The sequence below is a fragment of the Ictidomys tridecemlineatus genome, chromosome 11, assembly GCF_052094955.1.
Source record: "Ictidomys tridecemlineatus isolate mIctTri1 chromosome 11, mIctTri1.hap1, whole genome shotgun sequence".
NCBI lineage: Eukaryota > Metazoa > Chordata > Mammalia > Rodentia > Sciuridae > Ictidomys > Ictidomys tridecemlineatus.
In genome coordinates, this window is record NC_135487.1 from 103,315,980 (window position 1) to 103,457,740 (window position 141,761).

Below are 141,761 nucleotides of genomic sequence, written 5' to 3' on the forward strand. Positions count from 1 at the left end.
AACTTCCCAGAGCTTCTACCGGAGTAAGCAGGAGCCATGAGTGTAAATGTTTGTTGCTGTTAACTCAGGCCCACCCCCACGTGTCACGTCACTTAACAAACCCCTTCACCACTCTCAAGGAGGAAACGGATTGAGAGGGGGAAGGACACACACAAGGTCTCCAACCCAGCAGTGGCCAAGGCAAGCTTCAAACCCATTTCCAGCTGACTCCAGGGGCTGTGGTTTTCCTGTCACACTCAATGGGCTTACAGCAGAGTTGGAAGTGTCCCGATGGTGGAGTAAGGACCTAGGTACAGTGAGGAGATGTGCAGTGGGCTGCAAGCTGTGGAACGAGGCGGACTTGGGCTTAACTCTCCACTTCATAGCCCTTTAGCTGTGTGACCATGGACAAGTCACTTACCCCCTCAGATCTCACTTGAGTTAGGTGCTTAGTGCAGGAAATGGTGCCTGTGGGATAGTTCTTGTTGTTGACATTAAATGCAGGGTGTGTATGCGTTGAAGGGTGGTCCTATGGCCACTAACAAGTGCCAGCAGAGTTGGCCTGGAGAACATCATTGTAGGTCAGATGTCACTCTTCCAGATGAGGAGGAGTGACATTTCAGTGTGGCTTTGAAGATCAGAAAAGCTTTGGATGAGAAGGACCAAGTGGGAGGACCTTCTAGGGCGAGGGGCAAGCCATGGGAAGGTGCGGGGTGAGCGGATTCAGAGAGTTCTGGAGGGAACCGGGCAGCTGGAGTCCCAGGAAGTGTTTCCTTCCTCTGTGCCCCTGGCGTTTAAGTTCTGCCACGCGCCACTTTGTAACCACGATGTATCCACTTTGTAACCACATGTCACAGTGGCTCATCCCCTTTTCCAAGAGAAGCAAGAGTCTTAAAGAGACTAAATAAGCTCTGGGAGGCCACTGGTGTCAGTGACCCAGCCAGGACTCAGATGCAGCTGAGCTTCCCAAGCCACGCTCCAGCCATGCCACCAGGCAAAATACCCAAGCATCATGTCCCCAGACCATGTGGTGGCAGAGCCCACCATTCCTGTGGATGGTCTGCCAGTCCTAGGATGGTGTCTGCGTTTGTTCTCGGTTCCTTTTCAAGACCGTTTCTGTGTAAGCATTTCTTGGTTTTTTCCAGATCTATCTCCTCTGGAACCTTCTGCATGAGCCCACGTGATTGAGCCATGTGACTCAGTTGGATGACCAGCAGCTGTCCCAACCCAAGACTAGACCACCTCAGTCAGCCCCATTTCCTTACCCCAGCCAACCAGATCCTGCCCCACCACCCAGCACTCCAGAGAACGTTCCCTCCATCCTCCTTCAAGGCTACATCCTCCTCTCCACCTCCTCCCAGGAGCCTCCCCTGGCTTGTGGGGCCCACCCTGATTTCAGAGCATCGCCTGTGGGTCAATGAGCCACTTCGAATTACTGATCTACCAATGCTGGAGCAGGCGCCTCTGCCAGGGTGGGAAGCGCTCACCCCAGCCTCATCATCTCAACTCCAAGCAAGGAAGGAAGGGTGTAGGACTGGGTGGTACTTGGGGATTCAGCAGGATGGGGGAAGATCTGGAACATTCTAATAAAAAAAGAAATCTCCAGAGATGACGGAGGACCTATCTGGCTATGCTTACCAATGCAGGACCTCTCGTGATTTATTACCCATTTTCTCCCTCATTTATTAGCAAGGGGCCAGGGTGACCTTGGCACAGACTAAATGAGCTCTGTTCTCACCTCCCTTGGAAGACCTGTGGCTTGAGGAGGGTGCAACAACCTCAGGTGCCACCCATCAGATTCACACTTAGATCTCTGTGGCCCACTGTAGGCCCCAGCCCAGAGCTGACCCTACTTAGACGGAGAGGAATTGGCCAGCCACAGGCAGCCTGGTACTTGCCCTAGTTTTGCAACTGACTTGCTATGTGACCTTGAACTAGTCACTCCACCTTTCTGGGTGCTATTATTCCACCGCACCAACACGGGGAGTGGTCTAAAGGATCAGTGGGGTGTTTTCAGCTCTGAACCTTTGATTCTCAGAGGCTTAGGCAAGGATGTCTACTGCTTTTTGAATAAAACAGTTCCTCCCCCCACCCCCATGGAGGCAGAGGGAGATCAATAATTCTGTCAAAGCATCCTTGCAGTGAAGCTCAAGCTCTGCAGTCTCCCCCCCAGGCCTGGAAACTTTATCCTTATTTATTGTTCATTCCCATTCTTCCTCTCCTTGGCCCTCCCACTTACCCCCCTTACCCACCCCACCCTCAATCTAGGACGCTGCAACCTGCCATGAATGAAGAGTGGCCGGTCACGGGGCCCTGTCACCATGGCAACAGATCCCCGCAGACGAGGTAGGCATCAAAGTCACATGAGAACCCCGGAAAACTGGCTGAGGTATTTATAGAAGCAGCGGCTGGTGCTTTTATGGAAATGGGTCTATATTTGACTCTGGGACTAAAACCTCCATGCTGTCCCTGAGGCCAGGCAGGTCTTACGTCTGATTCTCCCTCCCTGTGTCTGGTGGCACAAACAGTCCCCTCCCCTTCTTATTGGCACATTCCGCCCCCCCCCCCAACTCCCTCCGATGGCCTATTATGGTCCTACTGGAGCAGCCACCCCCATTCTGTTTACATTGAATGACACTTCCTCCCAGGCTGGAGTTTGGGACCACAGGGTGCTGGGCACGTGGGTATTTGGGACACCTGCCTTCATCCTCCCTCCTCCCTGGGTACCATCCGGAGCTGCTTACTGTAAATATTAGAAGGTACCAATTTGCTGCTTCTCTCTTTCTTGAAAGTTTGGAGGTAGCTGCTGAAGGGAGTGCATATCTGAGCTCAAGTGTTGGAAGGGTTCCCTCCCCTCTGAACCTCATGGATGTTATAACCAGGTTCCAGAACGTACGTTAAACGTAACTGTTGTTTACCAAACACCCCACTTTATGTCTAACCTGGTTTAATTCTCATGACACCCTGTGACATAGACACCACCATTATCCCCGTTGTACGGATAAGGACCAGGAAGCTCATAATCAGACCAGGAAATCACGGAGTCTGATGCCCAGGTCCCTGTTCTTCTCACTGTGCCCAGCCTGGGAGAGTGGCAGAGAAGAGTGTGCCCCGATCAGGGGGAGAAGGGGCTGACGAGAGAGTTCAGAGGAGCAAGAGGAGATGCATTCTATGATTTTAATGAACAGGTCACATACACAAAGAAAAATTCAAACAAGATAGAAGTCCATTCAGAACCAAGTTTCCCTGCTCTGGGTCCTCCGGACGCTAGCCTCTGTCTGCAGAGGAAGTTATCATGGCCAGTTTTAGGGATTCGCTTTCTAGAGATCTCATGTGCCTACAGAAGCAGATGTAGATGTATGGAATGTGTATATGGTTCAGAAGTACAGCATGCAACTCAAAAGGTAGATGAAAAGTAGATCCTTCTCTTATGCCTGTGTTTAGCCATGTAGTTTCTCGCCCTGGAAGCAGGCACTATTATCAATTTCTTATGTATCATTCCAGAAATATCTGTGCCTCTTCAAGCATACACAAATGGTCATACCCTATGCACATGATTCTGCATCTTTTTTTCATTTAACAGCACATCTTGGAGGCATTTCCAGATCAGAACATATAGAACAGCCTTGTTCATTTTAATGGCTGCAAAGAATTTCATTGCATGGAGGTGCTATAAATTATTCAAACAGTTTCTTGTTGATAGGTATCTAAATTGCTTCCATTTTTTTTCTGTTACAAACCTTGCTCAAGGAGTATCTTTAAATGAATGCCTTTAAACAAACACATGCACAATGAGTACATGGTTTCATAATTTTGATAGATATGGCTTAATGGTCACTGGGCTTTGTAATTTTGATAAATATGGCTTCATCAAGTTATATAACGATTGCACAATTAACTCTTCTCCAGTTTGCAAAATGTGTGATCCCAATCTTTTTATTATTATTATTATTATTTGCTTTACTTACTGGCCAACATAAATGGTGAAAAAAATGGTATCTCATACCAGGCTTGATGGCACACACCTGTAATCCCAGACTTGGAGGCTGACTCAGGAGGATCACAAGATCAAGGCCAACCTCAGCAACTTGGCAAAACTTTAAGCAACTTAGCGAGACCCTGTCTCAAAATGAAATTTTAAAAAGGGCTGATGATGTAGCTTAGTGATAAAGTACCCTTAGGTTAAATCCCCAGTAAAACACACACACACACAAACACACACACACACACACAGATATATGTCATTATTTTTTAGTTGGCATTTCCCTTATTATAAATGGAATTCAACATTTTTACATATATAAGAGCTACTAATATTTGATTTTCAATAAGCTTTCTAATCACATTCTTTTTTATTTTCTAAAACTACTTGTTAGGGACTATTCATATGTTAAACACCCCCCCCCCCTTCTTAAACTATCACTCAGTGGGTATTTCTGAGCACCCAGTTTGTGTTGGGACTGCTCTGGTTCTGGGGATACAGTTTGCATCGAGTTTGTTTTTGTCTGGGAGGCAAGTGAGCTGAATGCCAGATGGTGATAAGTGATTTCCAGAACCATAAAGAAGGCGGAGGCAAAGGGATTGCTAGTGATCACACTGGCTGGGGGAGGCTTTCCTACCCAATGCCCCAGCGTCAGGACAACTTCCCCACGTTTTCCTTTGCAGGTCTATGGTTTTGTTAAAAAGAATCAGACATTTCAAAGGACAGACTTCCAACTTTGATAGCCTCCTCTGCCCTGTGTTTGCTTTTTTATGTTTTTAATGTTTATCACCTCCTGCCTTCTGTTTAGTCTGGGTCCATTTTGTAGTTCTTTCCCTAAGATTTGAAGTGGTTGTTTGGGTCATTGATTTTGAACCTTCCTTCTTTTCCAATAGATCTATTTAAGGCTATAAATATCTCTCTGAGTTCTGCTTTTGCTGTGCTCCCGTGGCTTAAATTTTTACATTTATCAATCTTGATATATCTAACAATTCAAATTGATATAAGGAGTAAGATAAGAATTCAAGTCTACTCTTGTCTTTCAGATGACCAAACCAAAATTATTTACTGAAGATTCATCTTTACTCATTTTAAATAACTTTTAACATATTTTAAATGCCTGGGGTTTTTTTTTTTTGTTGTTGTTGTTTTTTTATTTTTTTTTCTTGTTTCAGGGGATTGAACCCAGGTTGCTTAACCACTGAGCCACATCTGCAGCCCTTTTTTATATTTTATTTTGAGACAGGATCTTGCTAAAGGGCTGAGGCTGTCTTTGAACTTGTGATCCTCCTGCTTCAGACTCCATAGCTGCTGGGATTACAGGTGCGATTACTGCACCTGGCTCAATGACTGCTTTTTTTAATATGAGTTTATTTCTTTCTGATTGATTGATTGATTGTGGTGCAGGATATGAGTTTATTTCTGAACTTGGTGCTCAAGTCTGATGGATTCCTCATGACCAAGCCCACACTCACTTTCAACTTGTTTTAGAACATGCTTTTCCACCTGGAGGGCTAATTCCTCACATTACACCCATTATTCTCCCCTTTTATAATGTCCTTGGATAATTTTTGCTGGTTTCTTTTTTCCATAAGAACCGCAGCTGTGAAATATTTTTTCAAGTGGATCTTTTAGCCTTTACGGAGAGTGAATGCATTATATTTTAAAACTCCCAGGATAATAACTATTTAATTATTCAATGAGTTAAGGAACATAAATCATGTGGATGAGAGCCTGGCACTTTCCATGAGTTGCCACTAATAGCAACTCTAGCCTTGAGTTTATACAATTTATCTCACATAATCCTTACAACAACTCGATGAAGCTAGAGAGCAGATGTTTTTTTTTTTTTTTTTTTTTTTTTTTTTCTGTTTTCCAGATGAAGAGTCTGAAGGTCAGGCATACTAAGCAGTTTGTCAGAGGCAGCCCTGTCAAGGTTGTGCTCGGCTGGGAACCCGCACTCTCCTGACTATGTATGTGGTGGCGTGATCTAGGGAAGGGAATGCAGGAGAATGCTTCACACAGTGAAGGGTCCTGGGCATCACTGTTCCAAAGGTTGGCTCTGATTTTGATTCTGGGTGTTCACACAGGCTGTGTTTAATTGGGGGCCCTCCTGCCTGGCTCCAGGAATCAGCTTCTCAGGAGCAACATTCTCAGCCACTAAGTCCCAACAGGCAAAGGAATTGGGGCTACCTTTCAAGTTGGGGCAACGGGGCCTGACCTGCCTTTGTGCGGTACCTCTTGGTCCTGTGAAGAGCCATCTATTCATCTCCTTCATCCCTGGGCACAATGGTCTCTTGTTGCCAGGGGAGACGAGGAACAAAGCCATTCAGAGGCTCCTGTGAGTCACGATGGGGTAGAGGGAGGTGAGAGGGTGGGGGCCGGAAATCATTGAGAGGCCCCCCTCTGGTCCTACAGGGCCTTTCATCCCTGGTGCTGTCCTCCCCCCTCCCCTTCCTCAATTCTTCCCCATTTCTATCTCCTACTTTACCTACATGCTCACCACTGGGGTTCAGGAATTTTCTCAGACTCTGAAATGAAACTTCCCCTTTATGCTCTGAAGAGTCAAGGTCAGGGATGAAGGACTTTCTAGAACTTGCTATGAGGTGGAACCTAGGAATAGAAATTCATGTCAGAAACCTCCAAAATTGGCTGGGTGCTGTGGCGCATGCTTGTAATCCCAACGGCTTGGGAGGCTAAGGCGGGAGGATCAAGAATTCAAAGCCAGCCTCAGCAATGACGAGGTGCTAAGCAACCTCAGTGAGACCCTATCTAAAATTGTGAGCCAAAAAAAAAATTGTCTTTCTTTTTTTCCTTTCTTTCTTTCTTTCTTTTTTTTTGGGGGGTGGTGGGGGGTGGGGGGTACTGGGAATTGTACTAGGAGCACTTGATCACTGAACCACATCCCCAGCCCTATTTTGTATTTTATTTTGAGACAGGGTCTCACTGAGTTGCTTAGTGCCTCGCCATTGCTGAGCCTGGCTTTGAACTCGAGATGCTCCTGCCTCAGTCTCCTGAGCTGCTGGGATTACAGGCATGCGCCACTGTGCCTGGTGAAATTTTGCCTCTTTAAATCGATCATCTCAGGTATTTGTTATAATGATGGAAAGTGGACTAACACAATTTTAATAGCCATTTCACATCATTGCTTCATTATTAGCTTGAAATAAATAAAAAACTCTAGGTATTTATTTCTCATGTCAACAGTAATGGAACTGAGAAATACACATGGAGAGTGAGAGAGAAAGAATACCAATTCTATATCTCTCTCCTCCTCCTCCTTCTTCTTTGTACTGGGGATTGAATCCAAGGGCACTTAACCTCTGAGCCACATCCCCAGCCCTCTTTTTATTTTTTATTTTAAGACAGAGTCTCACTATCTTGTTGAGTCAGGCCTCAAAGTTGCAATCCTCCTGCCTCAGCCTCCTGAGTTGCTGGGATAAGAGGCATGTACCACCACACCTGGCTGTATGTCCTTCTTCTAAGCAAGGCAGTAATAGAGCAAAAATTGTACTGAGCACAAACTCCCGGGTGCTCCCAAAGTCCCCTTTTCATGTCTGAGGAAGCGTTTGCCTTCTCTTCTCTCTGGAAGAAGTTCAGATTGTCTTCTCATCTCGAGGGCTGCTTTTGAGCTGAACAGCTGTCTAGCTCCTTAACAGCTTCCAATTTGTCTTTGACTGTTCCTACAAACCCCTCCTCTGAAGGCTTCACACAGTATCTGTCAGAGAGTAGATTTCCCCAAACATGACTTTTAGTTAAAACCCAGACAACAGTGTGCCAACATGAGCAGATGATCTGGGCAAGGAGGGGCAGCTGCCACTCTGTTCTACTTCTGCTGAGGGAAGTCCCCTTCCCCTCTCAGGTTTGGACAGGTGACCTTCTGGACAGCCTGGGTTTGTGACACAGTGCTTCTTTCCTACTCCATATTCTGTTCCATCTACACAGGACCCCAGGACCTCTTTAGCCCCTGCCTGAAATATCCTCCTTCCAAGCTTCTAGGCGAGTTCTTTCCTAGCTCATCTGCTGCCTTATCACAGCAGCAGAGTTGACGTGCATTGAGGACCCTGTGTGCTGGCTGCTGCTATATGTGTGCTGCATAGGAGTATCTCATTGATTGCTCAACACCCCATGAGGGGACACTGTTATCATTTCCATTTCACAAACAAAGGCATTTGGAAATAATGTCCTTAGAATAATGGGGTAAGACTACGATCCCTGGCACCTTGACTCCAGGGGCCAAGATTGTATTTATTTATTTGGGGAGAGTTTCCCTCTATGTTCAAGGCTGGCCTTGAACTCCTGGGCTCAAGGGATCCTCCCACCTCTGCTTCCCGAGTAGCTAGGACTACAGGCACATGTGTGCTACCATGCCCAGCTCAGGGATCAAGCTCTTAAGCATACACTGGCTCCCAATGCTGCTCCCCACACCTGCGCCTCTGGGAGCTGAGAGCTCATGGCGGCTTGTTCTCCATCCCAGGATGGCAAACACTTTTCATGTCTTTTGCTGACTCTAAATGACTGGGTGAGAGGAGGGACTCAAGGCAAAAGCACACCTCAGGTTATTAGGAAGAGTGGCTATCAGCCAGGACAGGGAATTAAGGAAACAGAGGTGCTGGATGTGGGCTAGTCCCAGGGAACACGGAGCTCATGCCCCGGTTTCCATTGTCCAATTACGTTGGCATTTGCTTCTTCCTTCAGCTAACATGACACATGCCCACAGGGACACTGGCTTTATCTTCCAAGGCCACAATAGGATGACCATCTCTCAAGACACCACCGAAGCCTGGCATTCATTCTACAGGCACATTTATTACATAGTCACAGTGGTGGATGGGGACTTTATTATCTGCCATGTCAGAGACCATGAACACTAATTGGGAAAGGTTTGCTCATCTTCTTTGTTGATCACACACCATTAATCTAGGAGGGTGGGGGTCCCTATAATGGCTGTGGGAAGAGGCCCAATTTTCTGTCTCTAAGTCAGAAGTGAAGGAATTTTTAAAGGTGTGAGAGGGATGGTGAGCAATCTCTGGCCATCTAGCTACTTCCGTACTTAAAAAATTGCGTGGATCTTCTGGTTATTTATTGCTGCAGAGAAAATCACCCTCAAATTAAATGGCTTAAAACAACCATCATTTCTCTCTCTCTCATGGTTTCAACAAGTCAGGCATTTGGGGATGGCTCTGCTGGACAGTGTCCCTGCCTTATGCAGTGCTTGCTGACTGCAGGCTTGGCTGGAGCCGGGAGGCTCTGTTTCCAGGGTGACTCTCACATGGCTGGCAGGTTGGGGCTGGTTGGAGGTCAGAGGCTCAGTGAGGGCTATGAACTGGGCACTGGGGGCCTCAGTTTTTCTCTACAAAAGTCTCTCCATGGGTTGCATGGGCTTCCTCGCAGAATGGTAGTTAGGAGTCTTAGAACAAGATCCTGGGGACAGAGATAATGAAATCTGCCATATGGCCTGTGTCCAGAAACAGGCATGATATTGTTTTTCTTTGATTCTTCAGATTCAAAAGGAGGGATCTAGACTTGACTTCTTGAAAAAAAGAAAACATTTGGGAATATCTCCACTGGGTAAACTAATAATCGTGCCACTAAGGACAAAGGAGAGGTTGTTTCTTAGTATCAGTATGTTTAAGATACTCAGAAACACAAACACAGCTTAGGCAAATTGAAGATGGTTTGTTTCCCTTTGTTCTGAGGAAAAGTCATGGCTAACACTTCCTTCTAGATTTTATTCCTTATGTGTTAGTGGGTTCTATTATGTAGAGAGACAAATACATTAGAAGCATCACTTCAGGGTATTTCTTCTCAGGAAGGCAGGCTCGGGTGAAAGGGGAGAGCTTCAGAGGAGAAGAGAATGATCATGTCTTTCCTTTCAAGCAGGACCAGTATAGAGAAGACTGGATCCGGTCATTGTGTTGGGCCTGCCATCATTGACACGGCTTCCCAATACACAAGCTTCAACTGGGCACCTCATAAACTCAAGTCACTGTGCTGGGAGTGTAAGACACACAGATATAAATCAGAAAATGTCCCTGCACTATAATCAGTCAAACTCGAGAGACAAACTAGACTTATGAGGGGGGCCCTACCTTATAAGGCCCTAAATGTCAAGACTGAGAGCAAAGACTTTCAATCCAGGATGGAGCCCGCTGCATGACTTGGACAGATTAGTTAACCACCCTAAGCCTTAGTTTCCTTATGGGTACTATGGGGATGCTGATAAGTACAAGCCTCGTATAATATTGTATACTTTAATCTACTTCTATATGCCCCATAAAAGGGAGAATCAGGTTTCTAGATGCTCAGGGGAGAGATGGTCATCAAGAGCTGGTGTGCAGAAGGACGTTGTGGAGGAAGCCTCATTTCCTGTTTCCATGTTATCTCAGGGCCTTGAGTACAGCTTCATGCCCACTGCCTCGTGAATGCCACCTTCAGGGTCACCTTCCAGGACTCATCCTCTTGGATATCACTGTGGATTTTGACACCACAGACTGGCTTTTCCTCCTTGAATCTCTCCCTTTCTTCTGTGATGCGCACTGTCCTCTCCCCCTCTTGACTCCTCTCTGTCTTCTTTCCCGACCCTTCTCACTCCTCCTGCCACTTAGAAGTAAACACTTCCCATCTGTGTCCCCCTGACTGCTCTCTGCACACGCTCTCTGGATGGTCTCACCTTTCCCTCCTCTCTTTATGGTTATGACTTCCAAGCGTGCGTCTCCAACCCTCTTTCCTGGGCTTCATATCTATATTTCTAACCAAATTTTACCTCTTCTTTCAGTAAGTGTAATGGTTCGGATGTGAGGTGTCCCCCAAAAGCTCACACGTGAGACAATGCAAGAAGGTTCAGAGGAGAAATGACTGGGTGGTGAGAGTCTTTACCCAATCAGCTAATTAATCACCTGGTGGGGACTAACTGAGTGGTAACTGAAGTGACAGGGTGTGATGACTGAAGGAGGTGGAAATTGGGGTGTGGCTTTGGGATATATATTTGTGTCTGTGTTTCCTGATCACTGGGAGGTAAGCTGCTTTCCTCCACCACCCTCTCCCACCATGATGTTCAGCCTCACCTCAAGCCCTGAGGAATGGAGGTGGCCTTCTATGGACTAAGACCTCTAAAATGGTGAGCCCTCAAATGAGTTTTTAAAGTTGTTCTGGTCAGATCCTTTAGTCACAGCGGTGAAAAAGCTGACTAAACCGTCAGTATTTATGAGGGTCCACGATGTGTTTAAGAAAGACATGGTCTCTGCCCTTGTGGGTCTTCCATTTCAACCAAAGGAACCATCGTTAAGCAGCCAGTCACACTATTAAGTATGTAATTATACTGTGACAAGGGATACAAAGGGGAATACACGTCCACCTGCCCTACTCCTCCTCCACAGTCAGGAGAAGCCCAGAGGATTAGGGTTCCTGGCAAACCCTGTGAGGTGAGTGGACATGAAGAGAGGGAAGAGGAGGGGACTTAACAGATTCCTGGCAGGGAGGACATATGGGCTGAAGCCTGAGCCAGGAAGGCGTGGGAGAGTGGGAAAAACTGAGAGAAGGTTGATGGAGTCAGTGGGCTGCAGGAAAGTCATGGGGGAAAAGAGTGACAAATGTGGCTGAAGACAAGCAAGGGCCATGAGGCACTCTGCAAGCTTGAGCAAGGTGCAATGACCACCTTTCTTCTGAGAGGGCAGTCCTGCTGCTGTGTGGAGAAAAGGGAGTTGAGACTGGAACTGGAGTTAGAAGGTGATGGAGACCCTAGAGTGAAGATTAAGAGTTTGCACTAGGGTTGTGGCAGCAGAATTAACCAGAAGTAGCTGGGATCTTGAGGTGAGTAGGTCAAACCTGCATGATTTGGTACTAGATTTCAGGAAGGGGTGAGGAAGAAGGAGGGGGGTCTCCAGACAATGGTTTTGAAGTTTCTGGCTGGTTCACTGATTCACAGAGCAAGGGAGCACTGGAAGGCGAATAAGAAGCAAAATGTTGACCATCTTGCGGGACAGATCTCTGAATGTGGAGCTGATTTTTCAAATGCGTGTTGGAGGTAATCCTGAGAGCCAAGTGGAAAGGTGGAGCAGGAGGTTGAGTATGTGGAGCTCAGAAGACGGGAAGTAGAGATACAAATGTGGGAGTCACCCCTACAGGAGTTGGCTTAGAAGAATACAGCATGAGAAAGGGACAGGGCTGGGAGAAGTCCAGTCTGTAAGGATCATCAAGAGGACTGTGAGGAGTAGCTGAAAGGCAGGAGGAAAACTGGAAGGCAAAGAGGCTGCTAGAAAGGGGCCAGGAGAGTGTTGGAAGGAGAGGATGCCTGAGACAAATATCATGAACCGTCAGGAAGATGAGGACTGGAAAATGCCTGATGGATTTAGTGACACAGAGGTCATCAGTGACCTTAATGAGTGCCATCCTGGCAGAAGAGTGGGGTAAGGAATGAGGGGAGGGTGTAGAGATGGAGGAGAGGATGTAGAAAAAAAATGAGAAGGTGGGGGATGAGAGCCTAGTAATATTTCAAGGAAGATAGTTGAACATGCTGAAAATCTCCCGAGAAGGATCCAGTGGAAAGGAATCTTCCTTTATCAGGAGGAAGGAGGAGAGAGCAGGTGTTAGCACTGAATGCGGGTAGGGGAAGGCTTCATTGTCTAACAAACTCAGGGAGCTCTGATGGAGGTGAGGCAGTTCCTGACAGAGTAGGGGCTGGAGGAAGAGCAAGGGAGGAAGTCGAGGAGGTTGGAGTGGGGAAGTAAGTTGACCAGAGGTTCACAGGGGGGAGGTCATTGGGAAGTGTGAGAAGCCCACTCGAGTTTGTGACCACAGGACAGAAGGAGACAGATCCAGTGTGTTTTTCTCCAAAGAACTTTGCATAGAGAAACCAAGTTCAAGAGAAATTGAGTTCAAGGGCAGATGAGATCACAAGGGCAGAGATGCAAAGGCATCTTCTGCTTATCACCTTGGTATCCCACAGACATGTTGTCTCAGTGTATCCCAGATCCATGGTCTTCTACTTCCTTTTTCCAACCTGCTACCCTTTCTAGATTCCCTGTCTTGGTAAATGGCAATACAATTATCTAATAATATTACCAATAATAGTCATTTATTAAGCATTTTTATAGCAGATGTGATACCAGATATTTTAAAATAATCATCTTTATGATCATCATAACAACCTTCTGGAGTATGTATTATTCAGATACAGATGTGGATGCTGAGCCTTAGAGAACTTGCTCCAGATCTCTAGGGAATGGCAGTCAGGATGAAAACTCAGGTCTTTCACACTCCAAAGTCCTGCCCCTTTCCCAATGCCAAACCACCTTCAAATTCCCTTGCCTGGAAGGAACTGATCTCTGATGCTTTCTTCCCTCTTGCCTCCCACACCACCAGAGCTGTCACACTGTATTTGTTCACCTCTGTCATATCTCCTGCATCATTTGTTACTTCCTGCCATGTGTCTCCACCCTGCTCTGCTTCCCTGGCTGGGTTCACCAGAATGTAAATTTCATAAGGGAAGGGATCATGATCTGTCTCTTTTCTGCTGTATCTTCTGGCCCTAGAACAGTTAAGTAAAACACTCAGTGAAACTCTGTTGAATGAAAGAATAACTGTCTATTGGGAAATAATTCACAACAGGAATCCTACACTTCCACAAGTCTGTGGGCAGAGGCACTGACAGTTTTTTGTCCCAGATTATGATTTGGAGATTGTTTTCATAGCAAACTACTTTGGAAGATAGATATAGTGTCTCCCTCTAGTGGAGGGCAATTGTTTGCTCTTTAATATAATAAAGATACTGTCTGGGGCAAATGATGGATGGGTTTGCTTGCAACCCATTACAAAAGATTGGAATTTCCTAAGTTCTAGGTTCTTCAGTGTGTTTAGTATTACCCAACTCTAGCCCCATATCTCTTCTATAGGACTTGGAGATTAAGGGAAACTGATTTGAATGTGAGCCTCATGCTGACCGCTGTGCTATGAGTAATAAAAAGTCCTTTGTCTCTGGTCTTGGAGTCTCAAGTCTTTTCCTGGCATCCATGAAATCTGTGGCAGGCTAACTTGTTAGATTGCAAGAGTAGAATTTCAGACCCTTCCAAGTTTGGACAATGGCCCTCATTGCCTTTCACTACAACAATTGAGACTTCATCTCTCAACCTGCCCAAACACTTGCCTCTGATGTCACCGTTCCTCTTAGTGTCCCTTAGAGCAGAGATAATTCATTCCATGCTTTAGTGCTGGTAGGATGTCTCCTGTCTCCCTAACTTCACCTCTAATCACCCCAGTCCTGCTCCAGCTCGGGCAACCCCACCCCCGCACACCCTCTCTGCTTTTGCATTTATACCCTTGGAGTGCTGTTCCCTCCGCAAGAGCTGACCTTTCTCTATTCTGTCTATACATCATTTGAAGGTAGCATCTTCCAATGCGTGCTCAGAGCCCAGACAGAATGTGCTTCTCCTGCCCTGTCTCCCTCCCCACTCGCCACATTTACTCATCTTGTAGGGCCCTTCAACCCTTCTGGTTTGTGTGGTTACTACCTGGGTAAACATTCCTCTAGAGCTTCCTTTCCCTCTATTTAGATCCTCAGTTTTTGTAGTCCCTGCTATACAGTAGGAGCTCAACAGATGAGCGTTGTGCTGAAAGAGTGCAAGGAACAGCCTTGCACGGTGGTTTCACGGAAGGTCATTGGAGGGGAAAAGGCATTCTAAGCGAAGGCGACACGTACCATCTAAGAAGCAAGAACCACTTTGGGTGGGATTGAGTTTATGAAGGAAGATCCAAAAAGGTGAGTCTTTTCTGGAGGACTTGGATCATTTTGAAGCCCCGGTGAGAGCACCAGGGGCTGGGTCCCCCAACCAGGGGCTTCACGAGGCTGCGGCCCTGCAACCCCCTTTCCCGCTCTCCGCCTACCCGCTCCGCCTGCGTCGGCCATCAGAGCCTCGCTCGCGGCCCGAGAGCCTCGCATTGACGCGGGCCCGCGCGTGAGTCAAGCCTGCGTCACGGCGCCCCGCCGCCAGGGTGGCCTTTCGGAAAGCGAGGGAACAGTGCACGCTGCGCTCCGCCCAGCTCCGTTCCGCTCCGCAGAGCCGGCGCGGCCAGGGCGCGGGGAGGGCGGCACTCAATCCCGGCCTTCGCAGCCCCTCGCGCCCCCTTCTCCCGGGGGACCCGGGTCCCCAGGCCGCTCCTCACATCCCTGAGCGCGCGGAGGGCGGGAGAGGGATCGGGACTGGCTGCGAAGGAGGGAGCGAGGAGCTAGCGGAGTCGCGTGCGCCGGCGCGCCGCCCTGGGGCCCCTCCAGCCCCGGACCCGGCCTGTCGCCATCAGACTTGGGCGGCCCGTAGGAGAGACTTTGCACCCTTGATCGGTCAGGGACCGCAGCTACTCGGCCGGCGTGCAGGGCCGAGTCAGTGCGACGGCCCACGCGGGACAGGTGAGTCGCCGGCCGCGCCCCGCCTGGCTTCATCCGACCAGGCGCCGCAACTTTGCCTATTCTGGCCCCGCCCCGGGCAGGAAGGCCTGTGGACCGAGGTGCGAGGCGGCTGTACCCCGGTGTCCGCCGGACCCAGTGCTAGCGCCGGGCTCCTCCCGCTGCTCCAGCCGTGGTTGCCTGGCGACGGAGCCCCCGGTCCCCGATAGTCCGGCGCATCAAGGGTGTCCAGCAGCGCACGTAGGGGTTGGACATTGGGCTTCAGCTTCTGGGGCTCAGAAGGCCCCCAGAACTCCGGAGGTAATTTGGCAGAGCTGCAGGGGCAAGCGCCCGCTGAGGACCAGGGAGGAGGCCAGCCTGGCGGGTCCCGCCGCCTAGAGCTGCGCGCCCAGGGCGCAATTCCGCCGGAAGGCTCCTGCACTCCTGGGGACCCCGGCCCCAGCCACTGGGCCTCGGGCCCGTGACCTTGACAGTAACATTGGCAAGAGGAGCAGAGCGCTCACGCCCGATGTGAATATTTAATTCCCAGTCCTCGGGCCGGTCCTCGCCGTTCCGAACTAGAGGGGAGCCCTTCCTCCCTCTAGCAAAGCGCATCTTGGAGCAGAAAGGCAGAAATAGGGGACATACACCGGGTGCCGGCCGGATCTGGAGGGGGCGCCTTACTCGGAGAATGGCTTCTGTCATATTTATACCTGTGCGCGGTGCTCCGAAAGGATGTTTGCGGTAGTCCGGGGAGGGCCGCTCCCCCAGGGGCGAGGCCGCCTTGGAAGGAAGCCGGATGTTTCCTTTTAAAGCCCAAACAACCTTGTGAGGGCTCCAAGTTCAGAAGTCCTGAAGCCAGTCACCCTGTCGCTGTCAAGTGTGTACTTCTTTTTTGAATTTGCTCCTATTCATCTTTCTTATTTTTGAGAAATATATTAATAGGCCTTTTGTTTTAGGAAATTTCTAATCAAAGCTACATTTGGGGCAGTTTAGCTGTGATCAGGAGGCAGGTGGGGTTGGGTTGGGGAGATGCAGGAGTGGGGTAGAGTTGGAAGATTCTTTTGAAGGCACTGCCCTTGTTAACAGGAAACTTCCAGGAACTGAGAAAATCTTGTAGTGGCTCAAAAAAAAAAAAATTCAATCAAGACTTTAGTGTCTGTTAGGCTTTGCTGGGTGTGCCGATCACTGTCTGGAGAAAAAGGAGGTGAACAGTGGGGCCTCTTATGCCTCACACTGAGCTTACATTATCTCATGGCAGCGAATGGTGGGTCTATCTCCTGGGCTGGAAGGGCTTTGCGGTCACACCTGGTTGTCCTTGGCCATGGCCCATCCATGGGGCGATCAGAGGCTCTATCTCTTCTGCCGGGCTTTTTCTCTAATGGAACAGCTGTGGCTAAGTAGGTGGTTGAGTTTCAGCAAATCCCTGCAGCTCAGCCTGGTGGGTGACTCAATGCAGGAGGCAAATCGTGCCCACCAGCTCTGATTGGAGGGAGTTTGTTTGGTCTGAGTCATACAGAGTCGTGTGTCAGCTGCTGTGAGTTCAATGAAGTTCTTTAACAGGACTCGTGAGCAGGAATGGCCTGAGCCCCAAGTGTTTTGGAGCCACTGGCTAAAGATGGGCAAGTCCTCAACTGAGTAGAGCTCAGGCTGCCTGGCTGCTAGGCAAGAACCCCGGAACTCCCGCCCATGGGAGAGGGTGAACAGGACCAGGTTGGGAAGTGATTTTGAGGGGAAATCTAGGGGGAGGCCTTGTTGTGGTGGTCACAGCTGGGCCCAGTGCTCTGCCATGTGCTAGCAGAGTGACCTTGGGCAAGTCACTTTACTTCTGAAGCCTCTATTTCCTCACTTGTAAAGCGGGGTGCCTTTGGTAGCTTTTCTTTTCCTTTGGTGATGCTGGGAATTGAACCCAGGGCTTTGTGCATGCAAGGAAGGCACTCTACCAATGGAGCTATATTCCCAGCCCACTATGATACCTTTTCTGCAGGCTTATTTTGAGCCCAGTGCTGGACAGATAGTGGATGCTCGATAGATGTTAGTTCTCTTCTCCTTACCTTATGGATCTTAATCATAGGAGACTATTTCTTTCTACCTCTGCCCTTGAGTGCAAAATAGGGGTATATGGAAGGCGGAGTAAGTGTTGGAGTGTGGAAGTACAGCTGTACTGAATCTTCTGGGTGCCTATGACCACTTGCAATCGCTCCAAGGTGAGACTCCAGGACACACTTTGCCTCTTTGGGATTGCTCATGACTGTGGCCTGGTCCCAAGCTGTGGCACTTGCTGGGTGGACTTCAGGGGCCCCACCTTCTTGAGCCAGTTTTGCCATCCCTCTTCCCACTTGTCCTATCCATAAAAGAGTTGGCAGGTGCAAGGGAAGTGTTAGGGAGAGGCGAGGCTGGCCTTTCCTGGACAGCAAAGGGAAGACTGGGTCTCCTACTTTCCTGAAGGACCCTGGGCCCCCTGCTTCTTCCCTCTGTAGTGCATGTAGACTTGCGGCTGAGCTAAAGTGTGTGCACCTCAAAACTGAAGGTTGCTAGAGGACCCTTACTCAGTACAGCAAGAATGAGGCCATGCCGACCCAGGGGACTCCAGTCTGAGACTGGAAGAGTGTGTGTGTGTGTGTGTGTGTGTGTGTGTGTGTGTGTATGTGTGTGTGTGTGTGTGTGTGTGTTGCATTCACCATTCACCCTGGAGCCAATGCCCTCCTCATTGAACCTGGGAGCATATTCCAAGGCTGATGAAGACAGAGATGAGAAGATTCTGGAGCTGCAGCTTCTTTCTGCCTGGGCATCCTCTCTCTCCTTATATTCTTCCTGTCCAGCTTTGCTGCAGCAGGACAATTCATCATTAATCCCTTTAAAACTGCTAAGATAAGCAGCAGAAGAGTTTAAAGGGAAGGTGGATTAGAGCTTTTTTTTTTTTTTTTTTTCCCTAGACAAAGTATGAGTTATCACTTGCTCCCAGGCTGGCCTGCAGGAAATATTCACAGACAAACATCTGGAGCATCAGGGTAGGAAAAATCCCTGACATCTTAGACCCTAGGCCAGCTTCCTTCAAATGATGTCTCAGGCTACCAGAGTTCCAGTCCCAGATTGCTAGAGTGCTGCTGCCCAGGACGGTGTTCTGTGGCAAAATGCCCCCTTTGTGTACTTTAATAGGGGCTAGTGCAGCTCTGGATTCTCACAGCTCGTGCAGCGATAATATCCCGTTTTTTTTATTGAGGCTTCTGTGCTGTGCTAAGTGCTTTATTCACAGACTATCTTGTTTCTTGTTTAATCTTCACTACAATCCCAGGAGACCGATATTGCTATCTGCAGTTTATAGATGTGGAATGTGAGGTTCAGAGAAGTTAAGTAATTTGCTCAAGGTTGCACAGGTAGTGAGCAGCAACCTGAAACTGGTATTCAGGTCTGTTAGATTTTTAAACTTAATGCTCTTAACGACTGTGTGATGTTTTCTCAATAAGCGCTTTATAAGTGTTTGCTGACAGTCGAAGCATTTACCCAACCAAATGAGGCTGTCTGAACCTGTGGGTTCGGTTCTTCATCCTAGTGTCCTGAAAAGAGGCAAACGGGCCTCTACAGTGGGAAACTGGTAAAAGAAAAAAAAAAAAAGAACAAATCCAAATTTCCAAGGTTTGGGGAATATGATGTTTGGTTCCAGGTGGTCTGGAATACACAAAGAAATCCCCAGCTCCATCTTGGCACTTTCTGTCCTGTCTCTGTCTTTCTCTTTCTGACTTCATTCCTTGGACTTTGTGTCCGAGTCAGGGGTTGGTTCCTGGAGCAGGGGGAGAAGAGTCAGAGCTGGTTGAATGCTGCCCTGAGAATTTCCTGCATCTGCAGAATCAAGGACGCCAGTGGCTGGCGGGAGCTCTGTGGGTCAGGTTTCTGTGCCAGACAGTGTGCCAGGGAGTCTCAGCAGTGTCGGATGAGGCCCCAGACCCACAGCAAAACTGCTAGGACTCAGGGTGATTGACAGCAGCTGCTGGCAAGGGCTGCTGAGAGGGATGCTCCTTGCTTCCTGGCCTTGTCCCATGGAGAGCCCCTCTCTTTACCCCTAGGCCTCTGCCACTTGTGTTCTTGGCTGTTCTGGGAAACCTGGAATCTGATTCTTCCTGCCTGTCTGTCTCTTCTCTCTCTGAGAAATCGCCATCTCTGGAGGCGCAGCCCGTCTGCCATCTCCAAGCCACTGGAGATCTCTGTGGAGAAGTTCCTGTAAGGGAGGGTGGATAACTGGATTGTAAGCATTAGTGCTCCCCCACCCCCCAGTGGACAAAGAGGACTTCCCAGAAGCCCTTGCTTCAGAGGCAGCCATTTTGTGGAGGTGTGATCCTTTCATAATTCTTTTTTTTTCTTCTTTTCCTCCCATGAGCAACTTTTTAAAAATTAAAATGTTCATCTGTGGGTAAATCTAGCTACTTCAAAATATATAATTAGATATTCACTCTGTACAGAAAACTCATTTGTGAAATCATAAGCTCAGCCAGGCATGATGGCACATGCCTGTAATCCCAGCGGCTCAGGAAGCTGAGGCAGGAGGATCGTGAGTTTAAGGCCAGCTTCAGCAATTTAGCAAGGCCCTAAGCAACTTAGCGAGACCCTGTCTCAAAATGGAAAATAAAGAGCTGGGAATGTGGCTCAGTAGTTGAACCCCCACTGATTTAAAAAAAAAAGAAACAACATAAACAAAGAAAACACACTTAGATGCAATGTGAATTATTGTACTAAATTATTCTCACGTTCAGAGCCAGGAATGTTTTGTTAGAAAATAATTCTGGATTAGGTGAGTCTTAGGTCACCAGAGTCCCCAACTAGTTTTTTGTCCTATGGCTTTTGTGGAGTGGAAGAAAGGCCCACCTTAGGGCCAGAGGAGCAAATGTTCATCTCTCAGGCCCTGGGGTTACCTCCTCATCTGTACTTGTCCCACAGAGCCACCATGCTGCCATCTAGAGCCCACCCAGCAGTTCATCTAAAGGTAATGAATCACCTCTTACTCTACTCCATCATTTCTCATTACTGATTTAATTAGAATTTCTCCTGGGTTCTGTGCACCATGAATTTACCACTTATTATTTTGTTTGCAAATAGAATTCATTGATCCACACCCCCCAAATCCTACCAGTTACATTTTCTCTTTATTTTTAAGACTCCTGAACCCTTATGGTTTTAAGGGTTTGAGCTATGCACAGAGCAGGAGCACTGTTTACCAAAGCTACCTTGTAAGAAGGATGTGAACATCACCTGGTGGGGTAGTTCCAGCAGGTGCCACCAGGTGAGTATTCAATGAGAACATAGACCTTCTCTTCCCAAGATCTAAGGGAAAGAGAGCAAATGTTCCTGTCTTGAGCAACCTGGACTGGATCCCAGAGTGTCCAGCAGGCGCTGTCCACGGTCCTGCCACACCACTGGCAGTAATTTAGGGTCCATTAGCTAGTAATTTAGGGACTCTATTTGACTAATTCAGAAAGAATTATTTTCTTAGTTTTGGAAAAGGGCCTCACCAAGTGAGGAAACTTCTGACCTCAGGAATAAATGGTGGTAGATGGGCTTGTTCTACTGTTGACTTTTTGAGAGAGATTTGGGTATATCATTCTGCAAGGTAGCAAGGTACATCACAGTCATTCTCAACCAGTTCCACAAAGGGGAATCATGTAGCTCAGAAATCACAATGCATGCATCCCTTGGGGTAGCCTGGATTGGCCTAGGGTGGTAGAGCCTCCTAAGTATGGCACATTGACCCCTGTATGCCATATTATTATTTTCTTTTTTTAAAAAAATATTTATATATTTTTTAGTTGTAGCTGGATACATCTCTCTATTTCGTTTATTTATTTTTATGTGGTGCTGAGGATCGAACCCAGGGCTCCTGCCTGCTGAGCCACAGTCCCAGCCCCTATTATTTTCTTTGTGTATCATGACATGCAAAAGATTGGAAAGCACTCGTATATCAGAAAGAATACGGGCTACAGGGTGGTAGGTCACAGTTTGAAACCTCACTTTTCCATTCATGGCTGGGTCATCCTGTGCATTAATAGTTTCTATTAGCCTAAACTTTTTCATTTCTAATACAAGAATTCCGTATTGTCTCCAGTTGTTGAGAGGCTAAATAAGGTCTGTAGGCATAGTAGTTCTTCACTGTGATTGTTCCCAACAGGGCTGCTTTCCTGCCCAGCATTCCACAAAGCTGCACTGAAGGCTGGTGAGGAAAGAGACACAAACCCTCTCATTCTCAGGAAGGAGACATCATGTGGGGACTGTAATTAAGGGTTTCTGATCACTATTCCTTCAAGGGCTCTTACTTGGCTGTTGGGTATCTCTGGTAATTGGACACCCTTGTTCCTTCTGTCTCTCTCTCTTGGACAAAAGCAAGAAGAGACTTTAAGAAAATGCAGATCAGAGGACTGGGCAGATGCTAGGAGGACCCATTTGGTACCCCCTTGAGCCCCCCACGTGGCCTATAATGGTGGACTCCATGGATCAGGAAAGAAGGGAGTGAGGCCCACACTCATTGCTCCTGAACTTCATTTTTCACATCTAATTTTACATTTTTTCTTTTTTTTTTTTTCAAATCAGTATACTCTCATGGGTCTCCCTCCCTGCCAGGGACTGGATATGCCCTTTGACCCCTAGGGTTGGGTTTTCCTTTCTCTTTAAAACCTAAACCTCACCCAGCAGCCTGACCCAGGCGACCACTGTCTCTGACCTGTCTTCAGTTTCCTCACTTTTGTCCTACACGCAGCCAGCAATCCCTTTTAAAAGAGTTGGGCCTTAAACACTAAAAAATACAATATGTTATTTGGAACACGTCACATGTCTGCTGAAAATCTCCATGAGCTTCCCTTTAGTCCCCAAAGGAAACCCGAACTGCTTTCCACGGCCTGAGTCCTGCCTGCTGGGGACACTTGCTGTCTTCCTGTCTCAGTGCCTCCTGTCTTCCCTGGCTCAGGGTGCTGTAGGCATGTGGCCCTTCTTTCTAGGCCTTGCACTCACCAAGCATGCGCAGGCCTCTGCACTGTTTGTTGCCTCCACCCTGATGGCTGTCCTGGGTTGTCCACGTGGCTCATTCTCTTACTCTCTTCCATCATGTCACCTGATCAAAGTGTGCTTCCTTACCCCCCCCCACCATGTCTCATAGCACCCCTGCCCTACTCCATCCCATCATCCTGTTATATATTCGATGCATTTGTATGCGCTACAGACAGATGTCTATAAACACATTATAAATTATGTATTTGATTTTTATTTGTCCCTCTGCACTAGAATATAAATCCCACAGGGCAGAAACATAGTTCACTCTGTTCTCTGCTGCACTAGAACAGGTCCTGGCACATAATATGCAGTAAATATTTGTTGAAGTAAAAGAAAAGAAGGGGGAGAGAGAAGAATGTGTAAAAATCCATATTTCAGCAGTGCCTGTCATTGATAGGAGTCTGGGCTTCTTTCTGCTTCCGGTCCAAGAAGTGGGACGTTACTTGGAGTACTGAGCACCTGTGTTCCCACCAGCCCACCAGCTCCTGGGAGTGTGCTCCATGTGGGTTCCAGGGCATTGTGGGACAAGGTGAGGGGGCAATGTGCCTTTATTCCTTCCTAGTTTGCTCTCATTTTCAGGGGGCAGCTGGTGCTGGTCTCAGGAGTGTCTGGCCTTGGTTGAGCACAACCTTTATGTTTGTCTCATTTTATATTCATGAGATAGCAGCCTTTATCCCCCATCTTTTCAGGTCCAGAAGCTGAAAGCAAGAGAAGTTGTATACCTTCCCAAAGACTCCCAGCTGGGAAATGGCAGAGCAGGACTCAAATTTAGGTTTTCCTGGCCCTAAACCCTGTGATCTTCCTAGGACAGCTGTGAGATTGGAAGTCACGTTCTAGAGTCAGACTGTGTCAGTGGCAAACCAGACGCTTCTAGTTTTGATCTTGTGCCTATGGACAAGTTGTCTAAGTGGAGATTCCAAGATACATATTTTTGCACATTACCATGTCTTAGAATCAGGATATGGGAGTCTGGTACAGGCTTGTAATTCCAGCTACGCAGAAGATTGAGGCATGAGTATTGGAAGTTCAAGGCCAGACTGGGCAACTTTGTGAGACCTTGTCTCAAAATCAAAAATAAAAAGGGCTGGGGGTGGAATTCAGAGGCAGTAACCCAGGGAAAATCTCCAGTACTGCAAAGAAAGAAAACAACAAGACAAAACAGGACATGATTGTAATTGATCGCCGTTTCAAAATGGCAGTTGGTCTGTGACAGGGGTGACCTACTTGAGTGAAAAACCTTCCATTAGTTCTGGTAAGCTCAAGCAAGTGCCGCAATCAAGGATCTTGAGTTCAATGAAATAGAGGCAGATTAATCCCTCGGAGCCTCCACTTTTTTATGTGCAAATTGGGAGTGTCAGTGGTCCTCACCTGTGGCCATTACTGGCCAGATTAAAGGAGATCCTAGAAGTAAGGCTCTCCGCCCAGGGGCTGCCCCAGAGGTGGCATTCCAGCAGTGTGGCCTGTATGCTGCTGTTGTCACCCTTTTTCTTGCTACATCCCACTCTGCCTTCAGTAGATTGCTCAGCACCTGAATTCTAGTAGAAGAACAGCCCGTGGGGGCGGGGTGTGCCGGGCTGCCCTTGCTTACCTACTGAGCACGCTTTCCCCCGTGGCACAAAACGGTAAAAAGGAACCAAAAGATCTTGTTTGCACTGGCCACGCCCACGCTTTCCAGTGCCAGTTCTTCCCCCTCTGGACCATCTGCCCCTCTTCCTGCTTCTTTTTTTTCTCTTAGCTAAGAAAACAAAATACCCAGGGCAAAGAGCATATTCCACAAATGCAACCTGGAGGTGAGAAGGGGGCTTTGGAAGGTCCCCTCAGCTCCTTGACCTGATTGGTTGTTGGAAACGGTCCCACCAGTCCCGTGCTCCGTGCTAGACTGTCTTATCCAAAACTGATTTTTTTTTTTTTTTTTTTTTTTGCGATGAGAATGGTTCCTGTCTACAGAGGGGGAAAGTTGAAGTATAAATACTGCCTCCTTTTAAAAAGAAGAAAAAAAAAATCATTGAATGATGGCCAGGCTTTGTGGAGTACCTTAGCTTTTAAACTGTCACTTGGGTCATGCTCTTGGGATCAGACTGTTACATTAGAATATGGGAAAGATCAGAAGCTGGAAAAATACCTCAGACGGTAGAAAATTGGGGGCATTCAAAATGTGTCCATGTATTCATGCACTCATTTAATTCACTCTTATCCTATTTATTGAACACCTATAACAGAAAGACACCAGAATCTGGCCTTGTCAATTGTGATATGAAACGGGAGACCCAAACACAAACCGGACAAATCGGTGAAATGGAGTCAGAAAATTGCCAGCCTGTTTATTTGATTTTCCCCCAAAGCTTTTCTTTCCTCCTCCTTCCATCCATGTGGTAACCAGATGCAGTTGGTAAATAAATGATGTTCCTTATTTCACAATGGAATAAGGAACAGAAAGCTGGCTTCCAAGTCCTGGGGTCCTCCCCACATGGGTTGAGAGCTGCACTTGATTAGAGTCCCCCTGACTGGGTCAAAATGCAGACTTCTAGTCAGTCTAAATGTCTCTCTGGTCAGCTCTGTTTACTTTGTACCCATGCCTCTTGGTTTCAAAGGTGAAGGCTGCTCTTAGGATGTCAACACGCGAAGCAGGTTGTTCTCAGGATGGGGAGTCAGGGATCCAGAACATCTGTTAAGTACCCTATTCTGCCCCCAGAAATTGGTAGGATAACCTGCGCATGCCAGGCGCTGGCTGGGCAGGGAGTAGTGAAGAGCAGACATGAAGTTGGCACACCTGGGTTCCTGCCTTCATGGAACTTCCTGTTTGGAAAAAAAGAATCAGGCACATTAACAACTGGTTATTTCAGAAAGCCAGATGGTGAAAGCATAAAACGGTCTCACGAGGAGTGTACTGAGAAGGGCAGCAAAAAAAGACGTCAGTGCTTACTCAGAGAATTGCAAAAGGTGTTGAGGCCTTGGACCCAGAAGACTTCGGGAGGCAGAGGGGGGGAGGGCTTATGCAGATGGAGTAGAATGAGCTGGTAGGAAGTGGAAGCCAGGGAAGTCCTGCAGGGGGGCAAATGTCTGGGAGAGAGGCCTGGGCTCTCTTCAGTAGGCAGTGGGAGTGGGGCGACATGGTATTTCCAGGAGATGTCTCTGAAGGCGACATGTGGGAGGGAGAAGTGAGTTGGGAGCCCGCAATGAGTGTCTAGCAGAAGAGAAGTTCTGAAGCAGAGCAGGAGAGGTGGGAACAGGGCAGAGCTGAACACCTGGCAGGACATTACGACACTCGGATGGGGGTGAAGGTGGGGGAGACTGAGAATGGTGGGGTCTCTGCCTGTGTGCCCTGGGAGAGAAAGAAGGGAGAGCAGTTGCCAAGCCGTGGCCAGGTCTTATCAGGAGTTGTTTGCCCAGGTGACCGTCAGAGGTTTCCATAAAACAATTAAAATAATTTGGAGGACAATTTGTGTCTCTGATAACAGTTTAACCTCAGTGGAAGCCCAGAGGCTCGGAGGTAATTAGAAAAGCTGTTGGGGCTACAACTGCTTGACACATGGAAATCAGGAAGCTGCCAGGCACTCCGACGGAAGGCAACCTGGCCAGGGTCGCCTCTCACCGCCAGATAATCTTGAACAGGACCTTGAGGCCTGGGAGCTGGGCCTTCTCCCATTGCTTCCAGTTTGTCTCACCTATTTGAGGCTGTGCTGGGTCACAACACTCTTTCTAGTGCCACAGAGCTGAAGGTGACAGAGCTGGGTACACTGTGGGGCTGAGTGAAGTGGGTGCCATGGGGTCTGGGGTCAAATTGACTGCTTGCTTCCCCAAAGATGGCAGTTTCCCCACTGAGTTCCCTTGGGGAGTTTGTCCCTTAGGTGACCCGATACAGCCTTCCCGAGCAAGAGACACTCCAGAACTAGAAGCGGGTGCTCAGAGTGGCTGACTTTAGCCTCCTGGAAGGACACCCGTTCCCCCTTCTCCAGGTGCTGCAGGGTAGGGAGGGGGTGTAGGTGTGGCCCCGGATGAGCTCATGGCCAGATGCCCTGTTTGAAAAATTGTGGTGAAGCCGTCAGTGCTCTGGCAGGAGATATTTTTACCTGTCTGCCTCCTAGTCGCGCTATTTTTTTCTCTTTGAAGAAGACTCACAGTTCACTGCTCAGTCCTGCTTCTCTCACATGAGCTATTCTGAGCTGGAAGCCGCATGGTTGCTAAGTGACAAGCTGGCACTGAGGACCTGCTCAGCACTCAAGCCCCTCTGCATCGTGCTTTAGATAATGGAGGCGTTCCTTTCAGAGAGTACCATGCACCTCCATCATCTGACGTGTGGCTCGTGAGCGCAACTTTACAACCCACCTCAGCTACTACAGGGGGATAATGAGAATACGGTTGGGCTGATTGTCAGCACATCTTCACGATGCTCCAGCCTGCTCTCAGCTGACAGAGGGGGCAGGACAGACGTACTGTGAGTCTGCGTCACCTGGTGCCAGAGGCAGGAGATGCCTTGCTCATGCCCACATGCAGGAGGGGCACTTGCTGGATATATACTGGAGCTGAAAGGGGCCTTAGATGTCATCCAGACTGACCCATTTTACACACAGGGAAATGGAGGTCCAGGGAGGTCAGGGCAGTGGTACCAGTCTGCAGAGCTGGTTGATGCCTGAATTGTGGCTGGCTCTATGGGATGCAAAGGCAAGGCTTGTGCTTGTCCCAGGCTATACTTTGGGGTTATTGGTTGGATGCTCTTTCCAAAAGATCTGGAAGCTGTTCTTTCACTAGCACGTGGATTCCAGGCTTCAGAGGACCAGGAGTGAGGTTTGGGGAGAGGGAGTGTTATTCCAAGTCTCTGCTGCCTCCACTTCCCCTTTAAAGAAGCCTTTCAGCTTGGGGCATGGAGAGAGTCCAGAAGCAGGGAAACCTGGGTGCTGAGCACCACAGTCTGCACTGTCCTGGTCTTGGCACCCCCATCTGTCACCTGGAGTGAAGGCAGCTGCCAGCTTAATTCCCTGGGAGCAGTGGCAGTGTGAATCCAGCGACAGCCCAGGAAGAGGCAGCATTTGTGAGAGACCCCTGGGGGTCCCTAGGACCTGCACAATTTACCCTCCTCTCAGCCCTAGGGGGCACTTGGAGCTCCTGGGACAGGTGAGGAAACTGAAACTAAGCACTTGATATGGAGTGAAGCTGGGATTTAAACCCAGATTGAACAATTGATGAGCGGGATCACTGCTCTACACTGTACCAGTAGAACATGTAAAAATGTTAAGTGGACCAGGCATGAGGGCACACACCTGTAATCTGAGGGGCTTGGGAGGCTGAGGTAGGAGGATTAAAAATTCAAGACCAGCCTCAGCAATTTAGTGAGGCCCTGTCTCAAAGTAAAAAAAAAATAAAATAAAAAGAGCTGGAGTGGTGACTTAGTGGTTAAGTACCCCTGGTTTCCATCACTGGTACCTTGAGAAAGAAAGAAAATGTTATGTGGTTTCAAGTGATTACAGATATCATGTCTGAACTGTATTTTTATTATTAATAGTAATGCCCAACTTATCACTTGAGGCCTTATTTTTATTTACATTTTATTGCCAGTCTTTTCCATGTGCCCTGTACCTCGATCCTCCGTCCACTGGGGTATGGTGAGTGGCAGGGCTTTGTAAGGTGCTGGCCAGCAGCCCCAGGAGGAAGCCAGTTCTTGCTAACCCAAGTAGACGTTTCTGAGGTTGAGGAAAAATGCTTCTGTATACCTCCTGTCTTCACTCCCACGTCACCTTGGCCCTTCCTTAAGAGGGATCGGGGATTTCTGTGACCAGATGTAAATATGGGCACTTACATATTTTAAATGGATAAAGGTAAATAATGCCAGGCCTCCAGGCAGCAGCCTCTACCCTTTGGATCCTCCCCCGTGTGCCAAGCTGTATGCCAGGCGCTCAGTTGTGGTAACTCACTGGCTCCTCTCAGCAGCCTTCCCTGAGAGAGAGCAGGGAACTGTCATTAGATGTAATTGTTTTCCTCACAAGGAGACTGATGCTCCCATGATTTGTGCCTTGTCCAAAGAGCACACAGCTAGTGTGTGGCCAAGGTCTCCAGGGGCCAGCCCTCCCTGCCGCTCCCTTCTGGTGACTCCGGCCACCTTGCTGTTCCTGGAATTCCTTATACTGCTTCCTTCCAGTAGGCTCTTTTCTCAGCCAATGCGCTTTCCTGTCATTAAGGCCTCTGCTCCAATGTCACCAGAGGCCTTTCCAGGCCTCCCCACTCCCAGCCTAAAGGAACAGCCTGCCAGTTCCCCCACTCCTCCTTGCTATTTCTCTGTGGAGCACACATCACCCCTGGCCGTTATGTTTGACATTTATTTCTTAGTTTCTGGCTCTCTTGTGAACTCCACAAGAGGGACACATGGCCTTTTTTGTTCACTGCTGTATCCCTTGCCCCTAGAAAGATCATGGTATATGGGAGTCACTTGGGTGAGCAAGTGAGTGAGTGAATGAATGAATGGGAACTCTCAAAACCTAGCCTGTCTGACTTCAAAGTCCTTGCCCTAAACCCTCACACCCATCTGCCCTCTCTCTGTTTCCGTCTTTACTGAGCCCAACTCAGTAGGTGAAACTCCCCGGATGAGACTCTGATCAGGGTGTCAGGAGGACCTGAGTAGTTCTGAGCCATTATTCTCCTTTTCTCTCTGGGCCATATATATAAAGTGGGGGAATTGCTAGGATTCCTCAAGCTTTTATTTCTCAGAATCTGGCTCTGCTGCTGCTTGGGCATAGTCACAGTCACCAGGCACTTCCCAACTGTGATTAAAACCCAGAACCTCAGCTTGCAGGTTCACATCAGCACTTTGCATCTTGCAAATCTGATGACACAGGGATTCCCTAGGCCCCCATCCGGCAGTGCAGGATGCTCAGACACCTCCGTGACATCGTGGGGAAAAGGAGGAAGCTTAGACAGCATGAAGTGTGGACCTGTGGTTGCCCGGATGCTGCTTTCAGTGTCCTTCTCTGACTTTCCCAGAATGTGCTAACTTTGTCCTTGAGTCCTCTTAGCTTAAAAGGATGCTTTTTTCCCATCCAACCCTTGCTCATGTTGGTGACCGAACTGCCACTCACCAGGCTATTTATGGGGAAATGTGTGTTTCAATTGGCCAGCATCAGGATGAATTCTGCAGACTGGGGGGACTCTCCCTTGCTTTTTTTTCCAGCTGCGGCTTGATGATCATTAAATCAGACCTAATGCATTGCAGATTGTTCTGATCAAATCCTGTTGTAGGCAGAATAGCGAGAGAGAGGCTCGGAGCCAAGGCACCCCCACCCACGCCTGCAGTCTCCAGAGGGACCCTCACCCTGTGCCTCAGCTCCAGTCTTTAATAAAAGCTCTCCATGTGAGCTCAGGAGGAGGATGCAGTGCCCAGAGAAGCAGCCATTGCATATGGTTTCTATTTGAGCACCCTGGGGACAGGGACCTCCTGGGTGGGGTCAGGGTGGGGTTCAAACTGACATCCTAGGCCAGAACACAGGCCTCCTATTGCATAAAATCCCTTTATAACTCTTTATTTGTCTAGCATGAGGAACACAGCAGCCCTGGAGGGAGGCTTCGGGCCACAGGGTTCACAGACACCTAAGTGCCACTTTGGGGCACCCTCTAGGATACAATGGGATGTTCAGATGACCCACAATGGAGTCCCAGTAGAGAGCTTTTTAAAGGGGATCCTGAGGTCTTTCAGGCAGGCTGGCTGTGTCTCCGTTCCTCCAAAGCCCAAGACCCTGACTGTTCCCGGGGTGGAAGGGCATATTGCTGACGATTCACTCTTGCCCTTGGGTGAGGAAGGCAGGGAAGTGTCACCTGCTAATATGATCCATGCCTCTGGGGAGGGCTAGTCCATCCCAAGGACCAGCATAGACATTTATCCCCACCTGCTGGGCCTCACAGCTTCGCCACATGTGTAGCAGGACCTGGCTGGCTGGATTCCCTCAAAGGTCAGGTTTTGATTAGAGTCAGCCAGGAATTCTGGGTCTAGCCCAGCAGGAAGGGTACCTCTGTGCCCTTCTGCTGCCCAGCAACCTTGCCTGTGCCATTCAGGTGGCACAGATGTAGAAGGAGGAGAATAAGCAGCCAGCCCGGCTTCCAGGGACAGCTCGTTCTCTTAATAAAGTAATTACAGAGCTGGATAATTTACATCCCTAGAAAGATGCAGGGCAACTACCGACCGGGGTGTGTGTGTGTGTGTGTGTGTGTGTGTGTGTGTGTGTGTGTGTGTGTTTAATTTTAAATCCTCCAACCTCCCCTTAATGAGGAGGTGCCTTGAAATATAACGGGTGTTAGAATTCTTCAAGGATTCATTTTCTTGGTGCTCTATTTCTTTAAGGGAAGGCATGAATGACAAATGAGGACCTGCTGGAGCCGGGGAGGGTTTTGCCTCCCCACCCATGTTGTGCAGACATTATCTGCCCGTAAAACTGTCTCTGAAGGATGGAGAACCGGCTCCTGGCTGCAGTGGCCCTCAGATAATGTCAGCGTTGAGCAATGACCCAGGATTTGTTGGCACCAAGCAAATACTTCTAGGTCTCTGGTGCCAGAATCCTTAGCCGAGCCTGGTCAGCTGTTTCTGCCAAGGAAATGAAGGTGCCTTGGTAGCACCCAGGGGCCCCACTGTGAGGGCACTACATTTTTTTTTTTTTTGGTGGGGGTGAGGTGCGAATGTTAATGTTTCTCTGAATCACCTGGGAATCCTGTAAAAATGCAGAGAGTGATTCAGTAGGTCTGGGGTGGGGTTGAGATTGTGCATTTCTATCAAGCGCTGGGTCATGCTACTGGTCCATGGACTTTATTTTGAATAGAAAGACCCTAGAAAAGGAAGACACTGGTTTTCCTGGGTCCTACCAAGTGGTTTTAGCTCAATAGAATACCAGACAGGTAGGTCAGCCTGGAAGGGGGAAAGCTGTAGGGGTCTCCCAAGGATCTGGAATACTCTCAACTCTTCAGTATGAAGAGGGCAGTGGCATGATGGGTGGCCCCTTACTCCAGCTCAGTGGATGGGTTTGCCCACTTTGCCCCATTAAGTTTACCTTTCTCTTATGCAGACCTTGAACTCTGCAATGGGGGCATGATGGGAAGGGGAGCCAAGCTCAACCTTTGAGGCCCTCGACCAGCCTCAGAGTGTGCTCCAGGGAGTTGATCAGGTTGAATCTGCTTTGGGCCCCCTACCTCCCAGGTGTGCTCAGTTAATCCTCTCCTGCTCTCCTGTTTTCATAGGTCCCTGGATGAGAAAGAGCTGACAGCAGCTGAGTCCCACCTTCTCTGTGTGCTGGGGAGCAGGGCTGCACGGCCCCGGTGGCACCCATGCCGAAGAACAGTAAGGTGACCCAACGTGAGCACAGCAATGAACATGTCACCGAGTCAGTGGCTGACCTGCTGGCCCTTGAGGAGCCTGTGGACTATAAGCAGAGTGTACTGAATGTGTCCGGTGAGGCAGGTGGCAAGCAGAAGGCAGCGGAGGAGGAGCTGGACGCAGAGGACCGACCAGCCTGGAATAGCAAGCTGCAGTACATCCTGGCCCAGATCGGCTTCTCCGTGGGCCTCGGCAACATCTGGAGATTCCCCTACCTGTGCCAGAAAAATGGAGGAGGTAAGAGGCTGCCCTGCTTGCACCAAGGTGCCCTGCGAATGGGCTGGGCTGAGGGGTGAAAAGGAGGCAGAACTGGAGTCCATGTAAGGTGGCAACTCAGGATTCCAGAGTGACTCCCAGGAATAGCCATAACGGTGGCTAATAGCTATCCAGAGGCTGTAGGCCATGATGATAAATAAGAATGCGTACTCTGACTGCAGACTGCCTGGGTTCAGATCCCAGTCCGGGACCTAGTACAAGTTGCTTAAGTTCTTTGTGCCTCATCTGTAAAATGGGGGTAATAATGAAGAGTGGCTCCTGCCTCACAGGGGAGTGGAAGGATTAAATGAGCTTTATACACTACACGACCCATAATAAAGAGCACCTGTTGGCCACTATTTTCAAATGCCTACTAGGTGCTAAGAATTTTCTAAACACTGGCTATTAGGCCTGAAACTGCTGATATTTGAGCATCTTGAAACAACCACATTACCGTTTTCACAAGTCCGACCATGGAATCCTCCCAACCATCTTATGTGAGGAAGGAGTTGTATCATCATCCTTGCTTTAGAGACTGCAAAACTGAGACACAGCTTGTTTAGGTGGTTTGTTCAGGGTCTTGTGACATAGTTAGGACTCAACCTGAAAAACCTAGCCCCAGCCTATGTACTGCTTATGGCACCTGCTGCCACCTGCCCCACTCCTGTAGGGGACCTCATGCTGTACCTGTGTGAATTTCTCTTGAGGATCTTGCTGGGGTCAGACCACCATCACCACTTCCAGATGCCAGGGTGGGCAGAAGCCCCCAGGCATTGCTTCTCCAGCACTGAAATGCAGCCCCATCCAGCGGCTTCCCCTCCTCTCCACAAGGACATGAGGACACATTCTCTGCCTGGTTCAAAAGGCAAAGTCTGCCTGGGGTCTTCTCTTCCTTCCCAGTTTCTATTGAAGGAGAGGGAGTGAGACTGCCCGTCTGAGCTCATGTGACTGAGTCAGGCCAGAGGCTTCCACTGTAGAGTATATTCACCACACGGTTCCCTTCCTTGAAAGACATTTTTGATTTTTTTTTCTATAAGTAACTGCCAATCAGAGCTTTTGATGTGGTCACCATGTTGACATAAGACCAGCTCAAAGCAAGATATAAACAAAAGTATTGACTTCCTTATGCTTTTCCTCCGAGAAGAGCTTGGGAGCACCAAACATTTTTGGATCACAGCTGGCATTTGGGGACTTACTCAGAACCTCTAATCTTGTCCTTGCTGGCTTAGATGATCAACCCTGCCTGGATACCTGGTGCTGAATCCCAGAGTCCCCCTGACTACTGCATGTGTGCACGTGCACACACTCAGGACAGTGCACTCTCTCAGGACAGTGTTCTTACCTAGATCGCCTGTTCATAGTGTCAGCAATCAACACCCCCAGAAGAAAAGTGTGGTCAACTCTTAGGATTCTGAGCTCCCATTCTATGTTCTATGTTCCTGCCCTTATTTGTCCTTCCTATCTAGCTCCGGCAATCCCTTCTCACCTTTAACTGTCCTGCCTCTCACAGGTTTTACAAGTCACCTTAAATGTCGAGCAGGAAGCACATGGTCCTAGGGAGGAGACAGGTGTTTGGTCTTGGACTTGGCACTCGGTGGTTTTGAAACATGGGTGATTCAATCAAACCTTGCTTAATTCTGGATGGAAACTCTGGGACTCTGCTTAGCTCCACCAGATGCCAGCAATTTCTTTATTTTGCATCCTCTTAATTTGCCTCTTTTCTGTTTATTTTTATGAGAAAGAGGCAAATGTTTATTAAGTGCTTAATGTGGATAAGTAACTCATTTTCTCTTTACAATACAGCCCTGTGATAGATAGAGCATCAAAGTGTATGAAATGGCATTTATATAAGTAAAAAATGGTCCAATATCAGCCATTTTTCATGTTTCTATTTAATATTTCCATCCTTTTTACACGGATGACAAGATATCAAGTAATTTGTCCCAAATTACAAGCTAGTAAGTAGCAAAGCCAGGATTCAAGCCTGGGAGGTCTGCCTCCAGGATCTGAACTTGGCTCCTGCTTAATCCAGAGCTCAATGGGTTAGGGCCAATGTAGTCTTTAAAGCTCTGGAAAGAAACCTGGGGTTTGCCAGAACCAAGGAGCTGGGTGTAGACTGAGACATAGATTGCTAGCGATCCAGGGAGCCTCAGAGAGCCTGGAGTCCGTCCACATTTTGCTCAATTTCCTAATGCTCCCAGCTGTCCCGACTGGAGGCTCCTGAAAGCTGCTGAAACATGGAAGCAAACCCACTGTGTCCCCAGGTTGTGTTTTCTGAGATGGAAGAGGGTGCTACTGTCTTCTCCAATGATTTCAACAAAAGCTGATACACTACAAATTGAGCTCCCCTAGACTTCACACAGCCCCTCGAGCACTCTGGTCAGCAGGGCCTCAGCCTGGTGGAGAACCCTGCAGCTAGGTCAGCCCCCTGTGTCCTGCCTGACTGAGGTGGATGGGGCCTGAGCAGCAGGAGGCCAGTACCTGGTTTAGGCAGGTTCACTGTTGAGGAGAGGAAAGAAACATCTGTAGAAGATGCCAATACTCTGAAACCCATCTCCCTGCATGTCTAGTCCCTCTCAAGGATATTGCGGCATATAAATAAAAAACCAGGAAGGCTATCTTCCTTTGCCTTCCTATAGCAGATTGCTTCTTTCTACTTCCATTTCCTTCCACCCAAGGCCAAGAAGTTGAGTTAGACAGACCCAGGGGTCTATACCTGTATTCCTTCAGACCCTTCCTCCTTTGAGCACCATGACGGGGCTGCTTTTGACGTGTTGAATTTATGTGCACTACGGTGATGAATTCAGTGCTATTGTATATGACTCGGTGGGTTGCCTCCCCAGAACCCGGCCCCTTCCTTCATATCTACATACATACTGCTCAGTTGGTTTCATGTGACCAGTGCTGACATTGCCCGTGTGCAGCTGAGAGCCCAACCTCCCTCACAGATTGTGAGCTCCCCCAAGGATGGCGTCTGTGCCTTCTGTTACTCCACTGTCCCCCTACTTTCCTGCTTGGCACTGGGTAGACCCGCAGTACACAGCTGACTGTTGCCAAGTGCCAGGTTTGGTGCCCAGTCCCCAGTGTTTCTTGGCAAATCTGGCACATATAGGAGAGAATGTGAGATATTATGTGATAGGGGCAGAGCAGTGAGGCTGGGGGACATCTGGAGACTGCTCACAGGCACTGGGTGACCATCAGGGCCTTGGTGACTAGGGCGGGCCTGAGACTGTTTGATAGACAGGCAGGGCCTGGATGACAGTTTGCTAATAGGACTGTGTTGTTGGCACAGCTCTCTGTGGCGTGCATTCGTCCATGTCCAGGCGTGGCTTTAATTCTCCTGCTAAATGCCCTGTCACTTGGAATTGAGATTGTGTCTGCAGTGAGGTTTAGGACAGCAAGATTCATTTATCATCTGGAATCTTTAGCAAGATTCATTCTATCCTTTATGATCCTCGTGACTACGCTTTCCTGAACAGCCAATTTCTCTTCTGTTCCTCCCAATTAGCTGTGGATTAATGAGGATGCTGGTTAGACCCCCCCCCTCCCTGGAGAGCTTCCAATTTCTGCTTCCCTGGAGCTGCCCAGTCTGCTGCATCAGCATCTGGCTCAGATATGGGCAGGCAGGGCCACTGGGGGCAAGTGATCAGGGCCCATGCCATCTGGGGTTCCTTACCTGTGGGCAGGAGGGGTGTGAACAGATGTCCACAGAGTATTTTCTAAGGTGAATGTGTCTGCATATGACTTGACGCATGCGTTCCCGAGACGCAGTGAGATGTCCTTCCCTCTGTCTGTTTCTGAGTTAGTGAGCAGGAGTATTGATATACGTATGTTCCTCCCTTAGCATTTTAGGCTGGGGGAGTCAAGGAGAAGCAGGGTATGAATGAGCCAGTGTAAGGTAGGTCACAGGCATGAAAGGGCCCTGGGACTGGGGACAGTGTGTGGATGATCTGAGATGTGATTACTGGGTGACCCTGCCGCTACACCTTCTCTCATTCTGACCTTGTACTCTAGACAGCCTCTGACACCCCTCCTCTCTCTCCACAGGTGCCTACCTGGTGCCCTACCTGGTGCTGCTGATCATTATTGGCATCCCCCTCTTCTTCCTGGAGCTGGCTGTGGGCCAAAGGATCCGTCGCGGCAGCATTGGTGTGTGGCACTACGTGTGTCCCCGCCTGGGGGGCATTGGCTTTTCCAGCTGCATTGTGAGTCCAGGGCTGGGGAAGGCACTAAGCCAGAGACAGAAGGGACACTCTTGGGTAGAGGTTGACAGGCCACAGTCCTGGGCCAAGACAAAGGCAGCAAGGGGTCACCCAACAGGAGAATTGCTTCCAGCTGGTGTCTGGGGCTACAGTTACCATATTTCCTACACTGAAAGTCGACAGCCCTGCCCGAAGTAGAACGTGATATTTGCAGCTGAGGCAAAGGAGGCAATGCTGGGACATGTTCACAAGGGAGGCCCTGGGACATCTCAGCCAGGGTCTCTGGGGGACATATAGACCATCTAAAATACCTATCTCTGCTTCTCAGCCATCAGTTCCCTGTAACAGGGCCCTACCCCTTTCCCTGGGCAGGCAGTGTTTCCACTGGGAATGTCGGTGACTCCGAAAAGGCTCAGGGCCCTGTTGCCTTGGTGCTACACAAATGAGCCCCCTTGGAGGACTCAGGAACCTTATGGTCTACCCAGGAGAGGTGAGGCTTTGCAACAGTGGAGAGAGGGAGACCCCCAGAATCCTGGGAGGGGAAGTCCATGAGGCCTCCAGCTCAGCCACCAGGTGGCAGATGAGGCCCCGTGTAGAGCTCTAGGTGAAGAACTGAGTGTCCCTTAAGGACAAAGCCGACAGTTGCCTATGCTCATACCTGGAATAGAAACTGGAATCTGCTCTGGAAGGGACTAAGGATTCCATCAAGCAGAATGGCAGGGCCAGTCCAAACCTGCTCCAGGGAGAGCCTAGGAGAGGGGCTGTCTGGCCTCTACTCACCCACAGGGCACTGCCTTTGCACAAGTTGATCTGGCCAGCTACAGTGCACTCTGCTGGGCTGGCCGCGGTCACACACAGGAGTGTGTGCCGGGTCTCCCCTTGCACTGAAAGCACCTAAGTAAAGGAAACGGGCATCTCTCTCCATTTCTGTCCCCACACAGCCTGCTGGGCAAGCGTCTGCTCTGCGCACAGGTACTCAGGTGAACGGAACCAAGCAAGGGGCCCTGGGCTCTTACTCTGAACAGCAGTCTTCCCACTGCCAGGCCCCTGGAAGGGACCCCTCAGCATGTAGATCAGATGCTGCAAATCTCTGTCCATAAAACATTACTTTCAAAGAAATCCTTTGGACCCTCCATCAGATTCCATGTACTCTTATTTTAAATAAAACTCTACCAAGCTTAGTTATTGTTTCCAAGAAATAAAAAGTGGTGTTTTTCTGGAGGCCGGCTGCTATAACAGAACCAAAGAGAGAGTAATATCCTGAGAGAAGGGAAGACATAGGAAACCAGCAATCCATAAAATCTCATAAAGCACAACCGCCTGGGGCCATTTCCTATAAGGGCAAAAGCTGCGCAGCCTCTCTGGTCCTGGAGGACATCTCTAATCAGAATCCTAGGTCCTCAGGAAATGGCAGGGAAGGGCTTCAAGCATCTTAGAGGAATTTCAAAACTGGAAAGGATTAACATTTTAAGAGTCTATTTAAGACAACTTTAATATCCAAAGAATTCTTTTGTGGTTGCCTGAGTGCCAGATGAATGGGGGATGGGGAGCAGGTCCTTGCTGCTCCTGCTGTTCCGTCTCATCCCTGGTCGTCCCCCTTCGTGGCTGTGCTGCTGTGTCCTATGTCGTTGGCCTGTGCTGCTGGCCCTGGGATGGAGCGTTGGGTGGGATGGCGTTGCCATTAACCCCCAGTCTCTGTGATCCCACCCTGGGTCCCCATCCTCAGGTGTGCCTCTTTGTTGGGCTGTATTATAACGTGATCATCGGATGGAGCATCTTCTACTTCTTCAAGTCCTTCCAGTACCCACTGCCCTGGAGCGAATGTCCTGTCATCAGGAATGGGACCGTGGCAGGCAAGTATGGGACTCCTGAGCCACAGCTGGGGACTCAGCCAGCTCTCTCCCTAGCAGGAGTCTAACAGACTTACTGCACAGATTGGGAATTTCATTGAGGTGTCACCTTGGACAAGTCCCTTAACCCCCTTGATCCTTATTTCCATTTCTACAGTACAAGTGATCCCTTTCTGGCTTCTCCCACGGGGGTACTTAGAGGACTGAATTAAATGAGGGTAGTTAGAACACTATAATTCTTATTTTTCTTTGGTTAGTATGGATTACTCTGTGTTATTCTAACTCCAGGCTGTGTGGGAATAATCTTGATTTGCATGCCAGTCCTACAAAGGGCTGGATGATTACCCCACTTTGCAGATGGGAAAACTGAGGCCCTTGAAGCTACTTTCCCATGTCCCCAGTATCCATTTAACCAATGATCTGGGGTGAGAATCTAGGACCTTTCCCAAGGACCTTCAGGCCAATTCAACCTCCACCCTTACTACCTTCTATGGATGGATGTGGGCAGCAGGGGAATAGAATGCAGCCAATTAGCCTCAAAGCTGGAACCCGAGCCTGTTCTGTCCGAGGAATTCACCCAGCTCAGCATGACCTGTGGCCTCCCGGCCTCCATCAGGAGCTGGGATTCCCCGGGACCTGCCAGATCATGGCTAACCCAAAACGAGCACAGCCCCTTCCAGCTGCCCACCATCAGCCACGCCTTCACCCTGAGCAGAGGTCCAGTAGGAGAGGTGGCCCCAGGGGCCTCGCCACTGAGCTCTGTGGCCTCTGCTGCTGTTTCAGTGGTGGAGGCAGAATGTGAGAAGAGCTCGGCCACCACCTACTTCTGGTACCGAGAGGCCTTGGATATCTCCAACTCCATCTCTGAGAGCGGGGGCCTCAACTGGAAGATGACGCTGTGCCTTCTCGTGGCCTGGAGCATTGTGGGCATGGCTGTGGTCAAGGGGATCCAGTCCTCAGGGAAGGTGAGTTGGAGGAGGACAGCAGAAAGACAGAGGTCAGGGGACTGAGAACTCCACGTCACCAGTGCAGGGCCCTTCGGTTGGCTTATGTTCCGGATGGCTCAGGGTGATGGCACTGACCCCCAGGGACCCGGTGGGAGTAACCCCTGCGTTGTTGTCCACTGTGAACAGCAGGCCAGGGCTGGACTTGCTGGAAGATCGTTGTCCTGACCCCTGACTGCCTTCATGCTCAGAGAATTCAGTCCAGCCCTGCGACATTAAAGAGAAGGAAGATAGAAGCATTGACTCAGGAATATCTGTTTAGATTCTGTCCCTTCAGGTTCCCAAGCAAAGCCCTAGAGTCACTTGCTCTGAGTGATTTTGGGGTGAAAACCAGCATTTTCCATGTCAACAACTATAGGGTTGTTTGAGCAAGTGAATGCTGTGAGTGAAGGGGGCCTTGGGGGCCTCTGAAGGCAGCTCTATTGTCATTCCATCTTGGGGTGCACACTGGCCAGGCCCATACACCTTTCCCCAGCAGATCAGATCCCTTCTGAAGAGGGCCCTTTCTTACTTGTCCCCTATCAGTACTCACGCCCTGCCAGGGATGAAAAGGATGTTAGAAATCCTGTAGCTCCATGCACTCATTTTACAGATGAGGAAACTGAGGCCCAGAGAGGGGCAAGTGTGTCGTCTAACCTCATGCAGCCAATTAGCCTCAAAGCTGGAACCCGAGCCTGTTCTGTCTGAGGTTTTGGGTTCTTGGCCAGACTTGATGAGCAAGGAAGCTAAGTTCCTGAAGGTAGCATCATCCTGGCTCCTGATCTCTCCCCTCTTTGGAGGCCAAAATCGTAGCTGATGCTTTGTGGAACTTACCAGTACAGCCACATATGTGAACACATGTCATCCTCAACAACCTTATGTGGAAATTTTAGAGCCTTAGAAATTTTCACACCCCTCTTAGAGACAGGGAAACAAAGACACATCAAGGTTAAGTCCATAGGCTGGAGGCCATGGCAACTGGTAGAGGCAGGCCCAGAACTTGGGCACATGGCTCTGGACATGCACCTTCTTAACCTTTGCACCATCCTGCCCACATCAACCCCTGGGATTTGCTTCAGAACAGGATGTTTTGTGAGCATAGCCTTTGCATGTGGCTCTGTACCAGGCCTACGGAGCAATAAAAATATGCAAGACATGCACAGGCCAGCAAATAGCGTGGGCTCGGGCTCACAGGACTAGGCTTCCTGATGGTCTCTGATTGGGAACCTTGTCTGTGGCCTCCTGCATGCCTCTGTCAAAGGAACTCTAAGGACAGGGGCATGAGACTTGAGTAAATGAGAAGGAGAGCTAGGATTCCCTCACCCTTGGCAGCCTTGAGGATGGGGGCCTAAACCTCAATCCTTGGGAGGCAAGCAAGCCCTGGGCCAGCCACGTGAACTCCAGCCTTTCCTGCTCCTGCCTGGGCTTGGGCCAGATGGGTGATGGGTTGGCCTGGTGCCCAGAGACTCCGAGGCTCTGCTGACTGCTGTCTGGTATCCCAGGAGTCTCGTGTGCCCCACCTGTGAGCAGGGAGGGCTATGCAAGCTGCAGGAGCAGGGGGGGTTCTGCCTGATGGTGGGTCTCCGTCCTCCCTGCAGGTGATGTATTTCAGCTCCCTCTTCCCCTACGTGGTGCTGGCCTGCTTTCTGGTCCGAGGGCTGCTGCTGCGAGGAGCAGTCGATGGCATCCTACACATGTTCACTCCCAAGGTAAGAGCTGGGGTTCCCAGGTGCAGGGAAACACTGACAGGCCCATGGGGCCTGGCGCGCTTCATACAGTGGAAGGCACGCTGAGCACCTACTTCCTGTGGGAATGGCGCCAGGTGCTGGCGGGGTGCACAGGGACCAAGGAGAGGAACATCTCATCCATTCAGGAAGGAGGTCCTGAAATGAGCCCGAGGGAGCAGGTAGGATTTCAGTGAGCGCCAAGAGGAGATTATTGTAATCAGAGGGAGCTACGTGAGCAAGGGTGTGCGACAGCAGTGGGCATGTTTGAGGCGATAGTGGGGAGTAGGTTTGGCTGGGATCTGGGGTGGGGGCAGGGAGCCTCGCTCCTTTATTCATTTGGGAAGGTTCATTTCGTGGACCTGTGACATCAGGAATCTAGAAGGTGCCTGAGAGTTCAGAGCACCCCTGGAATCCCAGTTTGTACCCAGATCAGGAGATCAAGGTTGCTTTTTTATTATAGATAAGCCAGTACGAGTGATTTTACCTTATGGACCCTTGCTTGCCTCCTCTCCGTCCTCTCAGTAGCCCCCCCCCCCTGGAGACCAGCAGGAGCTCTGCTCGCCTTACATAGAGGGCGTGGACAAGGCTCAGGTGTCCTCAAGGCATACACCCAGCTTCCCTGAAGATGGTCTGTCCCCACCTGTGGTCTCACCCCTCTGTGACCCTTCATAACACTTGGCATTGCTGGCATGAGTCAGTCCCCTGGAGAATAAGAGCATTTTGGGTGCAGATTGACATGCCGTCAAGTTGCCCCAGGCAATGTACATTAGAAACCTCAGCTGGCTAGGATGAGAAGTCCATCTCCAAATGCCAGCTGGCCACTAGCAGCCATCAGGGCCCTGCTGAGACTCCAGCCCATGGGCTCAGGGTCAAAACTCAGCCAGGCCAGCTTGAGGCCTCCCTAGGAGCTCAACAGTGCCCCCCTACACTAGCCCTTGCATAGACCGTGCACATAGGGGGACGTGAGGAAGAGAACCCAGATCCAACAAGGTTTGAAGTCCCCAGTCCCTCCTGCCTCCCTGCTCTGCTGCTGTGTGTAGGCTGCTAATGTTTGGTAAACAGCCATGACCAGGGCACATGCCACCCCACTGTCACCACAGTGCTCAAAGTGGCCCTAGGCCTCCTTGGACTGAACATTTGAGGTTTCTGCATGAGCGCCTACAAAGGGCCACTTTATGAGGCACTTAATGAATCTCCTGAGGCATGAATGTGAATCCTGAGCCATGTGGCAGGCCGTAGGGTTATTGTGAAAATGTGATATCTGACGAAGAAGAAAAACATGCAGATCTGTTTCTATGGGGTAAGTGGCCATGAGCGGGAAGCCAACTGTTTTTATGAATTACTTCGGCTAGAGCTCTAGAACCGTGGTCAGTGTGGAGAGTTCACTTGAGTCTTTGAGTTACACTTAACTGAGCTTTATGAGGAAATTATATGCTCTGGTGATGGTCATGAATGTGGAGATTCACAAAGATCTCCAGATGGGCTTCTTTTTTTTTATTATTTATTTATTTTTTAGTTTTCGGTGGACACAACATCTTTGTTTTTGTATGTGGTGCTGAGGATTGAACCCAGGCCGTACGCATGCCAGGCGAGCGCGCTACCGCTTGAGCCACATCCCCAGCCCTAGATGGGCTTCTTGATGGTGTTAATTGTCCCCGCTATGTGACTCTAGGAGCAGGCAGAACAGACTCACTGGGATGAGCCACGGTCCCAGCATATACAACGCTGCTCCCTATGGATTCAAACACTTTAAAAAATGTCTCTTTAATTGTGAAATAGATCAGGCATATAAAAACATATCTAATAATATGATTCACATCCTTAAGAAATAAAATATTACAGAGGCCATTAATGGTGCCTACATAACCCCACATCCCTTTTCTTCCCCTTGCCAAAGATAACCACTGTCTTCGTCCATCCCTGCTGCTGCAACAAGATATCGTAAACTAGGTAATTTATGAGCAATAGAAATTTATTGCCTCACAGTTATGGAGGCTGACGAAGTTCAAGGTCAAGGCTGGTAAGGGCTCGTTCTCAGCTTCTATTTTCTCACTGCTCCTCAAGTGGTGGCAGGGTGAGGGAATGGCCCTTGAGCCTCTAACATAAAGGCACTAATCCTTTTCTTGGGGGTGGAGCCCTCACAACTTAATCACTTCCCAGAGGTTCCTCTTCACACTACTACTTTGGGTATTAGATTCTAGCATAGGAATTTGGCGGGGGTACCAATATTCAGACCATAGGGACCACTACCCTGAATTTTTGGATTTATCCTGCTAATACATTCTTTGAGATTTGTTATATGTATATGTATAAACAGTGTATAGTATTTGGGGATACTCTTAAGCTTTATATCAATGGCATTGCATTATGTATATATCCTTCTGTGACTTGCTTCAATTTTTGCTTAATACTGCTTTCTTAAGATTTACCTAGGTTGATTTATAGAGCTCTAGTACATGCATTTTCACTGCTGGAAAGATTCCCCTAGGGCTGGGGATCTAGTTCAGTTGGTAGAGCGCTTGCCTCACATGCATAAAGCCCTGGGTTCAATCCCCAGCACCACCAAAAAAAAAAAAAAGATTCCCCTATTGGTCTAAACTAAAATGTATTTATTCACTCTCTGTGGTTGATGAGCATTTCAGTGGTTTCTAGTTTTCACCATTGCTAATAAGGCTACGGTAAACATTATTACACAGGTCTTCCTGTGCACGGGTTTCTCCGGGGTGTATATGTTTAAAGTGGAATTGCTGTCCCAAAGGTAGGTGTCTCTTCAGTCAAAATGCACTCCACAGTGGCCGTGTCTGTTAACTCCCAGTAGATGTATGGGAGACTGAGTCACACCACACTTATCAGACTTCGATACTTGCCACTTGGATGTGAAATGGATGCTGTGCACTCTGAACAACTAGGGTGCTTCTTTCTCAAACCTTTTTCTGGATCTTCAGGAAACCACGTGAACACACTTTAGCATTTGCAGAGGACAGAATCGTTATGAACTGAGACTAAAAAAAAAAAAAATCAAATCCAAAAGATTCTAGAGGGGCCAAGTTTCCAAGAAATAGCACAATGCAGCCCTTTAACTTCCAGGTCCAACAGAGCCTGAAGGGCCTATCTAACACTTGACTGGTCAGTTCCATGGTGTAGCTCCAGCTCCTTCCTTTGACCCTGGAGTGGGTATTGGGAGGGAGGGGGCTAAAGGGCGTCAGGAACTAAACTCTTTCATCAAAAGCCCCCAAACAGCCTGTGCCACTGTTAGCTTGAGCCAAGTAAGTCCAGCTAGGGTGAGATTTCTGTTTATAAATCTCTCAGGGTCATATGCAAAAAAGGACCCACTCTCCAAAACAACCCTGTTATATACGCAAGCAAAGGACCACTGCAGAGCTGTGACTGTGTCTGCCCAGGACTGGGGAGATTCTTGGCCTAGAATGGTGCTGTAGAGTGCCAGGTCACTGACCACAGCTTCCCTGGGTGGGCTCTGCTCTATGCATATAGACCACAATGGGAATGAAGGGGTCATGCCATTTGACAGCCCAGGCAGAGTCCAAGGAAATTTTTGACCAGGGCATCTCCGAACCCATGTGGGAGAAATGTAGCCTCTCTGCAGATTATGTTCAATGGCCTGAAGGTCCTCCCTCCTATAAAGTTTTGTAATGTCAGAAATAATCCAAGCTGTAGGACCTGCACTTTGGGTCCATGCCTTCAAGAAGACAGATATCAGGTATGATGACTGCAATGTGGCCAGGACACATGATGACCCATTTGTGCCTCTGATGGGACAATAATGGCTAATGGTTAGTAAACTTGTTTATTCCTCAGGCAGCTTTTCTCTTGATTACTTCTTTCCATCCAGTAATGAACCCAGGTCTACATGGGGTGCCATACAATTAATCATGTGATTTGTTCAACATAACGGTGGTGGATTATGGTGGGGTTCCTAACCACCAAACTCTCAGGGAATGTTTATCAAAATTCCAATTGTTCACGTCCTTTTGCCCAGTAATTTCCACTTCTTGTAGGTATTAGTCCTATAAATATACTCCCATGTAAACAAAATGACCAGGTGTACAGTATTGTTGCAGCATTTATTTTAGTAGCAAAAAAATCAAAAACACCCCAAATGCCTATCATTCATTTATTCATTTATTCAACAAAGGTTCACTGGGTTATGCCAGGCACTGTTCTCAATTTTGGGATTCAGCAGTGAACACAGCTCAGAAACTTCTCAGACCTCACAGAGCTTATATTCTGGTGGGAAGATGCGGTTGAGATTAAAAAAAAAAAAGAGTTGTTGTTGACTGTTGTTGCCAAGGAGAAAAATTGTAGCAGAAAAGAAGGATCAGGGCATTTGGAGAAGAAGAGCTGCAGTTTTCCATCGTGTGGTTAAGGAAGACCTAGCTGAGAAAGTGACGTTTGGATGAAGACCTGGAGGAGTTGAGGGGAGAGTCTATGTGGAGACGTGAAGGAAGTTCATTTCAATTTTGAACAGGGGACCATGAGGGAAGATGCTTCAGACTAGAGTGGATCATATATTCAAGGAGGCTGGCAGGTCTGGACAGAACAAGAGGGGAGAGAAGAGGGCTGCGGTGGGGACAGTGCAGAGTCAGATCGTGAGGGGCTGGGAGGCTGAGTAAGCACTTTGACATTGTCTCTGGAGGAATTGGGGTCCCCTGGGGAGTTCTGGGCTGCTGGCCTGGTCTTACTACTCAAAGCCTCTTAGGAGGCCGCCATAGGGAATTGGAGGGACTGAGGGGAGACCATCCCGGTGAAGGGCCACCAGGTTTAGAGCCCAGTGGCAATGGGAATGGTGAGGTGGTTGGGCTGAAGATGCACTATGGGTGCAGAGACTTTGCTGTGGACAGGATGTGAGGTGTTGGAGGAGGAAGGAGTCAAGGATGAGCCACCGGAAGGATGGGGTTGTCATTCAGGGTGACAGGGAGGACAGTGGGAGGAGCACCTGTGGCGGGGAACATCTAGAGAACTATTTTGGACAGGACAGGTTTAAAATGTCAAATAGGGCTGGGGCTGTGGCTCAGCGGTACAGCGCTCGCCTTGCACGTGCGAGACCCTGGGTTCGATCCTCAGCACCACATAAAAATAAATAAGTGAAATGAGGGTATTGTGTCCAACGACAACTAAAAAATAAATATATATATATATATATATATATATATATATATATATATATATATATATATATATATATATATTTAAAAAAAAAATAAAACGTCCAATAGATAGCCAGGTGGAGATGCTGGGTAGGACTGAGACACATGAATCTGGAGGTCAGGTGGAGGTACAAATTTGGAGGCTGGGGTAATAGAACTGAAAGCCTGGATTGATTTATCATCACCTGGAGAGTGAACCTAGTCAGAGAAGAGGACTGATCTCTGAGTACTGGAGACCCAGAGTGCAGAAATGGATAGCTGGTGACTGGGGAAGAGGAAGAGGAGGAGGAAGAGGAGAAGGAGGGGAGAAAGGGTGGAGGAAGAGTGAATGGTCAGCTGTGTCCCAAACTGCTGAGGGGCCAGTCGGTGAGGACTAAGAAATGACTCACCACGTGGCAACAGAGGTGTCACCGGTGGACTGCTGGAGACAACATCTAACCGTAAAGGGCTGAAGGGGAAGCAAGAGGTGGGGAATCAGAGACAAGTAGCAGAGATCATGCATTTTTAGTTTTGCTATAAAGAGAAGCAGAGGAAGGAGAAATGGGGTGTTACCTGGAGATGGCCAAGGAGTCAAGGGAGTTATTTCAGAATTTGGAATGATGGGGAAAATAGTCCATCACACACTGGTGGTGGGGATTTAAAATGGTGCGACACCTTTGGAGAACAGTCTGGTGATTCCTCCAAAGGTTAAACAGAGTTAGCATATGATCCAGCAATTCCAGTCCTAGGCCCGTATCCAAGAGAACTGAAAACATATGTTCACACAAAAGCTTGAACGTGACTGTTCATAGCAATGTGAGTCATAATAATCAGAAAAGTAGAAGCAACCCAAATGTCCATTAGCTGATCAATGGATAAACAAAATGTGGTATAACCAAACAATGGAATATTATTCAGCCGTAAAAAAAAAAAAAAGAAGTGCTGACACTGGCTACAACAGAGATGAACCCTGAAAACATTAGCTAAGTGAAAGAAGCCAGATGCAAAAGACTCGACAGTATATAATTCCAATTGTATGAAATTTCTAGAATTGGTGGATCTAGAGAGACAGAAGGATGATTAGATCTTGCTTCGAACTGGGCTTGAGGCCAGGTGCGGTGGTGCACGTCTATAATCCCAGCAGCTTGGGAGACTGAGGCAGGAGGATCACAAGTTCAAAGCCAGCCTCAGCAACTTAGTGAGGTCTTAAGCAACTCAGTGAGACCCTGTCTTAAAATAAAAAATGAAAAGGGCTAGGGAGTGGCTCAGTGGCTAACTGCCCCTGGGTTCCATCCCCCATACCAAAAAGGTCGAGCAACTCTGATAGAGCAAAAACATTGAGTAGTGCACTTCAAAAACTCCTAAAAAGAGGAGGAACCCAATGCTCTGGGGGAGGAGGACAGCAGCAGGGGTTGGTCTGAGTGGCAGAGCCGGTCTTAGCTAGCAGCACCCACAAGTGCCCATAGCAGTGGGAGGGACGGGCCAGCCCCTGGGGGGCCAGTGCTGCTCTGGGAAGAGCTGTGGGGAGTTCTCACAGCCAGAGTTCTCTTCTGATGGCATCCTCCTCCTTGGTGAAGTAGGAAGCAAGGTGATTAACTGAGAGAAAGAAGGGAGGAGGAGAGGCAGCGGAGGCCTAAGGAGGTACCAGTGTGAAGTAGCTATGAGAGCTGGGGACGAGTGGACAGGGATAGCACTGAGGGCCCGTTAGCCAACAGGGCTCAGGAGTACATTGTGAACTCAGCCCGCGTGGCCACTGCTGGCCCTTCCGTGATCCAGAAGCATCTTTCCGCCCTTGGGCATCTCTGACACCGGGCTGCTTCCCACAGTCAGTGAGGCACCTAAACGGGTGCATGTTTGACAGTGGGTGGTCTCCCCAAGGGCTGGGCCATATAAATTTGTACACTCATCTAGACCTCATGACCCTGGATGTAGGTCCTTTTACCGTTGCTATTTCACATAGAGATTAGAGAATTGTAGGGATGAGCCTGGGTGACCAGAGACAGAGGGGACAGATGGCCAGGAGCTCTGGGCCTCTGCTGGGACCCAGCTCAGCAAATTAAGGGAGAGAAAAGGGTGGGCAAGATAATGCCCCAGGAGTGAGGAGAACTCCATGGAGAATTCTGGTGTGAACAGTAGGAGGGAAAAGGCAGAATACACACACACACTGCGTGTGTGTGTGCATGTGTGTGCATTGTAATATACGTGCATTTATATATTGCTGGTGCGTGCATAAGCACTGTTGGAGGGGTACTTAGGAAGCTGATGTTGTTTCCTCTGAGGAAGGAGAACTGGGCTTCTGGGGTCTGAGGTGAGGAAAAGGAGACCTAGGGACAAAGGGTGTATGTAAGTCCCAAAGGCCTAAGAATAGAGGTTAATAACCCTAACCCACTCTTAGAGCAAGGGCCTCTCAGCAGGAAGAGGAAGGTGGCCCCGTCTGGTGATAGAGGGTGGGTTCTGGAGCCAGATGCTCTAGTCCAGATCCCAACTCATCACCCAGCAGCTGGTCCAGTTCCTTGATTCTCAGGACCCTCATCCACAGCTGTGAGAGGGCTGAACCATGGCAGCACTTCCTGGAGCTGTCAGGAGAGCTGGTGGGACGCCTCCTGGCCATGGGAAAGCGCATGGTAAGTATTAGCTATTATTATCCTCATCCACTGCGAGGGTGACACTGTTCTTGAGCAGTGGGGATCCAGCACTCAGGTGCCATCTGGTGTCTCGTGGCCCCGTCTGGCTCCACACGAGCAGGTGCCGCAGCGGTGCTGGGAAGCCAGGGTGTCACACACCAGCTCAGGCTAGGGCTCCGCAGCTGCTTGTGGATTCAAAAAGCAGCTTCATGCGGATGAGTCAAATGCCGTGAAACACCTTGTTCCCTTGCGCAAGGAAGTGACTCAGCCACTGTACCCAAGAAACAGCAGGGAGCCGTTCAGAGAGGGCACCCGAGAAGGGTGTGATGTGAATTTCTTATATCTGGAGGGGAAAGCCCATTCCCCATCTCTCCTCTTGCCTTCACATTCTGATGTCCAGAGAGGATCCATGGGGCATCCTGAGTTGGGCCATGAGTTCACCCTCTGTTGACACTTGCTGAAATCATGCACTATCGCCCCAGGGATCCTGGCAGAAGCCCCCTTTACATTCAGGGAACAACGGCCATTCCATACTGAAGGCCCTGACTCAGTTTACCCCTGGATTAGCATTGGGTGTTTTTGTTCCTCTCCTTCACCTGCAGGCTGGAAAGGGGGGCACCAAGGGACACTCCTAGAGAGCACTTCCCACCTTGAAGGTCGAGCTTTGTTACTCACAGGCGGTTTCCTGGGGCCTTATCAATGTCAGTTTTGGATCTTTCAATTTCCTTCAAAATTTTCTAGGGGTGGACATGGGTGAAATGTAGAGGAGATAAGATTGACCGGGTGTTGATGATGATTAAAGGGGGGTAAGGTTAGAGCAGGGGGTTCATTATATATTCATCCCTACTTTTGTTGATTTTATGATAGTCCACAATTTTTAAGAATAGGAAAATAATGATCAATCAACACTAACTTAACAAAGAAAAAAGAAATTCTTGTTTTCATTCCAAATCATTGCCTATACAGCAATCCTGCCCCGTCCTCTGAGAAATCCCCCAAGCTCCTGGGCCAGCTCTGAGAGCGCAGTTTGGGACTGTGGTGTCTGCTCTGGAGCAGCTGCCTTCATTTATGAAATTTGACCCTGAGCAGTGACTGGAGCTAGGAACGTATCCACATTCTTGTTTCAGGCTTAGGGAGTGGTGAGACTCCTAATGGTGGCATGTGTTTGGGACTGACAGATGGTCTGGACCTTTTTGTGTAAACATGTTTGACATAGATCAAAAAGGAATCATTACCAAAGAGGAAGAGAGGGAAGGAGAAGAGGAAGGCAGTATTAAAGTCATTGTGTTTTACAAAGAAGAAAAGTTTAAAATCCTAAGACTCTTCTTGTTCTAGAAGAACACATCTTAGCCTTAAAGGGCTGGTGCTGTGTCATAATCACTAATCTGGTGCTTCCCGTGCAGTTCGTAACCTCGATGGATCACGTGTGTCTCACTGTCTCTTGCTCCCCACTCTTTCTCAAGAGAAGTGATATGTGTACTGGGTTTTGAGAAATAAATAGGAGTTCACCAGAGCGGAAGTAGGAGAAAGGGAACTCCAAGCCCAGAAGTATGATAGACCAGGGAGCTTTTGATGAGGAGTAAGTTCATTGCATTTAATGTTCAGAACACAAAAGAGTGAGGAAAAAATTTCCAGAAGACGATGGGGAGTCCTGGGGCATCCATGAGTTGTTTGTCTCAACCTCCCCTCTCATAAAATCTTGGACTTCTTCCTGGTTGGAACTCACCAAATCGCCTGTAGCTCTCCCACTAGGCTCTAATTTCTAGCCTGAGAGAAGTGTGTAGGCTCCAGAAGATTGAGAGGACTGTCGTAATGGACACCCATGAGCACCTGTGAAGGCCAGCATGCCTTCCAGGTGCACATGGTCCCTCCCCGCTCTGTTGATGGAACCCTTAGGAGGATTGTTTTTTAAAAAAAAAAAAAAAAAAAAAACCTGGGGCTGGGGTTGTGGCTCAGTTGGTAGAGCGCTCGCCTAGCACGTGTGAGGCCCTGTGTTCGATCCTCAGCACCACATAAAAATAAATAAAATAAAGATATTATGTCCATCTACAACTAAAAAAAAATTTGAAAACAAAACGAAAATCCCCTCACCCAGTTGGGTGTGGTGGTATATGTCTGATTCCAGTGACTTGGGAGGCTGAGGTAGGAGGATTTAAAGTTCAAAGCTGCCTCAGCAACTTAGCAAGACTCTGTCTCAAAATAAAAACTAAAAAGGGCTGGGCTTGTAGCTCAGTGGTAAAATGTTCTCTAGTACAAAAATAAAAAAAATAAAAAACTCATGCAAAAAAAATAAATAAAATAAAGAGGAGTTACAGAAGTCCTTTCTCAGGAGGACTATGATTATATTCTTCTTTTCTATAATTTGTATTAGGCACAGTATAGGCCCCTATTTCCTTACTCACAATACCAAAATCCAAATTGCATTGATTGAAAAAAAAAATTGCTCTCTTTGGGTTTGTTGCCCTAGAATTCATTTGGAAGCAGACTACCTGCACAGATGTGAGGTTATTTATAGTCCTAATTGATTCACTTGGTGTGAAGATTCATATTCGGCTGCCAAAGTCCTAATGTGTTTTATTACAGGGTGCTGCCCTGGGCCCACTGGAGGTGTGATGTAATTTTGTGGCATATGCACCATATTACCTTCCTAAAATAAAAACAGAAATGAAAGCCTAAAGTCCAAAACCAGTCTGCCTCCAGGGCTTGGGTTACCTCTATAAAGAAGATAATATTTTATGTTATCTTAAAAAGCCGAGCCCCTGTCTGGAGGTGTAGCATGTGTGAGGCCCTGAGTTTCGTCCCCAGTAGCGAAAATAACAAAACAAATCAGACCTCCACCTGTGCGACCATGGTGAGCCTAATGGTGTGGATAGCCCTGCCCCATTTCTCCGGCCATCGGTCTCCCCTGCTCCACCGTGACCACTGAAACCGCTCCACCCATCTGAACCCTCTCTCCTCCTCTCCTCCACTCATCACAGCAGATGAGCTCACCTCCTGCTTTACAAGGTAAACACAGGTCACCAAGTCAGAAGCTCTCTCTACCTACATAGGCAGAAACTGAATGTACGAACTTGCCTGCTGATACCCATCCTTGTCCCCCTTCTCTCTCCAACTAATGGATAGCCAGGAACTCAGAGAGGCTCTTATGGAAGGCAGCTCCACCCAGCCCATATCCCTGCCTTCCATCAGCTTTTAAATATAGCATGGTGAAGCTTTTCCATCCCACAAAGACCATGCAACCTGCAAATGAGCAATCCTCACTGACTCCATGGCCGTCTCCTGATAATGCCCTTCTCCCTTCCATCCCAAGGTTACCTGCCCAGGGACTTGCCTGTGTATTACCTCCACTTTCTCTGCTCTGCTTCCTTCCTCTCCTCCTTCCACCTGACGTCCAGACCCTCAGTCCCTGAACAGCCCTCCTGGGACCTCTGTGCTGCTGACTCTCTACCTTGGCATCTGCCACTGGGCAGCACTGGCCTTTCCTGCTCACCTCTCTCCCTAGAATTTGCTCCTGCCTGCTTCTCTAGCTCCCTTGGAGAAGATCCTTCCTCTTCCCTGCATTAAATTTTATAAACTGACTGGTCTGGCTCTGGCCTCTTCTCACTGTCCATCCACTGCCTGCTCCACACAACTACACCTCCAGCTGTGCTCTCTCCTCGGAAGCCCAGACTCATTTGCCCAGCTGCCTGCTTGGCAGCTCCTCCAGGAGATCTTTTGTTACCCACCTTTGGTACTGGGGATTGAACCCAGGGGCATTTACCACTGAGCCACATGCTCATCCCTTTTTATTTTGAGTCAGGGTCTCACTAAGTTGCTTAGGGCCTTGCTAAGATGCTGAGGCCGGTGGCTTCAAACTTGCAATCCTCCTGCCTCCCAAGCCGCTGGGATTACAGGTGTGCGCCACTGTACCTGGCTCTTCTGCAGAATGTCTTATGAACACGTTAAGCTCAACCTATGCAGAGCTAATGTCCTGTCAGCCCTGCGCAACCCCACCATCCTGCTCCTCTTCCCTGTTCCATTTCCACATGCTCAACACGCAGGCCAGAAATGTGGCTGTCACTTTTCCTCTTCCTCTCCAATCCATCCCTAAGGTCTTTTTGGTGTCTTCTGCTTGAATTCCTCCATCAGCAGCACCTGCCCCTGGGCAAAGCCACCACCTCCTGCCTCCTGGACCCCAGATGGTGCTTCCTCATGTCTCCTGTGCTGCATCTGCGACTCTTTTGGAAATGCACATCTGATTGTGTCCTTCTTCAACCCTTTCATGATTTCCTGGATCAAGAGCTTTCTTAGGATAAAGACAGGAAATTGCTCCAGGCTCTTGACTCCTCTGCCTCTCCCAGCCTCACCTGTACCCTCTCCTTATTGTCCCCTGCTGGCCACCTCCATTTCCCTTTGCACACCACCCTCTGTGCCCCTCCAGGACCTGTGCCCAAGTGCTTTCCCAGCCCCCACAGCCCCTGTCAGATGTTTGCTCCCTGGTCTCCTGGCTCATGCTGACCCCCTGCTACAGGCTCTCTGGGCATTAGGTGTCTGGCCTTCAGAGCCCTTGTCACATTTGCAGTTTGACATCTGTTGGTGGGATCATTTGACCAAGGTCCATCTCTCCAACTGGAGCATAAACTCCCCGAATCCTGGGAGCCTGCCCACTTTCTCTCCCGTGGGTCCCTGCCTGGAGAAACAGACACTTAAAGAAAAATGGATGTAAAAAGGCTTTGGAAATTGCCTACACCATCCAAATGCCAGTGTGGTTCAGGCCCTCATCAGGCCTAAGGGCAGAAAGAGCCTTAGGTAAGGGCTGTCTCTGTCCAGGAAGTGTCTGGTCCTATGTGCCAAGTGGTGCACTGGGGTGGGGGGCTTCTGTGACCTGGAGAGTGTAGACGTGTGTGGATGAGCCTTGGACCTCTTTTTCTGAGAAAGGGGAGATTGGGAAGGCAGGAGGAGGCAGAGGAAATGTCAAGAAGACATGGGTTTTTTCCAGTTCTCTTGTACTCTTGGGAAGGCTATTCACTGCACACGATAGTCTAAATGAATGGCGCTCCCTAGAGTTGTGCACCACACAACCATATGTGATGGCCTTGGCCGTGTTCCTTAGTCTGACAGCTCCATGGCAAGAAATATAGCAGTTAAAATTAACTGAGAATTTACTATGTAAGCATTCAACATTTATTTTATCTCGCTTAGTCCTCACAATAATCCTCTGAAGCCGATGCTTTTGTTATGTATGCTTTGCACTTGGGGATACTGCTTAGAGGGGTTAGATGAACTGCCCAAGTTCAACAGCTTCTCTTTTTTTGTTTGGTACCAGGGTTTGAACCCATGCCCAGTCCTTTTTCATATTTTACTTAGAGACAGGGTTTCACTGAGTTGTTTAGGGCCTCCCTAAGTTGCTGAGGCTGGCTTTGAACTCACTATCCTCTCGCCTAAGCCTGACCTACTGGGATTACAGGTATGAACTCAGTTGAGGCTGAGGAAAGGGGGTGTGGAGGGAAGCCCCTGCACATGAGTAAGCCTGTGTCTCTTTCCTCCCCCACCCCACAGCTGGACAAGATGCTGGATCCCCAGGTGTGGCGGGAAGCAGCCACACAGGTCTTCTTTGCCCTGGGGCTGGGTTTCGGTGGGGTCATCGCCTTCTCCAGCTACAACAAGCAGGACAACAACTGCCACTTTGATGCTGCTCTGGTGTCCTTCATCAACTTCTTCACCTCGGTGTTGGCCACCCTCGTGGTGTTTGCTGTGCTGGGCTTCAAGGCCAACATCATGAATGAAAAGTGTGTGGTCGAGTAGGTGGCTTCTCTCCCCTGGTCCCTCCTTCCCTGCCCACCACAGCCAGGAGTGGGCAGGCGGCCATGCAGGCAGATAGTTCCCCCCACTTCACTGAGCAATAAGATGCACACATGCAGCATCCTCTGTCCCCAGCCCGGGGCCCACAGGGACCTGTCTGGGTGTCTGGGAGGTGCCCCATGACCTCACTCCTGTCTTCCTACCTGGCATTCTTCCCTTTGTGCTGCAGGAATGCTGAGAAAATCTTAGGGTACCTCAACTCCAACGTCCTGAGCCGGGACCTCATCCCGCCTCACGTCAACTTCTCCCACCTGACCACCAAGGACTATGCGGAGATGTACAACGTCATCATGACCGTGAAGGAGGACCGGTTCTCAGCCCTGGGCCTAGATCCCTGCCTCCTGGAAGATGAGTTGGACAAGGTATGTGGATAGGCTGCCCTTCCCAGGACAGGCAGGAACCCAGGGATGGGCCGCAGGTGGCTGGAGCTTGGGCACAGGCCTTGGAGAACCCCTGGGAGTCAGTAGTCTACATGGCAGGTCAGGACCTACTGTGTGTCCACAAGAAGAGAGAGGGAGGAAGGTGTCAGCCAGTGGTGCCCTGAACTAGGTGTAAATCTAAACGAGCAACAGAGGGAACCACGGAAACCAGTCAGTGTGGGGTGACTTCCTATATAACAGATGGGCTTCTGTGAGCTGGGTACTGTGTGTGAAATGCACTGTACTCTTGTGTGAAATAGACACATTAGTGTCTTCCCTTTGCTCTCCATCTCCTGTGAACCTTGTGGTAGCCCGATGAGTTGGGTTTTAATATTGTCCCCTACTTTACCAATGAATAGTCTGCAAGTTGGGGGACTTGATCAAGGTCTCAAATGAGTAAGTGGGTCAGCCAGGTTCAAATCCAGGTGGTCAGATCCAGAGCATGGGTTCTGGCCCACCCCTTGTAGCTTCCACCCCCTTGCCCAGCTGTGCCCACTCCAGCTGCCATGGCCATGATGACCTTTAGGTGGAAAGATGTTGTCCCCTCATTAGCTCAGGCCCAAGTTTGGGCACCTTGTTTCTATTTCTGTTTGCATAGCTGGGGCACTTTTCAAAACAACTTTCTGTTAGAAGGGGTCATCAGACAGAGAGATACCCATAGGGTCCAGGAAACCTGGCTGGAGCTGAGGCTTACATGGGACAGAGCCAGCTCCCATAGGCTTGTGCCGACTGTGCCCTTCTTCATGGGACCAGAAGCTTCCTCTAAATCCTACCTGAGCTCCATGTCAAAAAAGTCAGCTCCACTGGAGCAAGGGAGCTGCATTCACATCCCTGACCTCTTCCCAGGGGACAAGAGCAAACGAGGACAATCTGGGGACCCCTGGCTGTTTTTTCCTCCAGGTGACAAGTAGAAGACAGGACATGCCCTTCCATGTTCCATGAAAGCCTGCCCCATTCTTTTGGGTTGTGAATAAAACTAGGGTTATAGCAGTTCTTCAATACCCTACAACCTCAATAGTACCCAACTGTCACTTGCTCAGGTGGGGCACACATTCCTTCACAATTATTGGCCACCACAGGACAACATGGCTGAGATGTCAGCAGCAGTTCCGTAGCTTGTCTTCCTATTAGAGTCACCTGGGGGGGCCTTTGTAAAGCCCCAAAGCAGCATCATCCCAGACCCATTAAATCACTGTCCCTGGGAGGCGACTTAGGCGTCAGTGATTTTAAAGACTCCAGTTTGCTTCCAGTGGCCACACCTGAGGCCATGGTATTAGAGTCTGGAGTTCAGAAGCTCAGAGCTGGGGGCAGCAGGGGTGGCTGGGGCCATCAGGGAAGATGTCTTAGAAGGGCAGGGTCTTGTGCTGGGTGTATTCCCAGACATGAGCAAATTCATCTGAATGACTCTGATCCTTATACCACCTGTAGATTCCAGCTCCCCACCCTGGAAGTCCAGAATTGGGGCTTTCATACCCACCACAAGGAGATTCTGATGCCTACTCAGTTTAAGACCATGACCCCCACCAGCAGGATTCAGGTGGAGGTGGGGAGTCCCTGTGCAGGAGGGAACAGTGATTCCTAAAGCTCCCGGGGAAGTGGTAAGGCAGCAGGGGGTTCCTGGGTGGGGTGGCCCTCACAGGCCCTTGCTCTCCCCCCTACCCTCAGTCCGTGCAGGGCACAGGCCTGGCCTTCATCGCCTTCACGGAGGCCATGACGCACTTCCCCGCCTCCCCATTCTGGTCCGTCATGTTCTTCCTGATGCTTATCAACCTGGGCCTGGGCAGCATGATTGGGACCATGGCAGGCATCACCACGCCCATCATTGACACATTCAAGGTGCCTAAGGAGATATTTACAGGTAACTCTTCCCTGCAGCCCTACCTGGTCCCACAGCTGCCCACACAGATGCAATAATCGGGTTCTTGCTCTCACTTCAGAAAATCTGGGTTCTGACTGGGTCATTCAGGACCTCAGGCCCAGAAGACCCTGCACCCCTCCTTCATCAGGATAAAGCAAGAACCTGGCTGTGGCACTTGGCCACCTGCACTTAGGAGCCAGGGGGACAAAGCCATTTGGAAATCTGGGCCAACCCTGGGCTACGGCCCTTGCTGGGTTTGCTTGCCCACCTCCCAAGGGCCTGCTGACTTGTCTTAGGCAGGGATGCCCCCTCTCTGCATCCTGTTCCACCCTCTGCCCTACTGAGTTGAGCTGGGCTCTCACCTGCATCCCCAGCAAGGAGCATCTTGCTGTTCTCAAATGGGGAAACTGAGGTGGAGAAAAAGAGCCTGGGAACACTCAGAAGAACCATTTAAGTTTAATACAGCAATTAAGTGGAGCAGCTGCTATGGGGTAGGGGCTATGCTAGGGGCAGGACTATGGGAGAAGAGAGGAGACCCATGCCTTCCTCAAGATGTTCCCTCCTGGTAGATGGGGAGCTCAGCACCTCAGCATGGGGTCCCTCCTGCATGGCTGTACCTCCTGGGGGAACAGTGTGATGGGAGGGACCTGGGTGCCCCCACAGACCCCCAGGGCCCTGCCCACCCTGCACCTTTGCCCCCACACCGGCCTCCCGGCTCTCTGTAGTGGGCTGCTGTGTCTTTGCATTCTTCGTGGGGCTGTTGTTCGTCCAGCGCTCCGGAAACTACTTTGTCACCATGTTTGATGACTACTCGGCCACCCTGCCACTCACCGTCATCGTCATCCTTGAGAACATCGCTGTGGCTTGGATCTATGGAACCAAGAAGTAAGGGGGACAAGCAGGGAAGAGGTGGGGTGTGGAGGAGGGTCCTATCCCACCATGATTTCCTGGCGAGTCCCGTGTTCCCAGTGTCGCTTGCAGATTGGGGCGGGAGATTATAGAATCCAAATGTCAGAGTTAAAACCCTGCCTTTTAAGCTAGGCGCGGTGGTACACGACTGTGATCCATGGATCCTTGATCCTGAGGCAGTAGGATGGCGAGTTCAAAGCCAGCCTCTGCAACAGTGAGGCGCTAAGCAACTCAGTGAGGCCCTGTCTCTAAATAGAATACAAAATAGGGCTGGGGATGAGGCTCAGTGTTGAGTACCCCTGAGTTCAATCCCCAGTACCAAAAAACCCCCAAACAACAACAACAACAAAAAGTCCTGCCTTTTAGCATGGGAAACTGAGGCCTAGAGAGAGTCATGGCTACCCAGGCCTCTTGGCTAGTGAGAGCTAAAGTCAGGCAGAGGTCCTGTGTTTAGGTTCTGAGACCAGCCTAAAGTTTCGCAAATTACCACAGTCCCTTTCCTGAACACCTGTCCTTTATCAGAATTCTGCTAAGCTTGTTAAGCACTTGGTGGAGGCACCAGGGTCCCCAGTGCTCAAAGAACTTGTAGATTTCAGCAGCCTGATTCTCAAAATTGTGATTTGGGCCTCAAATTTGGGTTCAGGCAAGGTAAGAGGATTCAGCAATAAGAAAGGATGGAGTGTCATGGCCTACCGCTAAGGTAGACTTCCACTCACTGTCAGCTCCTGACCTCATCCCTCCTTTAAGGAAAAAATCGGTGTCCCCAAGAAGCTCCAGGACTAGGCCCTTCCTACTCTCTCAGCTCCAGAAGTGGCCCCACTGTCCTTCTGGGCAAGGCCCAGGGTCCTCTTCTAACCACTCAGTCTGGCCCTCCCTGATGCCTAGACCTGGATTGGGAATGGGGGCTCTCTCACAGGGATGGTCTGCTTCTTAAGAGAGTGCAGGAGGGACAGGAAGGGGTAAGAGAGGAGCACTCCCAGACAGGCACAGTGGTGCACACCTGTAGTCCCAGCGACTCAGGAGCCCAGGGCAGGAGGATCACAAGTTCAAGGCCAGCCTGGCAACTCAACAAGACCCTGTCTGAAAGTGAAATAATCAATCAATTAAGAAGGCTAGGGATATAGCTTAGTGGGAGAGCACTTGTGTAGCATGCATGAAGCCCTGAGTTCAATCACCAGTATTAAAAAACAAGAGTGGGGCAGGGGGTGGGTGGTGTGTAGTGGGCTGCTGCACCCACCACCCAACCCTGGGTTGGAAGACACTGCTAGAGGGGCTCTGATTACACATGCCATGGGCTCCTTTGGCATTCTGATGAATATTGTTTTTTAAATGCATAGGATAAAATATATAGGATTAGATAGGAAACGAATTATATTGAAAAATAACAAAATACTGTCTAAATCTATAAAACAGAAATGTACATGTACTTTATATGTATCACATAAAGCTACAAGATCTAGTTGTGGAAATAGTAATTTCAAAGTAGTGATGAATATAAATGAGGTTTCTAGGTATCTAACAACTGTAATGGAAAATTAAAATAGCTTGTGATTTCATCTATCTGGTGACAAAGTCACAGATACAGTTGACTCCTGTGGTTACGTGCATTTATAATAGGAGCAGTTGCCAGGTTTCAGTGAGGTGGAATTGAGGTAAAGATGATTTTTGTGTGCATTCAAATACATAGCCTGCCTGCCTCCTACAGTTCCAGCACAGAACCTACAGCTAGAAATCCCCAGTCAGGATGCTAGGGAAGTGCACTTTCATATTTTCTCCAGCAGGGGGAGACTTGAGCCAGGTCAGTTTGGGGGCCCAGGGCTCTGTGAACTGGAGCCCTCTAAGGGCCTGTCCCACTGGCCAGGGCATGTCTCTTGCCTCTGGGTGGAGCAGCTTGTAAGGTAGTCAGAGCAGGCCAGTCAGGCCTCACATCTGTGAGCATTGAAGATGAAGCCTAGAAAAGTCCAGGAGGGACTGATCAGAGAAGGTTTCCTGGAGGAGGTGGCCATGTGGGAAGGGGAGGCTCAGAGGTGCAGGTGCCAACTGCTGGCTTCTCTGCTGTGCCTGACAGGTTCATGCAGGAGCTGACAGAGATGCTGGGCTTCCGACCCTACCGCTTCTATTTCTACATGTGGAAGTTTGTGTCTCCACTGTGCATGGCTGTGCTCACTACGGCCAGTATCATCCAGCTGGGGGTGACGCCCCCGGGCTACAGCGCCTGGATCAAGGAGGAGGTGAGGGGTGTTCTCCAGGGAAACCCAGGGACATTTGCATCTTCTTAGTGGTAGAGCACTTGTCTAGCATGCATGAAGCCCAGAGTTCAATCACCAGTACTAAAAACGAGAGCGGGATGGGGGGTGGTGGGGAGGAGGTGCAACAGGTCTTCGGAATAAACCTTTATACAGCAGCAATTCTGTGCCAGGCCCTGCTGGGTGCTTTGCACAGCTACTCTGGAATCTTTACAACAGCCCAAAGAGAAAGGTGGCATTGTCTCTATAGCACAAAGGAGGAAACTGACTCTTTAACCCATATTCTCTCTCAGTGTCTATGGAGGAGTAGACACATTTTACATTCTACATTTTACAGATGTAGAAACAGAAGTTTAACTAAGGTGACTAGCTAAAAACCCAAGTAGCACCCTGGTGAGAGGAGTGGGAGGCCTTAGGCATGGGCAGGAAGAGGCCGGCCTAGAGGCCTGGGGCGGGAAGTAAATACTCAGTGCCGGCAGCAGCCCTCACTGCCACCTGCCTCCAGGCTGCAGAACGCTACCTGTATTTCCCCAACTGGGCCATGGCACTTCTGATCACCCTCATCGTTGTGGCAACCCTGCCCATCCCTGTGGTGTTCGTCCTGCGGCACTTCCACCTGCTCTCCGATGGCTCCAACACCCTCTCTGTGTCCTACAAGAAGGGCCGCATGATGAAGGATGTCTCCAACCTGGAGGAGAACGATGAGACCCGCTTCATCCTCAGCAAGGTGCCCAGCGAGGCACCCTCCCCCATGCCCACCCACCGCTCCTACCTGGGGCCTGGCAGCACATCACCCCTGGAGAGCAGTGGCAACCCCAATGGACGCTATGGAAGCGGCTACCTCCTGGCCAGCACCCCTGAGTCAGAGCTGTGACCACTGCCCCAACCCTGCCCACCTCTCCCACCACGCCCAACCTGCCCACTGGTCTGGGCCTGGCCTCTTCCTTCACAGTGGCCACCAGCCCCAGGCCAGCCCCTCTGCCCAAGGAGAGAGGGTCACATCCTGCCTCATTCCCATCCCAATCCTGGTAGACTCTGCTCCCTAGCCCTGATCAGGGAGCTGGGAGCAGCACTGTCCCCCAATCCATCTAACCCTTAGAATCTTTCACCAAATTGCAGCCATGTAACCAGAACAATCAAGATGTCCTGATTCCCAGTTCAGAGAAGATTCCAAATGGCTACTTTGGAGGTCATTCCATCCTCCTCTCTCCTTGCAACCTGCCACCTGAAGTTCTGGGGTGTGGGAGAGGGTCCCCCTGTACTATCAGGTGGTGGTGGGGAGAGGACTCAGGGCCTGGGGGCAGAGTGTGCCATAAGAACAGGACTCACCCTCCTGCCCAACCCAGACTGTCTGCTGCTGGGCCAAGAGGCTGCCTGATTAAAGGCTGGGTTGGAGGACAGGTATGCCAGGAGTGTGCAGAAGCTCCCAAGACCTGTTTTGTGAGGAAGGTGGTACCCCTAGCTTGAACAAGAATCTTGGCACCAAAGGGGACTTGTTGGCCCCTGGCTCTAGTTAGAAACTTTGGATGTCCTTGCCCCTGCCTAGGGCAGGTGGGGTATGCTCCTGCATTCTGCCTGGGTGGGCAATGACAAGGTTCAGAACCTCCCCACCTCCATTAGGGCTTAGCCATCTCCCACCCCTTCCATCCAACCTGAAGCCCAGGGTGGTGGCCTCTGCCTTCTTTCTCCAAAGAGAAGGGGACAGTGCAAGGTAAAGTTTCCAGAGCACAGCTTGATGGTTCTCAGCACAATTTGATGGTTTGGAGCACAATTGTGAAGCACACGCCCTCTCCCCTCACCTGGGGCCCAATTTTCTCTCTAGTGGCAGCTTCTCCCCTGGAATGGGCATCCCTGTAGTTCAGGAGCTCATTCCCAGGAAGTCTTGTTCCTGGAGAAAGACAGATAATTTTACTGCCCTTTTTGGGCCACCACTCACCCTCCTCGTTGCACAAGCACAGCCACCAGTGTTGCACGTTTTATGCAGACACCTTGGAAATCCTGCCCAAAATTTCCTGGCCTGTGGTGGGCAGCGCTCTTGGCAATGCCGTGGACATTGGAGGCTGCCAAGGGCAAAGTGGAGCTCTGTCATGCGGCCTAGTGCCTGCAAGAGGCTACAGCTGATGGCAGCAAGCCCACCCTTACCTTCAAGCCTCCCCTGCAAGACGGGCTGCCTGTGAGGATCAGAACCAGATCCTGAATAAATGTCTGCAGAGAGATGGATGGATAGGTGTACAGAGGGATGGACAGATGGATGGATGAGTGGATGAATGGATGGATCAGTGGATGGATAGAAGTCAGTCAGGCTTCATGTCAGCACTCGGGGGGGACAGAGATGGAGCAGGCTACAGTCCTAGGCTTAGGCATCTTCATAGAGGGTGCCAAGTCCCTCGTGTGACCCCGAATACTCTCAGCACTGGGAGGGACAGACTAAGCCCAGGTCCCTTCCTTTACCCCTGAGTCCTCTGCTGCCACGCTCTCCCAGCCTGCCATTCCCCTTACTCAACCCTCCCCGACATCTTCCTCATTTCTAGCCCTCTCAGCTCCACCTGTCCTTCCTGAGTGTTTGAGAGGAAAGGGAGACCCATATTTCCCCAAAGAGAGGCCCTCTCACCTGACAACACCTCCTACCTGGCTCCATGCCTGATCCCAAGCGGAATTAGCAACAGGAAAAGCAAGGCCCCAGGAGAGACTCTGCGCTGTCTATACTGTTCTATATGCTATTTCTATTGTACATTCAATCTGTACATGTGGGTGTAAATGCTGTGAAATGACAAACCCAATATTATACTGTGGCTGGTGGACTATTTTCATCCTCAGTGCTGTACAGATCTATTTTCATTGTATATTTGATATATTTTTAATTTTGTAGCATGGCTGGGCCAGGCCCCAGCCCGCGTGCCTGCGGGAGGAGGCTGCGCTGGGGCTGTCTGCTTGCTCATTGTGGGCTCAGTAGTGTTCATCGTAGACTTGTGCTGTGGGCTGGGCCCTGGCCTGGCAGTGTCTTTGCTGTGTTAGATGTCAGGCGTAGGGCCCAGAGCTTGGTTGTGTGTGTATGTGTGGTATATGTGTGTGTGTGTGTGTGGTATGTGTGCACATGCGTGGGTGTGGGTGTTTGTAGGGTGCTGACTTGTGACCCTTAGTGTTCGCCATACTCCTGAAGACCATGCTGCCCTCTTCTTCCTCCTCTCAGCTCTCAGCAAGGCCTCAGGACAAGTGCCCCAGAAAGCTTCGGCTTGGGCTTTGATGGTTGCCTTCACATCTCTGGTGGGAGGCAGGGGGAAAAAAGTCCCCCAATTTATTTTCCAGTAAACCTCTTGCTGTTCTCACAGGAGTCTCAGCTCCTTGGCAGGGAAGGTCCTGGGTTTCTTGGGTCTCACTGCACCTCTGCCCTGCATTTGTCTCTGAGAGGATCCTGACTGCCCAAAAAGGGACAATGCCTGGCTATGCTTCTGACGCCTCTGCTCACTCGGCAGGGGAGTCAGGGCAGGTGGAGTCACCGGAGGAGCTGGATCCAGCTTCCCTGGATGAGCAAAAGGTGGCCAGAGAGGGGCAGACCCCCAAGTCCCTGCCCAGGATCCCCACCTGCTGGCTTTGGTGCTGTCCATACAGTGCCCACCAGGAGGCAGAGGGGCTCCAGGCTGTGAGTGGCTGAGCTGGGTAAGCAGGGCCATGCCTGGGAGAGGACTGCGCCCAGCCCCAGCCACCTGATTCTTGCTCAGGGAGCCTTCGCCCTCTCCACGGAGGTGATGTGAGCCCAAGGCCCCAATTGAGGTGGACAGGTGGGGCACACCAGGTAATGCAGGTGAGGTAGGCGTCTGCCTTCCAGCAATAACTCTGCAGGGACTGCTGCTTTCTTAGTGCCAGGAGAAGCCCACCCAAGTCAGCCTGTGTCAGCCAAGAGGCTGGGCCTGGGCCTGGGCCCCACGCAGGCCTGCAGTATTGTCAGGCAGGTGGATGCCCTTTTGCCCTTCCTCATGGTTGCACGCCCCCACCCCCACCAGAGCACTCCCCACTGTGAAAAAGAGAAGTGAGATTTAACTGTTCATAAAGCACCCGACTTCCCCGAGTACCTCCAGGTCCTTCCACTAGCCCTGAAACATGGGGGGCTGCTGTCCCTTCATTGGGGCCCAATGACCTGGGCTAGGGGAAAAAGGTCCAGGCTCCTTTCTCATGGAAAGCCCTGCTTTGTACAGACCCAAGCACACACACCAGGCAGTCACTTTGGGTCCTGGTGCAAGTTCGGATCAGTTCAAGTCCATGTGTCCCACGGCTGGTCAGAGTCCTGGGCCAGGACCATTCAGCCAGGGTGGGGAATGAGGCATTGTCACCCCAGGGCCCCTCTTTCCTCTTCTCCCCAACCCTGGTGTACAATAAAGTGTCTGTTCTTACCAAAGCCCTCTTGCTTTTCTTACCTGCTCTTGGGATCAGGGAAAGGGAATGGGAGAAGCCAAGGATCCTGAGGGAAGTTTTGGGGTGAAAGCTTAGAGTGCAACATGGACAGGATTCCTGAGGGTGCGTGCTGGCTGGCAAAGGAGCTTGGGAAGCCACATGGATTTATTTTCCTAGGAATTGCTCTAAGGTATTATCAGTGCACACACCTGTGGCTACTCCAGCCACCTAACTCCTGTGAGCTTTGCAGCCGTTCTTTGAGAGAGATGCTTTTGATCTAGATATTTCCAGGTGAGGAAAATGAGACTCCATCTGATGTGAGGATGGTGTTTGGTGGCCTTCTCCAGGGCCTTGCACATTCCTGTCCTGACTGCCAGGGAAAGCCATACCTGTCAGCTCATCAAGGGTGGGGTACATGAAGGCCTTCTGGGGTGTGGGGGTTAGGGACTAGGAAGCCATCAGTGTCCAGAGGTCCCAGAGCAAGGGCTTTCGGAAAGGCAGGGGACTCAGGGTACTGGAGAGGTGGGTTGGCCGTGAATGAGCCAAGTTCTGAGTTCCGAACCATCCTTGATTCAGGCTGGCTATCTCTTTTGGAAACTCCTGTGGAAGGTGAAGATGAACTACAGGATGTGACGTCACCTATTGTCTCAAATTTCTATCCCAAGTACTTATTTATTAAGCATCCGCTGAAATGCTCAGCACCAGGAACAGAATGAGCAGGTGGCAGGGGAAACTCTTCTCCCGGCCTCCTTCAAGATGCACAGATATTTGAAGAGCCAAGATGTCTGGCTTTGGCTAGGGCCTCACCCCTACCCTGCCCCACTGGTCCAGAAGGATGCTGCTGTGTGACTTTAGACACACTCAGCCAAGGTCCCTAAAAGAGACTTCCATTTTCTTCCCCTGCCATAGACAGGAAAGCTGTACCAGGAATAACCACTAGGTGGCGGAAGAACCTTCTGTCCAGATCCCAGCCTGTGTCTGGCTCCTCCTCACCACTTACTCCTTTGTGGGTTAGTTTATTTATTGAACAAACACTTATTAAGCACTCACCATGGGCAGCCTCCCTGTCAGCCATAGATACATAAAGATACGTAAATCAGCCCCCACTGTCCTGAGTCTTGCCAAGGGAAGAATCCACCCTGTGACTCCAAATCTCCCCACCTGTCTCTCAAACAGGAGAATGTCCCAGTGCTAGAAAAGTTATTACTTGTATAGTCATACATACTTTTGGCTGAAAGTAAGGCTTTGCTCTGGGGTTCTAGGGTCAGACTCCTCAAGTTCAAGTTCAAAGGCTGGTTTATATCTCACATTTCCTGGGAGACCTTGGGCAAGTTATTTAATTCATCTGATCTTAAATTTCCTAGTATGTAACGTTGAAATAATGAATATATTGAATGAGATAATCCAACACATTATTGCATATTGTGTTCCAAGTTAGCCCAACAATTAAAACAATGATTTTGGGGGCTGGGGATGTGGCTCAAGCGGTAGCGCGCTCGCCTGGCATGCGTGCGGCCCGGGTTCGATCCTCAGCACCACATACCAACAAAGATGTTGTGTCCGCCGAGAGCTAAAAAATAAATATTAAAAAATTCTCTCTCTCTCTCTCTCTCTCTCTCTCTCTCTCTCTCTCTCTCTCTCTCTCTCCTCTCATTCTCTCTTTAAAAAAAAAAAAAAAAAAAAAAAAAACAATGATTTTATTACATCTCACAATTTTTTGGGTAAGGAATTCTGGCAGAGCTTGTCTGAGCAACTCTTCTAGTAGCAACTGAGGTCATTCAGTGGTATTCAGCTTGCAGAAGAGCTGGTCTGGAAAGTCCAAGGCAGCCTCCCTTACATTCATTCAAATGTCTAGCCCCCTCAGAGGAAAAGACTGGGAGCCTGGGTTCAGCAGGGAACATCAATCAGAATGAACAGAGTGAACTGGTTCCTCCAGCGGAGTTAATCTCTGGTGATCAGACTTCTCATCTCAACTCCGAGTGCCCAGAGAGAACATTTCGAGAGGCAGGAACTGCATTCCTATCATTCCAGCTGCTTAGGAGGCTGAGGCAGGAGGATTACTTGAGTCCAGTAGTTCAAGTCCAGCCTGGGCAATATAGTTGAGATCATTTCTAAAAAACAAAACCTCCGAGAGGCAGAAAATGAAAACAAAACCTCCAAGAGGCAGAAAATGAAAACTGCCAATTTCTTAAGGTCTGGTCTGCAAAATGGCACACTGTCACCTCCACCGTATTCTATGGATCATAACATCTGCCCGGAATTAAGGGGAGGGCACACAGAATTAAGGTGGGGGGGGGCATTGGCTGCCCATGTAATGAAGCTGTTCTAGGGTGTTAGGGATCTTCCTCTTTGGTCATTGGCATCTGCGTGGAAGCCTTCTCCTTGAACCCACAGAACTGGAACATACAAGAAGAGGTCTGTTCTGATGTGGAAGTCAGTGGGTAAATGTGGGTCCTGGGTGGAGGAAGCAGGTGATAAGGACATGCAGGAGAACATGAGAGACTTCTTCTGCCTCATGTTTGCCCTGGGGTTAGATGACACAGGTAGTTTGAACCATGAGTCTCTCGCCGCCAACTGTGGACAAGCCACTAACCCTCCGAACCTGCAATTTTCTAATCTGTAAAAGGAAGTTGACAATAAAATCTCTTCTTGGAGGGGATGCTGTGAGGAATAAACACACTCCTTCTTGTAGTACCTGCTGGAATGCCGTATAGAATTCTTCCAAATGGTAATACAAGAGCTGCTCGTTAAACATTACCCTCCTCTCTTGCAACCCCTGGGTAGGTTCACGGGGCCTGCTTCACTCTGGAAGCTCCGTCAGCCGTGCAATGAGCCAGGCTCCTAGAACTGTTTGAAGACATTTCAGTCTGAACCCGAGAAACCAAGGAAGGAGGAGTGAGAGGATCCCCTTTCCAAGGAAAGGGGTACTCAGAGTGTGGGGGGGGCAGTCTTCCTGATCCTGAACACTATCCTATTCCCCCCAACAGCCATAACCACACACCCACAGGCTCATCCAGCTCCAAGTATAAGGGACTTGGGCCAACGTTGAAGTATTTCACAGATTTCAGTAATGCAATGGTTTGTTTTTTGAAGAAAAGTCCCCAAGAGTAGAGTCAAAAATCCCTAATTGATCTCCTTTTGCCCTGTGAGAACTCTTTGTTTGTTTTTACTTGAACAAATTCTATTTTTTGTTTTAGAATTTTTTTTAAAAATTTAAAAGTGGGGTCTATCTCTCTTGAATTTGAATAAGCAAATGCCTCTTCTAACCAACAGAATACAGTGGAAGTGAAGCTCTATGACTTCCAAGGGTAGATTAGCAAAAGCCACGCCACTTGCATGCAGTGTTCTAGGGATACTGGTTCTGAGGGAGACCAGCTGCCACGTCAGACTGCACATAGAGGCTGTGTGTTTACAGGTGCTTAAGTTGGCCTCTTCAGCCGAACACTCAGTCGACGACAGCCAGTGTCAACTGCCAGGCACATGAACATGCTTGGTGAATGTTTAGACCAGCTGGGCTTTAAAAGTTTGCAGTCCTAGCTTACATGTGACTGCAGCTGCATGGAAGATTCTAAACAAGAACCGTCTTATGGAGCCCTTTCTAACTTCCCAACCTATAAAATCATGAGCCAAAGAAAATGGCTCTCAAATTTACACCACTAAATTCTGGGGGTAATTTGTTTTATAGCAGTAGTAACCAGAATGTGAAATTGAATGATCATTTGGTCAACCTTCTCATATATAACAACTTATTCCTACGAGTAAGCAAATGAAAACTAGGGACAAGGTCTGGGTTTCTTTTTACTTATTTATGTATTTATTTTTATGCGGTGCTGAGGATCGAACCCAGGGTCTCACACGTGTGAGGAAAGCGCTCTACAGCTGAGCCACAACCCCAGCCCCAAGGCCTGGGTTTCTTGGCTCCCAGTCCAGTGTACCACACTGCCAGGTACTGACAGGAAGGGTGCCAGTCCTCTCTCACCCTGTCCTCCCTCTGTTAATTCCATGTGCAGGTATGAATCTAGTAGTCTGAGTGCCTAGGATTGTGTTAAAGACATGGGAAATACACAAAGAAGGATCAGGCCGGGCAGGGGTCTCAGTCTCATGGAAGCAGTCACATCTGACTTGAAGTACCCCTCCCATGGCATAGCCACCAGTGCCAGACACACTGGCTTAGTTGGAAGGAAACCTGGGAGAAGGGGAGAATGTCTGTCATTCAACAAACCAGCAAACCATCATGGGATTACTCTGTGCCAGGCAGAGTGTCAGCGGTGCAGCAGAAAGACGGAGTGAGGGTCTGTCCCCAGGCTTCCAGGGTCAGAGCTGGCTGGATTCCAGTCTCTCCCTTCCTGCCCAGGGCTGACCCACAAAGGAAGGATTCCTGGGTTTCATGAGCAGCCAAGAGGATCCTGAGTTTGGTCTGCATCTCCAGGCAGCTGCTTCCCATTTCCCCAGGACACTGCTGGAGGGGACCGGGGCTATTAGGACTAATTAACTACTCTAATGGAATGAACCAGTTTTACTGGAATTTAGTCTGGGTGGGAGGACTCTGTACTTTTCTAGATGGAGAAATGCTGAGTGCCAAGAAGTCTTGCCAGCTGGGACCTAAGTTAATGTGTGTGTGTGTGTGTGTCTCTGTGTGTGTCTGTGTGTGTGTCTGTGTGTTGGGTGGTGGAGGTGATTTCTGGGCCTAGACTGGTCTCCAGCCCAGCAGCCTTGAGCAAAGAGGCCCCTTGGCACCTGGGTCCACTCTGCTGGCCCTGGTCCTGTGACTTCCACAAACTCTGTTCTACATGCAGAGGCCACATGGGTCCCCACATTTTTCTCTGGCCTTGGCCCAGCTGCAGCCATGGCTCTGCCTTTCAGGTTCACTGTGGCTGTTTGGGCATGTGCCTGTGAGATGGCTCCCAGGTTCTTTCTAACCCTATGGCTCTAAGGCCACAGTTTATGAGGCCTTAAGTCCTGGTCCAGCCTGAAACTGTGGTCTGTATCCTTCTGGCCTCTTCCCTTTAGGAGCTGGGCCATCAGAGGATGTGTTTGGAGTTACCCAGAGCCCCCAATACAACTTCAATCCGATTTTCACAGTAACCCAACTGTACCTTCAGTCCTCGGCCACAGCCATCTTAGCTGACCTTCACAAGGCCTGGATGACTCTGGGCAGCCCTTTAAGGTCAGGTTCTCCTCGGAGCCCTTATGGGAAAGCTTTCATTTGATTTGGAACCTGGGGATCTCTGCAGGATGCCTGGAGGTGGGGTGGGAGGACCACAGGCTCCCAGCCTTCTCCTGCCTACCTTTCCTTTCTCCCTCCATGAGAGGACAACGTCATGGCCTGGTGATGATGTTTGATAAAGAAATCCAATTAACCAGAAGAAGAGGGAGCAGGGTATGCTGGGAAAGGGTGCTGGCTCCTTGGCCTGGACCTGAAGGAGGAGGGGTTGGTCCCTGGCAGGAGCTGCAATGCCAAAAGGGGGAGGTGTGAGTGCCAATGGCTACTACCTTACTCAGGAGGACGTGGGGGCTGCTCCTTGGCCTGGAATCCCTCAAAGCAAATGCGGCCAAAGAAGGAGGATAGAGAGGAGCTTAGATGGCTCCTGTCACCCCGAAAAGAGGCTGAGCCCACATACACACACACACCCCCCACCGTAGAGAAAGAGGAAGTGTAAATGGCTTTGATTTCAGTCTCAGTTTCCTGCAGGGAGGGTCCAGCTTTAGTATTCAGAGAGCAAGGACCTTCTCTGCGGGGTTCTGGAAAAGGTTTGACATCCTCCATCAGTGTCATTCTAGAATCAAACATTATCCTCTCTCCTTCTCTTTGGCAGGACTCCTAATCCTGGGGAGGGAAACCCACTGCAGCTGATACATTAGTGTGAACTGACTTCCAGGCAGATGCTGTTCCCTATAGCCAGGAGAAACAGGGTGCCCAGGATAGGAAAGTGGTGAAAGGTGAGCAATTCAATTTTCCAACTGTGACTGCTTGTGTCTTGCCTAAGCCTCTCAGTTATCAAGATCTTGGAGGAATGGACAGAACAGACAGAGTCCTGGCTGATAGCCTTGTGTTGGGTTCTAGGATCAATAGGATGCCCAGGATTAGCTGCACTCCATACCACAATAGTCCCCTTTTCTACCCAACCATCACAGTCCCAGCAGAGGGTAAGGTCTAGGACCAGGCCACCAGAGCACCACCAGGGGGCAGCACCCTCCCACCCACATTAGGCTGGCATCCAGCTGGCAGGCAGGGGGGCTCTTTCCATCCTGGGGTTTGTATTTTCAAAGAATAGTATGACCTCACACACACACACACAGAGCGGATGGGGACAAGCCCCATGATTCCAACTGTAACATACAGACTCCCCTAGAAAAGCCCACAAGGGCCCAGAGAACAGATTAGTCCAGAGCTCTAGAATAAAACCTTCAGCAAGTGGTAAGGCCTTCTCTGGAAGCCTCTTGTCTGAGCTAGCTTCTCCAGGAGCTGACCAGGAGTCTTCCTCTTAGTGCACCTGTACCTGACTGCCTATTTTCCTTGGCTGCCTCTGGTTATCCTACCCCCGTACCAGCTTTCCCATCTCCTTCCCTTCCCTCCTGGCCTCCTTTCTCCCTGGCAATGTTCTCCTTCCACCCTCTCCCCAGGTGCTCATCACCAGCCAACAGCACTGCAGAATAGAAGCTGACTGGGCAGAGGTTTCCTGGGGAGGCTGTTTAATTCAAGGATATATGTCCAGTGCCTGGAACAGCTTTTGGCAGGCAGTAGATGTTCAATAAATATTTGTTGATGAATAAGTAAATCAGGTGTGGGGTACTGTGATGGACTTTCTTCCCCATTCCGCACTCTACCCGCGTCATCTTGTCCCTTTTCTCAGAATGACCATCAGCCAAACAGAAGAATGGAAAGCGATGAAGAGACTACAAGGGGCTTGCCAGGACATAGTCCAGAGGGGACTTTACAGTCATCATTGCAGTTAACTCTTTGATATCCACCCAGCAGTTTTTCCTTTTGCACTCTAGCTCCAGCTAGTCCTGGGTCTTCTCTTCCCAGTCAGGTTTGGAATAGTTCTTTTCTCTGCAGCAAACTCAAGGCCACCTAAACTCTAAAATGCAGACATTAGGTCTGAGGAGGGGAGGGACTAGGTACCAAAGGATGTCAGCAAATGTCTTTTTCTGACTACAGAAGGATTGTAACCACCTCTCCTGCGTATTAGAACAGATCATCAAAATCCCCATGCTTTTGGTTTTTAATCTCATTAATGATGTGACTTTTGCTTATGAAAATCCCACACATTTATTCTGGGCTTCTAACCTTTCCTGAGAACACACACACAAGCCCTTGTCTTGTTCTTCCTAGTATTCTAGGTCCTGCCTCATCTGGAAATTGGATGGTGCACAGTTGTTCAGGGCAGGTGTATCCATCCGTTTCCATTTCTGCTCTAAAATCCTCTGCATATCATCCAGATAGACATGGAGGCTGGCTGAAGCTGTGAAGGAGAGCTTAAAGATGTAGAAGAGGTTCTGGGCTTAAAAACAAATAAAAACAAATGAATCTGGAAATTGCTTTTGGGACAGGGCCAGCAAAGTCCAGTTGGTGCCTAATATTTGGGGTATGACAGCTTCTCAATCACTTAACAAACAGGTTCTGAAAGGCAGGCACTGTTGGAGCTATCAAGATGAAAAAGCACAGCGTGGCCTGGAGGAGCTCAGGTCAGGGAGGGGCAAGGAGACAGAACGACAGGACAAGCCAAACTACAAGAAGTGAAACAATCTAGGACCAGGACACAGTCACAAGCCACTTTCTATGTGCTCTCTAGGGAACTGTCAACCATTTAACCTAAAGATGGGTCAGGGCCACCACCTCACACTCATACAACATATTTCTTCATGGGCACTACCAGGGTTACAATTTCCCTCCTCTCAGACCAGACGCTGCTTCTTTGCCCAAGCCGCTCGGTCCCCCATTCCATGGCAGAGGCTGTGGTGACTGGGACAGTGGCCACAAGCATCAAGACTACAGGCCTACAAAGCACAGGATAGGGGCACGGTGGTCAGAAGGCCCCAAATACGGTGTTTGGAGCAGTCTCCTCCTCAAGACACCGTATCCTCACTCTCATCCCGGTCTTCAGTTAGCCGCAGTGAAACGGCATCATTGCCACCAGCATTGCGCGGAGGGGGGCGACAGGCTCTGCAATAAGAGGTGGGCAGAGGTTAGAGGTTAGGGGGTGGAGGGCGCTTGGGTGTCACCCGGGCTGCAGTGGGAGGAGCTGCTAGCTCGGGGGAGGCCGGGAGCGGGCCCGGGCGGCGGAGGGAGGGGATGGTGGCGGAGGCGCGCAGGGGCGGCGCGCAAGGCTGGGCACTGGCGGCGAGGGGGTTACGCGCCTCGGCTGGGTTCCGCCGCGCGGAGGAAGGCTGAGCTCCGCCGCCGGGGCCCTGCAGCTAGCCGGGTCAGCCCTGCGCCCCGCCCCGCCCACCCCTCCCGGCGGAGGGCGCGCCCAGGCCAGGCGGGACCCGGAGGAAAAGGCGCCACTGAAGCGCGGAGTCCGCTGCCATCGCCGGAGGGAGACGCAGAGCCCCCTGAGTCCTGGTCTACCGGTGCCCAGGCGCCCCCTTCCCGAGGCCACCTAGCGCCCGCCCCCTGCCGCGAGCCAAGGCCAGCGCCCCGCCCGGAGATGGGCAGACGTGTAGATGGCGCGGCTCCCGGCGCCGCCAGATCGCAGGAGCCCGGCGCCGGGGCGCTGCGCTGAGGCTCCCGCTCGGCGCGGCCCCAGAAGCCTGCAGGTGTCCTTGGCCTCTCGGCCGCCGCCGGGGAGACTCCTTCGCCGGCACCTAGAACCCCGCTACCCGGAGCGGCCCCGCCCCCCAGGCTTGGCGCCGCGCAGGACGCCCCGTCTGAGGCCCCCCCGCCGCGGCGCGGCCCCCGCAGCGCGGCGCCCAGCCCAGCGCAGCTCCCAGCCGTGGATGCAGGACCCGAGGCTCGCTCCTGCGGGCGCGCTTGTTTTCTTACAGTCGCCTCGCCCTGCGCAGCCCCCACCCGCTGGTCCGCTCCGCTGCGCTCAGCCCCTCCCGCCATCCTTGCCCAGCGCTGGATTTATGAATGGGGGGAAGAGGCCACATGCCGCCGCCGCCGCCTCGTGTTGACCTCGCGCAGCCCGGGCCCGCCGAGCTCCGGCTGCCCTGAAATCGTCGGCCCGGCCCCGGCAGCCGCTCGGAGGACTTGTTGCTGCTGCGCTGCCGCCGCCGCCGCTGCCGCGGAGAAACCGGCCGCTCCCGGGCTCCGCGCGGTCTGGGAGCCGGAGGGTGGCCCTTGTGAGTGTGAGCGCGCGCGTGCCCCGGACCCTCGCAGTGTGCTGGGACTTAGCACTTCTCGGTCTTTTGTCGGGTGAGGGGGGGCGTGTCCCCGGCCCGGAGCGGGAGTCTGTGTGTCCCGTCCTCGCCAGCTTGCCGCTACCTCCCCGGGCCCCTTGCTGAATCCTCTCTGCACCTCCCGCCTCCCGCCCCAGCGTTGCCTACCCAAACCCCAACCACCTGTGCGCCCAAGAAACCCAACTCCTCCCGCTACGCGCCCCGGGGGGAAGACAGGGGCAGGGCCAAGCCGCAGAGGGGGCCGCCGCCGCCTCCTGCCTCCTCCTCGTCTCCTCCCCCTCCCCCGTCTGACGCTGCCTCCTCTGGAAGGGTGTTTGGAGGGCAGCGGCCGCCCCAAGCCGGAGCCCCGCAGCGCTTCTTATGATCAGCTCGGTGTGTGTCTCCTCCTACCGCGGGCGCAAGTCGGGGAACAAGCCTCCGTCCAAAACATGTCTGAAGGAGGAGATGGCCAAGGGCGAGGCGTCGGAGAAGATCATCATCAACGTGGGCGGCACGCGACATGAGACCTACCGCAGCACCCTGCGCACTCTGCCGGGCACCCGCCTCGCCTGGCTGGCTGATCCCGACGGCGGGGGCCGGCCGGAGTCCGATGGCGGCGGTGCGGGCAGCAGCGGCAGCAGCGGCGGCGGAGGATGTGAATTCTTCTTCGATCGGCACCCGGGCGTTTTCGCCTACGTGCTCAACTACTACCGCACTGGCAAGCTGCACTGCCCCGCCGACGTGTGCGGGCCGCTCTTTGAGGAGGAGCTCACCTTTTGGGGCATCGACGAGACCGACGTGGAGCCCTGCTGCTGGATGACCTACCGCCAGCATCGCGACGCTGAGGAGGCGCTCGACATCTTCGAAAGCCCAGACGGGGGTGGCGGTGGAGCGGGGCCCAGCGACGAGGTCGGCGATGATGAGCGGGAGCTAGCCCTGCAGCGCCTGGGGCCGCACGAGGGAGGCGGAGGTCCTGGCGCCGGTTCCGGGGGCTGCCGCGGCTGGCAACCACGCATGTGGGCACTCTTTGAGGATCCCTACTCCTCCCGGGCGGCCAGGGTAAGTGTCAGGAGTCCAGGTCTCCCCTTCTCGTGTCTGCAAGGGGCGCGTGGTGGTGGTGGTGGGTAGGGGCAGAGCAGAGCCCAACAGGACTAGCTTACCACCCAGTCTGTTCTCACCTCCCTCCCAACTCCCTCCAGGGCCCTCTGGGGAATTACACACTCCCACCCTCTCTCCTGCACGCTCCATCAGGAGATTGCACACACTTGACTTACTACTTGGACCCAATCCCAGCTGCCTTGCTTTGCTGCATCCCCCCAGGGAGTGGGGTGCCCACAGCTCTTCATCCCTTCTTTGGTTTGCACAGGCCACCCCATCTTCAGCTGCCCTCCACTCCTCCACAGGGCCATAGCCCTGGAGAACTAGAATTGCCTTCTTCTGGGGTGAGGCAGGACTAAGAGAAGAAAACTGGGATTTTCTTTTTTTTTTTTCGTTTTTGTTAGATGCTTCCTTTCCATGTCACCCCACTTAAATCCTGCCAATATCTCTGTGAGTTGGCAGCTATGCATTTTAGAGAGAGGGACAGAGCCTCCGGCGTGCTGAGCTTAGGAGAGGCAGAGCTGAGACCAGAACTCAGGCCTCCAGTTCAGGTGAGGAGGGGCCTTGGTTCTTTGGGAACAGGCTGTGCCCCAAGACTTTCTATATACCTGAGCTGGCCTGGCCTCAGCTGGGATAAGGGGAGTTAGACCGGAAGGGCTTGCTATTCTAGGCTCCTCAGGCTCCCACTGCCAAAGGCCAGCCACAGGCTTCCTGGTGATGATGCCAGATTTGTTGCCACTACTTTTCTTATTGCTGCTGCATAAAGTGGCTTCCCAGAAAGCCCTGGTTCAGGTTACTGTTCCAAATGGGAGTGTGAGGGGGAGGGGAGTACAGGTTTATTTAGGCAAGGTCTAGTCCCTCTTCACCACTTTCCCTAAATTAATCTGGTTTTCCTTAACCCTTATAGGTGGGAGAGGATGATCAGGGAGACACTCACCCTGTTATGCTTGGGCAGCTAAAACCCCAAAGGATGGCTTTAGAATCATTAAAAAAGAAAATTGTCCAGCCAATGTCTTATCTCAAGGCCACAGTCTAAAGCCTGGCTGGGGTCTGTTTGGGAGACAGGAAAGAGCAAAGTGATATGATGGGTCTGGGGACTGCTTGCTGTGAAAGCTGGTTGATGTCTCTGGCATACCAAGTTGTTATGCTAATGAGTCTCAGGGCCCTGCCTCCCCCCCTCCCCCCAAGCATTGCCTGGACTGCATCTCATCCTAATCATGGAAGGAAAAGTTCCACTTCCCCACCCAGGGGAGGACAGAGGGTTGGGGAATGGGGCTGCAGGGAGGGGCTAAATTGGCATAAATGCCAGACCAAGGCAGATGCGTCCCCTGTCTGGAATAGAAGGGAGGAGCAGAGGTCTCAGGGGCTATGGCATGCTGGACTGGGGCTGCAGGCAGCCACTAGAAGTCAGGAATCTTTTTCAGCTCTCTTCCCACCACAGCTGCCTTGGTGTCTTGTCCTGAAGCCCTGAAGCCAGCTCGGAAGATGTGGGCACAGTAATGCCCCTGGCTTGGGTCTGCTGTGAGTTCCAAGGGCATCACATGCAGTTCACTGACCCTGCTAGTGTTGGCTCTTGGCTGTCTGCACCAGGGGAGAGTGACAAGCCCAGATCATTCAGACTCTTTCAAAGTTGCTGGACAGGAATGAGGCAGATTTAGCCTGATAGAGATGGGGAAGGGACAAACAATTGAGGAGGAATGACAAAAGGTAGTTAAGAGAAACAGGGAGATAGGTCCTATTTCTGAGCATTCTGGTGTCTCTGAGGACTTTTCACCGGGTTCTTCTTGCCAGGATTGCAAGGGGATGCACCATCAATGAGCTTATTTTCTCCTCAACCCACTGCAGAATGACCCAGCCAGAAGCCACTATAATTAAGCTTAGAGCCTAGTGTGATCCTTGAGGGATCCTCCAGGGACCCAAGATGCTTTGCCCTTTGGGCATGAATCATTTCAGCTTGGGCATTCCTGCTGAGGTCTGAAGTTTGGGGTAGGGCAGGATTAATTCTTCCATTTCATCAGTGAAGAAACCAGGATTCAGAAACATGTGTCTTGCCAAAGACACTTAAGTAATAGAACCAGCAAACCACCCTTAGTTTCCAGCCTTCGGGTTGTTAGTACTGATGTGAGGAGCTGTATGGAGCTCTGACTGTCGCGTGTGCCAAAAGAAGACTTGCCTGTTGCCAAGGAATGCAGGCAAAGGCAAGCCTCAAGCTGCTCCTGGACACACAGGTGGAAATACCGAATTTTAACAACTAATAACTGCTATTCACTGGGTACCCTGTGCAGACATTTTGCTATACATACTTTACATTAATCTCTAATCCTTCCAATGAATTTACCACAAGGCTATTATTCCCATTTAACAGTGTGAGGCTGTGAGCAGGTATTCAACTGGCCTGAGACCACGCAGCTAGATAGTGGCCAAGCTTTGAATCACAGCCAGAGCGCCCTGACTTCCAAGCCCTTGCTCCCGTGGTCACAACGGTCTCTTCCCACTGCTCCAGGCTATTTGCAGCATGGAGAGGTGCCTAGTTTTTTGCTCTGACCTGCAGGGTGTTTTGAGGTTTTGTACCTCTTGTGGATGTCATCAGAAAACCCAGGAGCAGATGGGGAGATCAGAAGGGACACTCGCTCTGTCACTCCTCTAGGCCTGAGGGTACAGTGTCATGCAGGGGAGATTCTGGGGCTACACTGTCCCCTTCCGTTGACCCTAAAGAAGTCACACTCCCCATTCCTAGCCCTGTGCTCCTGGGTATGTGTGCATGTCTTGCCTCACTCATGGCCACTGCCTCCCTGAGAGGGATCTGCAGCGCCTTGGGTGGTGGGCTTGGAATGTTACCTAGAAGGACACATGAGGGTAGAGGACTGGTGCTCTACCCAGGGTGTTCCCTCACACAAGACATTCCGGTCGTTTGAGTAGTGTGTTATGACAAAAGCAAAACAGACACAAATGGAAAGTGAACTGAGCTGATTAGGAGAGCCTGTTGCCTAGCTACCGGCCTGGTCCACAGAGCTGCTCCCTTAAAGGCAGGCTCCTGGCCGGGGATGCTCACCCCTGATGGAGCTGGACCGTAGGCAGCTGCCTCTGTGGCTCTGTTTCTGTGTCCTGAGTTAGGGGCAGGCTGGTCTTGTTCTCACCCGCCCCACTACCTGCTGCCCTGGTCAGAGTCAGGGCTTCCTAAGGTGGCTTCGCAGAGCTACAGAATCACTCCTTTCTCTTTTTCTGAAAAGAGAAGTCCAGGTGCCTAAAGAATGGAAGCCTGGGACACCCTCCTGTTTCCTGAAGTCTCAGGAACTGGGCTGGTTTTAGCTCAGCTGTCAGCCCTATTGAGGAGCATCTTCCTTCTCCTTTGACTAAATCAGTTTCTGGATAGATTTTTTTTTCCCTCCTGAATGGAGGAGGTGGTCCACAGGATCCTGCTGCTCTGGGAGGGCAGCCAGAGCTGATTCTTCTTTTTAGGCTCCAGTGAGTGGCAGGTGCATGGCCTAGGCTTTCTTATCCTAGTTCCTCAGTTTCAGGGGAGGCAGGGATTATTAAACTCAATGTACAGATAAGGAAACTGAGGCACAGAGAGGCTTGCCCAAGGTGGCACAACTGATGGTAGAATTAGGATCCCAATCCTGGTTTCATGAGTCCAATTCTATGCTCCTACCACGGTCTCCCATGGCTCTTGCCCAGAGAACATCTCTGGCTTCTGGAAGATTTAGGAGTAGTCCTCATGGAAGAGCTTCATCCCCCGATTCCTCCTGTCCTTAATTTCTACGCCTAGAAATTGCTTGAGTTTTACCCTGACTCTTGTTTCTTACTGGGGGACTTCCATAAGGAAAAAGAAGTGAGTCTTGTTTAGGAGTCAACATTGAGTTTCTCCTGGTCCAGGCAAAGCAGTGAAACCCAGGTCTTCCAGCAAAGAGATGTAGGGACCCTCTGCAGGTCCCTGGCTTCTTTGGTCTAGCATTGCCTGGGGACTTGCAGTGGTCACAATAGGCTTCGAGTGAGGGCCAGCACTCACTGATCCTGTGCCCTCTGGGCTAGGACCTGGCTCAGGAAGATAGTGCCAGCCCCTCTGCCTCCTGAGGAGCTGCAGAGCTTGGGCCAGGCCAAAAGTTGCTGCCTCTTCACAGACCCTGCCTCCGGGAGCCTCCGTTTCCTCCTGGTTTGGGTTTTGTTTTGTGTTTTTCTTTCTCATTCTGAACAGACCAACATTTGTCTCTGAACATCTTGCCTGGGATGATGAGGTGTTTCTGTTTGTCACCATTTGGGCTGGGGTGTGGAGGGGAGGAGGGGGATAAAATAAACTTGGGCTATTTTGGAGAGCAGGGTGAGGGGAAGAGCACCCAGGAGCAGAGTAAGACAGCTGGGCCTTGGGAGCAGGGAGACCCCTGGATCCTTCCCCTCAGGGATGGTGTCCGTAGAGTGCTGGGCACCCGAACACGCGTGCCAGCTTTGCTTCCTGGACACAGTCCATGTGCCATGACCCTGCTGGGGTTTTCTTCGGGCTGTGGGGTGGTCAACTAGAGCCCCATGCCTGGAGGTTATTCCTGATCACACCTCTGTCACCTCTAGCCACAATGAAAAGGTCGGATGAACCCATCTTCTAACAGAACTGGGAGAGGGAGTGGCAGTCACCTTGGTCCCAGTCCTCAGAGGACACTTTACTGAGCACTTAACTAAGTGGTGGACACCGCTAGGTTCTTAGGAGCAGGCGGAGAAGTCGGAGGTGGTCTGCACTCCTGAGGAGAGCCAGGTCAGGGGGCCATCAAGGGGAAAACAGCTGGTGAGAAAGGACCACAGTAACACTAGATGGATCCTGAGAGGTGGCACAGTAGTCATCAAAAATAAAGTCCAATAGGAGGCTAGAGGAGGGAGCTGGCAGTCCCCCTCCACGTGGCGAGGAAAGAGAAGTGGGAGCTGGGTCGACTGAGCTCCCTTCAGTAATTTTTAGAAGGCAGGTTATAAATAAATATATAAATAAATAAAATTTCCATGTGGGTAGTGCTAAACCCTGCCGAGTTAGGGAAAGGGGCATTTCTTGGCCAGAAGACCAGCCCCAGCAGAGGGGGCACTGCATGGGACATGGGTGAGCAGAAACCAGGGAAGCCGTTGGAGGTTCTCAGACAGCGGTCCTGCTTTGGAATGGGACTCATGGGCTCTGGGGGGCTCTGAGAGGCTCCCAGTGCCCGCAGCAGAGGGCAGGCAGAAGTAGAGGTGGACTCCTGACACTGGAACCAGAGTGTGCTGGCTCAGGCTGAGAGAGGCTGCGGCCAGAGGCACCCCTTAGCTGGGAACTGGGCCTCAGTGTAGGCACTCAATCCAGGAGCCCAGAACAGCTCAGATACCATCCTTGTCAGACCACCCTCCTTTCCTGCTTTGTAGCCCCAGGGTACCCCAGTCCTAGCCTGGACACGAGGATCTGACTTCCCCAGGAGGCTCAGCCCCACCCCCTTCCCCCCCCCCCAGATCTTCCTCTGCAAGTGTCTCTGGCTGTGTTCTCAATTTTCCCTTCTCCTACACTTCATCCTTAATATAGGATTTTGGGCATGAGTCTTCTTCTGTTTATCTGTCCATCTGTCTCCCTGGCCCTCCTTCCTTGGGCTCCCCTTCTCGGCCCCCAGTGATTGTATTCAGTTCCCAGTGATTGGTGTCTGTCACCTCTCCCCTCAGCTAACCTGTGCCAGATTCCTGAGACACTACAGTCTCTGTGCTGATTTGTACAAGCATGGTTTCTTTTAATCCTCAAACAACCGTATAAGGTGGGTCTCACTCCCTGAAACACACCAGGCACATGGTGGCCTCAGTACCTTTGCACTGCCCCTGTTTTGGCTCCTCCTGTGACTCCTTTGCTCGCCCCTTTTGGTCTCTCTTCAGATATCCCCTTGTCATTTGATCTCCTCTGGTCATTCCTATTTGAAATAGCTCCCTGGCCACCATACACCTTCTCTTTTTCTCTGAAACACTTAAACTGTCTGATGTGCTCTGTATTTTACTTATTTGTAAATAGTTCCCTTCATTCTAATGAGGCAGCGATGTTTGGGTTTTTCTCCTGCTGTCCCCACTGTGTCTGGTACCTAGTAAGTGCTCAGTTTTCCCTTCTATAAATGAAGACCCTAAGGCTTGGAGAGGCTAAGAAATCCACAAAAATTCTCCTAGGATGATAGCAGAGCCCAAATTGAACCCAGAGTGTGACCTTACATTTGCTCCAGGACAGCCTTAGGGTGGGTGGGTGGAGGAAGCTGGTAATAGGGCTGACCATCTTGTTGGAATACCTGAGCTTTGGAGATGGGAGGGTGCCCTATAGGACATAGTGGCCAGCATGTGTCTGAGGAGGCCCAGGGGAACGGAGGTCTTCCTGTGTCCTCCCAGGGGCAGGAGAGAAGCTGCCACCAGGAGAGCCAGGTCACACCAGCAGTTTTGTGCTGGGGCAGTTTTGATTTCCAGCAGAATCCATAACCTAAGGAGAGGGTTGATGGCATCAGCACCCCCACACCCCCTGGTAGAAACTTGGACAAATCCCTTCTGCTGGGCCTGAGTCCTTTTTTTTCTTTACTTTTTTTTTTCTTTTTTGTGATACTGGGGGTTGAACCCAGGGGTGCTGTACTATATCATTATTTTTTTATTTTGAGACAGGGTCTCACTAAATTACTGAGTCTGACCTTGAACTTGCAATCCTCCTGCCTCAGCCTCTCGAATCTCTGGGATTGCAGGTGTGCTCCACCTCACTCAGCTCTGTTTCTTCATCTGTAAAAGCAGAAAGGGAGTTTTACTGGATGACTTTTGGATGACCTTTCACTTCTAAAAAGCCAGGATTCTGCAATATCAGAAGCTGCATGCAGGGGTCTCCTGGGGGGGACCCTCACATCTCATCTCTGTCACCATTTTATGGAGCACTTACTCAATATGAAGCTCATTTGTTCCTACAGTGGCACCAGGAGCTGGGTACTGGTTCTATCCCTGTCTTACATGAAGCCTCCTAGAGAGCACGATTTCCTTGGTTGAGGGGCAAGGTCAGGATGAGGAACCAGGTAACCTGACCCTCAGATGCAGCATCTATCTGCGGGCTCCCTAGCTCTCTTTCTCTCTCAGTCTGACAGCACAGGGGCTGGCTGAAGGCAGGCTCAGCTACAACTGCCAGCTCTGCAGGATGGCCCTGTGGCATGAGGCCCTGACCCTTAGCAGGCTGGTGGTGCAGCAGCCACCTCTTACATGACGCCATTTGTCCTGGGCAGCCCCCATGCAAGGGAATTTGGGGAAAGAAAGCAGTATCCCTCCCCCCTGGGAGAGGCCTGGCCCAAAGCAACAGTTACAAGCAAGTCAACTGCTTAGGAAATAATTGAGTATGGGGAGTAGCTTAGGGGAGAAAAGAAGAATGCGGGGCCTGAAGAGGAACTGTAATCTTAGAGTAATGTGGGGGACAGTCCTTCCTGTAAAAACTAGAGCAAGCTGGGTGCAATGGTGCACGCCCGTAATCCCAGCGGCTCAGAAGGCTGAGGCAGGAAGATCATACAAGTTCAGAGCCAGCCTTAGCCACTTAGCAAGGTGCTAAGCAACTCCACGAGACCCTGTCTCTAAATAAAATATAAAAAAGGCTGGGGATGAGGCTCAGTGGGTAAATGCCCCTGGGGTTCAATCCCCGGTTCAAAAAAAAAAAAAAGAGCAAAGGTGAGTAAAGAGAGCGTGGGCTGTGCCTACTGGGCTTGAAAGGTTCCCGACCTGCTGCAGGGGCCGCAAGCAGCAGAAGGGAGTGGGAAGGCTCCTTGGCCCTGTGGGCGAGGGAGTGGTCTTACCGTCCTTCCTCTATCTGCTCCCTGTGCTCTGCCCCTTGGCAGCTCTTCCTGAGCTTGTTTTTCCAAATCACTAATTAACCTACGCTGGACTCCCAGGTGGGACGACTCTCCTGGCTAACTTTCCCTCAGAGAGCGCGCCTGTTTCCCATGCTTCAGAACTGGGACGTGCTGTCCCCACTCCTTCTGCTTCTCGGGGCCAGGGATGAAGCCATGACCCTGGATGCCCAACACTGCCAGGGCCCCCGGCAGGTGCTCCCACAGCTCATCTCACCCCTGGCAGGCAGAGGCTACAGGCTGCAGCCGTTTTCCTGGGCCCATGTCAGCCTGTACTGTTTGGGCAGCCCATTCCTCAGAGGAGAAAAAAATGAGGCCAGCAAAGACACTTGAAATGGACCTTCCCGGGGGAAGCAGACAGAAGACACTCCGGGCAAAGCTAAAAAGTAGAGGTGTGTCTGGCCCACTCCCTCTCCAGACTTCTCCTTTTGTGCTGTTTCTGATCCAAGCTCAAGTGTAAATGAGGTACATCATAGCATGTGATAGGGGATCTGTCCCACGTCCAAGGTATGCATCCCCAAGGACATGAAATAGCAAGCTTGAGAGAACTGACCCTGCCCAGTGAAGACAGTGAGATGGGAAGGGAAGGTAGACTCTAAACTGTTCACAGTTCAAGTCTGGTTTGTACCTCTTCTGGGCTATGTGACCTGAGACAAGTATGTAACCTCTCTGATCCTCAGTTCCTCCTGCATAAAATAGGTTGAGGCCTGCCTCCCGCATCACCGGAAGGATTGAAGGTGGTGACACATATAGAACTCCTAACGGTACCCCAGACATAGAATAGACAGCTGATGCATATCTAGATCCAAAGTTCCCTCAGACTTGCTGCTGCTCCAGAGGCCCTCCGAGTGTGGCTTCTTCTCATTTTCATGGATCCCCCTATGTTCTGCATTGCTGTTTTGCAATGTTAAGAAAAGGGTGTTCCCCTTCCACTTCCAATGCAGATTCCCCAAGATGAAAACCCCTCTGAGAGTCAGGTCTGAATCCTCCTTCAACAGTGAAGGCCACAGCAGGTGGAGTTTGGGAGGGGCGGGCATGGGCTTGCCAAATGGTCCTGGGGACACAGACCTCCCTCATCCCCTGTTTAGGCTCAGCCCTCTGCTCAGAGAGGAAGCTCAACTCACACACACCAACCAGGACAGGAGGCAGCGAGGGCTGAAGGACAGTCCCCAACAACGGGCTCCCGACAGTGTTGAATGGCATGGCATGAATAACAGATGAAGGCTCCGTAATTGGTGTTATTACACATGCATTTCATCTCCATTCATAATGATCAGACACTTAAGCCCAGCCATTCCTCTGCCAAGTGCCACTGTCGCCATTCTAGCTGATATCCCAGCAGTTGTTGGGATCAGCCACTGCCACTCTGATCCTGGTGGGTACAGTTCATTTTCCTTTGGATCTGAATGTCCCAGAAAATGTCAGTTTGTAGGAAGGAGGCAAAACTGGTGATTCTGGGTGGACCATTGCGTCTCCTGCCACAGCGCATGTTGTCTTCCTTCTGGGGCTTCCTTGGTATCTGTGATGTCACCTAGGCATCCTTGAGGCTGGAAAGAGGAGCTAAGACTGGCTTACGGTGCCTCATGGCTGGAGCTGTTGGCTTGGCTGGCAGAAGGAGTCCTGGGGTCATTCTTTGGGGCCTCCCTTAAAGTAGTGGGCCTCAAACTTATGTGTGCATCAGGATTCCCTGGGAACTTTTACTGAAACAGACTGCTGGGCCCTGGACCCCTGGCACTTCTCACTCGGTAGGTTTGGGTGGGGCCTGCAATTTGCATTTCTAACCAGTTCCCAGGGACCTCTTGCTTCTGGTCCAGGAGCTGTCTTCTAGGACCACTGCTCTGGTTACTCCCGCTGTGGCCTTTCCTGAGTGCTTGTGGGAAAGACAGAACTGCAGGTCCTTCCCCAAGCTCCGTGAGACAGAATCAGATTGAGACAGGATCTGAAGCTGGTCTGGACATTCTTTACAATTCGACAAGCCTTAAAGGGATGGGCAGAGCTGTCCCAGGCAGGGACAGGCAGCTACAGTTCCATGACTTGCTGCTTCCACACAGCAGCCTCTGTCTGCTGGGTACAATGACAGATTAGGAAGCTGAGACCCTCTGAGGAGAGAATTCCAGCCTCTGACTCTGCCTGAATGGCCCCTCTGGTTTAACACACTGCCTGGTGCCCTGTATGCGCACCTTCCACTAGCGAGGTCCCTGTCCCCAGTGGGGCTGTCCATCCCTGTCTTGACTGCTGCTCCTGGCTCTCGTCCCCTGCCCACAGGTGGTAGCATTCGCCTCCCTCTTCTTCATCCTGGTCTCCATCACCACCTTCTGCCTGGAGACTCACGAGGCCTTCAACATCGACCGCAACGTGACGGAGATCCACCGGGTGGGGAATATCACCAGTGTGCGCTTCCGGAGGGAGGTGGAGACGGAGCCCATCCTCACCTACATCGAGGGCGTGTGCGTTCTGTGGTTCACTCTGGAGTTCCTGGTGCGCATCGTGTGCTGCCCCGACACGCTGGACTTTGTCAAGAACCTGCTCAACATCATTGACTTTGTGGCCATCCTGCCCTTCTACCTGGAGGTGGGACTGAGCGGTCTGTCGTCCAAGGCAGCCCGCGACGTGTTGGGTTTCCTGCGTGTTGTGCGCTTCGTGCGCATCCTGCGGATCTTCAAGCTCACGCGCCACTTCGTGGGGCTGCGCGTGCTGGGCCACACACTCCGCGCCAGCACCAACGAGTTCTTGCTGCTCATCATCTTCCTGGCCCTGGGCGTGCTCATCTTTGCCACCATGATCTACTACGCCGAGCGCATCGGTGCCAGGCCCTCTGACCCACGGGGCAATGACCACACCGACTTCAAGAATATCCCCATCGGCTTCTGGTGGGCTGTGGTCACCATGACAACACTGGGCTACGGGGACATGTACCCCAAGACGTGGTCAGGCATGCTGGTGGGGGCGCTGTGTGCACTGGCCGGAGTGCTCACCATCGCCATGCCTGTGCCAGTCATCGTCAACAACTTCGGCATGTACTACTCCCTGGCTATGGCCAAGCAGAAGCTGCCCAAGAAACGGAAGAAGCATGTGCCACGGCCACCCCAGCTCGAGTCACCCATTTACTGCAAGTCGGAGGAGACCTCGCCCCGGGACAGCACCTACAGCGATACCAGCCCCCCTGCCCGGGAAGAGGGTGTGGTAGAGAGGAAACGGGCAGGTGAGTAGGGACTCTTCTCCCCATGGCAGTCCCCAGGTCCCCTTGGAATTAGAGGCTTTGCTTTAATATGAGTATAAGATGTGCCTTTATGAAGACAACTTCATCCTCTTGCTTTCTGAATTTCCTGAACCATGGGGATCTGTGGGATTAGTATTCCACCCGGTGTACACTGGGTTTGGTAGTGTGTTTGGCTGTGTATATTGAAAGCCCTGGTTTCTGATCCCCTCCTGGCTGCTGTGCTGTGTGCCAGTGTCATACCCTCTCTGGGCATAGATTTCTCTGTAAAATTGGAGTGATATATCAATATTCTACCCCAGATGAGATCCAAATGATAGGTATAAGAGCACTTTGAGAAGTTAAAACCACTTTACTAATGTCAGGAGCTGTCATTATTAGCCAAAGAGCAGACAGCTGTTCTTCCAAGGTGCATCAACACATGAATCACTTCTTTCCAAACATTCAAGTCTGGTGTGTCTTGGCCTAATAAATGCGATAACGTAACAGCAGTGGGAGGCTGCCTTCTGTTCAGCACAAGCTAGATTGAGTCTCAGGCTCAGGGTTGAACATGGGATGGAAGAGGACTGAGGAAGGAGAATCCCAGACAGTCTTGGGAAGCAGACGAAGGTGGAACAAACTGGTATCTGCATTCGGAAGGATCTCTGTGCCCTGTCCTTCAAGGATTGAGAAGGCTAGAGAGCTCACTTCCATCTGGGTCGGACCAGGATGGGAAAGCTCTCAATCTCCAGCAACCTAGAGTTAGGCTGCAGAGCATTGGCACCTGATAGTCAGGATGCCCGGGCTCCTGGGGGAGATGTGGGATGCCTAGTGTGTGTGTGTGGGGGGGCTATTGGATGCTGGGGCCCCAGGGACTGATTTGGGCCAGAGATTGAGGCAGCAGCTCCTGGCTAACCTCTGGGACAAAGCAAGATTCATCCTCCATGGAGTACCTGAGTGGGAACAATTACCTGTGGCCTTTGGGCATGTGCCCATCATGGGCTTGGGTTTTCCTTTATAGAAGACCCTGATAGAACAGCACCCACCAGGTTCCCCTCCCCACCCACCAGCATGGTACCTGCTTCTTGACCCTGAATGTAAGTCTGTCAGGGGTATCAGCTGTACTCCAAGGCCCCTGCTGGGCTCAGAGCCAATCCTCACATCCGAACATGGAGAGGTTCTTAGTGGGGCTCCTCAGTTGCACTTCACTGAAGCCCTGTCAGCCACACCTTTGGCTGCCCATGATGGCTAGTCACATCAATGGCTTGCTTGGCCAGTGGCCAGGCCACTGTCTTCAGACCTCACTTCTCTGTATCCAAGGGCCCAGCTCACCTGTAGTACTTACTCCCTTACCAAGGCAAGGAGTTGGGGCTAAAAACCACAGAGCTGAATTGAAGCCTTTCTGCATGGTGTCTTTGCAAACATGGGAGCCCTGCAAGCAGAGAGCTCCGGGTCCTTTAGGTACTTTCAGTCTAAGTGCATGGTAGGCAAGAATAACTGCCTTAGGTGAGGCAGGGAGAGAGCCATGAACAGCACTAGGAGTGGTGGACATCATTTGAGGGTCCTGCCGTAGGACATCTGCTCAGCTTCACCCTCAGGGAAGACTTCAGGTTGAGGCTGGGAGGGAAGCTGTGCAGATCAAGCACAGCATCCAACTCTTAGCCTATTTCCTGGCTCCTGGAATATTTTCTCTCAGTGATTCTAGGCCCCTTCTTCTGGTTGAGCAAGTGACATCCTGGGTCCGGGTCTGAGACACAGGTGGCCCTATGAAGAAGGCTCTGGCAGCCAGGCACGGTGGCACATGCCTGTAATCCCAGCAGGTTGGGAGGCTGAGGCAGGAGGATTGTGAGTCCAAAGCCAGCCTCAGCAACTTAATGAGGCCCTAAGCAACTCAGTAAGACTGTTTTAGTTAGATTTTTTTTTTTTTTTTTGCTAAAAGACCTGAACAAGAACAATTGTAGAAGAGGAACCATTTATTTGGGGGCTTCTGGCTTTAGTGGTCTCTGTCCAGACATAGACAGTCGGCTTCATTCTTCAGGGTTCCAGGTGAGGCAGGACATCCTGGTGGAAGAGTGTAGCAGAGGGAAGCAGCTCACGTGATGATCAGGAAGCAGAGAGAGAAGTCTCCACTTGCCTGATACAAATGTATAGTTACCACTCAGTTAATCCCCATCAGTGGGTTAATTCACTAATGGGGTTGACATTCTCATGACCCAATCAATTCTCCTCTGAACCCTCTTCCATTCTCTCACGTGTGCACTATGGGGGAACGCCTCACATCCAAACCATAACAGAGACCCTGTCTCTAAATAAAAAATAAAAAAGGGCTGGGGATGTGGCTCAGTGGTGATGCGCCCCTGGGTTCAATCCCCAGTACCAAAGAGAGAGAAAGACAGAGAGAGAAAGGCCCAGGCAGCCCCTATAGCCCTACCCTCCCCCTTTTTTTTCTGTCTGCTCCCTTCAGACTCTAAGCAGAATGGTGACGCCAATGCAGTGCTGTCGGACGAGGAGGGAGCTGGCCTCACCCAGCCCCTGGCCTCCGCCCCTACCCCTGAGGAGCGCCGGGCCCTGCGTCGCTCTGGCACACGGGACAGAAACAAGAAGGCAGCTGCCTGCTTCCTGCTCAGTGCTGGGGACTATGCCTGTGCCGATGGCAGTGTCCGCAAAGGTATGGTTCCCCGGGCCGGGCCGGTGGGGAGCCCCTGCAGAGCTGAGTCTCCCCACCCCTCCCCACAGAGCTTGAGGTCTCCCACTCCCCTGAGCCCATGGCCACCATCTCCTCTGCCCTGGGTGCGTCCCCGCTTTTAGAATGGGGTCTGCTGTCTCTGGACTGGAAAGGCCCCCAGCATCCCAAAAGGGTCCATAGAGCGCCTCCGCTGCCAGAGGAGCCATGGGACAAGCAGTGCTAGAGGGTTGAGGGCCCAGCCCCTTCATTTATATCACCTTTTCTGCCTTGGAGTCCTGCTGCTGCCTTCACGCCTGGCCCAAGGGTCACTGCCAGCCTCTCCTTAGGCCTCCCTTGAACCCAGCTAAGGCTTCTTCACTCAAGCAGTCCCCAGAGATGCCCTCAACCTTCGAGAGTCAGATTCCAGGTCTCTGGAGAGCCCTGGACAGGCCCCATTCCTCCCATTCTTAACTGGGGCCCTGGAGCCCAGGCAGCTGACCAACATCTGCAAGCCCCCGGGGGTGATGGTCCTCTCAAGGCAGAGCCAGAGGCGACCAGAGTGAGGTGGGCAGGGAGAGTGGGCCTGAGTGTTCTGAAGGATTTGCAGAGTTCAGGGGAGTGGCCCCTTCCTTATATGTGAAGGAAAGCTAGAATTCCATCACCAGGCCCCAGCGGCAGGACGGAAGCTGGGCTATGGAACCAGGGCTTCTGGTCCTGAAAACGGGGCTAGAGATGATTAGGGATGGGCGAGGGCCATCTGATCACTTTTTGAATTTCCTATCCCTGACCTGAACTCCCTGAAATCCTGCCTGGTTCTAGGACAGGCCCTGACTCTTCCCGCCCCAAACAAATCTCTTCCCAAATTACCTGGTCAGTTCTTCAGCAGTCAGACTTCCCACCTGCTACTTCTCACGATCCCCAAACTTCAGACCCAGACTGGGTTGTGTGAGGGGGCGGGGCAGGGGCTGATGGAAAGATGACCTGCCATGCCTCTGATCCCTGGGGATGTCCCCTGGCTGCCCTGACCAGGCAGGCCCCCAGAGCACCTTCCCTGGCCCTGAGAGGTCTGTCCAGCTTTGCTGCACATGTGTCTGGGTTTGTAGAAGCAGGAGTAGCAATCTAACCTGGAAGGAGAGGGCCCAGTGGTCCCAACTAAATGACAGCAGATGGAATGTGCTCAGACCTTGGACACCCCTGGCTATTCCCCCAGGATCCCAGTCCTCAGGCCCTGGACATGCCCTTCTCTCCTGCTTCTCCCCCCTACCATATAATGGTTCCACCATACCCAGGTACAAACCCAAAGTCTTGCTCTAACTGGAGCCTGCTGACCTAGAATGTGGGGCAGAGGGGACCCTATCCCCATGGAGGACTTGAGCACACAAAGCTAAGTGCCAAGCACTCCTGCTTCTTTCCCTGTGCTCAGAGCAAGTAATGGTGTGGAAGAATCTGTGAGGGCTCAAGTCAGGAGGGACCCCGTGGTCCTGGGAGCAGCTGAATCTATGAAAGGGGGTCGCGTGCACCTGCACGCAGCCGGGGAGCCTGTGTCCCACCACCCTATCTCTCTGAGGTGCCTGTGGGGCCTTGCTGCTCTATTTTCAAGATGCCTCCACACTGCTTCTTGGCAACAAGCATGTAACTCAGCCAATTAGAGTGACCTTCGAGAGGGAACAGGTGGGTTGCTGGGAAACAGGCCCTGCTAAGTGAGCGTGAGTTAACATTGCCAGACTCTCAGTGTGCACTCAACAGCTTCCCCACACTCCCATGCCATACTCTTCTGCACTCAGCTACATGTAGGACCAGGAGAGAATGGTTCCCCGCCTTCTCCAGCCACCGGCACAGACCTCATCATTAACCCGAAGCTGCCTATGTGTCCAGTGTCAGTTCCACCAGGAGCGGTGGCGCACGCCTGTAATCCCAGCAGCTTGGAAGGCTGAGGCAGGAGGATCCCAAGTTCAAGGGCAGCCTCAGCAATTTAGCAAGGTCCTAAGCAACTTAATGAGACCCTGTCTCAAAATAAAATATAACAAAAGGGGCTGGGGATGTGGCTTAGTGGTTAAGTGCCCCTGGGTAGAGAGTCAGCTTCTTGGGAGGAAGGTGGCAGGTGCTAACTGGGGCTTCTTAGGATGGGTGCTGGAAGTTGTAGGGTCTATGTGGAGCTGGGCTATCAAGAAGCTCTTGAGGAACTTATCTGGGGACAGGATAGGATAAAGGGCAGCTGGGTGTGGGGTTCTGGAGTCTGTCTTCAGGAACCTAGGAGACCAAAAGATCAGAGAGTCAAGAAATCTCTCCCAGGAGGGACAAATTTCTCGACCCCAGCCTAGGGCCAGCACTGGCCCTGCAGGGTCCCCTGGAGCATGGATTCCACAGACCTGCTCTGGTGAGGAGCTGCGTCCCCCTGACCCATATGCCTTTTCTTCACCAAGGCTGCGAAAAGTCCCGGAGTCTAAACAACATAGCCGGAGCGGCTGGAACCAGTCTGGGGCTGTCTCCACTGGCGTCGCGGTACAGCTCGCCCTACCCTCCGAGAAAGCTCCTGCTCTCCCATCCCTTTCACCCCCTCACCAGCCCCCCACCTGGCCACTCGGCCCCTTAGCTTCACCCTTGACCTTCCTTGCTTTGGGCAGGGGAACACATACCCGAGCAGGCACACTCGTGTCCCCATTCCTCCTGGGGCCTTAGGGAGCAATGGGAGGGAACCGCCATTAGGATGGAGATTCAGGTCCCTGAGTGTCCCTGCATAGCACTCAGCTCCCCAAAACGTTCAGCTCTGGAGCCTGACAGCAGGGGGGAGGTTATTCCCAGAGCTCCTACTCTACCCCCCCAGTATGGTCTCCTCTGAGCCATTGAAGTGGCATACATGGGACCTGCGTCTCTGGGCCTTGCCTCTGTCTCAGCGTCCCATGGTTCAGAAGGTGGTGCACCGTGCACCCGCGACTAGCCAGCCTTGCCAGAGAGCCATGCCTACCTTAATATTTTTAATCACCACAAATGCATTTCCCATTTCTCGTGGTCTTTAACCAGTAACCAAGCAGCCTGTCTTGTCTGTCTGCCTGTCCATCCCACACCAAGATGTCATGTGGGGCATCTCTGCTGCCCTCGAGGGGGGTCTGACTCCTTGGAAGAGCAGTGCCTGCAGGCAGTGCTGCCCTGGGAGAAGAGACCTGGTGTTTCCCCTGTGGCCTGGGGATGCAGGTGGGGGTTCCTAGAATCAAAGCCCCAAACTTGGCACGAGCCAATGGCCGGGTGCCTCGGTGCAGGGAGGCCTGTGCCCCGATTCAGTGGGTGACACCCAGCGGCAGCACCCGGCATCCCATCTGCATCCCGTACTGCAGCCTCTCTCTCCACACTGCTTCCTCTGCTTCCGCGACAGTTTTTCCTCCCTCTCCTGCTCTCTCAGATTCCCAGCCCTGCCTGTGAGTCACCTGCCGCTCCCACCCAGCCTCTGTGCTCTGTATTCCTGCCAGAACCAGAGACTCATCTAATTTCTATAATTAAGTGTGTTCATTTACCTAACGAGCCTGGGAGCACAACAGGTTGGTGAGTCATTGGGTGAGCAGGGGTACACCTTGCGCAGGGACAGCTGAGGGGAAGCAAGGAGACAGAAGCCATCCCACCCGCACCTGCTCGTGCCACTCCCAGGGAGGCCCACACCTGCCAACCCAGCCCTCCTCAGCGCAGGACCCAGGAACAAAGGCCTGGCCCAGACATTTCCTGTTTCACCTGATGGGAATGAGACCTGACAGCAGAGCCGTGCGTCTGGCAATTTTTAGAGTCAGATTATGCAACTTTGTGGAAGGAGTGACTAAGGAAGGTCCATATCTGTTCCCCCAGGGTGGCAAAGATAGGCTTGGCAAGACAGTTTTTTGGGGACCTTGGCAGGAGGCTGGAAAATCTGGGGCCACCTCAAAAGGTGGCCTGGACAGAAAGATCTGATTATTTCCTGGGGTTCAGGGTACAATCAGAACCTGTGCCAGGAGTACCCCCTTCTAAGTGCTTCCCTCACCCCTGGGCAGATGTGGGATGTCCCTTTCATAAAGGTCCGTTCAAGATAGAGTGGGACACTCGAGCTTTGCTGTGATCTGTGGGGCCTGCCTGCCATTTGCTGTCAGAATAAAGTGACCCCAACGATTTGAAAAGAGATCCTATAGGGGCCTCATATATGTGACCACTCTTCAGAAGGGGACAAGCCCCTGTAAGTGATGCAGGCTTTAAGTGATGGGAAGCCTATGGAGCAGGATGGAGATGCTGGCACCGTTCCCCCCCCCCCAGGGCCAAGTGTCAAAGTCCAGCTTCCTCATGACAGGTCCCGCCCTGCCCCGCAGAGCTCCTGGCAGAGGGCTCTGGGGTGTGGCCTGACAGGGACACGATGAGCAAGGTGTCCGGTTTAGCACGGGCACCACAGCTATTTTCTCCTCTGGCTTGCCGTTCTGGTTCAGGGAGCTGAGGCGGCTATTTCTGTGGCAGCCCTCAAGTTGTCAGGAGCCCAAGTTTCCACGGCACCCACCGCCTCCTCCCCTCTTTCCTCCTACGGGGATGGGCATGCTCACGGCACCCCTGTGGGGGGCACAGATGTCCCTGGGCAACATGATGCAGCAGTGCCAGGCTGGAGCCCCTAGTGTCTTGGGGGATGGGCTCCCACACTTCCCACCTGGCTCTCTGGCTCCGTAGGGTAGAGACAGGACCCAGCTGGCGGGAGAGCTGTGTCGGTGTCTGCCCCCAGCTACCTCTCTCGACCTCTGGGCCTTCCTGGGTCCCTGAGAAATCGAGAGGAGCAGTGTTTATAGAGCTCCCAAGTCCGCTGGGCCTTCTCCCAGGAGGCCGCCACCTGCGCTGGCCTCAGGCCCTCCCAAGGCCTTGGGCTTCGCTCCTCAGGAGAAGGCTCTCTCTCACCCGGAACCTGACGGTGTAGGGTGACTTTCCTTGGACTTGCACCCATTTCTTTGACTTCTAGAAACCTTTCCCCACAGCTGGGACTTGGCCCTTTCTATAGGGCAGGGAGCAGCCCAGGCAGTAGCAGGATTACCGAGAACCCTGGAGGCAGCTTCTCAGCTCCAGGCTTCCGAGAGGAGTGGCTGTGAGGAGCCACCAATGGGCGAGTGACGGTTCAGCCTAAGACCAGGACTGACAGGGGCAGGAGCGGAGGAGGCAGGCCTGGGCTCCAGGGTGCACCCCTTAGCCAGGGCTGCCCTTCACAGAGCATCTGAGAGAGAAGGGCCTCCTCTGCCCTGGCCTGAGTGTATGTCATCCTCTGAAACCCCTGACCCACCCTTGGTGGCTTATGCAGCTAGATTTCACAAAAAGATTCCTGGGAAGAGGCCCGTGATGATGGAGAGCCCATGGAAGTCACTGAAGATGCCACCTAAGGCCATTCTTTCTCCAGAGCACCCAGGGACACTTCACAGCCTTGCCAGGGCTCCCACCTCCTACCACGCCCATCCTAGACCTCATGGTTTACTAGGAATTCCCACCAGTGCATCTTAGGATCTAGAAGTCTGTGGGATCCAGAGACACCCCCCTTCCCTTAGTGAGCAGGGGACCCGTGACTGGGTTTTGTGACATGCACAGATTTGCATTAGGAATACAAGGGAAGACCACAGCCTTCTCCTTGTCCTCAGAAATGGGGCTCTGAAGGGCCTTGTGTTCTCTGATTTCTTCAAGAATTATATTCAGTGGCCCAGAAACGAGTGGGCCAACAGGACTGTGTTTAAGGAGGTAGTTGAGGCCCATAATCTGAAGGAGTTGGAAATGGTGTTGCTCCAAGATGAGAACACACTTTCCCCATAAAAATAATGGCTCTCCAGTGTGGCATGGCAGCCCCCCAGGGTAGAAGCTTGTGAGGTCTGGATGCCAACTCTGATCCCTGCCCTGGACCACCATAGACCTAATAGTTTCAGGAATTGTCCCGGCACCAACCTGGAGGGGCTGAAACTCCCATCACACTGTTGGGCCAACCCCCCTAGCTGCTCTGCCGGTGCTATCACTAGGAGGTAGGGGAAGAGAAGGCCCAGGCCTCAGACATCCCAGGTTGAGGGTGGGATGCCCTTAAGGGTTCTCAGAGGGGTGGGCTCTCAGATACCATGTGCTGGTCTTCCCTCTTGAGACAGGCACATGCATCCTCCCTGACTACTAACTGAGGCTGCAAGCTCTCCTTCTGCAGAGACTTGTCCTCCCATGTTGAGGACAGGAGCTGGGCATGATGTGGCTCCATATTCTAGAGCCTTAACAGCTCCTTGGGACAGTGGAATAGTCCAGGGTGGTGAGGGCAGTGCAGCTATTTGGGGGAAAGCTTAAGGGCTGGCAGTAATTGGGGTCCCATGAGCCACAGGCTACATTAAGAAGCTTCGCCACTGCCTCCCTGCTAGGGTGTAGAGTTATGGTCCTTCTACCGCATTGCAGCTCTGAAGACCTGAGAGCCTAGTAGTTTCTGGAGCTTGGTTACCGGAGCAGATGTGGATATGCACTGCAACCCCTGGGCCCAGAGGGGTGATGAAGGGCTCACCTCATTCCTTAACCCATCCCTATGCTTTCTGGCCTCTTGGCCCGGGGTTCCCTATGCCTTCCAGCTCTGCTCCTGGCCTGCTCCTTAGCCCACAGCCTGTGGGTTAGCTGCTGGCTTTCTTCTAACATGTCACTCTTTGTTTCTCCCTTTCTTTTGCTGAACTCCTTGCCCCCAGAAGGCAATGTTGAGCCGAAAGCGTGCGTCCCAGTGTCTCACACCTGTGCTCTTTAAACACAGAGACCTGCCAAGACGCCCTCTCGTCCAACTATGCCCACGCTGAAGTCCTCACCCTCTCTTAAAGCGGCACCAACGTGAGACAGACAGGCAGACAGACAGAAAGCCAGAGGCTTAGGGAAACTCTGGAACCCAGGCACGAATCTTTCACTGGGAAAGACTCAGATATCCTTGTTTGCACAAGACTGGTGGAAAACCTCCCATGCGACCCTCGGGGCCCAGAGCCGTCTGGGTCTGATGTTCTGTTCTACTGTACATTGAAGAGATATATATGCACATATAGTATCTATATTCATACATACTATACTCTTGTGTGTAGTGCACGTGCTATTGGTGGTCTGTCTTCTTTGTAGGCTATGTCTCCCTGAACCCTCTCCCCACCCCAAGTTTCCTATCCTCTTTCCTTGTTTCTTCTGACTGTGTGTGGGGAATGTCCCAGGAAAAGTGCACCTGAGAACCACCCATCTACCTGGGTGGTCCCAGGATACTCTCTGGGGGTGTTTACCCTGTCAACAGGTGGTCTGTTGAAGTCTGTAGGCAGCCAGACTGCCCCCCAGGGTCACTGCTCCACTAGCCCACCCCCCCACCCCAGGTTGGGGTTCTACCTCCCACCCCACACCCCAGTTGTGGGGGGACTTCCAGGGGCTCCTCTGCAGCCTCTTCCACTCCTTCCAACACCCCATCTGTGTCCTTGATCGAGGGGGGCATTTTGTCACTTTCATTTTTGATTTATTTGTTCTGTCTCCTTCATCCATTTGTTTTCAAAGATGCTGCTGGGCAGACGGGCAGGAAAGGGGTCTGTCTGCCCATCTGGCTCAGGGGTCTGAGAAGGGGACACCTCGGGCAAGAGGAGACCAGTTGCAATACTGTACTTCCTGGCCGGTGGCCAGAGGATGCGTGCAATAGCAGAGGCCAGGTGACCCCTTCAGCCTTGGCCTCGGCCCTCCCCCCTGCCCCTCCCTGGTGTTGGTTCAGTCCTTCTCTCAAGCTGTCTCCTCATGTGCGTCTGAGGCACGCCTAGGCCGGGCCCTGCTGCCCTGTCTGCATGCCTTCAACTGTCATGCTGTGCTCGAACCTCAATAAAGACATCGGAGTGTCCTGTTGCTCCTCTATGTGAGTGTCTGCCTCTCCTTTCTGACTCTGGGTCTGTGGGGACCTCCCTGGGGCCCCACCCACTACACCTGAAGTATGCTACACATCTGAGCATAATCCTGCCCCACCAGGGGTTCTCCATGCAGTGCAGCCCTGATGTCTTATAGCCAGAGGTAAAATCTCAGAGGAAAGAAATCTGCTCAAAAGGGTCCAACCCTGGACCTCTGACTTCCAGGCAGTGGTCTGATCTCCACTGCTGCCACCTGAGTCCCCCTCACAAGGAAGAAGTCTTTGTTTAGGCAGGTCCCCTCTGCTCCTGCTTGTTTGTGCCTGGGCTTCCCCTCCCTGTCATTGCACGAGTTCTAAGTGGGCCAAGGCCCAGGGGATGCTACTCATTGAGATGACTGGATGGTTGATGGACTTAAGCCAACAAGGGACCGGTAGCACTACCAGGGGCAGCTTCTGGGTAGGCAAAGAGCATACCTAGACCTGGGGAGGATGGGGTGGGGGTGGCAAGCCATGGTTACTCATGGGCCATGACTCTCACTGCTGTCCTGCACATTCACATAGGGGCACAGGCAGAGCAGCTTCATGGGCTGTAACCCTTGGAGTCGACTACTCAGAGGGATCCCACACTGGGTTTAATGTTCAGTTCTCACCATTGTAGAATTAGTCATTGTTGAACAAGGGGTCTTATGGTTTTATTTTGCACTAGGCTCTGCAAATTACGTAGCTGGGTCTGGATGCTTGTGTTTTTGTTGTTGTTGTTGTTGATTCTATGTCTTACTCCTTACTCTCACTAGAGGCAAAAGTTGAGTCATGGGGACCTCCATTCAGTCTTGGTCTGCCACTTATTAGCTGGATAACTTGGGGACGATTCCCCAAGCTTCAGTTGCCCTGTCTGTAGAATGGGGACAAGAACAGCAGCTGTCTCGGCGGCAGTGTGAGAGCCTGCCGGCCGGGTGGCATGTGTCTACGCACAGCAGACGGTAGACATACAATGAGTGTCAGCTCTCTTCTCGCCCTTAGCCTGCAGCTCTCAAGTGTTTCTCTGCAGATTTCTGAAATCTCCATGTCCATCACACTAAGGAAGGACAAGAGCACACCCAGAGCTGGCCTCCGGGACAGCACGGAACATCAGGGTGAGGACCCCAGGGCTGAGGGGAGGGAAGAAGCAAGGAGAAGCTGGTTCCTGAAGTGTCAGAGAAAATCATCTGGGAGCCTGGGCTGGTAGGGTGGTGGCAGGCAGCCAGTTGTCAATTAAAGATAAAATCTCTCCTCCAACAGTGGAGGGCAGATAGGGGCTGTGCCCCCCTCCCCTCAAAGAAAGCCATTTGCAGCCAGGCTTGCTCAGAGGAGCTTGGCCAGGCGATAATGGGATGGGATGCACTGCTGGCTCCATAATGATATTACGCATCAGGGCCCACGTCCAGAATGGCTGTTTTTTTTTTGTTTTTGTAGATCAATGTGGAACCATTTCATGGTCAGAGGCTGAGAATCCAGCAAGCAGCCCAGGGATATCATATGGCAGGGAGATCCTGAGGGGACCCAAGGGGATGTAGCTGGAGTGTAAGGTGTCACCATGCACCCAGAGCCCTGGAGGAAGAGAGGGGCAGAGTGTACAGGAGGGCAGAGCTGGGTGAGAGAAACAGGAGGCCCCACCTTGCAGAGACAGCGGGCCTTGCTGTCAAAGAAGCCACTCTGAGGCAGCTGGGAGCTGGAGGGGAGCCCAAACTGGGGAACTGCTTAAGATAACAGGCCACTGTGGTGATTGAGAGGGGTTTTTAAAGTCAAAAGGATTTGGGTTTGAGCCCCGGCTCCATCACTTTCTAGTTGTGATGGCACTTAACCTGTCTGAACCTCCTCTTCTCATCTTTGTGATGGGAGCAACAATGGGCTCTACCTCACTGAGCTGTCAGGAGGATGAAACAAGTTGGTGCCTGCAGAGGCTTCGGCACAGCGTCTGGCGCATAACCATTGCTTACAAATGTGGGGGTTGGGGGTGCTGTGGAGCAACTCAGTCGAATAACATGACCATTTTGTTTGGATGCCCTCAATTTTCAAAATAGGTGCTAGGAATTAGCCTTGTTCCAGTGAAGCCCTTATCTCCATGCAAAAGAGTAAGAGTAGGGATAATTCCAAACAGCTGCCATTTATCAAGTGCATGGCAATACATTTAATGCTCATAAAAATGCATTCCAAGATTGGTGTTATCATTATCTTTGTTCCACAGAGAAGAAAACTGCAAGTCAAAAACACACAGCCTAGGCTGGGGTTGTGGCTCAGTGGTGGAGCACTTGCCTGGTATGTGTGGGGTCCTGGGTTTGATTCTCAGCACCACATAAAAATAAATAAAATAAAGGTCCATCAACAACTACAAAAAAAAAGATTAAAAAACAAAACAAAACACCACACAGCCTGCAAGTGGCAAAGCTGGGATTCCGAGCCAAGCAGCCTGGCTCTGTGGGCCCAGTTGTCTAGCCCCTGTCTAAACCAAACATGGCTTAGGAGGCATTAGCCCCTAGTGTGGGAATTTGTGCTATTAAATTTTTCATTTCCTTAAGCTCAGTTGATTCTTATAGGGAAAGCACTGTTTCCCCTTGTATAGATAAGAAAACTAGAACTCAGGGAAAGGAGTGATTTAACTCACTCTTCCTTTTATGTGTGTGCACCCCATGACACACACACACGTACCCACACACAAAGGGGTGAGGGATGTCTTCTCAGACTTCGTTAACTAGCCAGTGGTAACCTCCAGCTCAGGAAGTGACTGGTCTATTCGCTGTGCAATGCTCCGGAGTTTTATTCTCTGGCACACGGAAGAGGTGCCTGGGAGGGACTGGTCTGGGGACCAAGTTACATAAGGAAGATCTAACCTGGAGAAGACTCAGTGGAAACCTGATCTCCACTTTCAGGTATTTGAAAGATCCTGAGAGGAAGGGGTTTCCAATGATACCTGGAAGTGTTAGGAAACACTTGCATTTGGATAAAGAAGAAACTTGTTTTGTTTGCTCGTAGAAATTTAATGCACGGTATTGCAAAACATCTCATAATCAATAGGGAAACCCCCATCCCATCCCTCTCCTCCCTCTGAAGGTAGCACCATGAACATCTGGTGTAGGTCCTCCAGGTCTTTCTGAAAAGAGACTCTTTCTAGAAAAATCACCACTCCATTCCCTGGCCACGTTAAGAGATACTGGATGGTAATGTGTTGTGCCAGGGTTCATGGGAAGAACTTCCGCTCCGCATGGAAGTTGGTTAGAAGACCTCCTCCAGTTGGAAGACTGACTCACCTGGGGCTGTGCAAACAGTTCTGTCCAGAACCCAGGGCTTGTGAGCAGGGGTCAGATGAGCTCCTTTCTCAGTGTGATTTCCTCCCAATTCCCTAACTCCAGAGCAGAATTCCCAGCAAGACTCGCTCTGCTTCTTCCCCACCCATCATGGGTATAAGGAAGGCAAAGGAACAGGGTCCCTGCTTCCTAAATCAGCCATTCCTGGTTGTTGGACAGGGGTGGGTGGGGCTACCCACTTTCTCTCTCCACATGCTTTCCTAGTTGACCTCCCTACTCCTGTGGCCTTCAACACTTCCAGGAACAGGTAACATCCACATTTCTGGTTTCAGTCCAGAAATCAGAAATCCCCTCTCAAGGCTGTTCGTTTGTTCCTTCATTCGGGAGACACAGACGGAGCCTCTCCTCCATTCCTGGTGCTGCTGTACTTGCTGGGTGTACAGCACTGGCCCAGACAGCCAGGCCCTTACCTCTCATGCTACCCATGCTCACTAACTGCCTGCTGGACCAGACACAGTACTGTCACTGCTTCCCTGACACCAACTTTGATTTCACGCCTCTGCCTCCCTTCTCTGTGCTCCCCCTACCCCCGCAGGGGGCTGAGCCTGAAATTTGGGGGGGGGGGGTGTCATTCTTAACCCACTCTTTCATTCCCTATTTCACTGACTTAATTATCATGCATGAAATCTTTATGGAAAGCCTGTATTGGGGCTGGAGTGTGGCTCAGTGGTACAGCTCTTACCTGGTATGCACAAGGCCCTGGGTTCGATCCCTAGCACTGCAATGTATAAATAAATAAGCCTGTCCTGGGGAAACAACAGTAATAAGATGAAAGGATCCCTACCCTCATGGAGTTTACATTCTAGTGGGGGAGAAAGGCCAGAAGACAATTGGCAAAAATATATATTTTCTACCCCACACTTCATCCCATTAGCAAGTTCTATCTTCCTGGTTCTGAAATGTATTTTAAATATTCCCTTCACTCCCTCAGCACTGTGGCTCATGGCCCCCTGCCGGGACTGCCTGGAGTTCTGCAGGAAGCTCCTCCCACTCTCCCTAGGTCCCTTCTGCCCTTCCACCACCCCATCTCCACCCAGAAGCCAGAGAGTTTCTCAAAATGAAACCAGGATCATGTTACCCCTGCTTAAAACCTTCAGTGGCTAAATTCCCACTGCGTTTTGAATAAAATCCCAACTCCTCAGGGGCCCCTCTAGGCCCTGATGCTGCTCAGGCTACTTCCTGCCTCTGCAGACTCTGTTTGTCCCTTTCTGCTCTCAGCCCTCAGCCCTTGGGAACCAGCAGCTCCATTACCCTCGGCTTCTCACACCTGCCAGTCTCTTCTTCAGGAGTGTTATCACGGTGCTGCCCCCCCCCCCCCACACACACACCCAGTCCCTTGTCTCAGTAGCTGGGTTCTGTCCCTTATGCCCTGGGTTCCCGAGTTGTTTAGCACCTCAGCCAGCTGGTTTTCTCCAGATGCTTGTCACTCTGTAACTCTGTGTTTGTTTATTGCCTGCCTTCCAGTGGGTTGCTAGGGCCTAGCCCAGTGCTGGGGACTTGGTACGAATTTTATGAATGAGCGCACAGGTTCAGGAGATGGACCTGCCCAGAGGTGCTGAACTCCATCCTTCTTACCCACCGAGCTGCCTCCAGCTGACTTGTGTCCCTCCCTTCTAGGGCATTCCTGGGAGTCCTTGGGGAACCATGTGAACCGCTCTTCTCTACATTATGCATTTCCTGCTGGAGAAACTGTCCGAATAATGAGGAGGGTTGGGAGAGGAAAACGGGAAGGGAGGGAAGGGGAAGGGGAGAGTCCCATACCCATAGCTCCTCCTCTCTTCTCTTCAGATCTTCCCACTTCCAACTTGGTCCTTTTTGGATCTTATCAAATCCTGGCCCCCAGCACTGCAAGCTGGGCAAGGGTGCTGATCCACCCTGGCTCCATACATAGTAGATGCTCAGCAAAATGTTAAAAAGAGATGATGAGAAAGGAAGAAATGAGTGAGAAGGAAGAGAGGAAGAGGAGGGTGGGACGAAGGAGGGGATGCAGAGAGGAGAAGGAGGAAGGAAGTGAGGCTGAGGAGTGTGGAAGAGGCAGAACCTTGAGCCAAGTTGCCTGGCCTGTCGTTCCCTTCTAGCCAGCAGCCCCAACATTCTTTCCTGACCTGGGAGACTCCAGGGTCTGCTCAGGCCTTAGGTGGGACAGTGGGCTTCCTCCAGATCCCACTGACACCAGGACTTCCTGAACTCTGGCTCATAGACCCAGGGGTAGAACCCAGCCCTCAGGAGGCCTGTGGGGGACTAGAAACCAGGATTCCTTAGCCCAAGCCTCAGCTCCAGTCCTGACATCCGAGAGACTCTCCTTAGCACCTCTCCCTCAACCCCTCAGCCCAGCCAACTTCAAATCCCTTATCAGTCTGATCTGATCAGAGCAAACAGACTCCCCACCCCCATGCCCAGAAGCCAGGCTCACCAAGAAGGCATCTCACCTCTTTTTGGCGCCCCAGCCCAGCTACCCCTGGGGAGGACCAGAGCAAACCCAGGAGGCCAGGAGGCCCAGAGGAGCTGTTCCGGAGCAGTTGTTGCCGCGGTGGCCCTCCCTGATGTGGCGGCTCTCCAGTTACCATGGAGAAGGGAGCCGTGCCACCAGTGCCACCATCTCTGAAGCTACCTCCACAGGGACACAGCTCTGGGATCCTCCATCCTTCCCAGCACACTGGCTGCTCAGCCTGGCGGGGGGTGTGGGGTCTGTGCCATCCCCAGTGCACACTGTGGCCACAGCCCAGCCCCTTCCACCCCACCCCAGCTACATCCAGCCATGGAAGCAGGGCCCCCGAGTTCCTCCCCTGAGGGGACAATACTGTTTGTACTCCTGGCAAATCGATTAGGGACCTCATTTCTCTTAGGACCCTGTTAGAGGTGGCAACCAGCTCCCAGGGAACCTGGGGAAAGATGGGGAGGGAGAGGGGAGATATGAAAGCACCAGTGTTACCATTCCCCCTCTGGGCCTCAGTGCTGGATTGCAACAAACTGGATTTCCCCGGGCAGGGCTGCAAACGTTGATCTCTAATACTCTTCAGCTCAGTTCTTGATTTCTTTCCCACCCCACGCAGGGACTCCCACTAATTACCATGCTCCTGCTGCCCCACCTCCAGCATACAAACATATTTCCAGAGATCGTCACTCTCTCTTCATCTAAGACAGGCACAAGAAAGTATCTGACGCCAGTCATTAACATGCTAGTATGAATGAAGGTCCAAGTGTCTTGTATTTCGCAGGACGTAGGATGGCAAGACGGCAAGAACTTATGGAGTTAAAGCCTTGTTCTCTGTTATAGGAAATCCCAGCACCAGAGAGGTCTCTTTGTTTTTATTTCTTTGTATTTTTTTCTTTTTCTTTGTGTGTGTGTGTGTGTGTGTGTGTGTGTGTGTGTGTGTGTGTGTGCGGGGCGGGGGATACCAGAGATTGAACCAAGGGGTACTCTACCACTGAGCTACATTCACAGCCCTTTTTTTATTATTTTATTTTTATTATTTTGGTACCAGAGACTGAATCTGGGGTGTGCTTAACCACTGAACCACATCCTCAGCCTTTTAAAAATATTTTATCTAGAGACAGGGCTCACTGAATTGCTTAGGGCCTTGATAAGTTGCTAAGGCTGGCTTTGAACTCACAATTCTCCTGGCTTAGTTTCCCAAGCCATTGGGATTACAGGCATGCTCCAACATGCCTGGCTATTATTTTATTTTGAGACAGGGTCTCATGAAGTTTTCCAGGCTGGCCTGGAACCTGAGGTCCTCCCGCTCAGCCTCCAATGTAGTTGGGATTACAGGCATGTACCACTGTATCCTTTTTTTTTTTTTTTTTTAATTCAGGGGAGAAGAAAGCAGGAGCTCCCTTGTGTAGGTCAATCTAGAGGCTAAAACTTTACAAGGAATTCTGATCTGGCTCTGATTAACCAAAACAAAAACATAGCACAGAGGGGAAATCAGACTGATATGCAACTGGATTTGCCTGTGTCTAGATCACCCCTCTCCTGTTGCACCACCCGCCCCCCTTTCCATTATTGCATCATCTGCCTATCAAACTCTTACTCATCCCTCAAGGCCCACTCAGCTGTCATCTTCTCTGAGAAGCTATCCTGCACTATCCCAGGCAGAATACCTCTACCTTAGGTGCTCCTCACAGTGATACCTTGTTGCTTGTTTGCTCACCTGCAGATGCTTCCATTATTAGTGCCAGAGCCAGCTCAGTGCTCAGGAGCTCAGTGGTGAACAAATGAAGGAAGGACCGAATGAAGAGTTAGTGAATCATTTAGCTGCTCACTATTGACGTCTGTCAATCTCTGTCCATCACATCTGTCATTCAAGTCCATGTCTGGGTGTCAGAATTTTGTCCAAAGCAATTCCCTGGGGATGCTGTCCTCCTACCCACCCCACCCTCAGTGCTCCCATTCACACCACTCCTCCATGGCCCCAGGCTCCATGGAGCTGGGCCTCTTCTTCCTGGTGTTACTGGCTGCAGACTTCCATGGAGTCCACTGGAACAGCCAGTGGCTCACATCCTGTGCCCTTTCCCTCTCCATGATCTTCTTTCTCAGTCTTTGTTACAAGTGTTCTTCTGGAGCTTCATGCTCTCCCCAACTCCTGGAGGGCTAGTCAGTTGCTCTCATCTGTGCTTTGGACAAAATTCCTGGGGCAGAAATGGGGCATAGAAAGAGGCTGAGGAAGGAAGGAAGGGAGGGAGGAAGAAACAGAGAAAGAAAGAAAGAAAGGCTGGCTGAAATGTGGCGTTTCCACAGGGGTCTAAGCCAGCCCCGTCCTATTGCCAGGCTTCAGGCTCCACATCTGAGATGGGAACAGAAGCCCATCACCCTCACCCAAGGTGGTCCTCCAGCCTGCTCCCAGCAACGTGGGCATTTCTGCAGACTTGGGGAACGGGGGCCTCTGGAAGTCCTAGTAGCTAATTTCAAGTGCCTAGACAGGCAAAGATTGTTCTGATTGTTCTAAGCCCTCTATGTAGATTAATCCTCTGAACAAGCCCAGGAGGTGAAGATTCTTTTCATCACTCACATTTTCTAGATGAAGAAAAGCAAGGCACAGAGAGTAACTTGACAGAGGACTCACAGGTAGATTTCACAGGCCAATTTGGCCTTGAACCCATTCAGACTGGCTCTGGCCCTGTGTGTCTGTCCCCACTGGGTCTCTAGCCAGACATAGCTGCAGGTAGAAGATGCTGGCCCCTCAGCACCAGAACTGTGTGACCTTGGGCCAGTGATTTAACCTGTCTGAGCTGGGATGCTGTCCCCTGACCACCCCACCCTCAATGCTCCCATCTATACCGCCCCTCCATGGCCCCAGCTCCTCTGTGGAATGAGGATAATCATTCATTTCCTACAGATCCTGTTGAGGGGAGCAAGTAGAAGTGGAATATGTGAAACAGCTAGCTAGGCCCATGCAGCTGAACAGTCCCAACATGTGTCCTTCCTAGTGGATACCTAGAGAAACAGCCAGGGGTCTGGGGTTGGCAGACCGGATTTTCACAACAGAAATTTTTTTCCAGAAATCCCTTGTTAGAGTCACGCACTTAGGATAACAGGATGAGGCATGTCAACCTTGAGTCAGGACCTTGAGACATTAATTCTCGTGAGACAATTCCCTGGCAGGGCCATTTCCCTCTTGTTGAACCAGAAGCAGTGAGAACTGTGTGCATGCTTTCTAAAGCAGTGAGAAGACAGAAGCTGCTTCTTATGCTTGGGAGTACCTTGACCACAACTGCCAGCCTCCTTCCTCCAGCAAGGTCCTGGGATTGGGACTGCCCCCAGGTCCTTTCTACACATACCTGTGAGCCGCTGGAAGTGACAGCTAAGGCGGCAATGAGGTAAGAGGATGCACAGGACAGGTGGAAGGTAGGAGTTTGGATCTTCAAAGTTGCCCCAAAGCCCGGGTGCTGAAGGCATGGTCCATAGTCCATTGTGCTATTGGGAGGCAGGGGAACTTCTAGGAGGTTGGGCCTAGTGGAAAGAAGTTAGTCTTTGGGAGCGTGATCTTGAAGGGGATATTGGGATCCTGACCCCTTTCTGTTTCTTTGCTTCTTGGCTACCATGAAATGAATGGATTTGCCTCCTCTGCCATGCACTCCCTCCAGGTTGCACCGAGCCTCCTACAGGCCCAAAATGATGGGGCCAAGTGGCCATAGACTGAAATCTTTGAAACCCTGAACCAAAATAGATCTTTCTTCTCTATAAGTTGATCATCTCAGAGGTGTCAGAGATTCTTTACAGTGATGGAAAACTAACACCGACGGAATCTTAGAAGAGGAGGAAGAGAGGGAGGACGAGAGAAAGAGGAAGGAGAAAGAAAGGGAGAGTGGAAAACTGGAGTAGAGGCAGAAGAGAGAAAAAGTGGGAAGGGCAGGGGACAAGGAGGTCCTGCCTTTGCTGGGGCTGAGGTTACGGGGCCTAAAGTGGACTGAAGAGGCTGGACGTGGAACAGCCGAGAAACCCACACTGTCTGGGTGCCTGCTGAGCAAGCACATGAATGAATGGAACAGGGACAACAATTCAAGGCAGACTGGGCCCGTCTCGCCTCAGAGGTGGGTCAGGGCAGGAGACCTTTACTCCAGTCCAGCTGAGATTAGTCGGGATTCTTTTTCTGGGGATGTTTTCTTTACGTAATCATTATTTTTAACGGGGCCGGCTGGGGCTGGGTTAGCCTGACACCACCCTGTCCTTGGCAGGTGGGCGGCGGTACCTTGAGACCAAAACCACTCTGGGTTTTTATTCTCACTGTGGCTACTGCTGGCTTCGGAGACAGAGATCTGATTTCCAAAAGGAGACTTGGGAAGCTAAGTTGGGGAATGGACACCACTTCCTTTATTAGAGCAAAACCCAGTTCCAGGACGGGTCAAGGCGGCCTGAGGCCCTGCCTCTCTCAGGCCCCCAGAGCTGTGGCATGCTTTGGGTGACCTCATTAGACACCAGCAAGCCGCACCCTGGGAGGTCCTGGGCCTCCGAGCCCTGCAATGCCAATGGAGAGGCATCTGTTCCCTCCTTCTCTCACCTGCCAGAACGCGCTGTTCCTTCCTTCATTCTCCCAAACACTTTCTCTTTCTTTATCTAAGTCCACATGGGAGACTCCTGGGCTTCAAAGAGAATTTGTTTGACACTTAGCACCCCTCCAAATGTCAGCCAAGGTTGTATGTGAATGTGGGTGATCCTCCAGAGAGAGGATCCAGAGCTCCCATCAGATTCACCAAGGAGTCCAACCCACCCCACTGCTCTGGGAAGAACCATCTGTCTAGGGGTTACACGCTGGGTCTGTGCAGGCTGTGAAGATCGCTGGAGCCTGGGTTTTAGTCCATCCCAAGGAGTCCTCACTATGGGGCTTTGCTCTGTTATCGCTTCCTCTAGAGTTCAGACTGGTTCCACGTGGGGCTGAATGTGGAAGGAATCAGGGACCCTGAGCTCTAGCCTGGCTTCCACCGCTGACTGCACAATTTCACTTCACTTCGCTGAGCTGCAGGTTGTCAAGTTGAGGACGATACTGCCCACCTTCACAGGCTCTCACAAGCTCAAATGAGATCTGTGTCCCTACCACTGAGCTCACCAACCACCACTTCCTAAAGCTTCATGTCCTTCCTTCCTCTTTTCCTCCTTCTCCAAGGCCCTTTTTCAAAAGTAATAGGTAGCCTCCACTGGAGGACCTCTGAGGATGCTTAAATTGGGAAGAGAACGTGCACCATCATCCACAGCCTCCCCTGAGGGGCTGGGGCCCGAAGGTTAGCTCTGGGGAGGGAGAGCTGAGGGACCAGGGGGCTCAGTGCAGGTGCTAGCTGCTCATGGGGCAGAGAGGCATCTGGCCCTGGATCTGATATTTGGAACATGGCTTGATATCACACTGGATTTTATCTTTAACCATATATTTGACATTTGGTGGCTCTCATTTCTAAACATGGGGCTGGAGCTGGCAGGCCTGGATCCATCCTCTGAGTTCCAGTTCAGCAGCCCCTGCTGCTCTGGGCTTTGCCTTCCCTCCTCTCCTGTCATTAGAAAACATTTGTGCAAAACTCAGCAGTGATCAGTTCATGATGCAAAGCGTGGAATTGGAAGCAGGGGAAGTCTTATATCTCCAAGGAGATAAGATCAGAATTTCCTCGTTCAACTGGATGGTTAGTCTTTCACTTGGTGATTGTATAGCCCCAAGTGGAAATAGGACCCTAGAATCTGCTGTCTCCCAAACTGGCCACATAGGGACACATCAGCCCTGGGAAGCTGACTTGAGATCCTTCCTACCCAGCCCGCATGCACTTGGGTGCACAGAGGAGGATGGACTACAGAGCCATCTTGAAATCTCACCCCCCTCTGCCTCATCCTTTCCTGGCAGCCACAGACTCTTAGCTAAAGAAGCTTGTTCCATGCACATATTTTGTTTCCAGGTAAAACTAAAACAAGTCATTTTTCTCTTTCTAATATTGGTGTAGTGGGGGATCTAGGAGGATGTTGCCTGAGAATTAAGGAATTCTTGGTTCTTCGTACTCTGCAGGCCTGTTTCAGCCTTACCTGCTCTTGTTTAACCTGTCACTTCCAGGAGCCAGAGACCACCATCTCAGGGGATGCCCAGGAAGGACACCTGACTTCTCAGATACAAAGGGCAAGAGAAAATCAAAGCCAGCTCTTATCTCCCTCCAGACGATGGGCTCTTTCTTGCCAACCGTTGAGTCAATGCCAGTCTGGGATTCTTTTATCTTACCTGAACCTGGCCCCAAAGACTGCTAGAGTATCAACTACTAAGTCACCAATCCATAAAAGTCGCCTTACAGCCTTCCTCAGAACCCAAAAGGAGTCTTTGCTATGTCCTGACCTCAGGAGCCACCTTGCCCCCCCTCTATCAAAGCATTCTTCATCTTGGATTTGGGCATCACATCTGTTACTTGATGCCCAGAAAATATTTTTAGCTACCAACTGTGATGCAAACTTCATCCCCATTCATAACTGGGGTAACAAGAGGATAGGGAATTGGAGAAGGTTCCACCAGCCACAAGGCTAACATCTCCTTGAAGTAACTTGCTAAAAGACAAGTCTGGTCATGTCCCTACTTTTCTGGTTGTAGATGAGACACCACAGCTTCCCCAGACCCTTGTCTATTGCTATAGGGACCCAGCCTGTCAAGGTCTCCGTCAGTCCCTGCCCCTCCCTCTCCACACACCCCATTCTCTAGTTAGGTGCACCCCATATGAGTGTTCTCTGAATTTGTGCCTCTCCCTGCTTTGGGTCTCATTCTTCTCTTTGTTTGGAATGTCCCTCCACCACTTTTTTCTTTTTTTTTTTTTTTTAGCCTACTCATCCCCGGTCAAGTTTTTTCTAATCTATTATGTCCCCCCGAGCAGATTGCAGACCCTCACAGTCCTGGACACACCTCAACATCAGAGCATCTGATGGGATGACATTTGCTCAGCTGCCTTACACAAACCCTTCTAAGGGCCATAGTTTGGACTCACCTTCCTAGGTCATCAGACTTGTGCAGATATGTTCATAAGAATGATTCAAACTGCAGATAAAATCGGGGGGGATACGGTATGTTCTTTCAGTGGCTGGTAGAAGGAACATGTTACCAGCAGTCAAGCCAGGGAGCCTGCCTGGATCCCAGCTGATGAGATTTGGTTGCCTGCTGTATAAGAAATAAACAAATGATGTAAGGGGAAAAAATTGGGAGCAGTTACAATTTATAGAAACAACAGCCAGGAGGTATACATATGTAGATGTATGGAGATTGAGCCACCCTGTGCTTAGCCAAAAAAGTTGTCACAGGTCAGTTTCTTTGATGCCCACCTGGGCCCGTGTCTCAGCCATAAGGAGGTTCAGGAGTTAATAAGATTTGAAGCTCTTAATCTCAAAGAGACTGTATTTCACACGGAGGCTTTGCTGAACAGATGTGCACAAAGATTATTTAATAGGAAGAACTGTGCAATCCACACATGGCTATTGAGCCCTTGAAATGTGGTAAGTGCCACATGTCAAAATGGTAACATTTGGGACTTTCTGGGTCCCAATAAATAAAACATTAAAATTAGTATTTAATTAAAATATTAAATAAAGTATTGCAATTTAATATTGAATTTTATTATTAAAATTAATTTTTACCCTTTTGATTTTCCTTTTAAGTGTAACTACCAAAACACTTAAATTATACCTGTGGCTCCCATTATATATCTATTGGAAAGTGTCCCACTGGAAGGTTTCATTCACTTCATCATTTGCTATTATTAACGAAGGACTCATAAAGTGAAGTTACATGTTAACTTGGCCATTTTTTTTTTGGTCTAGTACAGACGGGATTATTTCTGTCCAGTGAGAAAGATAACCCCAGTTTTACTGCCCCTTAGGACATGAGCTAAATTTATCTTTAAGAAATTATTTTGCTGTGACTTTCTTTTAAATCCCAGTTCTTCAAATGCTCTTTGAATCAACTCTATCACCTTACTGGTTCTCTTGTTAATTATTAAGTTCAATGACGTCTTTTTTTATGAGAAGCACACTTTTAACTATTCGTTAAGTTGTACTTTGATAGATCTCTGTCTTCTGTCCAGGTGAGAGTAAAGACTGAATTACTAACATGTTAAGTATTAAGTAGGGGTTCAATGAATGTTGAGTGAATAAAAGACCCTTATTTAGATTTGGGACCTTAAGTGTGTACAGCTACCCATATTTTGCAACAGCATCCCTTATCAGCTACTGGCCTGGACGGTGGGAGATGTGGGAAGGATGAGATCCTCTTCTCAGAAACCCAGACCCTTTGGGTGGTTCCCTAATTCTTGGTGTCTGTGGTCCCAGGGGGATGCTGGTCAAAGCAATTCCCTTTTGCAGTGGGAGCCCAGAGAAGTTTCCCATCCCTTCCTGTCCTGTGGCATGAGCTTGCCAACTACGGCACTGTGAAGATTCTGTCAGACAAGCTCAGCTGCTCCTCAAGGTCTGGACACAGACCTTTTTATTGTTAGAGGTCAGTAGCAGTGCTGGCCTCAAAAGCCAGGTCTTCTGGGGGTTGTGCAGAAATCTCTCTAGGTCCTGAATCCTGTCCAATAATGGCAAAAAATATGTTTCATCCCTTTTACCCTCCTGGCCATCTCCACAGCGGGGGCTGGCCCACTGGTAACTGAGGTAGAAGTTGAGTGCAAATTCCTTGAGGGCAGAAGCTGTTCATTTGTATGCCTGGCACCTGGTTTAGCATGCAGCCTGGCGCACAGTGGACACTCAGTGAATGCTAATCCCCCTTCCCCTCCCTGCCCAACTCCAGCACCAGAGCCAGCTCCCTTCCAATGAGCCTGATGCATAGAGTCCTCAGCCTGGATAGAACATTGCTTAATCAATCCCCTCTCTGGGAGTCTGAGCAGGATCAGCTGATATCTAGGCATCTAGCTCAGGGCTGGTGACCTTTCAGGAGTGTCACAGGGAATCTACCTTTGTCCACTTTCCGAGAGACAGAAAGAGTGGGCGGGGGTGGGGTGGGGTAAGAGGCTTTGCTTCTGTAGAAGGAGAATAATTTTTTTAATTTATCATGGTGCTAGGGATTGAACCCAGCACCTATGCATGCTAGGCAAGTACTTTACCACTCAGCTACATCCCAGTCCTGAAAATGTTTTAAAATTATGGTAAAATATGCATAGCATACATTTACTGTTTTAACCATTTTTGGGCATAGCAGCTCAGTGACATTAATTACATTCACATTGTTGTACAACTATCTCCACTGTCCATCTCCAGTACTCCTTACATCTTCTCAAACGAGACTCGGTACTCATTAAACACTGAGTCCTCATTCCCCCTCTCTATCCGCCCCTGGCAACTAGCATTCTACTATCTGTCTCTCTGAATTGGACTACTCAAAGTACCTCATGGAAGTGGAATCATACAGTATTTGCCCTTTGGGGACCAGATTATTTCAATTAGCATAATGTTCTCAAGCTTCATCCATGTAGCATATATCAGGAATTTCTTTCTTTCTCTTTGAGGCCGAAAAATAGTCTGTTGTATGTTTATTTATCCATTCATCCATTGATGGGTACTTGGATCCACCTTTTGGCTATTGTGAATAATGCTGCTAGGCACATGGGTGTATAAATATCTGTTCTAGTCCCCATTTTCAGTTTGGAGTATATTCCCAGGAGCGGAATTTCTGGGCCATATGGTAATCCTATGTTTAATCTTTGGAGGTAAAAGCAACTTGTCTGAGCACCTATTTTGTGCTGACTCTGAGCTGGGCCCTTTCCATATGACATCTCCTTTAACCCACACAACAGCCCTAAGGAGTGGAGGTTGTTGTCTCTCCAGGAAGTGAAGTTTCCAAAAATTAAGTGACCTGCTCAAGGTTCCAGGTAGTGACTAACAGCAAGTTTTGAACCTAGGTGTGCTTGATTCCAAAGTCACACTCTTCCCACAGCAGCAGCCAATGAAAATAGATAGTCCTTAAGAGGAATCCCATCTTGAAGCTGTTATAAACTAACACTTGCCTTACTTAACAGTTAGCACCTTACTTAGCTGCTGACAAGAATGGGTCATCATTCCCTCTTTTCTCTAGCTAAATGAAACACTGTCTTCCAGATGGTTCCCTGACGCAGCTCCCCTTCCATGGGCACCCCCCCCTTCCTCCTCCACATTGCCAGGCCATGCTCCCTCACCTGATTAATGCCTACTCAGCTCAAGCCTCATCTCCTCCAAAGCCCAGTTACACCTGCAGCAGGGGAGCCTCTTCCATGGCTTCCTGGACTTCTGGGTCTCCCTCTTGCAGCCCACCCTACATTCTGCCCAATTGCTTTACATACTAACTCCCTCTTTTACATACAGGGTCCCTGAGGGAGGGCCCAGTTCACGGCCAGCCCTTTGTTCAGTTTGCACCTGCTGATGTATGATGCTCTGCAAGAGTTTGAGTCAATGAATCAATGAATGAATCATTCAATCAATGACAGTAGGGAAGACAGAAACAAAGAAAGAGAAATCCAGAATTACCCTTCCCTATCTCATGATTTGTGTAAGACCAGGCTGTTGAGTTGCTTAGAATAATTCGTGTGCCACATTTGGCACCCGTGCGTAAGCCTGAGCCATTTGTGGTAAGAAACTTCCCCCAAATATGAGGGAATTATCTTCCCAGAGAAATCAGCCCACACAGTTGGCCTTAGGGTGGGGCAGGGTTGATTTCAGTGTGGGTAGAAATTCTTGTCCTAAGGGAAATCAAATCCTAAATTTTAGCATAGCTATTTCTTTCTTCCTTCGTTCACCCAATCAACCCACAAAGCAGCAGTTTTTTTGAGTTGGGCACCCAGCTTGCCTCCCAATGTGGCACCCAAGTGAAAGGAGGAAAGCCAGACCTTCTCCTGGGTTGCCGTGGGCTCAGACACAGTCTTTTATCAGGAAAGAGGACTCATTGCCTAGGAGAGCCACAGACCACTCTGGGAGGAGCAGAGGGGAGGCTGTGGCCGGGGAGGCTCAGCCAAGCCCATCAGGCAGAGAGGCAGGTGGCTGCTCCCGAAGCCAAGCCCCTGGATTGCCAGGAAGCCCTGGCCTCACCTTCTGTGTGCTCAGCTACCGCTCCAGCCTTTGACGTCAGAACTGGGGGATGGGATGAGGGCCATGTGGCAGGCAGAGAAGGGAGGTGGGGCAGTAGGCACAGCAAGAAACAGCCAGGAGTTTCGCATGGTAACTGCTTATACCCCAGCAGGGAGCAGGGTAGTGACCACAGGGTAAGGGGCTCATTGACCAAAATCCCTGCAGGAACTTCCACATGAGGGTCCATGAGATCATTGTATGCCACTGCACACTAGATCCGCCTGGCTAAGAGAGTCTATTTAGAGCTCTATTTTGAGGCTCCATAGGCCAAGAGCATGAAGTGGATGGAAGAAAGAGACAGAATTGAAATTTGCTTAGAGAGCCAGAGTTTAGGATTATTAGCCCAAGAGAGAGGGGGGGCACTTAAGTGTCTAAGCTGTTTATGATTCTTTGTAAGAGGTTAGGCTGATAACACAAATGCAGACGGTCTTACATCAATCCTCTGAACTGAGCAGGGCAGGAACAGCTATCCCATAATATAGGCAAAAAAAATGAGGCACCAAAAGGTAAATACCCTTGCTGGCCACTCAGCTCATCAGTAAAGGAGATGGGATTTGACTCTAGGGTTTTGCCCTTGGTCCAGGGTCCTTACTCACCCAGGCTGCCTGTTCTGACTGCATGGGTCCAATAGGTTCCACACAGGCAGATTCTGGGAGCCACATTAGTAAACTGTCTGCACCAGGTGGCTCTTCTGAGGACTGGCCAAGCGAGGGAGCAGGGGGTGGAAGCAGTCTCTGAGTCACCTCAGGCCTGTGATGCCCACCACATCCCACCCCCACTCTTAATCAAGATGTCCTGAACCCACTGGCTCTGCAGCTGGAGTGCGCTTACCTTCCCAGGCATTGGCAGGGCAGCTTGGGGGAGCTCAGAGGCTTCATGACTGGGGAAGGATGTCCAGGTACTGTGACTCAGTGTGCCCACAGGAAAACAAATCCACTAAAATGATTTATTTTTCCATCCATCAAAGAAATGAGGTTCGCAATGCATCCTGGCTGCCAGAGGAGAACCTCTCCCAATACCTTCTCTACCTTGGCTACAGCTATTAAGTTGGTCACTTGGGTTTTGGGGGATGGAAGTTTGCCCTGCAAGAGTGAGGTCACGCCAGATTAACTTGCTGGCTCCAGCCTGGAAGGAGGCTCTCCTCCCTCTCCTGGGCACAGGTGGTACTCAGAAATGCTCTCTTGTTCACTTGGACCTCCATCCACTTGATAGATGACCCCATTTGAACCCTTCCCCTCTGCTCAGAAAACTTCCCAGTTGCCCTGCCTCCCTAGAGGGGATCTGGCTCATGATAACATTTATTGAGCACCTACCTGTGCCAAATGGTTGACATATCATCTCTTGTTTCATCCTAGCCCCAACCTTGGAAGAGGCATTGTCCCCACTCTAAAGATGAGAAACCTGGGGCTCAAGAAAGTGAAATTGCTAGGTCGGACAACCAGTGAGTTGCAGAACTGCGGCAGGGATCTGGTATAATCCTTAATACAGTCAGTTCGTGTAGGTATTGTTTTCAAGTTTTCAGTGGCAGAGAAATTGAGACTCAGATAGGTTAATAAGGTTTTTCCCAAGGCAAACAACTGCTGAGTGATAGACCTCCCTTCGCAGCCCAAGCCCAGCTGATATTATTATTTATTTGCTGTCTTCCCTCCCTGCTCCCTCAAAGAGGCTTTTAACCCTACGCCATACTGAAGGGGCCTCCATCCCTTTGATCACTGGATCCCCTCTATCCTCCACCCCAGCTCCGTCCTCTCAGTCAACTCTCTGAAGCTTGGACAGTCTGTGGCTTATCGGTCGGATGTCTTCTGAGAAATGCCTCCTTAGGTGATCGCATGTTGTGCAAGTATCAGAGTATACTTACGCAAACCAAGATGGCTACATTTCTAGGTGATATCATTACGGGACCGCCAATATATACGTGTGGTTCTTCATTTACAGAAACATCATTATGTGGCTCGTGATTGTCGATCTTCACAGTCCAGCTCACAATGGGCTTCTTCCATAAAGCATCCCCCATGGTCCCGGGTCATGCTGATCTCCCTCTCCCTCTCCATCTCCATTCGCCTTTACTGAACTCGAAAGCACTTCATCCTAGTCTGTTTATGTGTCCTCTTCTTTCACATGTATACATCTTCTTCCTTCCACCTTCTTGTCCTCCCTAAATGGCAGCCAATATCCCAAAATGTCACATTGCTTATAGCCATAGGATCTCATCTCTTGGGCACACAAGTTTCTCAAGTCTAGAGGCAAACTCTTTTGTATCTGAACAGCACTCAGCACAGTGCCAGCCACATAGTAGGTGTTGAATACATTCCTTTCCACAGGGATTAAGTTCAAAGCACTTCAATGTCCATTGCCCCCATGGGTCATCTGAGAACCTTCTGGGGTCAGACAGGCTCTGAGGGGCTGGTGCTGTAGCCAAGGTGACCAGCTGATTAGGGGGTGAGCAGGACTGGGACCTGAGTTTCAATCCTGAATCCAAGCTTCTTTCTCTGCACAGGCCACAGACGTACCATTGATACCTCAGCCATCTTGTTTTCCTTGTTTTTTTCCTCCTCCACAGAGCCATGAGAAGAGCACTGCGGGGCTCTATGGAGAGGACCATCAGACCGGCTCTGAAGACAGCTCATGTCAGAGCATGGGGGGTGGGGGGGTGTCAAGGAACAATTCAGGTGATGCCCTGAAAGAGTCTGTCACCTGCCAGGCTGAGTTCTGGACAAGAGAAGGCCCTCCCAGAATCCCAAAGGATTCAGCTAATTTGGAGACCAAAGGGTCTCCAGTATCCCTTCCCCACCCTGTGGGTATGCAGGGAGCCACCAGTGCAGGCTGGTGATGTTACAGACTGAGCCCCAAGAGCCCCAGGATCCCTCCTCCTAGAGGAAGGGAAAAGAAAACCACCAGAGACCTGCTGCTACCATGTGTGACGGAGGAAATAGGGCAGAAGAAGAAGGAAATGGGACTGTTGTTGCTTTGCCCACAGGGTTCCAGAGGGAACCAGAAGCAGCTCTGCTGTGAACACCCCACCCCACCCCCCCGGCCCTCCACCCTCCATCCTCCGTCCCAACGCACACACCACAGGCATCTCTGGAGCTGCCTTGCCAGAAAGGAGGATTAAGTTGCATAGAACCATTTTCATTCTCAGACCTAGAATGATTTGGGGTGCATCCAGGAGTCCAGCCTCTTCCCTGCTTCCCACCAGCAGGCCAGCCACAAGATCTGACCCCCCTGAGGCTCAGTATGGCATCCTCACGTGATCCAGTACATCATATGCACATCAGGTACCTGCCCAGCACCTGCTGTGTCTCCAGAAACAGTCCTGAAGAGTCGTAATCATGGTCCATTTTTGCATCTGTGGCCTGTCCACCTGAGGAAGAGGCTGGGCCTGGAGCTGTGACTGAGGCTAAGTGCGCAACACCCGCTTTTTAAAAAAAACAGTCCCAGAATAGGCTGCTTGCTTCAACTCTGCACAGCCTCCTGCTCTGGGAAATACAGAATTAATTGAATGACATGTGCAGCGATTACGGGAAGGAGATGGGTGGGGGAGGATTGTCTGTGGATCCTGCCAAGGAGACTAGGAATTAATTCAACCTGTCACTTTATACTGAGCTCCCTTAGCAGGTGTCCATGGAGCAGTCACCCCATCTATGCTGAATACAGTACCTCACAGTCTGAGCATACACTTGGCAGAGCCAACCAGGGCCTCTGGGAGGCCCACAGAGAAGCTATAGCACTAGGGCAGGACAGGCACAACGGTAGCTGCAAGTGCTGTTCCATTCCATCCCATTGCATTCAGTCCCATGTTAGCTCACCACCTACCAGGTACTGGAAATGTGCCATGGTTGAAAGTAACATGATCTTCTAGTTGAAGAAACTCACTGCAGAGCAGGGAAGGCATCCGGCTATACACAGAGCATTTCTAGACTGAATAAGAATCCCGAGTTCCAACATACTGCAAGCTCTGGTGAGAACAGGGAACATCCACACTCTCTTATTCATACTTGTAATCTCAATGCCTGACACAGTGACCCACCAGAACAGAGTAAGTGCCTAATAACATGTTTTTTGAACAAGTAAATGAACAAAGGCCCAGATGACCTATAAGTTGGACTAGCAAGATTGCTGGAGCTCTGTGAGGAGTTGAGATTCAACATGTTCTCTGCTGATCATCCCTCTCCTCAAACCCCTGGGTTTCCTCTTAGGAGGTCTTCCTTTCTTCCCCAAATGTACCCCTCCAAATCTGAGCTCTGCAATTTTGCTTTCAATGAACGATTTTATGTCCCCCAAGCCCAAGTTGCCAAAGGTACTAATATTAGCAGATCAGAGTCAGCACAGAGGTGCTTTAAGATGCTTAGCCTGGCTGGGGAGCCCTAGACAGAGCTGGATGTATTTTTAGCTCTTCGGGTATCTGGAAAGGTATTGAGATGCAGTCGTCGTTACAGACACCCGGGCCTATCAGTATTCTGCTACTGGCCTCCCCACACCAGCAGTTTCCATTCAGTGTCTCAAAAGCAGGGGTTGCCATGGAGATTGAGTGCCAGGACAACCGAACTTCCTGTCAGGAAATAACGGCACAGGTAGAGCTCTGGACCAATGGGAATCAAGGAGCTTCTTGGATGGCCACAGCTTCCTCTCCTAAAGTCAAATGATGGCAGAATTCCTTGATGCCCTTGGAGGGGGTCAGCCCGACAACAGAGGACATCATCTCTAGAGCTTCATTCTGGGAGGGATCGACTGTTGCTCCCTCACACCTGCCATGGGCCGGTTTATTTCTCTCCCTGTTTCTTTCTTCTCCAGAAGGCTTTGGCTGCCCACAGAGTCCAGAAGCTGCTAGGGAGAGAAAGACAGAAGGGTCATTTTGTATCAGAAGCCAGTCCTGGCAAATACACAGAATACGAGCTCTGGCCAAGGCTGGGGAAGGCCAGGTCACCTAAGTCCTAGAGCCATTGGAGTTACAGAGACTCCCTCTTCTGGGTGGCACAGTACAGAATTATCTTTTTTTTTTTTTCCTTGCTGTTTCCTGTGTGCCTGGCAGGTTTAAAAAAAAAAAAAGATGAAAAATACAAACCTCCAAGAGGCCATGGTGACCACCTCTAGTGACAAAGCTGGTAAGAGGTGGAAGTGTTAGAACACCCAGGTCTGTCTAGTCCAGAGACTCAGAGGGTAAGACCCAAGAAGCTCTTAGAGAGTGTTGACTCTGACACACTTCACAGAAAATCAACTGAGGCCCAGAAAGAGCATGTGACTTGGTCCCTGAGGGAGCAGGCGATGGAGCAGGGCCAGGATTCTTCTGGGCACTTTTAAAAAAATTTTTTTTTTGAGAGAGAATTTTTTAATATTTATTTTTTAGTTTTTGGCAGACACAACATCTTTGTTTGTATGTGGTGCTGAGGATCGAACCCAGGCCACACGCATGCCAGGCAAGCACGCCACCGCTTGAGCCACATCCCCAGCCCTTCTGGGCACTTTTATTCTTGTTGCCTAAACCTCTTCCCAGAGAAACCTGCTGCCTTAGACATTTACTGGACACTCATTCTCTATCAGGCAATGGATCAACTGAGAATTATGTTCAGTTACTGTCAGGGGAGACCTGACCTAGAGACTTAAATGAACTAGGAGTTTATTCTCCCTCATAAAAGAAGTCCGGAGGCAGCTGCTTCAGGGCTATACCAAGCCATCAGGGATGCAGCTTCCTTCTACCTGTCTCACTGTTTCTCACACATAGATTTAATCCTAAAAATGCCCAAGATATCTGCTGAAGTTCACGTCCATATCCCGGACAGGAAAAGTGGAAAGAGAAAGGGACAGAGTATGTGTGCTTCCCTCTCCTTCCCCTCCCTCCCTTTAGAAGTCCTCCTACAAGCCCAAGTTCCACTGACAATCCGTTAGCACCTGCTGCTTGCAAGGGAGATTATGAAATGTTGCCTTTTACCTGGGCACATTGCTGCCCTCATTAAAACTGGGGTTGTGGTAGGAATCAAGAATGGGAGAATGATATTGGGAGAGCAATTTCTGCCATGGGCACTTTGCTAGGGGATTTCATCATCTATATGGTCACCCATGTTTATCTCCTAAGGCTTACAAAGGGGTTCTGTTTCCTGCTTCGTGAAACTTCTCTGTGTTGTCTAAATCTTCTGCAGTGTGTATATTTATTTGACAATAAGAGGAGTGGGTAAAAGACATCTATCCTCCTTCATCATCCACCTAGGTGACTATTAGCCTAGAGTCAAAATGAATATAAATTCAATTCAGTTTGAATGATATCTACCAACTATATCACTATGGAAAGAGGAATGGAACAAAAATAGAAAGTCTCCTGGGAGCTGGAAGGATCTACAGCTTCAGGCATGGCCAGCTCCTGGGCCAGTTCCTGAGCTGCCTCTCTGCCGGCCCCAACTCCTGTGTTTGGGGTGCTTCCCACGTGCTGAAATCCAGTGTCCTCAGAGACTGAGGCTGAAGGCCAACTGGAGTCATGTTGAATAGCAGCAAGTGGAGGCTGTAGAGCCTGCTGAGGCTCAGCCTCCACACAGTCTCTCACAGAGGACTGCAGTTCTTTAGGAATCAGAGGTATCCCCAGTACCCATAGGCAAATCAGGGACCTGGAGGAGTATTCCCTCATCCCCACAGGACAGAGAAGCCCCTCCACAAATCAGAACCTGGAGCCCAGGCCTCCTGAATCCTGCTCTATCTGTGGAAATATTTCTGGAGTGAAAAGTGGGCCATACGGGGAACTTACCAAGACTCATTTGATTGTGGTACTTTTCAACAGTCTTTTAGAGTAAAATATTGTCCAAGACATGATGAAAGGTTTTGAGAGATGTCTGTGAAGAAGCCAGAGTCAGTCGACTCAAACGAAATTGAAACATGGGTGTTCCTTCATGAGTTGAGCCAGATTCATCCCAGAATCCTCCCCGCTCCCCACTAATTGGTACTAAATGAACATCAGTTCTATTTGGAGAGGTACATGCTTGGTTGAAAACCCTCATCTCTCAAGTTCACTTACAGATGTTCACCGTGCTGGATAATAAATATTGGTAGAACTCTCTGGGAAGAGTATCTGTCCCTGAACAAAAAGGCAAAGGCCCAAGAAGAAACCGCACGTTGGCCTCACCCTCTTCTTCCTGCCTGGAGAAGGGAGGCCTGGGGTTGAAGTAATTGTCTCACCATGCTGAAAAGGAATGCCTCATGTTTGAGCAGGGTTCTCTGTAACTTTCCTAACAATGTCCCTGGATCATCTGCCTCCTAACTTTTCGTTATATCTCACAACACACACACACACACACACACACACAAAAAAAAAAAAAAAAAAGCCTCATTTAAGTATCTGTAACAGGAAGCCAAAAGCAATCTTAACTCCCATCTAAGATTGCCAAAGCAAGTGACTCTCTGTGGCAGCAGACCGGGCCAGCCTATATCCAGTTCCCATTCTGGGTTTGTACCTAAGCTCACTTGCTCTGAGGTTGGAAACTGGCCAGACTTCAAATTGGCCCACCCATTTATCAGGGAAAAAACAGCATCTGAATTCTCCCAGCAGAACTCTCAGTGGACTTGGGTGCTCATCTCAGACCGTCTGAGCTCTTTCTTGATTATTCATCTGTATCACTCTAGGGGAATATGAAGAATAAAATCCCATCAATTGTTTTTACTTTTTCCAAGAGAGAATATGGCTCTCATAAAAATGCTTCTTGGCTGCAAATTCCTGGAGAATTAAAAACTTGATCCTCCCAAACCCAGGGACAGGGTCTTCTCTCTTTAGGTATCAAACCATTGAGGGTCCAAGATGTCTCTCAATTCATCCAACATCTTTTTGTTTGTTTTTGCAGTGCCTTGTACACAAGAACCCACGATCTGTACACACTAGGGCAAGTGCTCTATCTTGGAGCTATATCCCAGCCCCATCGACATTTTTTTTTTTAGTGCCCTACCATGTGAACTTTCACAAAATGAAAAAATGTCTTTAAAAGATGTCTGCAAAGAGATCCGAACTGGAGGTAATATCAATAATGCAAGCATAAAACATCAATACCAGGAATGGCCCTCTTCCTCAAAGGTAAAAGCAATGACAATCTAATGGAATCTGAAAGGAAGTTGACAAAAAAATTCCACATTTTCAAAATAATTACCTGAAATATAGTTGACAGTATTGTTACAAAGGTTATTTTCCTAAGAGTTTTTGCTTTGAGACATTAGCCAATGATAGGAGAAAGCTTTCCTAATTGGTAAGATATTTAAAAATTAAGCATGATGCTTAAAGTCATTCTAATGTTTAATCCAGTATTTTACAATATTTCATTAAAAATAATGATAAGCACATACAAGAATCTTTTGGTATTTCTTAGTAATTGCAAAACATAAAAAAAAAAAACCCACATGGCCTTAGGGAACCATTTGCTTTTTCTACCAGGAAAAATAGCTGAAATAATACATGAAACAATGTGGCAATAAAAAATGCAATCTTTTGTCGGCAAGCATTATTGAAAGATGCATAGAAAACATTGCTGGGAAATTCAAGAAATGAATATTAGGACAGAGTATGCCTTATAGGAAGCATGCTATAGATTTGATTAAAAGTATAGAGATTTCTAACATCTCAGTTAATGGAATTTGCTACATTTTATTGAAATATATGAGAAAGTGTTATTTTTGAGCCATTAAAGGAAAGGTGTGTGGGAGAAAAATAAATGATTTCTTTAAAAATAATGTTTTATGGGAAATTTATTGACTGGAATAAAAAGAGGGGCCTCATATGGTTTCCAAGAGAGGACCACACTTGATATTTATTCACAGCCAAGGTGTTAAAGCTAGGCATGCAAAAAACATTGTGATGTCATTTATTTTTTTTTAAAAAAAAGTTCTTTAAAATATAATGAGTTCTTTTAACTCTTCATAATGGGATAAGAGTAACCAGGAAGATCTTTCTATTTACATAGGCATTCACTGGTTGTTATTGGGGCAAGCATTTTAATGAGTTACCAACATTAAAGCTAAGTTACAAGTTTTTCTTAAACAAAAGACCAAGGTCTATTTTTATTGTCCTTATCTGTGATGACGAGTGGCTGTCAGGTATTTTTTAATAAGAAGTTCTAGGCTGGGGATGTAGCTCTGTGTCATGTGCAAGGCCACAAGTCCAATTCCTAGTACCCATACCACCCCTCAAAACAAAACGAAACAAAACAAAAACAACAAGGTCTTAACCTATCCCTTCAAGATACAGGTATTGCTTGATCATCTTTTAAAAATTAAAATTGTGCTAAAAAAGAACATTTGAAAACAGATGTTTGGATGTTTGCATTGTTGCACCATTTTCCCCGAAGTACTGTTTATAACACAGTCAGCCCTGTATCTGCCAGGTCTTCAACCTCAGAGTCAACCAATCATGGATGGAAAATGTGGTTCAGACTGCAATGGTTACATCTGTACTGAACAGTACATAGACTTTTTTTTTTCTTGTCATTATTCCTTGAGCAATAAAGTATAACAAATATTTACAAAGCATTTACATTTTGTAAGGTATAAGTGATCTAGAGATTATTTAAAGTATATGAGAGGATTTGTTTGGGTTATATGCAAATACAACACCATTTGATATGATACTTGAGCATCTGTGAATGTGGTATCTGAGGAGGATCCTAGAGCCAATCCCCCTCAGATAGATACCAAGGGACAATTTTATCTTTAAATTGCTTGTATCTGAACATTTACAGAAGAACTGTAAACAAAATTTTCTGCCTTGCTAAATCTTTTTAAATGAGGAGTTACAATAAATTTTGATTCCATTTTATTAAAATTACATATACAAGCCTGGCATGGTGGCACACGTCTGTAATCCCAGCAGCTCAAGAGGCTGAGGCAGCAGGATCTCGAGTTTAAAGCCAGCCTCAGCAACAGTGAGGTACTAAGCAACTCAGTGAGATCCGGTCTCTAAATAAAATACAATATAGGGCTGGGATGTGGTCAAATGTCCCTGAGTTTGATCCCTAGTAACCCCCCCACCCCCCAAAAAGTGCTGAGGATATAGCTCAGTGATAATGCACCTCTGGGTTCAATCCCCAATGCAAAAAATAAAATAAAAAATATATATATATTTACACACACACATAATTTTTGTTTTATATATATGTGTGTGTGTGTATATATATATATGTGTGTGTGTGTGTATATATATATATATATATAAAACACAAATAAATTATAAAGTTACACAAATCTTTCTGTTCACTCGAAAGAACAGACTTTGGTGCTACTGGAATTATTTGATGATTTTCGTGTACTGCCTTGGATCACTGGCTTCTTAGCCAAGGGAGGGCACTGTCTTTCCACATAGCTGAAGCTCCTGTTTTCTGTTCTTCTTTCTATGCCTCTCCTCTTCCCAGACCACTTTCCCCTGCCCCTGGGCCTACCTCTTCATTCAGAAGATGCTGCATTTGTGAATGTGAATATAACGTTGCTGTCGACAGAGACTTAACCTCCAGAATCTTAGGTCCTACCATTGCTAGGCTTGTTTCCTGATCCTACTCTGGCTCCTTAAAGGTCATAGGATGAGTTCTACCTCCTTTGCAATACAGATGTGCTTCTGTCTTGTCTAACACCCTTGTCACCTGCCTGTCCCCATTCATCTCCAGGAGCCTCTCTTCTCCCAAACTTATTTGAACTCTAGATTTGAGACAAGATTCCAGTCTGTTTCCTCTTTAAACTTCTTTGGCTCTGATCTCTCAGGACCCTCCAACCTCTGGGTACTTTGTTTGTTTGTTTGCTTGCTTTAGTATATTGGACATCTTTCTGATATATACTATGAGAAAGCAATTCCGATTCAATGGAAGAGATGCTGAAAGCACTGGGTACTTTTGTATACAGCACCTACCTGTGTGATTTTGTAGGTATGATAATAATCGTTCATCATGATAAGGCTGTCCTGTCCATCCTACCTGTCAACTGTAAGAACCAGAGAGCACATAGATGCCTTGTAGTCTGGCAGCTGGACATAGCCCTGTGAACATGAACATGCTGTACTCAGGCCTCATTTGGAAATGCTTGTTGGTGACAGCATGACATTTGGGGGGGGGCTGCTTGGTGACCTGTCTGCATCTGTCTCTTGCACATTTTTCTATGCCAGAGGGAGTGTCTATGTGCTATAGCCCTAGAATTGCTGCCTGCGTGGTGACAGAGGGACATGAGGGATCAGGAGGGATGGGACTGCTCAGACTCTTCTGGAAACAGACAGCGACACTGATCCCTAGGAACTGAGGACTGGCTGCTACCCCATCCTGTGGGTAGTAACATCTGTTATGGACCCAAAGACATGTAGTGACATCCTGGGAGGTGTCAGTGCATGAGGCATGCTTTGAAAATGCATGAGAATTCAAGGGTTTTTTTTCTCCCCGCACCTGCTAGGAAAACATGTCCACACATCCAGGCTAATATTAGGGCTGTTTATTTTCGAAGATTGGCATTTCCTTGGCCATCTAAGATTGCTGCTAGAGATAGAGTGACTTATATTTGTCTTGGTATCCTTTGTCCAGAAGGGATTACCAAGGGTAAGTAGGAGCTGTCTGGGCAACACAGACAGACAGACGCCCTGAAATATGTGGGCCACTCCAAGTAGAGCCATCATCCAATCCTTAGTTATTTCTGGGGTACAAAGTAGGTCTTGAAAAAAATGAGTCTAGGTTAGAGCAGGATTTCATGTAGGGGACTGATAGGTTTGAAGACCCAATTAATAGACACAGAAACAAGAAACAGTCTTGCAGTGTAGATTATTTGGGGAAATAAATTCCAGATTGGGGGGCTGGGGCTATAGCTCAGTGGTAGAGTGCCCGCCTCGCATGTGTGAGGCACTGGGTTGGACCCTGAGTACCACATAAAAAATAAATAAATAAATAAAGATATTGTGTCCAAGTACAACTAAAAATATATTTTAAAAAAATTCCAGATTGAAAGGCAACAACTACCATTCCTTAAACAAAACCAAACTATTTCAAACTTTGGATGGGGGGGGGGTCTGCATTTGAGAAGGACTCTTTACAGGTGTCTCTACCTTGGGGCTTTGCTTTCTCTTTGGGTACAAATCTCCCTCATTGATAGGATCTTCCCTAGCAAATGGGTAGGGAAAAAAAATCTCTTTCCTATATTGCCCTTAGTACATCCAAGGCAGAGTGAAATTCCGAAAGGGACTTTACACATATGTAAGAGAAGAAAAACATTCCCTGGGGGATTCCATAACTGAGTGTATGAAATAAACTAATGGTAGACAGAAGAACAGAGGAAAAGGTATACAAATTTGTTCTATGCATGAGAGCATCACAGGAAAGAGACTACCCCCAATTCTGGCATGGCCTAGAAACATATAATTTTCCTAAGGGAGAAGGGAGAGGAGACGTAGGGGATTGTGAGTGATTTTGTAGAAAGACAAATGGGCCTTGAAAGAATAGGTGCTGGCCTGTGACAAAGTCTGTTGGGGTGTGATATTGACTTCTAGTCTTCTGTCCTGTGATGCAATTAATCTTGTCTAGTTGATGAGATTCTGTGGGAGAAGATTCATGACAACTGTGTTCCTTTGGGGGGAATCTGTCTTTAGTCAGATAACGGAAGCTCAGAGAAAGCCCCTCTCTCTCTGCATTTGCTGTTCCCCAAATATTCTCAGCTAGAAGTGATCAATGGCATGACCCGAAACAGCATGTTTAGGATGGTGTTTCCTGAACTTCTTTATATGGGGGGGGGTGTGGAGAAGGTGAGGGAAAGGGAGAGGAGGAGGAGGAGAAGGAAGAAGGAGGAGGAGGAGGAGAAAGGGAAGGGGAAGAGAAAGAGGAAGAAGGGGGAGGAGGATGATAAAGAGAAAAACAATTGCAATATCAAAACATACTTTGTGGATGCCATACTAGTAACTTCTCTTCCCCTGTCCCTTCCACTCTGAGACTCCCCAGAACGATCCTTCCTTTAAAGGGTTCAGGTACTCCCTAGGCTGTAAGCCTTAGAAAATTGGTTTGCCAGTGGCCAATGAGTGAACAGGAGAACTCTAAGGCTTCCTGGGACTTCAGGAGCAGCAAAAAAATAAATCATTCAAAGCTCCTCAGCCTGCTGGGTGCGGTGGTGCATCTCTTTAATCCCAGTGACTCAGGCGGCTGAGGCAGGAGGGATCACGAAGCCAGCCTCAGCAACTTAGTGAGGCCCCAAGCAACTTAGCAAGACCCTGTCTCAAAATAAAAAGGGCTGGGGATGTAGCTCAGCAGTAAAGATCCCCTGGGTTCAATCCCCAATATATATATATAAAAAAAAATCCCCACCCAGAAGATAGCCCTTAGCAGCTGGGTCCAAGAAGAGGGCTAGAAGAGGGCTGTGTCAGAGCCCAAAGGAGCTCTCAGAGAAGACTGCCCCAGAGTCACCCAGGCCACTCTCCCAGGCAGCATTGAGGATGGTCATCCCCACTCTTCCAGGCTGCTTGAGTTTCTAAGATTATAGCAGCACTAAGTCAACATGTTAACCCTCTGATTTGGAGACAACCCAAAAATCGTTTCCCATTTTAGCCAGGGGCCTGTCCTGGGGCTCAGAAGAAGAACTCAGAACCAGGAGAGAGGCCCTTAGAGGAAGGCAGCACAGGTGAGGTCTTGCTGGCCCTGGACAATCCTCTGAAAAATATGGAGAGACTGGGCTGGTGGTGCAGAGGAATTAGGAACAGGGTGAGCACTAGCTCCTGAGGCTCTGTGTGAGGACGAAGCAGCACTGCTGAACACCTGCCCGTGCAGCCACTGCTACACCCAAGTACAACTCGCTCCATCCCCCTTCAGTCCTGGGAGAGAGCATGGGCAAGAATCAAGTCAAATGGCGGATGGGGATGTAGAGGGTCCCAACTCTGCTGCTTGGGCAGATGATCTCAGCTGAAGGAAGTGAACAGACAGGGAAGTGATCAAGTGAGGTCACAGGGCTGAAATGACACCCTGGAGCATTGAGTGAGGTGGGGTAGGGCTGGAATGCAGAATGACCTGGGTCCCACCAATAAGAGAGCAGCCCCAGAATATCCCTTTCCTTACAAGGAGGGACAAGAATTTCTGGAAGGTTCTTGGAACTCCTTGGAGACTTTCTGGAAGCACAATCCTTCATTGTTGGTAGTCTTTACTAACAGTTTTGCTCTTAGCCTTTGATATAGGATAATTCATTTCGTTTCCACAGCAATTCTGGGAAATAGGTACTATAACTGGTCCTATTTTGCAAATAAGGAAAGGTTTAAAAAAAAAAAACTTGCTTAAGGGCATGAACCTGTAAATGGCAGGGCTGGGATTTGAACCCAGGGAGTCCAGCTCCAGTCTCCGCTCTTACCTATACCATTTCCAGGGCTGTCGTTGCCATTCTTGGCCTAGCTTGGCCCTTTCACTACTGTTCACTCCTGGTAATGGGCCCCATTTCTTCCCCTTTAAGGACTTGGCATTTCACCCCAAAGGACCTCCATGCATGGGTTCCCTGGGCCCTTGAGAACACAGGCCTTGATATGCCACTGTCCTGAGGGTGTTTGCTCCTTTTGATGTCCCCTTACCATCTCCTGGGGCACCCCACTTCCTTACCTCCCCTGATGAGCAGGCTGAGCAAACAGCGTTTGCCAAGGGCCTGGAGCAAAACAAACTGCAGCAGCCCCAAAGCCCTTGTAGCTTTCATCTTGTTGCAAGTGGCCCGTAAGCAGCCATGTAGGCCTCTGTGGGCAGAGCCCTTGGGGAGAGGGCTGCCATTTGTCATTCGTTTGGCCGTGGTTGGCTCAGGTACCTGTGCGGGGTGGGGTTTTCTAGGAAGCAGGGTACTTGGTTTCCAGGTGTCCAGGTGGGGAACTGGAAGGGGTTAGGGCCCAGCCAGGCTGTTGCTGGTCACCACTTAAGGCCCTCGGGCTGCTCAAGCCAACAGCTTTCTCCATTCCGATGCAGAAGAATGTCGCATTTGCTTGTTTGCTATTTATACTGCAGTTACTGTCTAGGGGTTTTCTTTGAAGCAAACTGGTAAGCTCTGAGGCAAGGAAGTACATTTCTGGCTCAGTGCTGTTGTACACACGCACGCTGAGAGATTCAGCTGATGGAGGGCCCGTCTTTATTCCCCTGCTGTCTCCACATCCTTCCTGAATCTGTAATTCCAGATACCAACACTCTCCCCAGACCTCCACCTCCCACAGAAGTGCACTTCTAAATACATTTAGAATCTGGTTCCTGCCTCCTCCCCTGGCCAGTGAAACTGCATTTCAGTCTCTCTTAGGATTAGGCCATGCCTTTAGCTACCATCTTAATCTACCTTTAACAGGAGAAAGCCCTCTAAATTCAGTTGCCATTTGTAGTCTTCCTCACTCCACTTCCTGGGAAAGGGTCACCTTCTGAGAGTACAAATTCCCCCCAAGGACTTCCCAATAGCAAGTATCTAAACTACGTGGCACTTAGTTTTCCAGGCAGGTTTTCTGAGGTATGATTTACACAGCATGAAATACAGCCTTTCTTGGTATATATGTCTCAGATTTTTGACAAACACATGATTATGGAACTACAACCCTAATCAAGGTACAGAATGGTTCCATCAACCCCAGAAAGTTCTCTCAGATACTTTTGAAGTCAGCTACTTCCCCTCTCCCCACGCTCTCACAACCACCAGTGTGGGATGGTTTCATTTTCCCCCTCTGGATTCGCTTTTTCCTGATTGTCTCATAAATGGAATTTGAGTCTGATTGTTTTCACTCATTACAATCCTTTGGAGACTTGCCCATGTTATTAAATGTATTGGTAACCCATTCCTTTCTAAGCTAGGTAGTATTCCAAATATGGATGTACTACAGCTTGTTTATCCATTCGCCAATTGAAGGACGCTAGAGTTGTTTCTTTTTGGAGCAATTATAAATAAAGCTGTTATAAACATCTTCTAAGTTGTATGTGTATGTTCTAAGTGTATATTTAACTTTTTATTTTTTAGTGCTGGGGAACAAACCCAGAGCCTCTTAATGCACACCAGGCAAATGCTCTGGCACTGAACTACATCCCTAGTCCTACTTAAGAAATTGCAAAACTGTGTTCTAAAGTGACTGCATTAGGCATGGGGATATAGCTCAGTGATCAGGCACTTGACTAGCATAGATGAGGCCCCGATTCAATCATCTGTACTGCAAAGAGAGAAGGGAGGGAGGAAGGAAGAAAGGAAGGAAAGAAGGAAGACAAGCTGTTATTTAGCATTTCTACCAGCAAATTACAAACAATTCAGTCGTTCTGCATCCTTACCAGTATTAAATATTGCCAGTTTCCAACCCCACCCTCCCTCCATTCTTTCCTTCAAGGGCAATCCTGGAAGATAGGAAATAGGGCTGGTTTATTTCTGTATCTTCTATATGGACTACATAGATGCTCAATAAATCTTTATCACATATATGAGTAGCTGGATGAAGCTTTCCAGGTGGCTTGGCAGTTTCCAGAAGATGGAGCTATTGGTGCTCCATCCTTCTCACCGGGAAAGCACTGTGGTCCAAACGATTCCCTCAAGTCATCAGGTAGCCCCTGGTCCACTCTGTCCTCACCCCTTTTTGCAGTCATGCCACCCTCAGACCCTGCTCTCTGGTCCTTTTTTCCTGGAGCGCTGCCTGCTGCATTGGCCTCAATCCTTTGGGAATAAGTGTAGCCTGGGCCTTCCTCTCCAGGGCCAGGTCATGGCCAGCAGATCCCCAGGGAATGTACAAACGACTGAGGTATAAGGACCACAGAATTACAAGAGTTTTGTGAAAAGCAGTTGCTTGTGCCTGGAAGGTTGAAAACAAAGCCAAGCGGTTGGATGGGAATACACTGATGACCTGGCCATGAACTTGGGGAAGAGAGGCAGCCCAAGAGCCTGAGGACCCCATGTCTACATATTCACTGTGAGTCTTGCAAGTTGTCCCCATACTGTGGCTCCTGGGCTTCATGGGGGAGATAAGCTGCTCCGTGGAGGGTGTGAGTACAAACAAGGAATGTGGGAGGGAGGAATGGCTGGGAGGGAGCTCAGGGTGAGGAAGACAAGCAGAAGCACCATGCGATGGGGGAACAAGGCTGTGAGGCGGGAGGGATTGCATGTCAGAGCAGTCTAGGATCCTCTGACGCAATTGGGCAGCATCAAAGGTCCACAGCCAATCAGAACCCCGAGGGCCTGACCACAGGAGGCCTAGCCTCGCCATCACAATGGCTCTTTCATCCCCTGCAGAGTGGCTCTGCAGTGGCCTCAATTGAGAGTTACACATTTTGAGACAATGGAAGAGTCTATTGATGTGAAAGGTCAGCTCTTCAGTAGATTTTTAGACACTGAGGTACAGAATGGAACTCTCCTGAAGGATCTTTCCAGGAGGGCTTGGGGACAAGTTGGAGGGATCCCGAGGATTTCAGTTCTGGAGGAGGTTGAAAATACGCAGGATAAAAGCAAAAGACAGAGGACAACTCTCCATTGTCAGACACGCTCAGTTCCTCTTGTGTGGACTGGCAAGCTCCAAAGGCCACCCAGGCCCTGGAGAAATGAAGCAAAGAGAAAAAAAGAAGTTAAACCTTCAGAGGTGGGAGGTTGGGGAGTTCAAGGTGCAGCCCCCACTGAGGTGAGGACAGCTGAGTAGGACAGTGTGATCAGGAAAAGGCAGGGTAAGGGATGGTCAAGAAGAGAACCTTAGGGATCATCTACTCCAAATTCCCTCTTTCTAGAGAGAGGTGTGAGACCTAGAACTTGCCCATGGTCGCACAGCTGGCTAGTGGCAGAGACAAAACTGGAAGCCAGGTCTCTGGACTCTTTTGAGAACAGTTTTGAATCCAAATCCTGGCAGTTGATCTGGAAATTCCACTCTAGAAAAATTCTTTTAAAGAGCAAAAAGCTAAAAATGGGAAGCCAGACTTTGCCTGAAACCAGATCTGTTTTGACTTGTTCATTCCCATTGGAAATACCTGCACTTGCAGAGCTCCTGGCTACAGAGTTTAGCTCAACTCTGTTGGCAGTGAACAACTTTGTCCTCCCTTCAAAGATTATTCCAACAAAAGCGGGCTAGCTGCTCCTGGACACATGCAGGCCCAGTTTGCCAGGAAGCAGACATTTGTGAGTGAAACTGTTTTCTAGTGTAGCATATAGCAGAGGGGCCTGAGGTGTGGGGTGGAGGAGGACACTGTTCCTACTGTAGTGACACCCCCTCCTGCACAGAAAATCTTAATTAAGCTTCTCCAGAAATCTTCACCATAATTGCTTTTAGGACTATCAGCAAAAAAGTGTCTACAAAAGAGTTCAATGTAGTTAAACTTCCTATTTTCCTGTTGCTCTATTTTACTTGGCCACTGGCCTGGAAGAGATCAGTACTCCATGTGCTGAACGCCCTTTTTCCTAGTTTTTCATATTTATCCGGTATGGTAGTTTGTAAAAGTGTGTTTGCAAATGCATATTGTGATTTAAAAAAAGAAAGAAAGAAAAGAAAAGAGACAGATCCTTTAACAAGACCTCTGGTCTTGAGCTGGGACATCACAGAAATGTCTACCTTTCTAAGATAAGAGATGGTAACAGCTGGCAGGGGGAGGAAAGAAAGGGAAGAAGAAGCTCCCCCTACTCAGGTGTGGTCCTTAAAGAAGTTAACTTGTCCAGAACAGTGAAAGAAAAAGCTGCTTTTATGTGAACTTCTGCAGACTGTGAACTTCTGCGCCCCTCCCCTGACATGCTGGGTATAAAGTTCTGAAAACTACCTGAACTTGGGGTTCAGGGGATTAATTGATCATAGCAAAAGCTGTGCCCTCTGAACCTGGCTGCAGCCAAATAAAACCGTTTCCTGCTGTCTTCAGTGCCCTGCCTCATCTGTCCTCTACAACAATACCACATGCTTCCAGAATCTTCTGTCTTGCCATACAGTGACTCTGGAAGGCAGCTGATGGTGGTGGTGGAGGAGGAGCCTCTGCTACACCTAAAAGACTGAGAATAATCTGAAGTCACCAGGAGGCAGAGAAGCTTCTTGAGTAAGCTGCAGAGAGAAAAACGTCTCACACATCTAAATAAACGAGACACGGTGGAGGCCTCAGAGACAGAGAGTCAGAGAGAGGTCTGCAGGTCGTTGCAAAGAGGGTTAGTGTGGCTCTGAAGCCAGCAGCTCTTAAGGCTGCAATTGAGATTGGGTTTCTCCAGAGGATGCCACAGTCACTCGATGGTGTGGCTTTCCTGAGGAGACACAAGACCTAGCCACTGGTAATCATGACAGTTCACTCAGAATAATCCATGATTGGGGATGTGGAAAAGTGGACAAATGTCCCCAAGGAGAAAGAGAGAGAGAGAGTTGTTACCTCAAGCCCTTAATGATCCAGTTTCTAAGAATCGGGGCTGTACTTTCTTTCTGTGAGCCGCCTTATAACTTTACAGTAACTGCCTCCTTTGTTTTTGGCTTGCATGGAATGCTTTTTTTTTTTTTTTTTTTATCCTTTGCATCTAGTAAATCCATCCTAAGATGCCTTTATCTTCATGTAATCTGATTTGGTGTATTATAAGAGTGATGGCTCCCGCATCTCCAAGGGAAGGCCCTGGAGTTGGTGTTGAAGTCTCCGCAGTTCCCTTGACAATTGGCCTTGGCAGTTTGAAAGACCATTAGGAACAGAAGCACAGAAAGAAGTCTGAACCCTTGCAACTGCCTCTAAAGCTTCCTGGAGAAAATGAGCCCAGGAGGCAAAAGAGGACATCTAGTTAGAGCTAGGAAGTGTCTTTTACTGACGTGGGAGAGTCCCTAGAGGGGAGCAGTCTGTGGTCCCTTGCCCGAGTTCCTTCACTTGTTCCATAATCATTTATTGTGCACAGATATGGGCCTGACCCTGAGCCTGGTGCTGAGGAAACAGACGAATATGTTAGGATTTTTTTTCTCACTCTTTAGTGAGGGACACAAACCCCAGCATTCTGTTGATACTGCCATTGAGACTTCATTATGGTCTGCTTTCCATGGGAGTTAGCTACCTCTGTCTCTTCTTTGAGATGAAGGATCCAGAAAGCACAGGGTCCCTGAGTTATCAACTCTCCTTCCCTCCACTGAGACTAGTGCTGAGCCTGGCACTCAGAGAATAGTTAACTAGAGTGTTGACCTGTGGGCCAGGACTGTATTACCCCTCCATATCCACCAATGGTGACTCTGACCCTGACCAGCAAATCTCGGAAATATGTGCTCTAGGGACAGGGGGAGGGTAGAGAGGGATGAAGAATGTGGGTTAAACCACCCAAATCCATTTTGAGGGAAGAACTCAAAGCAAACACCAGCTGGGTGTGGGTGAGTGGTGTCTGTAGGGAGGTACCCTGGGTCTTACAGGTAAAGCCACCTGTCTGAATAGAGCCAGTAGAAAAACCAGTCATCCCAAATCTTCCTGGATACTAATGAGTTTTCTCAGGAAGTCACCCAGACTTGAGAGTCTGCACCAGTTTTACAGAGGACCTAAGTCACTCGCAGGACCAACCAAAGAAGCTGGGGTGCTCCCTTAGGACTCAAATGTCATTAAGAACCGAATGCACCAGGCATGCACCTGTATGGCTGAGGTGGGAGGATCATTTGGGTCTAGGAGTCTGAGACCAGTCTAGGTAACATAGCCCTGTTTCAAAAAAGAAAAAAAAAAAAAACCAGTGTATGCTTTGTGACCTTGATAGGTTAAAAAATGAGTAAGTGGAAAAGGGGTGGCTTTCATGGTGTCCAGGCAAACAGGAACCTATGACTATCAGTGTGTGCAGCTGTGTCCGAAAGAGAAGGAGCCCTGACCAGCCCCCAGTCCAGTCCAGAAATTGAACTCTTTGGACAGACCTCTTCTAAAGTGAAGGATCTATGGGGCTGGGATGTGGCTCAAGCAGTAGCGTGCTCGCCTGGCATGCGTGTGGCCCAGGTTCGATCCTCAGCACCACATACCAACAAAGATGTTGTGTCCACCGAGAACTAAATAAAATAAATATTAAAAATTAAAAAAAAATATAAAGTGAAGGATCTAGGTACCTGGTCCCTATGGTACACTATATTGACTGTTGAAAGCATAAATCCACCTCATTCTGCCTAAACACTATCTGATAATATGATTCCAAGCTGTTTGAGTTCCATTTATAATGACAATTCTAATATACCATCAATCCCTTAGGAAGCCCTCAGCACAGGCAAGTTCTATAGTACATCTAAATGCAAGAGCATCCTCTTCAGCAGAGGAATCAGGACATTTTGCATTCAGCACATCAGAGAAACAAGCATCCCAACAGCCCCAACTGCTTAGTATCTCATGCAAGAAGAGTGCATCATGTCACCATACTAAAAGCAAACTCAAGATTGACAAACAGGACCTGTGGGGCGGGGGGCAACTGCAAAAATGATTTGATAATAGGCAGTTCCCCAAAAGTTCTCCATAGTGCAGAGACCAGAGTTGTAAGTATTTACCAATATAACCCACACATTATTAATTAGTTACTCAAGTTTTATTGAACTGCAAGGCACCTGTAAGCTGTCCTTTCGCCCCCAAAGCCTCCGATTTCCATGCTGCCTTCCATCCCACACCCCACCGAGATCTAAATTTAGCCATCTCCTTTCAGCATTTCAGTAATCACAGGGACTTAGGCTCATTTGATAGGGGCAATATTGTAAGTGAAGTCAAGAAAGAACACACAGCATCAAAAAACGTCCAAGGCCAGCAAAATGCCTTTGAAATTGCTTGCTTTTTAGCTGGAAATGTGAAATAGCCTAGCAGGAGCAGGTCTTGATGCCTGCATTAGGAAGATAATAGAAATGTAATGCTATTCCCTGTGCCACTTTTAATGCCGTGGGCAACTCTAGGCTCTAACAAATTAACAGTGGGATGTTCTTTTCTTTGAGAAAAAAAGAAAATAAGGTTTATTGGTGAAATGGACAACCCACAACATTTCTTAGTCACCTTATCCGCCCCTGAGATAGCTCATCTGCTACCAACCTTGGAGTTCTTACCCTCTGGATAAAACTTCATTCCCCTTCAATACTGAAACCTATAAAATGTGACATTCAAGTCAGCAGCAGCTCCACAGGAGCTGAGTGACAGGGTTTCCTTCTCTAAGCCCTGGTACATTTTGCTCTAAACTGGATTCTGGGAAGGTCTGAGTGGGAAGTAACATCATGAAAGTCCTGAGACCCAGCACCCTTAGGAGAGGGGCAAAAGCAGAGCCCATCTCTAATTAAATTTAGACTAACTCTAAGATTTTTATATAGATGTACTCTAAGTTATACGATGACACTAGGTGCGTAGTTATATGAGATTCTGTCTTTGGTAGGAGGTGTAATAGAAGAATTCTCCAGGGTGGTCACCAAAGAATAAAGTGTTTCCATTGGCAGGTCATCTTTCTGGACCTCTGTTTTGTGTGTGTGTGTGTGTGTGTGTGTGTGTGTTGCGGGTAGGGGCCCGGGTACCAGAGATTGGGCTCAGAGGTACTCAACCACTGAGCCACATCCCCAGCCCTATTTTGTATTTTATTTAGAGACAGGGTCTCACTGAAGTTGCTTAGCACCTCACTGTTGCTGAGACTGGTTCTGAACTTGCGATCCTCCTGCATCAGCCTCCCCTGCTGCTGGGATTATAGGCATGCATAACCACACCTGGCTGGACCTCTGTTTTTTTTATCTACATATTGAGATAATTTGAATCAGTGGTTTTTGACTAGGGGTGACTTTGCTCCCCTGGAGACGTTTGGCAACATCTGGAGACACTTTTGGTTGTAACAATGTGAGAAAGCATGCAGTACTATTAGCATCTGTGGATATTGCTAAGCAGGCCATGATGCACAGGTTTTGTGTACCCTAGCAACAAACAAAAGTATTTGGTTTGAAATGTCAGTTGTGACAGGATTGAGGAACCCTGGAGTAGCTGATCCTTAAGTTCCCTTCAAGCTTTAAGAATATTCACTGTTTTGCATGAATAATACAAAATCACATGGGCATGCATAATTGGGACCCCCTGAGTTTTGATGATGAGACCCAAGGGACTTATTTCAGGTACCAGGAGGGTATCCTGTACCTGTCCAGTTTCCTAGGCTCACCTTCCAAGCCAAACAGACCCAGGGCTGCTTGCTGCCATCTTACGGGTCACCCCCTGGATCTTCAGAACATCCGTCATCAAGGAAGGCATTTCTAGTTAAAGAATCTTGATGGGAGTTGAAACAGAGTCCATGATGGCTTCACTACTTCAGTAAGCTAGATTATCACTCATCACTGGGCTTTCTCCTGCCAATTTCTCTTACTGTCTAGTGAACTCTGTTCTCTTCTGTCAGCCATGACTGTGGGGCTCCCAGCTGTAATCTTACTTCACCATCTCTTGTCCCTTTCTTTCCTCCTTTGAGATTTAGATCTGCCAACTCTAAAGGCTCACCTTCCCTGGAATTGGGCGCTCAGATCTTTACCACCGCCACCATCCCCAGGCTAGGATTTGAATTTCAAAGGTGGACTTTCAGGATTCAAGTTGTAAATTTTTATTCCAGGACTTGAAATGCAAGGACAAGTTCAATGCTCATACCACTGGGACATCTGGTCCTGCTTCTCTATCCTGATCTCGTGGCAGACATCACTAATCAATCATAACACGTTCCCCATGAGATGGAGGGAGCAGGGTTGAACATACCTTGCCACTTAGCCCCTTCATTTTGATGAGAGTTGCCATTCTAGCTTTAACCAATCTGCTGTCCTAGACTCTAAACCAGTCAAGTGAAGACAAAAAAGATTGGGAGAGGCAATGAGGTGAGATCTTCAGCTAGACTATAAGATACATGGAAAGCAACAGTGACAAGTTCTGTTCCATTTACTAGTCCATCCCAAATATACACAGAAGTGGCTCAATAAAAATTTGTTGACTGAATGAAGAGTCTCCCAGCTGTGGTCTGCCTGAGAGGCATACTGCCTACCTGGCTCTAGGGGGTGGATGGGCTCTAATTCATAGCTAGCCATCTGGACTAATTAACTGGATAGAGCAACCCTGGGGAAGGAGAGATTTGAAAGACGACAGGTGATTTAGTGAGTGCCACTCTTATTATGAAAGGGGAATGAAAGACTGATGGTTTCCATTATTTCTAAAAGGGGGTAATGGCAATGAGTGAGAGCTTTAAAATAATCTGGTACTTGTGTTACTTCCTCACATTTAGTAGCTTTTATTATTCCTTTCCTGGTTCCCTGTGGTGATTAAAGAGCTTTGGAAAATTTTAAGCTATCGTTTATTGAGTGCTCTGTTCTAAGAGCTTTGTAAACATTAACCCACCAGATGATCACAATGGGTTCATTCTGTTTCTCCCCCCATTTACCAGAGACTGAGGCACAGAGTGTTAATTACACATCCAGATGCACAGCTAGTGGGTGACAAGGCTCCGATGCAGATCCAGGCCAAGGCACCTCAACGTTGGAACTCATCAGTCTTCCAGTAAAGCAAGAGCCCAAGCACCTGGGCTTGGTGGCTGCAGGGTAGGAGGAGGCTGCATGCTACCACTTTGCCAAGTTTGAAGAGAGAGAAGCCTCAAGGAGAAAGCATCTGAGGGCCCAAGACCTTAGGGAAAGCACAAACAAGTCCCATATGGCTGGCCTGGATAGAAAATAGGTCCTCAACTCACCACTCAAGGAAGCCAAGGGCAAGAGGCCCAACTTAGAGGTCAAGGGTAGGGTACAGTTCTGGCCTATTTCCCCATGATCCCTTCCTCCACTGATTTACCTCCTCTGGTGTGCTGTCCCCACCATGTCCTGGTTGTCTCCCCAACATTGGGAGTGCCAGATTTAGCAAATAAAAACACAGGATGCCAGCTAACTTTGCAATTCAAATAATTTCTTTGTATTAGTATGTTCCAAATATTCCATGGAACATACTTATACTAGGAAATTATTCGTTTATCTGAAATTCATATTTAGTTGGCTATCCTGTACTTCATGTACCGATTCTACCCACCATCCCCTGATGGCTCATTGTCAAATCCCCATGGCTAATTTTAGGTGTCAACTTGACTGGATTAAGGAATACCTGGAGAACTGGTAAGGCATTCTTTCTGGATGAGTCTATGAGGGTGTTTTCAAAGGATTTTGGCATGCGGTTCAGCAGACTGAGTGGGGAAGATGTGCTCTCCATGAAGGCAGGCATAACAAGTCACTGGAGACCTGGACAGAACAAAAAGAACAAAGACAAAGGCAGAGGAATGGTGAATTTTCTTTCTTTCCCTCTCTCTGGGAGCAGGAGTGCTCTTCTTCTCCTGCCTTTGATCATCACAACATTTTTGGACTCTATGACTTATACCAGAGCCCCTCCCGCTGCTGAGTTCTCAGGCCTCCAGTCTCAGGCTGAATTACACCAGCGGCTTCCCCGGTTCTGAGGCCTTTAGACTTACCTATCCTGAGTCAAGCTGCTGACTCCAGCTTGCCGAGGGCCTGCCTTGGGACTTCTCAGCTTCCATAACCACATGAGCCAATTCTCCTAGTTAAACCCCCTCCAACTATCATCTAGATATGTATACTATTTGTTTTGTCTCTCTAGAAAACCCTAATACACCCAGTCTTGCTGACCATTCCCAAGTGTGCCCTGGCTTGCTGATCCAACATCCAGTGGTCCACTAATGGGCCATCTTCCCCTTTCTCCACCTCTGGGTGACTGATCCACCACACCCTGGCCCTGCCATCGTCTGACTTCTGGCCCATCCTCCTTGGCCCCTACCCACACCATCCCCTGAAGTCCTAGTGGAAATTCCTGGCCCCACATGGCCCGAGTTGCTGTGTCACATTCCCTGCCCAGAGCTGGTTGGTGATCATTTCCTGGCTTGGCCCCTCCTGGACATCCTTCCCTGAACACTGGGATCCTGTTGGGGGCATGAGATTCAAGCTCTTGTTTTGGTGAGGGGCCTCTGGAGTGGTGAAATCACAATGCTAATGAACCAAGAAATGGCCGTTGCTTGCAATTTGAAAAAACTTCATCACTCACCTGGCTCTGGGCCTAAACCATCATTTTAAAGCGTTTGAGGGGAGCTTGAGAGGAGGGCAGTTTGTTGTTGGCTTCTACCCCCTGACTTGCCAACTGCAGACAGGACCATTAATTGTCTGTGGAAGTAGAATTTGTCCAGGAGGTGGTGCAGGGCTGCTCCCTGTAGCCTGTTCCTGTAGGCTGTAAAGCTCCCCACATTGGAAAGAATGGAGTCTGGGAAGTCACTGCGCACTGGGGGTTCCTACCCCCGTCTTTGGACACAGAGAGATGGAAAGAGACTTGGCCCTTGGACAGGAAACCATAAATTGAGGAAGACTGGAAGAAGGTACCAGGAGGTGGGAAGAAGAATCAGAGGAGCTGTGCTTCCTGTACCCAACCTATATGTGCACACACCCACACACGGGCACACACACACACACACACACACACTCGTATAACCATACACAGGCATGTGCACACATACAAATATACACATACGTGATACATATATACAGCCATAAACACATGTACACACACACACATGCACACGTACACACACACACATACCCCCAGCTCAGGCACTGGGATGCTGACTCTCATGCTTGTTCTGCTGATCTTGGTGAGCCAGTTGCTCCCCCTATCTAGGCCTCAGATTATGATCTGCAAAATTCAGGAGGACTAGAATCCCTCAGGCCTTCCTATAACCATAACCGTTCAAGTGTTTGATGTCCCCATCCACCCTATGAACTCCCCAAGGGCAGATAATGTGCTTCAGTATCGAGTGACTGATGATCCAGAACCCAGTCAGCCTTGGAAGTGTCCAGCAATGCCAAGTTTCTGCTGCTGTTACTTTCCCTAGACCTGAATACTGACCACAAAACAGTGCATGAGCTGAGGCCTGACCAGGATGCTCCCGTGGAGGCTGCAGGAGGAACCAGGATCCTGAATTCCCAAGCAGGCAGGTCATTTGATCTATACCCTTGCACCCTGGTGCCTTAGGACCAGTCTGGGCGACAGGGCAGAGTATGAGGACACATCTGGCAGGTGGCTCCCAGGGTCCCACCCCCAGGTCATTCACACACGCAGAGCCACTGCCAATGTCTTTTGATTTAGCTTAATTAAGCCATCTGCCCACATTAAATGATAAATTATCTCAATCACTCCCAAGATCCCAGAGGGGGAAAAAGAGATAAAAAGGAAATGTCTTCCCCAGAGTGGATCTGGAGGATCCTATCCGGCCAGTGATGACTTCTCCCTTGGTAAGAGACAGCCCCCAGTGCTTACAGATCCTTGTGTATCCCCAGTCTCTATCTCTACCTGCTGCCTTACTGCTTCCTTCTCTTTTTAGGCGACAGGCAAGGCTCACACACACTTGCCTGCCCATGGGTAGGAAAACTGATGAGAGCTTTCCTTGTCTTTCCCTCTGCCTTGGGGCCCTGGAATGCTCTGACAGCTTGGCACTCTATTCCAGTGAGCCTGTGATATTGGGCCTTCCTCAGCTCTTGGTTCTGCAAGGAAGCCTTTGCTCCCTACTGGGGATCCTGTGAATCTTGCTCTGCTCTGCAGGCGTATGACTAGAGGCTGAAGGACAGAGGGATCACAGTCCTGACACCTGTAGATAGAGATGGGAGGGAGGATCCCCTCCCCATGGTAGACATGCCTTTGTAGGGTTGGACCAGGGTATGGACCTTGCTCAGCTCTGCAGTTCCAGACATTAGATTTAAAAGTACGCTTGCCACGGTTCTGATTCAGGAGGCATTGACTTACAGTGACTAAGATTCCTAAGACACTAGAGAACCCAAGGCAAAAGTAAAACTGGGTGACCCTGGTTGGGACCCAACCAAGTGTCCCTTTTCAGGGAATTAGAAGATTGCTGAGTGCCTTCAAAACAAAGGGACATTTGTCATGGACAGAAAATTGTAATGAACTCTGGTTGATTTTTCTCTATAGCCAAGTCTCTCTCCAGAGCCAGGGTGTGAACTGGAGACCTGCTAGCTGCTTGTATCTTTTGCCCCTGTTCTGGACTCCAGTAGATCATAGACCTTCAGTCACCCTGTCCTTCCTTTAGTCAAATCGGGAACTTTTGATAGATGCATGACTCTCTCCTACTTTATTTAGTTGTGGTCTATTTTGGACTTGGGTATTTCTCAGTCTCTTTTGTATTTCCAAAGCTTTGTTTAGAATGGATCTTTTCTATAATGGCTAAGTGTATATCCATCATTCATTAATTCTTAGCTGTTTTATTCCCTTGAAAGTGACTTCAGCTCAAGGTTCTGGGAATGTCTTTTTGTAGCTCACTAGGGAAACAGAGTTCTTTCAAATCTATAAGTCAGGCCTCTGGATCTCAGGTGGGTTTTTCATGTTGTTTCAGGGAGCACTTGGGCTGCTCTTGGGGGTCTAGCCCAGCCACTTGTTAGCTGTGTTACTTTGGACATGAGCTTGGTTCGCTCGTGATAAATAGGAATGTGAATGGTTATCTCACAGGGATGTGATGTGAGGATCAAAGTCAAGAGTTGTGTCTCAATCACAGAACAGAATGAACTATGGCTTTCTTATGGTGACTATAATCATCAGGAACCTCAAGGGATATTTTCCCAGACAGGAATAGCCTTGGGAATATGTTTAATTAATTGATCCAAGAAACTTTTATTATTCACCTATCATGTGACAAGCATGGGACTCAACACTGCAGAAGCCATTTTCTTCAATGCTGAAATAACTATACCATGGGAGGCAAGGATAGTACATTGATAACTAATTTGGGGAACTTTTTGCATCAGAGAGAATACTAATTGCAAATGCTATTTTATCTAATGCACACCATACTCTGAGGAGGTAGATTCTTTTACTACCTCCATTTTTCAAATTAGCACACAAACTCTAGAAAAATGAATCAAATTCTT

General features: G+C 49.8%; 2 protein-coding genes across 11 annotated transcripts; both read left to right on the forward strand.

The window, feature by feature from the left end:
- Positions 1-14,940: 14,940 nt before the first annotated feature.
- Positions 14,941-64,164, forward strand: Slc6a17 (solute carrier family 6 member 17). 3 transcript variants are annotated; one of them, XM_078026968.1, is made up of 12 exons: positions 14,941-15,359; positions 31,578-31,950; positions 36,016-36,173; positions 37,897-38,023; positions 38,804-38,985; positions 40,602-40,712; positions 54,037-54,278; positions 54,509-54,701; positions 56,424-56,616; positions 57,342-57,501; positions 59,594-59,756; positions 60,277-64,164. In XM_078026968.1, the coding sequence occupies exons 2-12, from the start codon at positions 31,665-31,667 to the stop codon at positions 60,643-60,645; spliced, it is 2,184 nt and encodes a 727-aa protein (XP_077883094.1). In that variant the 5' UTR covers positions 14,941-15,359; positions 31,578-31,664; the 3' UTR covers positions 60,646-64,164. The 3 variants fall into 3 exon arrangements, with proteins under 3 accessions (XP_077883094.1, XP_005338171.1, XP_040143357.1); XM_005338114.5 differs by lacking the exon at positions 14,941-15,359 and adding an exon at positions 15,485-15,656; XM_040287423.2 differs by lacking the exon at positions 14,941-15,359 and adding an exon at positions 16,197-16,215.
- Positions 64,165-72,449: 8,285 nt separating this feature from the next.
- Kcnc4 (potassium voltage-gated channel subfamily C member 4) lies at positions 72,450-121,684 on the forward strand. Of its 8 annotated transcripts, none has more exons than XM_078026969.1 (5): positions 72,450-74,543; positions 84,683-85,619; positions 88,078-88,281; positions 105,117-105,273; positions 115,551-121,684. In XM_078026969.1, exons 1-5 carry the CDS (start codon positions 73,866-73,868, stop codon positions 115,669-115,671), a joined length of 2,097 nt encoding a protein of 698 aa, XP_077883095.1. In that variant the 5' UTR covers positions 72,450-73,865; the 3' UTR covers positions 115,672-121,684. The 8 variants fall into 8 exon arrangements, with proteins under 8 accessions (XP_077883095.1, XP_077883097.1, XP_040143355.2 ...); XM_078026971.1 differs by lacking the exons at positions 105,117-105,273; positions 115,551-121,684 and adding exons at positions 90,702-90,780; positions 95,779-96,123 and having other exon boundaries at positions 72,453-74,543; XM_040287421.2 differs by lacking the exons at positions 105,117-105,273; positions 115,551-121,684 and adding exons at positions 90,702-90,780; positions 95,015-95,777 and having other exon boundaries at positions 72,453-74,543.
- Positions 121,685-141,761: the final 20,077 nt, after the last annotated feature.

Coding starts and splice junctions, on each gene's coding strand:
- Slc6a17 (XM_078026968.1), top strand. CDS start 31,665: ATGCCGAAGAACAGTAAGGTGACCCAACGTGAGCACAGCAATGAACAT. Junction 38,024..38,803: donor CAGGAATGGGACCGTGGCAG/GCAAGTATGGGA, acceptor CTGCTGTTTCAG/TGGTGGAGGCAGAATGTGAG. Junction 56,617..57,341: donor GCCTAAGGAGATATTTACAG/GTAACTCTTCCC, acceptor GGCTCTCTGTAG/TGGGCTGCTGTGTCTTTGCA.
- Kcnc4 (XM_078026969.1), top strand. CDS start 73,866: ATGATCAGCTCGGTGTGTGTCTCCTCCTACCGCGGGCGCAAGTCGGGG. Junction 88,282..105,116: donor CGATGGCAGTGTCCGCAAAG/GTATGGTTCCCC, acceptor TGCTTTCTAAAG/CAGTGAGAAGACAGAAGCTG. Junction 105,274..115,550: donor ACAGCTAAGGCGGCAATGAG/GTAAGAGGATGC, acceptor CCTCCTCCACAG/AGCCATGAGAAGAGCACTGC.